The sequence below is a fragment of the Molossus molossus genome, unplaced genomic scaffold (assembly GCF_014108415.1).
Source record: "Molossus molossus isolate mMolMol1 unplaced genomic scaffold, mMolMol1.p scaffold_m16_p_12, whole genome shotgun sequence".
NCBI lineage: Eukaryota > Metazoa > Chordata > Mammalia > Chiroptera > Molossidae > Molossus > Molossus molossus.
The window spans coordinates 44,332,821-44,436,882 of record NW_023425347.1 but is presented as its reverse complement, the minus strand read 5'-3'; the positions used below and the strand labels follow the sequence as shown (position 1 = coordinate 44,436,882).

Sequence of the window (104,062 nt, the reverse complement as noted above, 5' to 3'; positions counted from 1 at the left end):
ATGTTTACTTGATGTAATTTCAGTCACATGCAACTGATAGATATATAATCAAGTTTGAGAAGAAAACCAACTCATTCCTGATAAATATATAAGAAATATTTATACAAATTGGCAGATCTTGGATTTCTAACAGTGTTCACAAACTTGGCGTGTTCAAAGCTGAGCTTCTGACCACACCTGCCTCAACCTCCTCCACCCAATCTTTCTCATCCCAGGAAATGACATCTTTATCCTTCCAGATCCTCAGGCCAAAAACTTATTTTCCACACACTTTATATTCATTGTTACCAAAATCCTACTAGTTCTACTTTTTTAAAAATTTACCAAGAAAAAAAAAATGTGCCTAGCATTTCTCAATGATCTGTACAGCTGTCGTCTTGGTCCAAACTCCCATTACCTGTCATCCTGCTTATTTTGGAAGCCTCCTTAACTGGTCTCCCTGATTCAGTTAGTGTATTTGCATCACATGAGCCAGAGTGAGCATGTTAAAAGTGTCAGATCATGTCACTACTTTGTTCAGAATCCACCAATGGCCAGGAGAAAGGTACCGAAAGTGTCCTCCACAGCCCTCTCCTGCCCCACTCCACTTTATTATTTCATCCTCTGCACACCCGGCTCCACCCACACAAACCTCCTTGCCCCTCCTAGAGCAAGTCAGGCTCCTCTCCCCGGCCTCTGTGCCTCTCCCTGGGCTGCTCTTCCCCACAAGTATCTCCAATATTTACATAGCTCACTGCCTCACTATCCTCAAGACTTTCACTCATATGAGACTTTCTCTAGTCACTGTATCTAAGTACAAGGTCCATCCACTCCATTCCCAGCATTTCTTGCTCTGGTCTTGTCCATATTGTGTATCACTCAGTACTGCATAGTTTGTTTATTTGCTTAATGTCTGCCCTCTTCCACCAGAATAATGTATGTTCCATGATGGCAGGGCTTTTTATTTGCTTTGTCAGTTCTGTAGCCTCAGTTCTAGAATTGAATATTTGTTGAATGCATGATGAATTGGTGGGAGAAGAAATAGAACTTGCATGCTGTGGGTAGCTATCAGATTTATAGTTAGAATGGACAGCTTTGTTTAATCTGGCAAATCTGTTGAGAGGATATCAGTTAGCTAATCCTTTAAATTATAAAAATAAATGTGTAATTATAAATTGATAAGTACAGGAAGGAAAAGCGTGGAGTGAATTTATAACAGCAGACTGATAAATAGATTGGGGTGAAGGGAAGGCCTCTCCAAGAAAGCAACATTTAAGAAGACAGCAAAAGCTTATGTTGAAGTTAGGTAGGTAAAGAGTGGGGGGAAGAGGCTTTCATGCAGAGGGAACAGCCTGTGCAAAGATCCTGAGCCAGAATGACCACATGAAGTGCCATGAACTGAAAGTCAAGGTGATGTATTGAAGGTTGCAGGGAGCAATCAAGATCACCCAGGCCACCTATCACTATCTATATTAGACTAAGCTTAAATAGCTGTTTAATTACCAATCTAGAATTTAATTGAAGAAGGAATGGCTTACACACAAGAATTTTCATTCTGAGCAAATAGTGAATGGGGACAGGGTGGAGAAGAAAAGTTATAGTTAAGAGTAGGAGGTTTTTTTCAACATCCTTGAAAATATAACAGGAACACTATTGTCTGGTCAGGTCTAGAAGATGGAAGTGGTTGTCCCTGGTTTGTCTGTGTGGATGCTAGTTCAATTTTTAAATTACTTTATTGTTTGTTTATATTCACTTTCTGCATGCAGTGAAGAATTGAAAATCTCTCCCACCAGAATAATGCCCTCTGGATGAACATTTCAGGTTTTCATATGGGTTGCTTGATGGGTATAACTGATAGGCTTATTGTAGTCCAGGTTGAAAAAGTCTGTGGGTGCCCTAGCTGGTTTGGCTCAGCGGTTAGAATGTCGGCCTGTGGTCCAGAGAGACCCGGGTTCGGTTCCTGCTAAGGGCACATACCTCAGTTGCAGTTTATCCCTGGCTCTGGTTGGGTGGTGCAGGTGGCAGCCACCCGATGTGTCCTTTTCACATTGATGTTTCTCTCTCTCTCTCCCTCCTACTCTATCTGAACAAAAAATGGAAATAGTGTCCTCGGTGAGGATTTAAAAAAAAAAAAAAAAAAAAAAGTCTGTGGGTGCTAATATTCCCAGATGCCTTTATGTAGGTTTAGAAAGACCAGATATGGTTTGCTTTCAATTAAAGAAAGGTGTCAGATTATGTCATTATTTCCTTTTATTCTTCCTCACCCGGCCCCTCCTCCTCCTCTTCCACTTTTCTCTATGGCCCACTCTCTGGAGTTAAAGACCGGAGCTAAGAAAAGGTGAGCAACGGACAGATCAAGTGGTCCCTGGACTGCTGCCCTATGCTCCCAGCAATAAAAGAAACCTTGGCGCGGTCAACCTTTAGAAACCTGGACTGGTCAAGTAGCTGAGAGAAAGGGGCCCAAGGCAAGCCGGCCGTGGGTAGCGGGGAGCCAGCTCAGCCTATTTATCCATTCATTTCCAGTATCTCCTCCTTCCCTTAGGGGAGGCAGCCTCCCTTCCCCGGCCCAGGCGGTGGAGGCAGACCCAAGGTGAAAGGGTCAGTTTAGAGACCCAGAACCGGGCGACAGACAGGTTCTGGCGGAAAGTTGGCAGCCACCGCCCCCTCGCCTGCCTTCCTCCTCGACTCTCCACCCCTCTCCAGGCGATACGGCGGAGGTGGGGGGGTTGGTGGGGACTGGCCTTGTGTTTTGGAACAGCTGCAGCCGGCGCTGGGCCCGCCTGGAATGCGGGAACAGGCTGCGCACCAGGACTTTTATGGAAACTTGCTGCTGGAGACGGCGGCGGCGACAGCCAGAGGGCTCCCAGCGGCGGGAGCAGCGGCGGAGGCGGAGGCGCCCAGACCCCTGCCCACATCCAGGCGCAGGACGCGCACAGCCTCTCCACGCGCCACGAGGGCATTCACTGGTCGCGCGCTCCAGGAGGGTGAGAGGAGTCGCGGGGGGAGCAGGGGGGCAGGGGTGGCGGAGGTGTCGGGGGTGCAAGGAGACGCTCGCCGCGCCGCGGCTCCTGGCCCGGCTCCGACCCGGCTCCGGAGCGCACGGAGCTCGCTCCAGCTGTGGCTGCGCGCAGGTCCGCGGCCCGGCCGAGTGCAGAGCGGGGTCAGCCTCACTGTCTCCGCGTCAGCCGCCTCCGCTCCGGTGGCGATTCCCTTGCCCCGCTGCCCGGCTTCAGCTCCGCGGGCACCCTGTTGGCTGAGTTTCGAGTGCTTTCTCTACTCCTGCAGGGGAAGAGCCCGCCGTGAGCGCAGTGGGGGCCGGTCCCTGTGCTCCACCCTTGGGGTCCAGGCAGGTAAAGTTCAGTGTCGTCCCCCACCACGTGCCCCAGGCGCCGTCTCCATCCCCGCCAGCTGTGCGTGTAATTTTAAGAGATCATTTCTGATTCCTGGCGGAGGCTGGGGAGTGAAGTGTGATTTAACAGCCTTAATAGCTTCGTCCAAGCTATTCTTTTTCGGATTCTGTCCGAGGTGGGATGTTGGGGGTTGTGCAAGTAGAACTGGAAGTTGGAGTTAAATCGTGTAGTTACATCTTGAAACCTCCCTTCCCTATATTTTTTGAAAACGCTAAGCCATTCCAGTTGTGTGAACTGTGAAACGCTCTACAAATGCTGGAAATGTATTATTATTGGCATTTGTAAAGAAAATAACAATTTGAGAGGTGAGTTGATTATTGCAATGGCTTCGAGATCTTCATTTTATATTTATTAAAGGTTCCTAACGTGAACAAAGAGAGTTGGGGGGTGGGGTGGGGAGAGAATGAGAACAAGGTAAAAATAGCATAAGGCTGTGTCCTAACAAAATGTCTGTCCTTGGAAAGAGGCAGGTAGAGAACAGAAGTAAGCCATCATAAGAAAGAAATTAGTTACATGAGAAAAGCAATGGGAGCATCATCTATCAACTAAATTTTGTTAATGAATTCAAGTAACCGGCCCATTGGCCTGCGAGTCACAACATAACTATGTGTTGGGTAGTGTGTTTAAATAAACTTAAGTATTTATACCATCTTAGTCACACACAACATTGAGTGAACCACACTTATTTTCCCCTCTAATCCTTTTACAGGTTAAATTACTTCCTTAAAAAAAAACAAAAAACAACCCTCAGAATACACATAAGTCTCTGAAATTCTGTTGAGTTTTGAGGTATGGTAAGGTGGAAAAATTAATCACATTTAGGGTCACGGTTTTTTTTGGGAAGTATATTTAGTAGAAATGAACTTCGATTATTTAATGTAGTTAGTTGAGATTCTTCCTCATAGGTATTGGGCCCCTATTTTTTAAGATATTTTATATTTTGACTGGAATAATTTAAAGAAAAATATGTGCAATTCTGTAATTTATCTGCAACAACTCCCTTAAAGAGCCCTAAGTAAAACCCACGGAAAAATTTGTTTAAATCCAGTTTCCCTCAATACAATATTGTCATTCAGTTTTGGTTTGTTTTAAATATCTTTTTTTTTTTATCCTCACTCTAGGACATTTTTGCATCTATCTTCAGATAGAGTGGGAGGGAGAGAGGGGGAAAGAGAGAGAGAGAAACATCAATGTGAGAGAGACACATGTACTGGTTGCCACCCACACAATCCCAACCCCAGGCGGGGATAAACCGCAGCTGAGGTCCGTTCTCTTAGCAGGAACCGATCTCGGGATTCTCTGGTCCGCAGGCCGATGCTCTAACCGCTGAGCCAAACCGGCCAGAGCTAAAATATCTTTTCTTTATTAATTTTAAAGAGAGAGGAAGGGAGAAGGAGAGAGAAAGAGGAACATCTATGAGAGAGAACATCGATTTGCTGCTTCCTGCATGCCCCCCACTGGGGATTTGGCCCACAACCTGGGCATGTGCCCTGACTGGGAATTGAACAGGCAATCCCTTGGTGCATGGGTTGACACTCAACCAGTGAGTCACACCAGCGGGACGTCATTCAATTTTAATAGAAGATTCATGCTTTTAAATTCATTTAAAACTGAAATGTGGTGAATAGCAATTTTCCCTGTTCCCCTTACAATGGAATCTGTGCTATTTCTGAAAATCTGATATGTAAGACTGATCATTATCAAAATGTATGTCATCTTGAGATGACTGTATTTAGTATCACAAAGGAATGTATTGTCTAGGTTTTTGAACAGTGTTTTCCCCTGAAATTACACTTTAAGTATTTAGGTTAGGGTTTTATTCGTGAACAAAATGAAAACTAAACATATGTATGTATGTATGTATATGTATGTGTGTGTGTGTGTGTATATATATACATATATATATATAAAATTAATTGGGGATTTATTTCTTAGAACCCAAGTGGCTGGGAATGACATGCTCCATTTAGAAAAGAAAAGTGTACTGTTATATTTGAAACACCCTAAAGGCAAATAAAAGTATTGTTTAAGTAAAAATACATGCCTAAAAGAAAGAAAACAGCACAGTAAATGTAGAAAAGTACGTAACAGATGGGTGATGTCTAAAAGTTTATACAGAAGAGAGGACTCAGTATATTTTATAGTATGTAGGACACACACACACACACACACACACACACACAACATCATGGTAGGCTTCAATTTAGAGGGAAAGTGACCTACAACATTCTTAACAATTTCACATATTTCTGTTCTTATTTAATCTACATCACCTGTGTAGTTTCTTTCATGTTCTCATTCTTCTATTTTTATAATTGCAAAACTACATATTACATACACTTGGAATTGCTGTATTTTCTTTTTCTATTTAGTCAGGACATACTTTGGCTTAATTTAGAGTAATATACTTTCTACACTCTAGGATGGGTGGGTGTTAACCCAAAAATCCAACTTATTTACGTTTCAGTCAAATTTGTTTTTTTATTATAAAATTAATACAACCATACTGTATTTATGGATAAAAATTATGGAGAATGGAAAGGGGATTATCAAAGCAACACACCTACTGTTAGGATTTGATTATAGTTCCCTTTTTTCTCTATGAGCACAATTTTTTTTCTTGCATAGCCGTATGTGAAAGCATCTGAGGCAGTATCTTTCATCCAGTAAGTGTTCAGTAGCTGGTTCTTGGGTCTCTCTGGACCGCAGGCCGACGCTCTAACCGCTGAGCCAAACTGGCCAGGGCCAGTAGCTGGTTCTTTTCCTCTCCCCTTCACCCCCATGTTTTCCTTGTTATCTCTTCCTTTTTGCTCTCAGATTAAAAGACAGGTAGATTGGGGCTCCCTAGGTCAGGTTTTGAGGTTGATGAGGTTGACTTGCACCTTCTTTTCTGTGCCCTTTTCCTGTCCCTTTCTCCCCTTTGACTCTGCCTCCCTCTTTCTGGCCAAAATAGACCTTTCCTTTGTCTCCATTTCCTGTTTGTTTAGATCAGGGGCCACAAAGGGGCAGCCCAAAAGCCACTTTCAGCCACAGACATGCTTAAAATTTGGTTCATTTCATATTAAAATATGGATTCCTGGTCTCTCTTGAAAAACAAAGAGGTTGTCAGAACAGGGTCCACATTTCTGCATAGCCACAATACCCGGGAACCCGGCTGAGACAGGGCGACACTCTCTTCACACAGACTCCTCCATTCCTTTTGTTTTACCTCTAGTCATCACTCATTTACATTACCTACCAACTGCACTACATAACATCAACTTACATGACCCGACCCTAGACATTTGAGTACAAAAGTTCCTGGTCTAAGTATTAGGGTAAGTCTGAAGTCATGATATGAAGGAAAGTCTGCTGAACTTGGTATTAGGAACCTGGACTTTAAATGTCATAGATACATTTAGGTTACCAATCTTTCTCCTAGACAACATGATTATAGAACTAGGAAGATGTTAACATTCATTGACACTAATTGCTAGTGTCAGTTTCAGTTGGAAGGGACCATGTATTGCTAACTAAAACAAAACATTGTAGCTGGTGAGATTTTAGAAAGCATGGAGGAGATATTTCTGGGAGAGAAATCTTTCCTAGAAACTCTTAAATAATCCTACTCCCGCCCTATCCTAGAAATGTTTAAGAGAGTTCAACCCCCGGAGGTTTTGCGTAAAGAAGATTCAGCTGCTATTCTGACTCCCCACCCCACCCATTCCCAGCCATGTCCTTCACTGAAAGGCTGTCTTTTACTTGCAGAGAGGACAAGGAGGCCCGCTCTCCTCCATGGGTTATCTCATCTGTTTGCTTGGGAAACCAACTTCCTGAAGCCCAGGCTTTATGGTTTTTCATGATGTCTAGTTTAATGTATTCTCACTCCGTTTTATTTTATTTTCTACTATTTCATTCATTCATTCATGTATCCTCATCATAAGCTCTCCTGTTGGAGATATCAACCATAAGTTTTATTTGGGTTCATTTTGGATCGGTTGTCCTGTTATTTGTCATCCATCCACTTGCTCAAATACAAGTTGAGTTTGTACTGTGACCTAGTTGTCTGAGACACTAAGGATAAAGAACAGAGCAGAGCAGTTTTGACCTTTCAGGAGCTCACAGTATGGTAATGCTCTTTGAAAAATATCTCAGCACGGCTGGTGTGGCTCAGTGGTTGAGCATCAGTCCATGCACCAAGAGGTCACTGGTTTGATTCTTGGTCAGGGCGCATGCCCAGGTTGTGAACCCAATCCCCAGTGGGGGGCATGCAGGAGGCAGCCAGTCAATGTTCTCTCTTATCGAGGTTTCTATCTGTCTCTCCTTCTCTCTTCCTCTCTCTCTAAAATCAATAAAGAAAAAAATATTTTTTAAAAATTAAAAAAAAGAAAAATATCACATGCATTCATATGAATGCAAAGTATTATATATTGTTAATATATGATTATTAATACAGAAGACTGTCCAGGCAGGTTGAAAATTGGTTATCAGTAAGAAATTGTGTATTGGTACAGAAAAAAATCTCACTAAGTCAAATAGGTAAAATAAGATCTAATTTCATTTTTTTTTTTTACTGTATTGTGCTAGCTGAAGTTATTTATTTATTTATTTTGTTACAGATGTTTCTCCTGTTTTCCTCATTGACACCCTCCTCCCAATCTCACCCCTCATAGTATTGTTGTCTATGTCCATTGGTTACGCATACATGCATATAAGTTCTTTGGTTTATCTTTTCCTTCCCCCTCCCCCCTCCTCTGAGGTTTGTCAGTCTGTTCCCTACTTCTATATCTCTGGGTCTGTTTTGTTCATCAGCTTATTTTGTTCATTATATTCCACAAATAGGTGAGATCATGTGATATTTGTCTTCTCTGGTTGGCTTATTTCGCTTAGCATAATACTCTCCAGGTTCCTCCATGTCATCTCAAAGGGTAAGAGATCTTTCTTTCTTTTTTTTTTTTTTTTTTATCATCCTCACCCAAGGACATTTTTCCATTTTTTGTTCAGATAGAGCGGGAGGGACAAGAGAGGAAGAGAGAGAGAGAGAGAAACATCGACGTGAAGGGACACATCGAGTGGTTGCCACCCGCACAACCAACCAGGGCCGGGGACAAACTGCAACCGAGGTACGTGCCCTTAGCGGGAACCGAACCCGGGTCCCTCCGGACCGCAGGCCGACACTCTAACCGCTGAGCCAAACCGGCCAGGGCTAAAATTTCTTTTTTTTAAATTTTTTTTATCCTCACCCGAGGACATTTTTCCATTTTTTGTTCAGGTAGAGTGGGAGGGGGAAGAGAGGAACAGAGAGAGAGAGAGAGAAACATCGATGTGAAAGGAACACATCAAGTGGCTGCCACCCGCACAACCAACCAGGGCCGGGGACAAACTGCAACCGAGGTATGCGCCCTTAGCGGGAACCGAACCCGGGTCTCTCAGGACCGCAGGCTGACGCTCTAACCGCTGAGCCAAACCGGCCAGGGCGAGATCTTTCTTTCTTCCAGCTTAATTGTACTCCATTGTGTATATGTACCAGGGCTTTTTTATCCACTCATCTATTGATGGACACTTGAGCTGTTTTCAGATCTTAGCAATTATAAATAGTGCTGCTATGAACATGAGGGTACATATATTCTTTCTGATCAGTGCTTCAGGCTTCTTAGGGTACATTCCTAGAAGTGGGATCACTGGGTCAAATGGCAGTTCAATTTTTAATTTTTTGAGGAAACACCATATTGTTTTCCATAGTGGCTGTACCAGTCTGCATTCTCTAATTTCATATTTTTGAATTGTGATGAGCTTTATGATGGGTTTTATAATATACTTTTTAAGGTATAAGATTGCACCTTGATTAATTAAATAATAAGTTATGTTATATTTAAGTTTATATTTCTTGTACAAGTGAAAAATGATAAAAATTTACGCTCACATTTTATGAAGCTCAAAACAATATTGATGTTTGTTCCAAAGACTATAAATAGACTTTAACAGTTATTTGTTGTGTATAGTTAAACGTTCTGTCTGAAACCTTCTTAAAAGTTGAGACAAAGAATATACTTGATGTAGACGTAAAGCTGTCGCTGCCTTGACTGTTTTGTTCTTCTTGAGAAAGCAGACAATACATCATCTACACAATGGCAGCTATTGTAAATGACAGCTATTATTTGAAATTATTTTCTTGATTCCTGCATTATTTAGTCTTGAAATATTTGAATTGCATATCTAGAAGTCAAAGAAAATTAATTAAATTAGGACAATTTAGTGGTCAAACATAGGTTCAATGAATTTCTCTTTGTCTTTAACCTTTGGCATTTTAATTATGATGTGTCTTGATGGGGGCCTCTTTGGGTTCATTTTGTTTGGAACACGCGGTGCTTCCTGGACTTGTGTGTATTTTACCTTCACCAGGTTAGGGAAGTTTTCTGTCATCATTTCTTCAGATAGGTTCTTAATCCCTTGCTCTCTCTCTTCTCCTTCTGGTATCCCTGTGATGTAGGTATTGTTATGCTTCATGTTGTCCCTAAGGTCCATTAAACTATCCTCATTAAAAAAAAATTTTTTATTGTTGACAGTATTACAGACTTTCCCTATTTCCACCCCTTTATCCCCCTCCACCCAAACCCCGCCCCACCCCAGGCCTTTACTACACTATTGTCTATGTCCCTGGGCTATGCATATATGCATATAAGTTCTTTGGTTCATCTCTTTCAGTCCTCCCTCCCCACTTCCCTCTGAGATCTGTCAGTCTGTTCCATGCTTCCATGTCTCTGGACCTATTTTGTTCATCAGTTTATTTTGTTCATTAGATTCCATATATAAGTGAGATTATGTGATATTTGTCTTTCTCTGACTGGCTTATTTCACTTACCATAATACTCTCCATGTTCATTCATGCTGTCTCAAAGGATATGAGAGCCTTATTTTTTATAGCTGCATAGCTTTCCATTTTGTAAATGTACAACAATTTTTGTATCCACTTATCTACTGATGGACGCTTGGGCTGTTTCCAGATCTTAGCTATTATAAATAATGCTGCTATGAACATAGGGATGCACATATTCTTTCTGATTGGTGTTTCGGGAATCTTAGAATATCTTCCCAGAAAAGAGGGTCACTGGGTCAAACAGCAGTTCCATTTTTGAAATTCCATGCTGTTTTTCAGAGTGGCTGCACCAATCTGCACTCTGTTCCAGCCAACAGTGTACTAGGGTGCCTTTTTCTCCACATCTTTGCCAACATTTGTTGTTTATCCTCTATTTTGCTTTTCTTTATTGATTTTAGAGAGAGCGGAAGGAAGAGGGAGAGATAGAAACATCGATGAGAGAGAGCATCAATTGGATGCCCCCTGCATGCCCCCCACAGGGTATTTGGCTCAGAACCTGGGCATGTGCCCTGACTGGGAACTGAACCAGTGACCTCAACCACTGAGCCACACCGGCTGGGCTATCTTCATTTTTAAAATTATTATTTTTAAAATATATATATATTTAAAGCATTTTATTTATTTATTTTTACTGTTGACACTATTACAGATGTTCCCCTTTATATACCTCCCTGCAGATCCCACCTCTTCCCTGGCTATCATCGCACTGTTGTCTGTGTCTCTGGTTTTTTCTTTTTGCTGCTCTGATTTGGGTGTGTTTTGCTACCTGTCTTCCAAATTGCTGATGTGATCCTCTGCTTTGTCCAACCCACTCTTTATTTTTTCCAGTATATTTTTCATTTCAGATATTGTATTCTTTAATTCTGATTTGTTGTTTTATGGTTTCCATGTCTTTTTTTCATGTTGTTGTAGTTCTGAGTTCCTTGATCATCCTTATAACCATTTTCTGAAAACTCTTATATCTAATAAATTGCTTTTCTTCATTTCACTTAGCTCTTTTTCTGGATATTTCTTCTGGTCTTTCATTTGGGACATGTTTCCTTGCCTTTCCATTTTGACTAATTCTTTGTGTTTAGTTCTATGTATTAGGTAGACCTACTGTGACTCCCAGTTTTGGTTGGGTGGCATTATGTAGTAAGTAGGTATCCTGTGGGACCCAGGGGCACAGTCTCCTTGATCACCTGAGCTGAGTGCTCCAGCAGTGTCCCTTGTGTGGGTTATGTGGGCCCTCCTGTTGTAATTGAATCCTCATTGCTATTGGTCATTTGTGCATGGGATCAACCCTCAGGCTAGCTGACTGTGAGGATCAACCCCGACCATAGTGTACGAGCTGCTATGCAGGTGATGACCACACAAAGTGGAATTTGCCTTATAGCAGGGCCTGTGCCTGTTGAAGTCTCCCTTTGGAGATACTGCTTGTGAAGCTTATTGGATTCCGCTTTGATGTTGTCTGAAGCTGGCCATGTGGTGTGTTGGTTCTGGTGCCTCTTGGGAGGGACTCTGGTGTAGGCCAATGTCAGATGCTGCCTGTGACTGGCCCTTGGCAACCTGTTTGGAGCTACAAAGCAATCCCCAGTTTGTGGCTGCCTCTGCTATGCCTGTCTGCACACAGTAAGGACCAAGCTGTGCACCAAGGCCAGCATTTACCAGCATGGGGTCCCAGGGCAAGTCAGGAAAAGTCCTAAGGCACTCCAAGATTCACCTCTGCCTGTCTCCGCTTGCCAGATGCCTGTTAGGCTCAGTCACTGAAAGTGCCTCTGGCTATACTTGAGTTGCATGAGGTAGGTTCTCAGTGAGTCACCAGGTAGGGGTGAGAGGTGTTTACCAGACTGATACAGGTTCAAACTCGGTTCCAGTGCTGGGCCAGAGGACCCTCTGCATTCCAGGGTATACTAAGTCAAGCTGCCACCACTGGGTGCTCACATGCCTTTGTGGTGGGGCAGGGTCTCAGGGACTCATCAGTGTGAGGCCAGCAGAGTTTATCAAGACCAACAGACCAAGATGTGGCCACGTGGAGGGAGCGCTCTGCATTGGTCAGGCATGCAAAGGAAAAACGGCCCCTGTCCTAGAACCACACAACTCAGTCCGCCACAGATTCTGCCAGGAGCCTGATCCCAGCAGGGTAGCCGCAGAGAGTTGGGATGGTGCGGCCAGTGGATCTCCCATGATGGGGAGGTGCCCGTCAGGCTTGAGGGAAGGTGAAGAGAATGGCCCTTGCCCCAGAACCACATAACTCAGTCTGTCCTGGATTCTGTCCAGACCTCTGCAGTGTGGAGCCACCTAGAGTCAGGAGGGTGGGGCTAGTGGATCTCCCGTGAGGGGGAGGTGCCAGTCAGATTCACAGGAAAGTGGGGGGAATGGTTCCCACTGCAAAGCCACACAACTCAGTCACTGACACCCCCTGAGCCTGCCCAGACCTCTACACCCTGACCCAGGCAGCTGACTGCTCAGCAGGGTGCAAGCTCCATAGGGTGGGGCAAGAGGGAGTCCTGAGGGTGGGGCGATTGCTTTTCCCCAGGCTGATGCCATAAGGAGGGGAGTGATCCACCCAAGAAAGGTGGTGTCTGCAGTGTGGGAGAGAGACTGGGCACAGGCATGCTGGCAGCTGTCCCTTCAGCTCTCTCCCCAGAGCCACAAACCCCTTCTCATGAGACTCTAGTCCACTCTGGCCCCCTCTGCTGGATCACAGGGTGAGTGGCTGTGAACAGATTTTGTGCATCAGCCTTTTAAGAGGGCACTCGTGTCTCTAGCAGACTCCTGTCTCTCCCTGGCAGACAGAATCCCCATCAGTTTTCACAGCCATATTATGTGGGCACCTCTTCTAGGCTCTGGTGCTCTGGACTGGGGAACCCAGCTTGGGGTTGAGACACCAGGCTTCTCAAAGAACCTCCACCGCTGAGGTATCCCTCTGGAATCTCACCTGCTACCGGTGGGAGCAGGGCCAGCCCGTTTCATGTCTCCACCTTTCCCACCAGTCTTGATATGGCTTCTGTAAATCCTTGGTCATGACTTCTCCTAAGCTCATCTTCAGTTGGTTATTCAGGTTGCTTGCTCTATATTTTAGTTGTAATTCCAGTTTGGTCCTGGGAGGAGGTGAGTGTAACTTCCACCTGCTTGCTGCCATCTTGGACCCTCTTTCTGCTCATCCCTGATAACAATTTACCTGGCTTGCCTGAGGTCTCAGACACTCAGAAAAGTGCAATTGGGCTGAATTGCAATCCTGCTGCACCTTTAAGGTGGCCAAGAACATTGCCTCTGCCTGCTCATACAGAAAAGTCACTTAATACTAGATCAAGAGAAGTCTGTGAGATTCCAGATATAAAAATCCTTTTGCTTTCAGGTCAGTGAGTATAGGAACTAAGCTGTTAAATTAATCTTCATTCAGCATTCTAAAACACAGTGAGGGAATGAGTACTCAGTCTAACTATTCCCTTTTTAGACTGAGACTTGACATGATCTGATAGAATGTTCTTTACTGTAATTCAGCAAATCTTAGAATGTAGTTTTAGAAACCCTGTGAGTCCCCAAGACCCTTTAGGGGCCCATGAGGCCCTCTTATTTCCAATTATATATCTGTGAGAGGCCATATTTTCTTTATATAGGTGCTTCAGTTAAAACAACGTACAACCACAATAGTTTTTGTGCAGAAGCAGAAATGAGAAGGTACCTGTGTTTTATTAAGCCAGATATTAAAGAGATGTACAAAAATGTTACCCTTCTCCTTTATTCAGCATAGAGAGTCCAGATCTTTCCTCTAATGTATGGTAGCTTTAAAAAAAAATCTTCACATTTATTTATATATGTAAGTTAATTTTTTGAAAACCAGTTTTCTTTGAGTGGTTACTTTAAAGTCTTCCCTAGAGAAAATAAAAGGCAAGAGATATGGGGCTTGATTCTGGGCACAGTTGTGAGGGAATGGGAGGATGTACTGTGTAGTTTTTGGGGTGTTTTGGGGAAATACATCATTGGTGAAGAAGTAGATTAAGAATTGTCTTAGGGGTGGGAAAAGGCTAAACAATATATTTTCCTACGTGAGAGGTTGAAGGAATGGGAGGAGGTAAGGGAATAGAATTTAAAGCATCATAAAGTACTTGTGTGTTATGCTGAAGTAGATGTAGCACAAAATAAATGAAACAGACTTTGTATTGTTTAAGAAAGTGGAAAACACTGATTGTTGAAGCTTGGTGATGGGTAAGAGGGGATTCATTTTAGTCTTTCGGATTTTGTATATGACTGAAATTTTCATAATAAAATATTAAATAAAATAGATCAGACTGATATGTCTAGGATGTTTAACAATACGAAACATTTTTTTTTTTTTTTTAGTTTATGTCAGATATATCTAGAAGCCTAAGTATATTTAGAGATGTCAGAGACTGCAGGAGAAAAAACATCCATGCTTAGGCTAAAGTGGAGAAAACTACCCTAACTATTATAATTAGTTTGGGGAAATACATCATTGGTGAAGAAGTAGATTAAGAATTGTCTTAGGGATGGGAAAAAGCTAATCAATATATTTTCCTACGTGAGAGGTTGAAGGAATGAGAGGAGGTAAGGGAAACCAGAGAGTTTGAGGGAACATGCAGAAGACCTAACAAGCCCAGAGGAGAATTTTATTTCTGACCCATGAAGCGCTGTGCCGTTAGTATCCTCAGACCTGGAGTGTAGACTAGAGTTAAGGAGCACAGAGATGTAGAGAGAGCAGTGATTGACTAGATAGCCTAGTGGGCCTCAGTAAAGGCAGAATCGGTGAACTGTTTACCCTATAATAAAAAGTTAAAAGCCCTGGCTGGTTTGGCTCAGTGGTAGAGTGTCGGCCTGAGGACCAAAGAGTCTTGGGTTTGATTCCTGCCAAGGGTACGTACCTGATTGTGGTTCGTCCCCAGCCCTGGTCAGGGTCGTGCGGGAGACAGTCAGTCGATGTGTGCTTCTCACATCGATGTTTCTCTCTCTCTCCTCCTCTCTCCCTCCCTCCCACTGTATCTGAAGAGATAAACAGAAAAATATCCTCAGGTGAGGATTAAAAAAAAAAAAAGAATCATGTCTAAAAGTTACTCTGGAACTTTTTAGACCTCATTTTATTAATAATGTATACTTAAAATCATTATTCTGATAATATTTATCAGTTAATAACTTTGAAGAAACTGCATTAAAACAGATTTCCTATAGCAACTGCGGTAACTTTGTCCTCACTACACTTGGGTTCTGGTACCTATTCAAAAGGTTGCAAATTCAAATGTGTTTATCAAGATTCTGGAGAAGAGAAATTGTTATAAAATGAATACTTCAAATTTTATAGCTTCCCATTTTGTAAGTTTATTAATCAAAATGATAATGATACAAGTAAATATATATATGAGTATTTTTGGCGAGCATAATTGTATGAAATTGGAGGAGGGGCTAGGGCTCTGTGCTAAATAAAGTAGCAAATTCTACATACGTTTATAGACTAGTAAGTTAAATGTTTACTAATATATGTAAAAAGTATAAAAGTGGGAGGAGATGATATAAGGAGTCAAAGATTGAATATTTGAAATCTGAGAATGTTTCCAAAAGATTAATTTAAAAATCTTCTGTAAATGTTTAATAGCAGATTTAAAAATAGAGTACAGATAGTTTATTCAGAGAATAAAAGTTGAGTCAAAGGATTGAGATCTTTTATTAGACTTCAGAATTTTGATAATTACTACATGGATATTGAAAATTTTTTCATGATGGCTTTTGAGGTTTATTTTAAAGTATAATTTATTATTCAAAAAGGTATTGGAGCTAGCACTGGATAGGAACCAATCCTCTGTAATCTTGGAAGGGAGCATAAAGTCGACCAGATGTACAGATGAAAGTCTGGGTAACAGTGAGGGAAATGCAAACTGTGGGCTGAGAATGGAAGTCATTGACCCTAGGCATCTGGCTGGAAGGTGAGGTGTGGTGTATGCTGCCTTCCAGTGCTGTATCAGATGTGGTTGATGTTGGAATCCCACCTGAGTTTGCAGACAGCAAAGCAGACTGGACCACTACAAGGCCTGTTCTAAGGCTATTGTTGAAAGTTTTTGCCAAGAAACTGTTAACACAAGAATAGTGATAACATCTATCTGTTCAATGCTGTATTTCTCAATGCCCAGCAGAGTGCCTGGCACATAGCTGATGCTTAATAAATATTTGTGTAATGAATGGTATATTCTATTTATGTCATATTCCTGTATAATGGTAATGATAATAGTCATACACGATATCCAGACACTTCTTAACCATTTATAAAGTGCTTCACCTTGAAGCTGGCGGGATTTACTTATTCAGTAATTATTATATATGTCTTCTATATGCCAGGCACATGCTAAGTGCTATAGATATAATGTTGTACAAAATATGGTCTCGCCCGGCCGGTGTGGTTCAGTGGTTGAGCGTTGACCCATGCACCAAAAGGTTGCCGGTTCAATTCCCGGTCAGGGCACATGCCCAGGTTGTGGGCCTAATCCCCAGTGGGGGGCATGCAGGAGGTGGCCGATCGATGTTCCCTTTCATCTATGTTTCTATCTCTCTTTCCCTCTCTCTTCCTGTCTCTCTAAAAATTAATAAAGAAAAAATATCTGGTCTCTGCTCTCAGAGAGCTCACATTTGGAAAAGGAGGTATTATTACCATACAGTGTGGTCAGTGCCACAATCAGAGTAAGCATGGGGCTGCTATAGAAACATAGAGGAGAGGCACCTAACCCAGGCTTGTAAAGTCAAAGGAGGCTTCCTGGAAAAGCGTGACCGTTTATCTGAACTAAAGGAAGAGTAGGAGTTAGCTAAGGGATTAAGGGGATGGGCAGAACATTAAGCTGAGGGAGCTAGCTGTGCAAAGGCTTCAGGTTGCCAGTATTTCAGTGTGGGTGGCAGAACGGGCGGGACATGTGGAGAGAGATGAGGCTAAAGAGGTCATTTCAACTACAAAGCTGTATTGAATCACAGAAGAAAAAGTGTCGAGTGAGGAATAAAGAACAAAGACTGAAACTCAGGGCAAATACATCTAAGAAGTAGAGAGGGGCAAAGAAGCCCTCAAAGGAGACAGGAAGGAATGGTCAGAGGCAGGAAAGCACAAGGAGAGGCTGGAGCTGAGCAGGGAGGGTGTCAAGAATGGAGGAGTGACCGACTGTCAGGTGTAGCAGTGAAGTGCACAAGGGGGGAACCTGTCCATTTTATTTGGCAGTGTAATGAGAAAATCATTAATATGCTTATTTTACATAAAACTGAGGTTCACAGAAATTACCTGGCTTCTCAAGACAATCCAGCTAACAAATGACCTAAACAGACATTAATCCAAATTTTCTGGCTGTAACTCCACTGCTTCTATCATCACTATCTTCTTTTTTTTTAATCCTCACTCGAGGACATTTTTCCATTTTTTTTTTCCTCAGAGTGGGAGGGATAGAGAGGAAGAGAGAGAGAGAGAGAGAGAGAGAGAGAGAGAGAGAGAGAGAGAGAAACATTGACGTGAAAGGGACACATCGAGTGGCTGCCACCCGCATGACCAGCCAGGGCCAGGGACAAACTGCAACCGAGGTACGTGCCCGTAGCAGGAACCGAACCTGGGTCTCTCGGGACCGCAGGCCGACGCTCTAACCGCTGAGCCAAACTGGCCAGGGCTCATCACTATCTTCTTAATGTGTTTAAAAAGTCAACAATTAATGGAGAAATTATTAATAGACTATATGTATAATTCTGAATGTTTTGCTACAAAGGTCCTTAATCAACAAAAGTTGGACAATTTCAAATTATCTTGAATTAATTTTTTATCAAATTAAAAAATGCAAAGGTTTGTAAATTTTTGCATGAGAGGTTTATGAAAGGTTATGACAAGATTGAACCTGTATGTGTCATTTATTCTGATTTTTTATTTCATAATACACATTCCACCACAAATAATTATGGTCATTTCTACATCGAGCTGCTATTATGTAGTCCAAGGTATGGTCCCTAGTTGGTTGATACAAGAGAGGGAGGCACCTTTGGCACAGTGGGATGTGAGTGTGCCCTTCTGGGGGAAAGAGCATGAGTGTTTAGGAACTGGGGAGGGTGAGAGAGGGAAGCAGAAGACAGAAAAGAGAGGATTTAAGGGAACTGAACATTTTCAGCTGCAGTTCAGAGAGCATACGGCCCCATTCCTTGACTGCAGGTCAGAGTCTGACTCCTTTCCACAAAATCTCCCATGATGAATGTATGACTTAGTGTTGAGATTCACTAACATGTATGACATTCAGCTCATTTTTTAACATTTCAGAGCCCACGTCATGACTGTTGGAGTCAGTTAATACTTTTTAAAAAGCCTTCATAAAACTAGGATTCTCACTGCCATTATATAACTAAAAGAGAATTTAGTTGCTCTAGGAGTACTGAATGTTAAATGATGTTAAATCATGTTCCGTTCTGTTCAGTAATGTTCTGTTAGATAAGGAATTCAGACACCTTCTGTACTTTTGGCAATTTAACAGAATGATGAGATATATCAGTGTTTTTCCTAATCAAGAGAATGACATATGTGTGAATACTGTTACTTGATTCTTCACTGTCATATTTACAGCAATAGGCGTGCTACTGGCATGTCACTGACTTGGGTTCTTTTTTTTTTATCCTCACCCGAGGACATTTTCTCATTTTTTTGTTCAGGTAGAGTGGGAGGGAGAGAGAGGAACAGAGAGAGAGAGAGAGAAACATCGATGTGAAAGGAACACATCGAGTGGCTGCCACCGCACGACCAACCAGGACCGGGGACAAACTGCAACCGAGGCACGCGCCCCCAGCGGGAACCGAACCCGGGTCTCTCAGGACCGCAGGTCGACGCTCTAACCGCTGAGCCAAACCGGCCAGGGCACTGACTTGGGTTCTTTAATAATCAGAGACCAAAAGCAGCCCCTAACTTGATCAAGCATGAATAACTTCACTAAATGACTTCTAAACCACAACCATTGAGATGGCGGCATTGCATTTTGTATTAGAATCATTTGAAAACCTAACTCTGTGTTCTGAGTAACTCCAAGTAATTCTAAGAGAATGACTTCTAGCATGTATCGATTTAAAAGGTAATAAAGTAGTTTGTTTATTTTTAAAAATATTTTTTCTTTATTGATTTTAGATAGAGAGGAAGGGAGAAGGAGAGAGAGATGGAAACACCGATGAGAGAGGACATCGATTGGTGGCCTTCTGCAGGCCCCCCCACTGGGGGTTGGGCCCACATGTGCCCTGACTGGGAATTGAACTGGCAACCTCTTAGTGCACGGGTCGACACTCAACCACGGAGCCACACCAGCTGGGCAGGAAATTAAGTAGTTTAAATAAAAACTGTGCTGCTGACCTGGGGTAAAATATCTGTTTCTTAGTTACCCATCACCATGTTCTGCTGCCAGTTGCCCGCTAAAGAGGACAAATTCACTACATATGGAGAATACTATCAATCATGCCTTTTTGGCTTCCAACATGTTTCTATTGCTTAGAATTGTGGCTCTCAAATGATTGGATCAAAGGTTCTGTTGATTACACTAGTAGGTAAAACCTTACAAACTAGTTGGTATTCCCCACCCACGCCCCCACCGCCACTACTCACACCAGCTGTACCGCCTTCTTGGCATCATCCTAATGCAGTGGTCAGAACACAGACTGCAGACGGACCCTGCCTGTTGTTATCCTGTGCTCACCACTCACTCATTGTGTGGTCTTAGGCAAGTCACTTGATTTTTCTGTCTCAGATCTCCCGGCTGTAATAATTCACAGAAGACTTCAAATCTGTCTTCAAGTCCTATTAGATAAACTCTAAAACATTATTCTTGTACTAATATTTTAATAATTTTTATATTTAAATATATATTTGAGACAGGGTTTAATAATAGAATTTCCTTAGAGAGTTATTGCGAGGAGTAAACCAAATAATGCTTGTTAACTACTTGGCTCATTACCTGGAACACAGTAAAGGCTTAATAAATGTTAGCTTGAATTATTTTCATCATTAATATTTTTCATATTGTGATCGAGGGGTGTGTTAGTGAGATATTAGGTTTAGATTAGACAATACAATCAGTGACTGGAATAGAGTTCTTTCCTGTGAAGTTAACAAACCAAATATAGTCAAATTTATACTTTTAACCTTGGTTTAGCACAGAAAGACAACTGAGTTAACAATTGAAATACATTGTTGTTTCTATCAGGCAGAGACACATGTTTTAAAAATTATTCATAGCCCTGTCCAGTGTGGCTCAATGTTTAGAGTGTCAGCCCGCACAGAAGGGTCTTGGGTTCAATTCCTGATCAAGGGCTTGCATCTGGGTGGCAGGTTCGATTCCCGGCCCTGGTTGGGGCATGTGTGGGAGGCGTCCAATCAGTGTGTGTCTCTCACATCAGTGTTTCTCTGTTTCTCTCTCGCTCTCTCTCCCTGTCCCTCTCTTCCTTCCACTCCCTTTAAAAATCAACGGAAAAAATATGTTCGGATGAGGATTAACCAAAAAAAAATTATTTATAAAGGAATCCAAAAGTGTTTATCTGCTTGATTTTGAAATTATTTTCTCCAACGTAAAACTATTTAAGAGATACGAATCTTTTTGGTTTGTAATGTACTCCTTAAAAAACAATTCCATAATACAAAAAGCTAATAAACTTACTTTGCTAAAACTTTTTTATCCTCAAAATGTAGAGCAGAGCAAACTGTCAGGAAAAGATCAGTTTGCTTATATTTTAGCCAAAAAGTTAAGTTTTAGTACTGTTCAAATTTTCACAGACTTTCAACATGAGAACTTAGAATACTGAAATGACATTTAAAGAACTATTCTAAGTGGTTGTACTCAGTTTTAAAAATCAATCTTATTTCATTCTGATTCTATAAATAAATCAAGATATAATTTGAAGATTAAAAAAAAAAAATAGATGAAGAGAGCTAGCTGATTCACTTACTCTCCTGACTCTTCTTGACAGGCTCGTTCCTCACTGTCACCAAGTCACACCATTTTCTCTCATTTTACCCGGGGAAAAAAATACTCTTGAAGTTCACTCTGGCTAATTAATTCAGCTAAAGTTATCAAATCCCATAATCCCATATGAGATTACTCACATTTTCTGTATACCCTTTGGTATTACTCTTTTAAATTACAAATAATATGGTAATGTATGTTAATATGTTAATGTATGTTCACTTGCAGGGAAATGTAGGTTTTTACTGAAGAGGGTACATTGGAGTGAGGGAGACCATGAGTAATGAAATGAATCAAAATTATTGATACCTTCTAATGTTAGGTATCATTCTAGAGTCTTTACATATCTTATCTCGTCTACTCCTAACTAGGAAGCAATAACATTGGAATTTGGAATTAGGTCTGATTATCAAATTGTAGTAATCAAAATGTGAGGTGAAGGCTTGTAGTCATATGGGGGCAGCATTCACATCAACAATCTACTAAAATGTCGGAGTTATAGAAAAATGAACCAGAAATAACTCTAAGGTTTGAGAAAATAACAAATAGCCATTCTATCATATATGATATAGCCATTCTATCATATATGATATGATAGAATGGCTATTTGTTAGTTTTATCTCAGGCACATAGAAGTAGTTAACTCATAAACCTTGATTAATGACACACTGTCATCTGAGCATGGCCTGCTTTTTTTAGTAATTGTTGTTACTAACGTAAAAACACCCACCGACCTGTTGACCTACAACAGTTAGGATCTTGCTAATAGTTACATGGAATTAAGACCCACTCACCCCCATCGTATTGTCTTCTCCCACAAAGAAAACTTTAGTCTCCAGATGGATTCACTGGGAAATTCTTAAAAACATTTGAGGAAAAAATAATACCAATTCTGCATGCACTCTTACAAAAAATTAAAGAAGAGAAAATACTTCCCAGCTCCTTCAGTGAGAGAAGTATTGCTCTGTTAACAAAAGCAGGTATTACAAGAAAATAAAACTACAGACTAATATCCCTCATAAACATGGATGCACAACTCCTTAACAAAATTTTATCAAGTTCAGTCTGTCAGTATGTCAGAAGGATAATGCATCATGATCAAATGAAGTTTATCCTAGGATTGGAAAGCTGATTTAACATTTGAAAATAAATAATTTCACCATAATAAAAATAAAAGCTTTATGATTATCATAATAGACATAGAAAAAGCATTAAATTCAACATCCATTCCTGAAATTACCACAATACAAATAGAAAGGAACTTTATCTTATATAGAGCATCTAAGGAGAAATCTGTAGCTAAAATCATATTTAATGGTAAGAACATTTTTCTCCTGAGATCAGGACAAGGCAAAGAAGTCTGCTCTGATAACTTCTATTTAACACTGTCCGGGAAATTCTAGCTATTACAATCATGCCAGAAAAAAGAAATAAAAGACATCCAGATTGCAGAGGAAAAAAGATGATATAATAGTCTATGCAGAAAATCTGATGGAATAAAAAAAATAAAATTTATAATTTACTTTAGCATGGTAGCAGGATATAAGGTCAGAATACAAAAATGAATTATGTATTTATATACTAGCAATAGACATTATCAATTGAAATCTAAAACAACATGATTTACAATAGCATCAACAAAAATGAACTTATTTAGGGATAAATCTCACAGAAAATATGGAAGACTGCACACTAAATGGTACAAAACATTTCTGAGAAAAAATTATGGAAGATATAAATAAATGGATCAGAAGTGTTCATGGATCAGAAGATTCAATATTATCAAGATGTTAGTTCTTCCAAAATGTATCTACGGATTCAGTCCTAATAAAAATCTCAGCAGGTATTTTTACAGAAATTGAAAATATAATTCTAAAATTCATACAGAAATGCAAAAAACTTAGAATAACCAAAAGAACTTTGCAGAAGAACAAAGAGTTACACTATCTTTGTCATGCCATTATAAAGCACACTAATCAAGACTATAAGGTACACTAATCAAGGCATAGTGATGATAGTTAAAAAAAAGAAAATGGTGTGGTATTGGCATTCAGAGAGACCAGCAGATTAATGGAACAGAATAGATGTCCAGAAACAGACTCACACATACATGGTTAATTTTATTTTTGACAAAAAAATCAAATGCAAAAGCTTTTCAGTGGAGAAAAGATACTTTTTTTTTTCTTCAATAAATAGTTCTGGAAAAATTGTTATCCATATGAAAAAAAAAGTAAACTTGCACCATATACAACAAGGAACTCAAAATGGATCAAAGACCTATATGCATAAACCTAAAACTATAAAACTTCTAGGAAAAAAATGGATCAGTTGTGATTATAGATTAGGCCAGTGCAACACCCAAGCACAAACAATAAAAGTAAATATTGCTGTAATATAAGGAAGAACTTATGTTCTTAAAAGGACAGTTTAAAAAAATGGAAAGAGACCTGGGAGGCAAGAGCAGGGTGGAGGGGGACAATGGGGGGTGGGGGGGGCGGGGACATCTTTAATATTTTCAATAATAAAGATACAGTTTTTAAAAAAGGAAAATGAAAGGATAAGGTAAAGACTGGGAGAAAAATTTTTGCAAGTCATATATCTAATATAGATCTTGTATCCAGAATATATAAAGTATTTACAAAACTTAAAATGGAAAAATAAATAACCCAGTGAAAAAATGGGCAAAAGATTTGAATTGATACTTCCACCAAAGAATTTTTACAGATAAGTCCTGGCTGGTTTCACTCAGCAGTTAGAGCAGCGGCCCGCAGACCAGAGAGTCCCGGGTTCGGTTCCTGCTAAGGGCACGTACTTGGTTGCAGTTTGTCCCCGGCCCTGGTTGGGGTGGTGTGGGTGGCAACCACTCGATGTGTCTCTCTCACATCGATGTTTCTCTCTCTCTCTCTTCCTTCCTCACTCCCTCCCACTCTATCTGATATGCAAAAAAATCTAAATGCAAAAAAAGAAAAAAAAAACAGAAGAATTTTTACAGATAGAAAAAGAACATATGGAAAGATGTTCAATACCGTTAGTTACAAGGGAAATGTAAATTAAAACCATAATGTGATGTCATTACACACCTTTAGAATGTCTAGTATTAAGAAGACCATGCTGGGTGTTGGTGAAGATGTAGAGAAAGTATAACTCTCATACACTATTGATGGGAAGATGAAATGGTACAAACACTTAAAAAATAGTTTGGCAGTTTCTTAAAAGGTTAAACATACGTCTGTTGCAAGGCCTAGCAATTACACTTTATTTACCCAAGAGAAACAAAAAAGCACATATCTACAGAAAGACTTGTACATGGATATTCATAGCAGCTTTATTTGTAATAGTCAGTAATTGGAAACAACCCTGATATTCATCAGATGAATGGTTAACAAGTTGTGGTACATAACAATAGTCAGTAATAAAAAGTAATAAACTATTGATGTATGCAACAACATGGATGAACCTCAAAATAATTATGCTGGGTGGAAGGAGCCAGACAATAAAGTTCATACCATATGATTCCATTTATATGCGCCTGAGCATGCGGGTGGGAGGCAGGAAGAGGGGGGAGGCAAGGGGTCTCAGAAAACATTTGGGGGTAATGTAATTATTCATTTTCTTGATTGTGGTGATGGTGTCATGGATACATACATATGTCAGAACTTACCAAATTGTTCACTTTAATAAAGTGTAGTTTGTGGGAAGGAGGGGGGGTGGGTCACTGGGGAAAAGTGGACATCTGTAATACTTTCAACAATAAAAAAAATAAAATAAAAGTGTAGTTTATTGTATGTCAATTATAGCTTAGTAAAGCTGTTTTTATTTTATTTTATTTTATTTTTATTTTCTTATTTTTTATTCTCACCTGAGGACATTTTTTCATTTTTTGTTCAGATAGAGTGGGAGGGAGAGAGAGGAAGAGAGAGAGAGAGAAACATCGACGTGAAAGGTAAACATCGAGTGGCTGTCACCCGCACGACCCAACCAGGGCTGGGGACAAACTGCAACCGAGGTACATGCCCTTAGCGGGAACAGAACCCCGGTCCCTCCGGAACTCAGGCCGACGTTCTAATCGCTGAGCCAAACCGGCCAGGGCTGTTTTTATTTTATTTTAAAGTCAATAAATAAATTACAATAGCCCTGGCCAGTTTGGCTCAGCGGTTAGAGCGTCGGCCTGCGGTCCCGAGAGACCCGGGTTCGGTTCCCGCTAAGGGCATGTACCTCGGTTGCAGTTTGTCCCCGGCTCTGGTCAGTCGTGCGGGTGGCAGCCACTCGATGTGTCCCTTCACGTCGATGTTTCTCTCTCTCTCTGTTCCTCTCTCCCCCTCCTACTCTACCTGAACAAAAAATGGAAAAATGTCCTCGGGTGAGGATAAAAAAATAAATAAATAAATACAATAAAACTCTAAAAAGTATTCAATTAACCCAGAAGTAGGCAAGAAAAGAGTAGTAAAGGAATAAAAAAAAGAGGGGGCAAATAGAAATAAGTGGTAATTATTTATATAAATAATTACATTAAATGTTAATAGACTAAACACTGTGATGAAAAGATATTATCGGAATTGATTTTTTTTTAAAAAAAGCAATGTCCATTTATATGCTGTGTCCAAAAGATGTACTTCACATGAAAAGACAGAGATAGGTTGAAAATAAATGGCTAGAAAATTGTATACCATGCAAACTAAACTTAAGAAAGTTGATGTGGCTGTTTTAATATTAGATAAGTTCAAGGCAATGAGATAAGAGAGGGAAATTTCATAGTGATGAAGGGGTCAATTCAAACAGAAGATAATACAATTGTAATGTATATGCACTTAAAAGAGTTTGAAATTACAAGAGACAAATGACAGAATTAAAAGAAGAAAGACAATCCTACATATTTGAAAACTGATAAATCTAGGCAAAAAAAAAAGTGAAGACAGAAATTTAACAAGATCAACCACCTTGACCTGGTTGGTATTTATAGAATAATACAACTAGTAATTGCAAAATACAAATTCTTTGCAAGTGCACTAGATACATTCACGAGCTATTTTAGGTCATCGACTTACAAAGATCTTTTAATATCATGCATCTTGTACCTTCTATGCCCTAAATCTTGAGAAAAGAAGCTGAGGGTTATCACAACTTAGTACTTCTTGGATAATGTCAGTATTTCCTAAGGCACAATTAATACGCTATGAATATTTACAAAAATGCATAGCATGTTTTTAAATTAAATCATTAAAAGTTCTTATTCAATACTATCATATTTTTTCAGGTGCAGAAATATACAAAGCTTCATAATCACTCTAGGACCACATAGAGCAAACATGAATGATATTTCCCAAAAGGCTGAGGTAAGTCTCAAGAGTTAAAAAATAATGGGGGGAACATAAGGCTAACTGGAGAATTACTGAAAGGTCATATTGAGAAGTTATCATAATAATAGTGTCGAGATATAAATCATAAGAAATCCAGAGGCTAGTCTTGGGTGCTGTAGTTCACTTGGGTTCTAAATTAGGAATCATGATTATTAAATATGTGAATGATGGTGAAGTGGATGTGATGGGCAGCATCTTCAGTAGAGTTTTAACATCTTGGTAAGTCTTAGAAATTATTTTTTCAATATTAAAGAAACGGATTTGCCGTGTACTCTTGGGAGACAGCGGTGACTCACTCTCAGGTGAGGATCCTGATAAGCATTTCCTCCAGCAGCTGCAATGAGATGTCCTTTGGCCATTTCTGGTTCTTGGCTGTAGGTACCTCCGGAGAGTTGTAGTAAAAAGAGCTCACCCCAAAGTTTTGTGACACCCCAAAGTTAATCAACTTTTAAAAAAACCTTAAGTGGCTAGTGACACCATATGCGGATAAGAGGCTGGGTATGCCACAGATCAATTAAGCAACTTGCCATTACTAGGAGAAAGGGTTTGGTGTTCTGAGATGCTGAAGCTTTATGCACTGTAACTTCTTTTAGAGATCAGCTTAATTTTCAAAAATGATGAAAATAATGTGCTTTCCAGGTTTTATAGTGGAGGAAAATAATTTCTCTGGTGTTTTACCAGATTTCTCCTTCTTTGGGAAGCTTTTTGGCCATTCAGGAATTTTCCTCTTAGAGCTCATCCTACTTGGAATGATACAGCTTTCTTACACATTTTTGATGTTGGTTTATAGAAGTTCTGGATGGACAGTAATGATACAAGTCACTGCATATGCACCATGACCCTGGCACACCTCAGGCACAAATGAGAATTAGAGGACCGGGCTTCAGCTCTGCTCATGTTAGATATGGAAACAAGCAAGAACGTTAATGTGTGAATTAGGCTTTGCACTTTAAAGCCTAAACTTTCTATTTATTTTCAACTTCATCTAATTTATTGAAATTAGTCTAGGTATCTTTTAAGCAAGTGATGGGAGTAGGATGTTAAAATACAGGTTGTTTTAAATTAGAATCCAGTATTCAATTTTTATATTTTCCTAGCCCTCAGCTTCAGTAGAATGCACTCACAAAATGGAACTTCTACACAATCTATTAATAAAAATTTTACTCTCATATTTTCTGTAATTTTCTTTTTTTATACTTAGACTTCAGAAAGTATATAATCAGATTCTAATGGTTCAAATAAAGGTTTCAAACTCATTTCTATTTCCTGTTTCAACAATTATTTCTTGTGTGGTTTATTCTGATCTATCTTTACCTGATTTCTATCTATCTTTTTTAAAACTTTCTTCTCTTTATTTTCTTCTAATGAAGATTCTGCTTTCTTCATCTAAACCTGTCCCAAAAACCTATGTGCCAAAACTTGGCAAAGGTGATGTAAAGGATAAGTTTGAAGCCATGCAGAAAGCCAGGGAAGAAAGAAATCAAAGGAGATCTAGAGACGAAAAGCAAAGAAGAAAAGAACAATATATTAGAGAGAGAGAATGGAACAGGAGGAAGCAGGAGGTTATTTTATTTTATTTTATTCTTGTGCAAATATTCATTTTTATGCTCTTAATTTACAGTTCATTATTCACATTAACATGTTTCATATTAACTATAATTAAAATAATTTTCTGTATTTAAAAACGAATTTCCAACTCTGCATATAATGTGGTTTAGTCTCAATCTGTGACATGTTCATATTAATTTATTTAACCATCTAGATTAAAGAAATGCTTGCTTCTGATGAGGAGACAGAGTTATCTTCTAAAGTAGAAAAAGCTTATGTTCCAAAGCTAACAGGTAAGAAATTTGAAGGGTAAACTGTAAATAAAATGGTAAAAAAAGAAAAGAGCAAAATATAAAGCCTGTTTTGTATATTCTCAGGAACTGTTAAAGGTCGATTTGCCGAAATGGAGAAACAAAGACAAGAGGAACAACGGAAGAGAACAGAGGAGGAACGGAAGCGCAGAATTGAGCAGGATATGTTAGAAAAGAGGAAGATACAACGTGAATTAGCAAAAAGGGCTGAGCAGGTATACACTAATAATTAAGCTTCAGAAACTACTTTTACAGAGTAAAACTATTCTTTATTTTGCCTAATTAAAATATTTTAATGTAACATGAACCTGTTAAATAGCAGCTAACTTGAAAACAAGATCTTAAGCACAAATATTTAATATCAAATGCCTAAAAGGATACAGGCAGAATGTAGTTTAATGCTGAATACTGAGGTGACTTTTGTTATATACCATCTCATCATTCTATCCACATTCCTTACACTGTCCAAAGTGTTTCTTTTTCTTGACATGTTAGAGGATTGTATAAAGATATTAAACAATTTTGCTCTGGCCGGTGTAGCTCAGTTGGTTGGATCATCATCTGGTACACTGAAAAGTCTCAGGTTCAATTCCTGGTCAGGGCACATACACAGGTTTCTGGTTTGATCCGGTCAGGCGTGTACTGGAGGCAACCAATTCATGTTTCACTCTCACATCAATGTTTCTCTCTCTCTCTCTCTCTCTCTCTCTCTCTCTCTCTCTCTCTCTCTCTTCCTCTCTCTCTCCTTCCCTCTCTCTCTCTAAAATCAATAAAAGCATGTCCTCTGGTGAGGATTTAAAAAGAAAAAGTAAGGCAATTTCACACATATATAAACTACATGCACTTACTAAAATATTGGTCTTTTAATAGCAATCAATAAATACTTGGTTATCATCAAACACTAAGGCATAATTAGCATATCTTTCTACTCAAGAATTTGAAACCAATTAAATCACATTTTATTTAATAATGGTATTATTCACTAGTTTAATTTTATTTTTTTTAAGTTGGGGATGGTAATAGGAGAGAAGAGCAAAATGTGATAGTCATTTCCTTTGTATAACTGATGCCCATAGCCACAAAGGACACATTAGAATTAAAATATTATTACTGTGATTTTATATAGTCTTAACTCAGAGCACGAGAACTAAGAGGCTGGTAAGTATTGTTGAAATACTCAAGAATCTGATATCATTTTCAGAGAAAGTTAATCTCTCAATTATTAATGATTATAATGATATAGAAACTTACAGTTCTAATAGTCATAATTATATTTTAAATAAAAACCACTGATCACAAAAATTTCTTTAATATATTGATATTTGTTTTACATTATGAATAATCTATAGTCATAGAGTTGAAAAGATGACAGAAGAAAGTCGTGTTGTTTATGTGCTTCAACCTTATCTACATTGGAAGATCAAAGGAGATGATCAGTGTTTTGAGCTTTATGAGATAATAATGGTATCTATCTCCTAGAGTAGTAAGAAAGATTACGTGAGTTAATAAATGCAAAGCATTAGACACTTAGAACAGTGTCTCATATAGAATAGTAAGCTACACATACTTAATGTTTAACCTAAATAATAATATAGGTAGATAAAATGTTATGGGACCATTTTAGTTTCTCCTCTCATCAATATTTTAACAAATATTGTAACATAGTCTTTACAGTATATTGTCTCTTTAAAAAACATTTTAATTGTGACATTGTATTTGGCTTTTTTGTGTGTGTGCCTATTCTTTAAGTGCCTTCGATCTATCTGCTATGTTCCTTTCGGCTTCCGCTACCTTTCTAAAAAGAAAAGTGACGAAGAAAGCAAAGCATATGCCATACTTGCATGTCAAAGAAATTTATTTATCCAAACGTTGCAAATAACCACTTCTGTGGCACCAAATAACTTCTTGCATGGTGGCGAACAATGACGTATGCCAGATGAATTATAAACAATAACTGAAAATTCTATTTTCTATGACCATGTACCTCTTCATCTGAGGAAAGGATGGTACACAGTTTACCTCTGCCACCTCCAGTCGTCCAAGTGTAGTATACTTTTTACAATGAAATTTCACAAGGGAATAAAATTATAACAAATATTATAAATTATAAAGATAACATATATAACTATATTTAAATTTATTTATAATATGTTATAAGATAATTAAATATATAATTAAAATACATGGTGTTTGGCAGCAAATAGTGGATATGTACATGGGTGTAGTCTACTTCTTTTAAGTCTGCTGTCCCTTTTCAAAAAAGCACTGATTACTCACTAGATTTTAAGACCCATCACAACGCCAGGTACTGAATAGGTAGGTAGTGGTTTCACAAAGGAAACTATGTATATGTTGAAGAGGTGAGTTTGAACATGATGAATACTTAGGATATTCATAGAGAGATGGAAATAAAATATAATCATGACCACTTTAGTAACCCTTGATACTACATGGCAGGGTGCCGAGAATATTGGTTCATGAAATTTTGTGCCTCTTAAATTATTTGAGAATATTTAGGTAGAACAAAATAAACTATTAATAGCAGTTTTATCTTGAAAATATAGAAAGTCTAATTTTAAGTCCTAATTAAGTACATTTTCTGCTCAAATCTAATAAAATTTAATCTATCTTTGAATATAAGTCAAGTATGACATAGATAGTCAAGAGTCTTAATGTTTGTTTGAAAACTCCACTTATACATGTCCATATTCAAGAATGCTATAGCCCTGGCCAGGTAGCTTAGTTGGTTAGAGTGTCGTCCCGATATGCAAGGTTTCGGGTTCAATTCCTGGTCTGGGCACATACAACCATTGAATGCATAAATGAGTGGAACAACAAATTGATGTTTCTCCCTCTCTCTTTTCCCCCTAAAATCAATCAATCAGTTAAACAAATGCTATAGAAGGGATTCTGAGTCAGGAGGGTGCCTGAGTGAAATTCTTCCCTATACTCTCAATGTCTCCTAGAATCTTTTATTGAGAGATGAATGTGATCTGTAGAGGAATTGTTAGCATCCTTTTTAAGGGAAATAATTTTGTAGTGATTTTATTATAGATCCATTAAATTTTTCCTTATTATAATACATCATTCAATAAAACCTTCACCATTTACATGGCAAATCAGTGTTATAAATAATTCTGTAACAAAGCAAATTATTCTGAACTATTAAAAATAAACTATTAAAATATAAAAATTGACTTATTTTTAATGATTTGTTCAGAATAATTTATTTTTCAAAAAATTTTGTATCTTAATAAAATGTATTCTTTCTTCAACAGAGAATATAGAAAAGTGGGATGATGTCAGAACAGGTACTTAGCTGGCCAGCCCAGTTTCTAGAATGAACCAAGGTACAACAGAATCTCCTTAGGTCGTGTGAGGAACACACTACCTCCAGGCTCGTTCACTAATGTTAAAAATCAAATTAAAACAATAAACAATCTGAATGTTTACTTTCTAACTTCTGATATTTTCCCATTACTTACGTTTCCTTTTCCTGAGATATCAAACATTGCATTCTTTTTTTTTTTTTTTTTTTTATCCTCACCCGAGGATATTTTTCCATTTTTTGTACAGATAGAGTGGGAGGGTGAGAGAGGAAGGGAGAGAGAGAGAGAAACATCGATGTGAAGGGACACATTGAGTGGCTGCCACCCGCACGACCAACCAGGGCCGGGGACAAACTGCAACCGAAGTACGTGCCCTTAGCGGGAACTGAACCCGGGTCTCTCCGGACCGCAGGCTGACACTCTAACCGCTGAGCCAAACTGGCCAGGGCCAAACATTGCATTCTTTAAATCACCTATCTTCTCTCATTTCTCAGTTTGTTGTGTACATTAGTCTGCCCTTCAAGCCAACAATGACGTTTCTTATGAGTAATGGCCAAACAGGGCTCCCTCCTTTGGAATGAGGGCCTTCCCTACCTAGATTTGGTCAAAATATAAACAATTATGACTTCCAGAATTTTTTCCCCTTTCAAAACTAGCCATGTGAAAGCCTAACCTTCCACCACACTCTATTGTCAGTTATATTTCGGCCATATATTTCTATTGTAAAATACAGTCATCATGGTCATTTGATTGCTAATGATAGGTTTTCTTTTGCTGGGGCAGAGACAGAGAGTGGAGAAATCTTTCTGTAACTCAGTTTAAGTGGATAATGTCATTAACAATTGCTGCTTATGTAAGCTCAGTGCCAGGTCATAAGAGTTTGGTCAATTATTCAAATACCAGAATTACAAAGGTAGGCGTTATTTTAAAATTTTCTTAATATATTGTTCTCTAGATATTGATATTTATATCAAAATGCAAAAAAATATATAAGGTTTAATCTCCATTTAAAGGGATGTAATTGTTTAACTTGGAACAACATAAAATATTTCAAAAATATACATTGAAAATGTACCATAAGTCACCACTAAATTATTTTTCCCTTGTATGTTTAAAAGCAAAAAACCCAGAAATCTGATGTAATGTAATGATATGAAATTCTCATTCAATAGATTGAGGACATAAACAATACGGGAACTGAATCAGCATCAGAGGTAAATGGACATTTACTTTAATGAAACATTCACCTAAAACTATCTGATTCACAAATAATCGTTTAATTAAAAATTAAGTCTTTATTCTTTTTATTATAAATACAGCAACAGCAACAAAAAAGGACAAAATATTTTGCAAAGCAAGATCATATCTTTGCACTTTTAAACATTATAGCTTAGTGTTTTTAAAGAAACGTATGTTTTGCTTTCATGATTAGAGACATAAGTATCAGTTTGAGAACTCTGGCAAGACTACATATTTTTTGAACTGACAGTTTAAAAAGGCAGTTTTCTTTTCATCATTTGTCTTCTTTCCTCAGAGTTCCTGATTGTTTGGTTATCACATATTAGTCGAGAGTGCAGTATTTATGTTACCATGAAGAAAAATTTAAGTCACAGAAATTTTAGTTACCCCTTTTTATCTAACAGAAAGTTAAAAAGCAATCAATTTGATGGTGTGCCCCAAACTACAGCCACATAAATTGGAAGCAACAATAAATAATGTAATAGAACTAATTAAAATACATTTAAAAAACTTTAAGAATGTTTTAATAAGATCAAATGCCAAAGAGTTTTGTTTATAAGTCACTTGAAAATACTGTTTTTTCCTCCTCACTAAGTATTGGTTTTACTAAGTATTTAAAAACTTGCATGGGGAGAAAAATCATATGGAGACATTCTGTGTGTGTATAAACTGAATCCATCCACCATCAAATTGATTTAGAGTGCACCCACACACACATTAGCTTTTGTGGGATTAGTGCATGGATAGCTGAATCCAGATAATGTCATGCAGTTTTATTCAAACAGCTGTATTAACACCATCTTCTAGGGAAGAAGATGATCAGCAGTGGATTTGCATGAAATTAACTCATAATATACAATGACTTTGGAGAAAGAGCTATTTAATAAAAATCTGTAAAAATATAAATTTTTGTTCTTTGTAACATTGATGGCAATGTTATGAAATTCACCAGTGATGGAGGTAAAGTCCCATGAAACTTAAATTTTGATTAGGAATAAATATGCTAATTATCTATTTTATAAATTAGGAAGGAGATGATTCACTACTTATAACAGTGGTACCAGTCAAATCACACAAAACATCTGGAAAAATGAGAAAAAATTTCGAGGATCTAGAAAAAGAAAGAGAAGAAAAAGAAAGGGTCAAGTATGAAGAAGATAAAAGGATTAGATACGAAGAACAACGACGATCTCTCAAGGAAGCAAAGTGTCTTTCACTGGTCATGGTAATTTAAAAAATTTTTTTTCTTTATTGATTTTAGAGAGAGAGGAAGGGAGAGAGCGATAGAAACATGATGAGAGAGCATCGATTAGCAGCCTCCATCATGCCCCCCACTGGGGATCAGGACCACAACCTGGGCATGTGCCCTGACCAGGAATAGAACCGGCAACCTCTTGGTACATGGGGTGATGCTCACACTGGCTGGGTGGTAATTTTTTTTAAGGAACAAATCAAAGCAGTTGAGTTGGTTAGCAGCATTTCCCTTTATGGTTAACAGATGAGTTTTTATAATGTTTTCTTAGGATGAAGAACTGGATGGTGAGGCAAAAAAAGAATCAATTTCTCCTGGAAAACTGAAACTAACTTTTGAAGAAATAGAAAGACAAAGACAAGAAAACCGAAGGAAGCAAGCTGAAGAAGAAGCAAGACAACGTTTAGAAGAAGAGAAGCGTGCTTTTGAAGAAGCGAGGCGGCAAATGGTAAAACAAGCATATATACATATAAAACACATTTATATGTAATGATATTCTGTACAATTATATATGTATAGTTATATATTATAAATAACAGACTTTATATTATAATATATAATATACATAATATATAATATAAATTACATAACATAATTATATATAAAACCTTTACTATTAGAGAAGGCAGCTGGCCTTAGATAAGGTTTATTCCTTTGAATTCAAGGAGATTTTTGTCTATAAAAGTGTCTGATTTTGAAACTGTAAACATATTCCATATACAATATGCATCTGTATTATATTCCATTTCAGGACATTTTATCTAATACACTTAAAATTTTGTTTTTATAAATTGTAAATATGCAGAATAATTACTCTATGACTCTGGTTTCTCTTCGTTAGCTCAGCCTGTAATGTATTTAACATCAGGGTGCAGCACACTTTCAAGTCTATTCATAAATGTACCTTAGTTTCAGTCCAGTTTTTCAAATGTTTGAACATGTCAAAAGAATTTTTCTATGGAATATGCACTTTGCTATATAAAGTATGTATGTGTATATATATGTATATACAGAGGTGAGCAAAAGTAGGCTTACAGTTGTTTTTAAACCTGCTTTTGCCTACCCCTGTATATGTGTGTATGTGCATCTATAGATATGTACGTAATGTAATCATTAAGAACATGAGCTTTGAAGCCAGACTGCCTGGATTCAGATATCTACCATTAAAGTGTGTAACCACAGACAAGTTATTTAATCTCTCTGTCTTAGTTTCCTCATTTATAAAATTGTGAAAATAATTGTGCCTGCTTCTTAATTGTTAAAAGAATTAGTACAGAAAGCAGTTATAGTACTGTCTGGCATATAATAAGTGCTTTAAAAACATTAACTCTTATTATTATATTAATAGATTTATAAATGAGAAATAAAATTGAAATAAGAAAACACCAATTTCAAATTTCATAAGAATTTAAAAATGGAACATCTATAATTTTTAAATGCTTTTCGAATTTCTTGACCAACTTTTATTAATGATGTTCTAAAGACTGTAGCTCCCAAATTTTAATTTTATTTGAAAATGTTACTACTTTTGGGTAATCATAGTTGCATAATATCTACACAATTTAGCTATCACTGGTGCTCAGTTTTAGTGAACTGAAATAAAAATATCATAAATTAATCAAATAATAAATTTTAATGAATTTAACATTAAATTAGAATTTAAATTATAAAAATCATGAAATTTGAATTTTCCATAATTCCAGATAATAATCTTTGATCTGATTAGTATAAAGAAAAGTACCATAGTTTATGATAATTATAAAATGAGAACTTTGTGTTACCACCAAAGAGACTATGTAGTTATATTTGAACCTCAATTTAAGTACACACACCCATACACACACACACACAACACACACGTTATGCTTGATCTAGGAAAGTTAATGTTAACTCTTAAATGACCCCTTACATTTTTTAAATGCTCATCTTGTTTATTTAAAAATTTGACTTGCTTGAGAAGTTTTATTTAACTTGAGAATATATTTATTTGGAATTTCTCCAAATCTGAATATTTTAATTATATAAAACATTAGAAAAGAAGGGGATTTTGGTCAAGTATATTAAGGGCTAAGAAACATTTCCGTATGAGGTGGCTGCTTCTGTGCCTTTTGATTGATCATTCCTGTCTTTGATGAATCGCAGTTCTCAGAAGTGAGTTGTTTCTCGGTTAGGTAAATGAAGAGGAGGACGACCAAGACACAAAAAACATTTTTAAAGGGTACCGCCCTGGTAAACTCAAACTCAGTTTTGAAGAGCTAGAAAGACAAAGGAGAGAAGAGGAAAAAAGGAAAGCAGAAGAAGAAGCCAGAAGGAGAATCGAGGAAGAAAAGAAGGCATTTGCTGAAGCACGGAGAAGCATGGTAAGACAGCATGTCACTGAAGATCACCAGTGGGATTCAGGCAGGTTTTTAGAGTATGTTCAGAAACCATTAAACTTTGGGGGGACACCCTATTGTTTCTGAAATTTGTGCCAAGAGTAGGAATAGCAAATAAGTTTTATTTTTTATTTTTTTAAAATCTTTATTGTTGAATGTAGAATATATTACAGATGTTCCACATTTTTCCCCCATTGACCCCCTCTTCCTCACTCCCGCCCCCCCTCGCCTTTTCCCACACTATTGTCTGTGTCCATTGGTTATGTATATAAATTCTTTGGTTTATTTCTTTCCACCCTCCAACCCCTTTCCCTTTGAGGTTTGTCAGTCTAGCAATGAATTTGTACTTCTTAATCCCTTCACCTTTTCCACCCATTCTCCCAACCCCCTCCCAACTGGCAACCAACAAAATGTTCTCTGTATCTATGAGAATGTTTCTGATCTACCTGTTCATTTTGTTTGTAGATTCCATTGTCGATAGATATGTATTCATTGCCATTTTGTTTGTTCATATATTGTATCTTTTTCTTCAAAAAGACCCTTCATCATTTCATATAATAACGGTTTGGTGGTGATGAACTCCTTTAACTTTTTCTTGTCTGGGAAACTCTTTATATGTCCATTGATTCTAAATGACAGCTTTGCAGGACAGAGTAATCTTGGTTGTAGGTTCTTGCTTCTCATCACTATGAATATTTCTTGCCACTCCCTTCTGGCCTGCAAAGTTTCTTTTGAGAAATCAGCTGACAGCCTTATGGGAACTCCCTTGTAGGTAACTAGCTGCCTTTCTCTTGCTGCTTTTAAGATTCTCTCTTTGTCTTGAACCTTTTTGCATTTTGATGATGATGTGTCTTGGTGTGGGCCCCTTGGGGTTCATCTTGTTTGGGGCTCTCTGTGCTTCCTGGACTTGTATGTCTGTTTCCTTCACCAAATTAGGAAAGTTTTCTGTCATTATTGTTTCAAACAGGTTTTCGATTTCTTGTTCTTGCTCTTCTCCTTCTGGCACCCCCGAGATACGAATGTCGGCACGCTTGAAGTTGTCCCAGAGGCCCCTTACACTATCCTCATTTTTTTGAATTCTTTTTTCATTTCGCTGTTCTGATTGGGCATTTTTTTGCTTCCTTATATTCCAAATCGATGGTTTGCTCCTTGGATTTACGTACTCTAGTATTGAAGCTGTGTAAATTATTCTTTATTTCAGTTAATACCTCCTTCAATTCTGACTGGTCCTTTTTTATGCCCTTGAGGCCCTCACTAAGTTCACTGAGGTTCTCAATGAGTTCATTGAGCATCCTTATAAGCAGTGTTTTGAACTCAGCATCTGTTAGGTTGCTTATCTCCATGTCGCTTAGTTCTTTTCTTGGGGTTTTGTTCTGTTGTTTCATTTGGGACCTGTTTCTTTGTATCCTCATTTTGGCTGCCTCCCTGTGTTTGTTTCTGTGTATTACTTAACAAGAGGTATGGGCTAGTTGAGACCAGATGCTGCTCATTTGAAAGAATTTAGGAAAAACCTGAAGCAGGATCCAAGACAGGCCAATCCTATGGTTAAGCAAGTGGCAACAGCTTGGGTGGGCCTGAAAGTTGGGTGGGGTGGGGCGGGGCCTCAGGGAGTCACCAGGGCGGGGCTACCAGTGTGAGCCAGGTTGCTGGAGTCCCAGATATGGCCACTGTCTGCCACCCCAGGGAAGGGCTCACCAAAGGAACAAAGGCCTCTGACAGCACGTTTGTCCCGGAGAAAGTTCCCTCTCCAGCCCTCGCTCCAGTGCCAAACAGCTCAGTTCTTCCCTGTGTGTCTCTGGTGCCCCTCGAGCTGCCTCCCCTCCGAGCTTAGAGGGAGGGAGTCTGATAAGTCCGTGCGCGGGCCCTTTAAGGAGCTGCCTGGGGCTCCAGCCTCCTCAGCTTCCCTGAGCCTCAGTTCCCACTGGTTTTTCCAGCCAGAAGTTATGGGGACTTCTCTTCCTGGCACTGGAACCCTGAATGGGGCATCTGGTGTGGGACAGTCCTCAGGAAGGACCTTCCCAGCCGAAGTATCCTCCTGATTTTTATCCGCCACACGTGGGTGTGGGACCAGCCCTTCCGCCTCCGCCCCTCCTACCAGTCTGGATGTGGCTGCTGCTTTAATTCCGTAGTTGTAGGACTTCCATTCAGCTTGATTTCAGGCGGTTTTGAATGATGGTTGTTCTGTAGTTTAGTCGTAACTTTGATGTGGTTGTGGGAGGACGCGATACCGCTTTTACCTACGCCGCCCTCTTGACCGGAAGTCCAGCAAATAAGTTTTAAAATCTCCTGTAGCATAACACCTGTCAGTTGAAGGCATTGGCTTCAAAGCGGTGTCGAGAAGGTTCTGATTAAATTGCTGTGTTGAATATTGTCTTCCCTCTCTGGGTAAGCATGTTTTCCAGAACAAAGTATCCAAACAGGAAGTTTCCTATCCCCACCTTTCCTTGCCTCCTCTCCCTTCCCACATTTCCTCCTTCCCCCCTTCTCTTTTCAATTGCCATCCCATCCGGTGTATAACAAATGACCAAAGCCATTTAATCACCATTATTTGACTCCAAAATGCTCACCCATCACTTCCGGATACTGCTACCAACCTCAACTCTCACGGAGTCATACTTCTTGTACCATTTTAATGTTTATAAAATGTACAGTTGTCTGACAAACTTTATTTAAAGAAAGTTGGCATGTGAACACTGCGTCTCCTTGAAACACTTTACTTGGCCTCAGTGGCTGGCTTTCTTCCTGTGTCTGGGTGAGCTTCAAGTACGTCTGTCCAGGTGTTATTTGTCTTCATTGCCCACCCAGATACTCAAATCAGAAACTTTGGAGCCTTAAATACTTCCACCTTCTCATTCATGCCTCACATCCAGTCATTCCTACGTTTCATTTATTCTACCTCCTAGATCACTCTAAAAATCTATCATTTTTCCACACTTCCCACATCGACTGCTGTAATCCAGCTCACTGTTACCCCCTGCCTTGGGCCAACTGCTAATTAATTTGCATTCTTGCCTATAATCCATTCTTTTCTTAAAGCCAGGAGTGATCTTTCTCAATGAAAAAAAAAAAAAAATTGAGCATGTTAAAAATGTTCCACTTTCCTGAAGCAAAACAAACAAACAAAAAAACCAACCACAAAAACTCTTAGATTTCTATATCATCTTTCCCTGGTATATTTCTCCAGTTTCAATGTCTTGATTCTTCTTTGATTTGTCAGACACATTAATTTTTTCCCCGTTCTTCAAAATGCTGTGCTCGTCACGTCAAGTGAAGCTCTGCTCTCTCCTGGTCATATAGTCTGTTTTCTCTGGGAAGCCTTTCGTGCTAACACAAGTTCCAGAGAAGCGGTCCTTATATGTATTCTCAGAACGTGTAGGCCTCACCCAGCGTAACACGAATGCCGTATTGTCGTTGCTCATGGTTGTCTTTCTCACTTAGTGAGGCTGAGACCATTCATCACGCATGTGGAACAACACATTCAAGCATAAAAAAATTTCCTATAAATGTTTGTGGAAGAAGTGATAGTAAAGCTATCTTATGTGTATTATGAGGTAATCCTTGCTTCATAAAAAGCGTCTCCACAGAAACCCTGCAGACACTGTGAAAGCACCTACTTTTTGTCGATTAAGCAGGTTCAGAAGTAGAGGAGGAGCGGCTGTGGAGTCAGGAGCTCCGATCCTGGCGGCAGTTTTAGGGCCTGACTGCTGTTTTGCCAGGATTCACTAGTGGAAAAGTGCAGGGAAGGAGAACTATGTTAAAGCCAAAGTCTGGTTTTCTAGAGACATTTTTGTTATCAGAAAAGAAAAGAGAAAGTCTTCCCTTCATTTATATTGTTTTCTGATCTAGGGCCAAGTATCATAATTTCTTACTATAGATCAGTTAATTCATATATCAATAAAAATTTTTTTTTGCAATCTTTGGATTGTAAGACCATATAAACACTGTTTCTGAGTTGAACCGGTTCTTTGGTAAAACCTGTCATATATACATCTTAGAACAAATACCTGTTGCCTCTCTCATTCCCCAATGTCTGTTTCAGGCCAGAAGTTTATGTATACACTTTTGGAAGATAGAAAAGGAGAAGTAGTTAATTGCTCTTCATGGTAAAATGTATTCCAAGTCAATAATTTAAAAGCAAAGTTTCTAATGGCAGTTTAGAGATTGCCTATATACAGGGAATGATAATGTAATAATAAAACTTCCATTTTATTATTACCACGGTGTCAGGCACACTGCTAAGTGTTTCCAAACTTTATTTCGTTCTCATGACAACTCCATGAAAGTTGTCACAGATAAGTAAACTCAGACTTTGGCTAGATAACTTGCCCAAGGTCACATCTAAACGGCAGTTAGAATAGACAGACAACAGGATGGTGATTTCAAGAGGGAAAGGGGGTGGGGGGGAGGCAGGAAAGAGTAAAGGGGAGATAAATGGTGATGGAAGGAAACTTGACCGGGGCTGGTGAACACACAGTACAATACAGATGATGTGTTATAGAACTGTACCCCTGAAACCGATATAATTCTATTAACCAGTCACTCCAATAAATTCAATAAAAAAAGTTTTTCCTCAAGAAAAAAAAAAAGGCAGTTACACATGGAATTCATGAAAGTATTAAAAAAGTCTTAATCATTATTTATAATTTTATTATAGAAACTTTTAAGTTCTGAACCCTACTGTTGCCATTTATTATGTGTTGATTTCAAACAAGTTACTTTTCAGTGCCTTGTTTTCTATAAAATGGGGATATTAGTAATTCCTATTTCGAAGGGTTACAGGATAAAATAAGTCAACACATACAACATGCTTAGAATTGTACCTGGCAGCTGTAAGTATTAACTATGATTGTTTATTTTTCATTAGGCTGACCGCAAATAAATCAGTACAATAAAATCAGAGCATTGAGTAATTTCTGCCTGATTATGAAGGGATCATGATAGGTTATCTAATTCATTCAGACAAAACCATGACTGAACTGAAATGCTCCATGTTAACTATCAGAGGCATGCTTTAATCCAATTAATACAGTTCAATATTAGAAAATCTTAATGTCTAGTTGAAATAACTAATAGTATAAAATCAAAGTATTTCTTTGTATTCATTAATAGATGGTCACTACTTGCTCTATAGTCACAAAATACCTTAGGTCTAAGGTTTTCTAATAATTCCTCCTTTGTTTATTGTTTTATACTTTTGAAAAGAATTTAGGTCTCCTGGTTTTATAGTTCAATGTGAAATCTTTGTACTCCAGCAATCAGTTTCTACAATATTCCCCTTTTAGTATGTATAATTCTGGCAAAAGTGATAAAAGAGTTATTTTAAATAGGTGGTAGATGATGATTCCCCAGAGATGTATAAAACAATCTCTCAAGAATCTCTTACACCGGGAAAACTGGAAATTAATTTTGAAGAATTATTAAAACAAAAAATGGAAGAAGAAAAACGACGAACAGAGGAAGAACGGAAGCATAAACTAGAAATGGAAAAACAGGAATTTGAACAACTGAGACAAGAAATGGGAGAGGTAAGGTTTTAAGAAATATCCACTTATATTCCACAAATATTCATTAATCAAAGTATTTTACATGTGTTTCCTTATAATAACTTTGTTAGTATCATTCACATAAAGAACATGCAACATACTCCAGTGAGGCACTTGATACAAGTTTCAACATAGCTACGTGCATCTCTACCCTGCCATAGCTCTACTTTCTCACTAGTTTAAAAAATATAGAAGATTGCAGGTGACTGAGACATACTACAGCACCTTAAGAAAACATGTATTCCTATATACCTCACAATTTATGTGATTATATCATGACTGAGAGCTGTTGTTCTACAGTACTTAATATACACAATTATATTTGTTACTATCTTTGAAAGAAATAGAATTAAATGGATAAATTTAATCAATATAAGAACTAAAGGAGTGCCATGGATACTAATAGGAACATCAGTTTGGCAGGTCTTTGAGTCATTTTATTTTAGTAAAGATAGAACTTTGATGCTGTCACATATTTTACTATGGCTTCTCTAGTGTTGGAATGAAATGCGCGCGCGCACACACACAGTACATCTGCATGGGCATACCACTTGTGCCCTCACAGAACCCTATGTTCAGAAGTGTCGTGCTTAGTGGTTTAACGGTCTCAGGTTGCCATCTTGAAATGTTTAATAATTTCATTTTTAAATTTGTGTGTTTTAAGTGAAAGCTGATTGGACAATGGGGCATGTGCTTGAATCTTAAGAGTCTTGGCTCACCCACATATCCTGCTGTCTCTCTGCTTCCCCATGGTGGGTTCTCAGCACCTCCTGATGCCTTCAAAGCCCTAACTTTCTCCTTTGTGCCCCTGGATGCTGCAGCCCACCATCTGGATGGCCAACTAGGCAGAGGAAAGAGAGAGGGCGGGGGCCAGGATTCCAACATCTCACTTGGCCACTGGTTTGTGGGGAGGGGCTGACAGCAACATGACCAGGGTTGGGGAACAGCCCACCGCCTTACTTGGGGCAAGGGGTGCAGTGGCTGTCCTAGACTAGCAGTGACACAGCATGTTTGGCAGGTGACTTGATGGGAGATCCTTGCCAACTTCTGATCTAGGAACTGAGTGGGTTCCTATGCAGAGGTTGTAATCTCTTGGAAGTTGCCTCATTGTCATGGGCTAGGTCATCTGGCCTGTGGGGATCTTTACTTCCTTGCTCTCACTGACCAAGAGACTATAAATGCTGTGTAAATACATAGTTAATAAAATAAGAATATGCTGTCCTGGCTGGTTTGGCTCAGTGGCTAGAGCGTTGGCCTGTGGTCCAGAGAGACCGGGGTTCGGTTCCCACTAAGGGCATGTACCTCGGTTGCAGTTTGTCCCCGGCCCTGGTTGGGTCATGTGGGTGGCGACCACTCGATGTGTCCCTTTCACGTAGATGTTTCTCTCTCTCTCCCCCTCCCACTCTATCTGAATGTCCTCCGGTGAGGATTAAAAAATAATAAAAATAAAATAAAATAAAATAATAATATGCTGTAGGAATATATTCCAAGGTTTAGACTTTAAAAAGCAATAACATGCCCTGGCCGGTTTGGCTCAGCGGTTGGAGCGTTGGCCTGTGGTCCAGAGAGACCCGGGTTCGGTTCCCGCTAAGGGCACGTACCTCGGTTGCAGTTTGTCCCCGGCCCTGGTTGGTCGTGCAGGTGGCAGCCACTCGATGTGTCCCTTCACATCGATGTTTCTCTCTCTCTCTTCCTCTCTCTCCCTCCCGCTCTATCTGAACAAAAAATGGAAAAATGTCCTCGGGTGAAGATAAAAATAAATAAATAAATAAATAAATAAATAGCAATAACATTTTATAAAGGAAGCTGAAAATGAATTTAGAAAAGTTTTAAATTAGGACATATTTCAGTATACTATTGAGATATAATCTAATTAATATATAGCAGAATAACTGTCAGACTTTCTGGTGCTACTGACTTACCCCACTACGTGGAGTTCTCAAGCAAGCAGCACACCAATTCCAAGATCATGTAGACTGTGGCTGATTAGTTCAATCATTAATTTTGATCAGAATTTTTTGGGAACCATTGTGATATCATGTGTACCATAAATGTGATAGTTTCTGGTATTTTAAGAGTTGCCTGTTTTCACCCCTAGATGAAAAAGTAGAGGCAGTGTAAAGAAAACGCCTCCCCCCGCCTCCTCAGATGAACCAAGAAATTAAGTCTCATGTCAAATCCACTGTGACTACTCCTCCAACCGCTGCCTCCCCCACCTCCTCAGTTGAGAACTCTAGATCTTCTTCAGGAAAAGTGTACCAGGAATAACTGCAATATTTTACCACTCCATTTAGTGCAGTGGTTCTCAACCTTCCTAATGTCGCGACCCTTTAATACAGTTCCTCATGTTGTGGTGACCCCCAACCAGAAAATTATTTTCATTGCTACTTCATAACTGTAATTTTGCTACTATTATGAATTGCCATTGGAAATATGTGTTTTCCGATGGTCTTAGGCGACCCCCGTGAAAGGGTCGTTTCCACCCCCAAAGGGGTCGCGGCCCACAGGTTGAGAACCACTGATTTAGTGAGATCAGGGATTAGAGTAAGTATACAAAGAACTAGTAATCATAAACTGTGAAAAGTCAAGAGAAAGGAATCTGAATAAAAAGTTTTCAAGATAAAATGGTAAAAAGAAAAAAAAAAAAAAGATTCCACCCTGGCCGGGTTGGCTTAGTTGGTTGGAGCGTTGTCCCATACCCCGTAAGGCTGCGGGTTTGATTTCTGGCCAGGGCACATGACTAGGTTGCAGGTTGGATCCCTGGTTGGGGTATGCAAGGGAGGCAACTGATGGGTTTCTCTCTCTTCCTCTCTAAAAATCAATAAAAGAATATCTTTGGGTGATTATTAAAGAAAAAGTGTAAAATGAAGAGACACATACTTCCTTTAAAAAATGATTAGATCCTAATTTTGGTTGACTCCTTTTCTATTTTTCTTGGCACAATATAAAATTGAGAATACAAGTGATACGTAGTGAAATGTAGGGATTTGACCAGACTGTATCTGTAGAGGTGCTTAATTCAGTTGAGTATTAAGATAGATATTTAACTTTATTAAGCTATCATCAAATCAAAGGCAAAAGGAATTTAAAGATACTGACTCTATATGGATGAACAGATCATATCCAGTGAGTTAAGTAAAAGGCCACACTATGTTGGAACAAGAACGTTATCTGACTCCTACCTAGCTCAGTGTTCTTTGAACTGTTTCTTCACCTTCTCCTAAACAAAACTCTTCCTCCAATTTCTAGTAAAAGCTAATTTTGATATGTGTATTTTAATTTTAGCAGGTTATAATGAAATGTTAAATGAGGTTTGAGCTACACTCCCTAATAAGAAAATATTTTAAATGAAATAAGGTGTTACCTAGTCTTAAATTTATGGTACTTTTAAAAATCTTTATTATTAAAAGTATTACAGACGTTCCTCTTTTTTATGGCACTACTTTTAATTAGCAAGTTTTGGTATTGTATTCAGAAAGGTTGTTTATTCTTTATTTTTGGTTTTAAATAGGAAATGGTGAACACTTTTTTGATGGTTTATTGTACAAACTAATTTTCTGGCATTTAACATATAAAATTATCACTTCTTTAAGGAAGAGGAAGAAAGCGAAACCTTTGAATTGAGCAGGGAATATGAAGAATTAATCAAATTAAAAAGGAGTGGCTCTATTCAAGCTAAAAATCTAAAAAGCAAGTTTGAAAAAATTGGACAACTGTCAGAAAAAGAAATACAGAAAAAGATAGAAGAAGAACGAGCAAGAAGGAGAGCCATTGACCTTGAAATTAAAGAGCGAGAAGCAGAAAACTTCCATGAGGTATACTATTTTACATTTAACATAGTTATGGTACAGTAATGATTCAACAGAAGTAACATTGGCTTTGAAATAAGTTTTGGTACTTACAATTAATCATAGGTGTGTATGGTAATTTGGGAACTAAATAGAAAAAGCACATTTGGCTATTAAGAGACTTTGAAATATTTCCCCACTCTAGCACTGCCTCAGATTTTTATTAGAATTAAAGGCAATAGTGAACAACAAATGTTTCACTTTAGCAAAAAAAAAAAAAAGTTCAAAAGTATTTATTGATGTAAGTTTTAGTTTGAATCAGTACAACCAATGTGTATTTGAGTTAAAATAAACTCGAGATTATTCACTCACTTTATTTAAAGATGAGGCCAACAGCCCTGGTCGGTTTGGCTCAGCGGTTAGAGCATCAGCCTCTGGACCAGAGTCCCGGGTTTGGTTCCCGCTAAAGGCACGTACCTTGGTTGTGGTTTGTCCCCAGCCCCGGCTGGCGTCGTGTGGGTGGCAGTCGGTCGATGTGTCCTCCTCACATCAATGTCTCCCCCCACTCCCCCACCCCGGCTCACTCTATCTGAAAATGAATGCAGAAGTGTCCTCAGGTAAGGATAAAAAAAATAAAGATGAGGCCAATAAACCCCAAATCACTTGCCCAGTCATGCAATAATTGAATGGCAGAGCCTAAATGAAAATTCAGATAACATGAATTTGAAGTACCTCCAAATGTAAAATGAGGCAACCACTAAATGACCTATAATGTCCCTTCCAGTTTGAGGACTAGTTCCATGGGTATGGAAATTGGTTTAAATAGGACCTAGATATTTTCTTCTGCCAGAATTGGTGTTGCAATACTTAGCAGCATTTAACCAATATTCCTCTAAAAGTGCATTTTTATCAGACATTCAACTAGTAAAACAGGCGTGGGAAGGCCTCCAGAGATTGTGAATAAAAAGAAATTCTATGCAAAATCTCAAGACTATAAGCAATTCATTATTACCGAGGCAAGCAGAGTGCAAGTACAGGCGAGGTGATCACAGAAGGCTGTAGATGCCACATCAAAGAACTTCAGTTATTGGGCTGCACTGAGGGATTTTTTAAAAATGGAGTGATATCAGATTAGCATCTTTATAGCTGAATCTAAAGGTGGTTTTTGACTCACATATGAAAAATTACTTGAAAACCTAGTATGTTCCAGGTTCTGTTCTGGACATTGGGACTACACTGTTTGAGCTGTTATTTGGATAAGGTAAAAGCAAACTGAAACAGGTACTGAGCTCAGGGGAGAGGCAAGAACTAGGGATTGTAACTTTTATGGGTTGTAGTATAAAGTACAGAAGATAAAACCATCTTCAGTTGATACTTTATAGGTGAATAACAAAACCCTGGAGAACACCAATATTTAATGGATGTTTGGTCACAAGATCAGTTGGTTCTTTAGAAAGATAAACATATCACTGTAAAGTTCTATAAGCATGCACTTAATTCCTTTTTGTTGCTAAAAGTAATACCTAGCCCGGTACAATATGTGAGGTGGTGATTCTTTTTATTGCTATGATCGGCTCTTTTGTATGAAAGGATATGAGATTAGGACATGGTTGATCTATAACCCATAAGGATGGCCTGGTGTTTTCTATGAAGGATGCTGACATTCCTTTGACCATATCCTGGCAGTTGATTGCACTCGATGCCAAAACTGTGCTAACACAAGTTTTTAAAGATATCTCAATGACCCTTAGACCAGAGTGATAGAACCGCCACACTTTCTGATTATGTATCTAGTTCTCTCCTTTATAAAATGTCAATGTTCAACATGTCTTCTATTCCAGACATCTTTCAAGGACTCACTCATTCATGTAACCTTACCTAATCAAAGAAGTACATTCCAGTTCCTGTAGCCCTTAAACACGGACCACTCATTTGGTACTTACAACTTAATTGCCTTATAGTGTTTGATATAAAATTTCCTAACAAGGTATACGCCAAAACCATCCCTATGCTCCCTTTTATCTCAAATTTATTAATTATACTGTCTTTTAAAAATTCATGTGCTGAGATATCAGTGCCCAAATACACCTGGAGAACAAAAGTTATTCTATTTACTGTGTTTCTCTTAGGAGATACACTTCCTGTAACATTGTTTAATCTGGCTTTTCAGGGACTCAAAAAAAGGCACCATTTGTCCTGGCTGGGTAGCCCAGGAGGTTAGAGTGCCATCCCGATATGCCACAGTTGCGGGTTCCATCTCTGGTCAGAGCACATACAAGAATCAACCAATAAAAGCACACACATAAGTGGAACAGCAAATCAATGTCTCGCTCTTATAACAGAAAGATTGTTCATAACTTTTTCCAAGTTAGCTTAGGAGGAATTCTTATCATTAACATGCATTTTTGAGCCTATTTTAAAACTATAACAACAATAAAAAGTATGATTTTCCAACATAAAATAAAAATCTGATTCAGGAAAACTATCCAACATATTCAAATTCCTTCTTTTACACTCACTGGAACTTAGGTGCAATACCTCAAACTGATGTAAAGCTTCCAAAAAAAACAAAACTATTTTACAGCTTACTTCAAAATTTAGTTGGGTGTGGTATGCTGAAGCAATATTCCTCATTCTGTGATATATAATATAGTGGTATCTCCAGATAGACCCACAAAAAGCCGTTTCAAAACTGTCAAATGACTAAAACACTTTAGAAACCATGAATTAACTATATCTACATGAATCCACTCTTCTAAAACTCTGAGGCCATCAGTGATCTCAGCACCAAATTGATTTTATAGGCTCATAGTTTGACAGCTGAAACACTACTCTTAAATTACTCTCAATCTTAATTATTTCGTTTCCAACTCGATTCCCTAGAGGACTCACAACCACTTTTCACATCAGTGACTTCCCCAAGTTCGTCACTGCCTCTCAAGTTGTTTTCCTTTTTGTTCTACCTGCACTCTTCTCTGCCATTTGACCATCAATAAATTTGTTGGATGGAATTAATCTGAAAAACAGTTATTCACTAGGTAGGGCAACAAAGAAAATCATGAAGTGGGAAATAAGGGAGTATTTTAATTGTTACAATATGTAGTACACCTCCATCCTTTTCTGTTATTCAGTACAGTCAACAAGCACTGATGGTTGGAGAAATAAAGACACTGGGATTCCACTGATATTGCACGATCTTTACATTGGGAGAAAAGGGTTCTAATTGTTAAGAGAAATGTTTCACAAATAAAATTTTCTTTCCCCAAATTAAGGGACAGTAAAAATTTTCATCTGTAATGTAGCACAAACATGCACACAAAATATGTTATTTCACGCCTATTATAAACAACAACTTCACAACTATTAAGGTGGTTTTTGGAAAATGAGAAATTCTTATTCATGGCCCACTTTTTTAAAGGAAGAAGATGTTGATATAAAACCTGCAAAAAAGAGTGAGGCCCCATTTACTCATAAAGTGAATATGAAAGCTAGATTTGAACAAATGGCTAAGGCAAGAGAAGAAGAACAACAAAGAAGAATTGAAGAACAGAAGTTACTACGCATGCAGTTTGAACAAAAGGAAATCGATGCAGCACTACAGAAGGTACCAAACACATCCTTTATTTTCCAAAGATGCCCTTAAAAACCAGTTTTATGAGGGGTAAAAAATCATTTTGAGAAGTCACTGGAATGTTTTGCAAACATTTCATACTGTATCTTTAATGTAGCTTTTTTATGTTTACATATCCAAATACCAGTGTTACAATTCCCCACATTATTCAGTACCGTAACATGCTATACAAGTTTGTGGCTTAGGAGCAACAGGTTACACCATCTAGGTTTGTGTTAAGTGTACTCTGTGATGTTTACATAATGACCAAATCACCTCATGATGCATTTCTCAGAACATACCCTGTCGTGAAGTAGTGCACAAATGTATTTACTTTGGGGGGTAAAAAAAAACATGTTTACCTTCAAGATTGTTAATAACCCACTATCCTGAAAATGCTGCTTTAGTAAACTTGACAACTTGAATGCATTTATTTTAATATAGAAAAGAGAAGAGGAGGAAGAAGAAGAGGGTAGCATCATGAATGGCTCTACTATCGAAGATGAAGAGCAAACCAGATCAGGAGCTCCATGGTTCAAGAAGCCTCTAAAAAACACTTCGGTTGTAGATAGTGAGCCTGTTAGATTTACGGTTCAAGTAACAGGAGAACCCAAACCAGAAATTACATGGTGGTTTGAAGGAGAAATGTTGCAGGATGGAGAAGACTATCAATATATTGAAAGAGGGGATACGTACTGCCTTTATTTACCAGAAACTTTCCCAGAAGATGAAGGAGAGTATATGTGTAAAGCGGTCAACAATAAAGGCTCTGCAGCTAGTACCTGTATTCTTACAATTGAAAGTAAGAATTAATCACTTTTTAAAAATCGCATACTTTTTATTCTACTTAAAAATTTTTCCTTTAAAAAGAATCACTTTTCTTCTTCTTTTTTAGCTGATGACTACTAGCTTCCTTTCCCTCTGCCTGGAACTATTTCTCTCTCTCCGACTTTCTTACATCCATCTTTTCTGTGGCGGGGCCAAAAAAGGAAACCAGAAGTGCTACCATGTTGACTTCTTATTCCTTTTCAAAGTCTTCACAACACAAGCTCATCTGAAGAATATCTTCTCTTCTTCCTTTCCAAATAAGCACCAGATTCATCACCATATTAAGCAGAAGTTAATGTGCATTTAATAGGGAAAGTGGGAAATTTACTCAAATATTATATCAGAATCTATTACAAAGGCTGTGCATTTCCTATAAGTTCACAGCAATGTTTAAAAATATAAACAACATTATTTTGCATGAAAGAATGCCATCTATGAGCTATTTACACCTAAAATTAGTCTGAAATAGCTGAGAGAACGAATTTGGAACCTATCAATTTGGGAGTTTTTCTTTAGTACATCATTTTGGTTGTTGTAGTTTCAGTGTCTTTCTGAAGTAGATGTAGGAGGGGGCTGGGGTATCAGTCTTTTTTATGGAAAAAGGGGAGCATGGAGAAAAACACAAGAATTAAAGATTTTAAAAAAACAAATGCCAGAGGAAACTGGATGCAAACCACTGCCCACACAGAGTTCTGAGTGTTGAGAATAATATTAAATGTACTTTTCAAATGTGTGTAATATATGCTGCTCAAATTATGTTGTGGCCTTGCCGGAACAAATTATATTTCAATGAGAAACTTTGTATTAGTAGTCATACAGGAGAAAACACTTGTAACATAATTTCAAGATCTAAGAGGATTAGATTTAGGGGGGAAATGGCACAATCTTCCATTTTAAATTCTGATCTTTAAAATGAGTTTGTAAATATTAGCTACCATGTTCTATTATCAAGTTGTTTTATATTTTAATTTTCTGGAAGACAATTTTATTTTACAATGTAAACCCATAATAAAGTACCTTCTATTATTAAAAATGTCTCAGCATTTTGGAAAAGAGACAAAACACTCCCTTATATTATTCATCAATGTACATTTATTTCTTTTTATTGAGGAAACCATAATACAAAATTACAGCAATCATGTGTCCTTTCACATACAATGTAATTAAAGCAAACTCTAAACCACAGTTTGTAAAGTATTCAATTTACCTCAAGTCCAAGCTGCATCTCCCTAAGACACTGTTCCCATCACAGTAGCCATTTTAAGCCAATCTTCTTTTTACACACGGGTAGTTTCTGTAGAGAACACTTTTCTCAGGACGAAAATGCATCGAGCATGCATAAGAAAATATATATATATATATATGTGCAAATACATTTAAGAGTTTCTATAGGGGTATAAATGAAGAAAATAAAACCCTGGGATTTATTTGCTTCTTAGAAGCACCAATGTAAAAAAATCCCTCAGAAATTTATACTGTGGCAATAAAACTCAAGTGACTAAACAAAAATAAGGTTATTTTCAGACTCAAAATTATCTTTAGGTTTTGTTAAAATACATTTTTAAATGAGGCAGAATTTTCAAGAAATAAAATAAGACATCCTCATTGATTGCTAATTTCTACATCCCTATTCTAGACAACAGCTAACTTTGCACATTGAACTAATTCTCCTGGCAGAGTCTTCACACAAATGAAATGTTATCCCTTCTTATTTCCCTCCTAAGGTACTGAAACTCCTACCAAACCCACCCTTATGAATTAACTACCAAGGTATTTGTCTAAGGATATATTTTACAGTGTTTATAAACAACTAGTATTAAAACCATTTTCATTAATTAAAAATAAAAGCATATGTCTCATTTCTAAAAGAAACATCAAAACATACGAATTTTAGGTATCACCATACTAAAATATCTTAAAAAAACAACACATTGTCAAAATTTTAAGTGCTAAATAAATCAGTTCAATTTCAATCTAAACTAAACATTGTTACTACCACTCCTAACATCCATTGCATTCAAACCAACTGGCTCACCTTTTCAGCTTTCCATTTATTTCAAGGTTAAGATTAGCGCCATTTAAAAAATGCTTGCAGTATCAGTGAAGGCTTATGGTAATAAAAAATTCTTGTGAGACAGAAACAATGTTCCAATATCTATTAGCATTCATCTATATTTTCTTTCGTAAAAATGCAAACTACAGCTAACCCAAACTTGACAAGCTCTTGAAGTTCAAAGAGCTCCTTTATATTATCAATCTTAACATACCTATCATTGACTCTCAACACACACACACACACACACACACACACACACACACACAACAAAAATGTGGTGTAATAACTACATAACTTATGAAACTTAACAGTTCATGGAACATTTAAGAGCAAGTGAATAGCACTTTAAAATGAAGTGATCAAAAGCAGGTACATTATACCCTATACCATATTATGTATGGGAATACATTTCATATTTCTCAATTATGATTCGCCAATTTTACCTTCTACATTGAGCCCTTCTATGGTCCATGCTCATCGGCTCACCAATGGCATACACTCAAAGGATTCCTCTTTATGGGTAACTATCTCAGGACCTGATTTTATGAGCTATGATTTGGTGCTTGCAGCATCTTCAGCACTGTGTGTGAAAATGAAGGCAGTATTTTTGAATATTTTTCTTTGTTGTAGAGATAAGCAGGAGTTTTAAAAGGATCAGCACATTTTAGAAATAGAATAAACAAAACTGATATGATGCTGCTTTAAAACATTCATCTTAATTCAAAATATGTACCAGTTAAAATCATCTATAAGAACACACAAACATTTTAAACTGGCAAAAAATGAAATAAATTCAGCGTCAGTTATTAAAGTATTATAAATCAGAAAAATACTGATTGCTATACAGATTATGAAAGGTTATTTGCTATACAGTTACCATTTCACTGATGCACATGCCTTTTACCAAAACATACTGCCAGTATTCTTTACAATTTTTTCCTTTTTCAGTGTATATAAAAGTCATAAAACCCGAGCTGTCTAAAAAGAAGTCATAAAACTCTCACCCATAATGCCCTTTACTGAATCGCTATATTAAAGAATAAGAAAAAATAAAGACTCCATAGCTATGGAGGGCAAAGAAAATGTCCTGTCAATCTTTAACAGATTGTGAAGGCTGTTGAAGTTTCTGACCAAGTGACTTCCTAAATCTTAAAATCTATGTCATTGTCTTTTCCTAATTTTAACAATTTTTCTGTATTTGGGAAAAGATTACAAAAAGTGTGATGTAATTCAATTATAGCAGCAATCTACTCATCATTCTTTCTTGTTTTAATAAAAAAATTAAAATAAAAAACATTACCCAGAAATGTAAACAGTTGTTTGAACAACTTACAGACTTTCCACTGAAATAGTAGCATAAATAACAAAATACATTTTGGGAAGCAGTAGCAGATTGCTTTTGAATACACAACCACAAAAACCTCACAGGGACAACATTAATGTACTGAAATATTTATTTATATATGTCCTTAGGTTGTGCTTACCTGTTGCTTTTTGCAGCAGAACCTAAGGTGGAAGGTCTGGGAAGGCACTGTGAAGCATAAATAATTGCACTGTTTGCAATTAATAAAGATTTTAAACTTCAAATGAATCAAAATCAACAGCCTCCAATTTGTGAGTTATGATACTGAATCCAACTGAACTATTTCTTTAATTAATAAATGTACCACTACTTTCCTAGAAGGTCATCTATAAAACAGTATCATGCAAACTACTGAAATTGTTCATGTCAATACCCTACTCTTAAAGATAACAAGTTAACTAACTCCTTAACTATTAAACTTCAAACTAGAACTACATTTCCATATCTACATAAGGGTAAGGGAAGTCACTCTACAATAAAAAACATTTCAAAATATCCACAATGAACTGGACTGCTAATTTTCTACCCTAGGTAATCTCAACATTTGTTTTTGTACATCTTCCTTTACAGTATATTCAAAATAACAAATGGTGCTCCCCACCAATGAAAGAACTAATATATATTTATGAAATGGTGTTAAAACTGCTACATTGCTTAATATATTTGCAAACTAAAAACCACTTCTGTCTGATACATTTCAAGTCTTTCATTATTAATATATAAAATATGCATATTTTACACTGAAAAACAATATATTTTAGGAGCACCAATGAGTAATACTATTCAACTTTTTTAATGATCAGTTTTCTTTAGCTATAGCTAAAGCATATAAAAAATACTTACCCATTAAGCTCACTTAAAAAAAAAATACAGACCTATGTATCATTCTATGTTAAATTAAGAAGCAGTTATGGTTTCCCAAAATATCAGCACTGTATTCCAACATAATATTCACACAAAGTATGGCATTTACATTATGTGGAACATTGACAAAAAGATACTGTTGCAGTTCATCAATTTGTCATTCTGATGTACTTACAGTGCAATGCTCCTTGAAGGAACACAATCAAGGATGATACACAGCACAGTCCTCCTCACCCCTACAGAGCTAGTTCTATACTGGCTGGATCAAACCTGCACTTCAACAGACAATGGCAAGACAGACTGTATTTGCATGTAGTCTAATATATTAATATGCAAAGAGCCAACAAATATGCAGAGTAAAACAATGGATTTCAACAAAATATCAGAACTTCAGCATGAGTGTTATAGAGTAATAAAATGGTTTCAAGTACATAAAAAAATTAAGTTGATTCAATGACTGGACTTGTGCATTTACAAAACAAAGCTTATCTATACTGCAAAAAGAAAAAAGAAAAGAGCTCAAACATTTCCATACCCCGATAATGTTCCAATGGCAGATGCACTGTAGCTATTATACTTTTTGCATACTATTCACTTTTCTACCCTAAATTTAGAAAGAAACACACTAATATTGTATACATTGAAAGAGTTGCTTTACATGAAAAAACTGTTCTTATTAGACTACTCATATTCACTATCTGAAAACTGTTTAAAGTTAGTTATGCTGAAACAGTCTTGGAAATCAAGTAATTATCAAATTAAGAACAGAAAGGTTAACTGTTATAGCAGCAGTACAGGTCTGAAACAGTGGTCATGTATAAAAGGAAATTTCACTGTTAATGCAATGGAAGTATGCCAAAAGATCATTGTACGCACATGCAGTTTTTAATCAAACAGAAGGGAAAAAAAAATGAAGATATCAGGGTTACTTGTGCTGAAATAGCCAAATACAATAAATGGAAAAGATCCTCCAATCTATTACTATACTGCAAGGGGGAAAAAACATGCCAGTGTTTAAAATTTCAATTACTATTTCATGGGGAAAGCTTATATATTTGTGTCTATGTATCTTAATTTATCATTGCTAAGAAATTATGAATTCTTTAAATACCCACATATCCAACTTACCGACACAGGAGGTTTCATATCATTTATTGTAAAGCACAAAACAGGCATTTTAAAAGTGAAAGTATACATTGAAAAAGTACATTTATATCACAAAGCATTGACCACATAATAGTTGCAAATACATTTGCTGGAATGTGTACATCTACACTAAAATACTAAAAACAAACCAATTTTCATTTCTACACAGAAATATTAACCTCCTATCAGTAGTGATAGATATTTTGTACATTTTCAAAAAAAAAAAAAAAACCACTATTTTAAACCAAAAACAAAATTAAGATCTTCATCAAGTCGTCTGCATCCATATATTTAACAAAGGTATTTTTCCCCCACACAATGAAGCAAATACTGTATTGTCCACTTCTTATTATTGGCCCTGTGCAGAAGAGATACATAAGAAATACACAAAAAGTTAAAGAAAATCCTTTAAATGGAGCTAACTCAGGAGTGAATCCTTTAAGAAAGAAAAACTGGTTAATATAAATGGTGATGGCTTCTTGCATGATTTGCAAATCCCTGGGGGAAAAAAATTTATTTTTAAAATCAAAGGCATTGTAGAAATGTTCAGCACTCAGATGCCATAAAGCATTATAAAAAACAAAAACAACCCAAACAGTACACCACAGTCCTTCATTTAGGTTATACTTTGCCATATAAAAATTAAAAAGGCAAACATAATCCCAAACAGACAAAACAGTAAACATGCAGAAAACATGACTGAAGTTTTTAACACATCAACAAATTTATTATACCTGAGGTGCTGGAGGATGCTGTGGCATTCCCTGGGGACTTGTCTGGGCATAGTAGGCTGCTTGTTGTCTATAGTACTCAGCCCAGGCTGCACTATAATCTGGCTGACCACCTGGTGGAGCACCAGTAGGAGCAGGAACTGCTTGACCTTTGAGAAAACAAAACAATTTTGTTGCTGTAACCACAATTATAAGCCCAAAAGAATCTCATTTCTAATAAAGACAATACCTTGCTTCTTGTAATATTCCTCCCAAGCCTTTGAATAATCCTGTGTCTGCCCTTGTTGACCTAAAAAAAACCCCCTCAATTTTAATACAAAATTATATCCACTGTAAGTATAGCTTATAAAGACAAAAGCAGAGGAGCAGAATTGCTCCTGTTTTACGTTATTCATCAGTGTCAGAAAACTACTCTGTAATTAAAAAAAATTAGAGTGGTCTTTTCTTTCTGTCTTTTACTAATTATCACTATTAATAACAAAAACCAAAAAAAAAAACCCACATAATTTTAACTTAGAAAGGTAAAGATGTAGGCATGATGCTGATTCAATTACAGAATTTATGAACTATTAATGTTCCAAATTGAGTTTAAAAAGTGCTTCATGGCTAATTAAAAAAAAAAACAACAACAACAAAAAACAAGGGGCCCTGGCCGGGTTTGCTCAGTGGTTAGAGCATCAGCCTGCGGTCCAGAGAGACCTGGGTCCGGTTCCCGCTATGGGCGCATACCTCAGTTGCAGTCTGTCCCTGGCCCTGGTTGGTTGTGTGGGGATGTGTCCCTTTCACGTCGATGTTTCTCTCTCTCTCTTCCTCCCACTCTATCTGAACAAAAAATGTTCAAGTGTCCTCAAGTGAGGATTAAAAAAAAAAGCCCTGGCTGGTTTTCTCAGTGGTCAGAGTGTTGGCCAGCAGACCAATGAGTCGCAGATTCAATTCTGATCAAGGGCATGTACCTTGGTTGCGGTTTGGTCCCAGCCCTGGTCAGGGTCATGTGGGAGGCAACCAATTGATGTGTCTCTCTCACATCGCTGTTTCTCTCTCTACCTTCCTCCCACTCTATCTGAAGACAAATGAAAAAAATATCCTCGGGAGAAGATTAAAAAGAAAAAAAAGTGCTTTATATAAGCAGTCTGTGGTTCCCTGGTAGTGACTGGTGGGTAGGGCCACTCCTTTTTTAATCTCTTATTCATTTGGATCTGTTACAGTACAGGTTTTAAATAAAATGCAAATCCTCACTGGAAGAAACAAGTTTTTTTTTTTATCCTCACCCGAGGACATTTTTTGTTCAGGTAGAGTGGGAGGGAGAGATAGGAAGAGTAACATCGACGTGAAAGGGACACATCGTGTGGCTGCCACCCGCACGACCGACCAGGGCCGACCGACCAGGGCCGGGGACAAACTGCAACCAAGGTACATGCCCTTAGCGAGAACCGAACCCGGGTCTCTCAGGACCGCAGGCTGATGCTCTAACCGCTGAGCAAAAGTGGCCAGGGCGGAAACAAGTATTTTTGAGAGATCAAAAAATCCATTTAAAAGCTGTTAAAGACTAGTATTTTAAGATCTGGCCAAGAGTTGTTTCCCGATTAGTAACCTATAAACTATATATATGACTAATCTATAAGATACCTTTTAATAAGATGTTTAAAATTTTAATACAATGTGTTCAAATTATAACACAATTTTATTAAAAATAATCTGATGAAGAACATAAAGAACAATTACCAAAGAGGTTTTAAGCAAAAAGATGAATGAAAAACAAAACTCCTGTCTGGCCGGTGTGGCTCACTGGTTGAGCAGCAACCCCATGTACCAAGAGGTTGCTGGTTCGATTCCTTGTCAGGGGACATGCCCAGGTTGTGGGCCTGATTCCCAGTGGGGGGTGTACAGGAGGCAGTCATCAATGTTCTCTCTCATTAATGTTTCTCTCTCTCTCTCCCTTCTTCTCTCTCTAAATTCAACAAAGAGAAAAATATATAAAAACAAAAACCCAAAACTCCTACATATTAACAGCTATAAAAGACATTTTTCTCACAACTAGTGAAATTTAAATATGGCTGTATGTTGCTACTATTGAAATAATTTATTTAGAGCAAACAGTCTGCAGCTTACTTTGAAACAGCTCAGGTACTAAAAACATGCGCACAAAGCACACATGGCAAACTTCAAAAAAAATGGTGAGTCTGGGTAAAAATATAAATCCTTGGCATGAAAATTTTTTAAATAAAAAGTTGGGGAGAAAGAAAATGTGTCTTCTATTTAGCTCCTTTATTGGAACAGAATTTTATTTAGTTTATAGTGGCTTTACAAATTACAGCTCAACAAAAACTACTGGAGCACAGACATACAGAGAGCTGTTTTTGTTTGCTGGATGTTGCCAACGAGGCAACTTGATACAGTTTTGCACCACAGGAACAACAGACAGCATATGTGATGGTGGTATACAACGTAGCCTGGGTAAGTACACTCTCATGATGTTCACACAGCAATGCAATCACCTAAGGACAAATTTCTCAGAAAGTACCCTGTTGTTAAGTGATACTTGACATTGTTTTACAAAGTAGCCTGTCACCATCATAAAACTGGTCAAAAAAAGCAACGCGTGAATACAAATTTAACCCCCTCGCTTCTATGGGCAACAGCACACTGAAATCAAGACAGTATAAACAAAAGTGTCATATTTTTGTTTCCCATAATTTTTTCCAAAACAAATGTGAGCTCGCCCTGGCTAGTGTGGCTCATTGGTTAGAGAATCGGCCCTCATGGTTTGATTCCCAGCCCCAGTAGGGGCGCATGCGATGTTTCTTCTCTGCCTACCCTCTACTCTAAAAATCAATGAAAAAAATTTCCTTGGGTACAGATTAAAAACAAACAAAAACAACAACATGAGTTTAACATTTTGATTTTACTGGGAGACACAATTTAGGCAAATTCAAGACAGGGTTCAATATTTACACATATTCTAGTACCAAAAGTAATAAAACCACATAACATTTTAAAAACTACACACTTAAAAACCTGCTGACTTGAGGTCAAACCTGGTTAAGGAAGCAACAATATGCACTTCAGGTTTATAGAAGGAATTAAATCTCATTTTTAAGAGATACTTATTTTAGAGGCAAAATACCAACGTAAGAGGATAGAAACAGGGAGGTGCATCAAGAAAATACTTCAAATGCAAATGTTTCCTAAAAAATACCTTCCCCCAAACAGACCCAGAGACACAGAAGTAGGGTTCAGACTAACTTCAGAGGAGGAGAGGGGGGGAGGGAAGAGATAAACCAAAGAACTTATGCATATAAGCATAACCAACGAACACAGACAGCAATACTGGGGGAGCGGGAGGATGGGAGGAGGGTGTCAATGGGGTAAAAGGAGAAACATCTGTAATAAAAATAATAATAATAAAAAAAAACAATAAAAGTCTCCCAATACCAAATATACCCCTTAAAAATAAACACATGGTAAGCCATTAACACTTGACATTCCAATCTTGAAGTCATAGAAGAAAAACTCATTACACTGTCTTCCAATCTGAAGGGTAAATGTGATTCATTTTGCCCAGCTGATAGGGAAAGAACTCTTCCTATCTTCATCTATTTAATGACTTAGCCATCTCCTAGCCTCTTGTGCCTCTGCCCATTTTTGGACATGTCCTTAACTTGCTCCCTTTATTCTTTTCCTCAGTTCAAAATTGTTTTGATGCCAGGTAGTTTAGTTTATACTTTAGTAGAATATCACTTAATATTCATTTCACTTGAGAGTTAAGACTCTACAGCTCACATGAAACATTCTATTGCAGTGCAAAATCCAGCCTGCTTAAGTAGATTTTCACTCTAAATTATCTCTAGACACCAGCATCCTTCCCACAACCACTCTTTCCCATTTTAGGCTTAGGTAGCATATGTTAAAGGTTATAAATCCACCACATTATAAGGGCCTTCCCTCAAGTCAAACATTTTTCCCAAAATGCTTTCACTTACTGTCTTCCAAACAGGAATTGCCTGTCTCTACTTAGAAATCCTGTTTGTTTTCCTTAGGGAGTTTACTTCAAAAATATCCACCACCCTCCCAGACATTGCTTCTATGACTTAAAATTCCCTTCTTTAACCCTCTAACATCTCATTTTTAAGAATTTCTCTCTCAATTTCTGTGAATCCTAGAAAATTTAGAATTGTTTTGGAGAACAAAACTAATTTAAAAACTTAACCTGTATGTTTCAACAGAGGTTTATTTACTAAGAAGCAAATGACAAGTTTACAGTGTTAGTGGGGATTTTCTGTTCTTGACAGGAAAAGCTGAAATTAGGCTTCAAAAACTCAACAGCTTGCTTGCTACATTTGGTGAAGAGGGCACTGAATTGGGAATCAGGACGTCCAGGTTCCTAGGAAATCCTAGCTCTGCCACCGGAAGAGTAAACCTTAGCTTCTCCAAATAAAGGAGTTAGATTTGGAGATAAAGATTATTTTATCACTCCTTTTTTTTTGGTTAATCCTCACCCGAGAATATTTTTCCATTTATCTTCAGATAGAGTGGAAGGAAGGGGGGGGGGAGAGGAAGGGGGGGGGGTGAAGGATAGAGAGAGAGAGAGAGAGAGAGAGAGAGAGGAATATTGATGTGAAAGAGACACATCGATTGCTTGCCTGCTGCACAACCCCGACCAGGGCTAGGGACAAACCACAACCTTGGTCCACAGGCCAACACTCTGTTGAGCCAAACTGGCAGGGCTATTACTCCTTTCTTTCCTTCCATTTAAAATCTCAAAGATTCACCGGGGCCGGTTTGGTTCAGCGGTTGGAGCGTCGGTCTGCGGTCCAGAGAGACCCAGGTTCGGTTCCCACTAAGGGCACGTACCTCGGTTGCAGTTTGTCCCCGGCCCTGGTTGGGTCATGCGGGTGGCAACCACTCGATGTGTCCTTTTCACGTCGATGTTTCTCTCTCTCCCTCCCACTCTATCTGAACAAAAATGGAAAAAAGTCCTTGGGTGAGGATTAAAAAAAAAAAAAATCTCAAAGATTGAACTGTATTACTTTAATGCTTTACAATCTCCTGTGGTTATTCTGAAAAGATCTTAAGGACAAGTAATGCACCTTGTAATCAGAGCAGTTAAGCAACCAATCATTTACAAAAAAAAAACTTTGATAGGAAAAAAAATCGACTTTGTATCCATCACTAAAAACTTGATGACCTCACACTGTTTCCTTTAAGATAGTGGTTCTCAACCTTCCTAATGCTACGACCCTTTAATACAGTTCCTCATGTTGTAGTGATCCCCAACCATAAAATTATTTTTGTTGCTACTTCATAACTGTAATTTTGCTATTATGTCTTAGGTGACCCCTGTGAAAGGGTCGTTCTATCCCCAAAAGGGTAGCGACGCACAGGTTGAGAACCGCTGCTTTAAGATAACAGGTAATCACTAAACCAGCCCACTTAACTGATCACTGTTATGCTACAGAAAAACACACAACTGAAAAGAAGGTGGGGTAGGGGTTAAGAAAGATCTTCAGTCAAACATGGTGTTATTTAGTGAAGTTATTTTTATTACCACCTTTCTCCACAAAGGATTTAAGACAGTCCAGCATGCTATTTCTAAAATTAAAATTTAACACAGTAGTCAGCAGGAAAAGACAGAAAATGAAAAACAGAAAGAGAGGTAAAGCCAAGTATCTACTCATAATAAAAATTTGAATGGTATTAAGACTCAGAAGGTTACATTCAACCTACCCACTCATTTTGGGCAACTAAAATGTAAAAAGGCTAAACAGCAAATTTATTAATGGCTATGTTACAAAGAAACAAAATACAGTAAAACAGAAATAATACTCATTCTCCAGTAATTACCTAAGTCTACCAATAGGCCTTTGTTTTTACCCACTTTTAGCAAAATAAGGAACAGTCAGGTAGCTCAGTGGATTGGAGCATTGCCCCTTACACCAAACAGATGAGAGTTCGATCCCCAGCTGGGAAACATACAAAAGGCAATCGATCTATGTTACTGTCACACTGATGCTCCCCCACTCCCTAAAAATCAATAAAAACATATCCTTGGGCGAGGATTCAAATATATATAATATATAAATATATATGTATATATGTACATACATATATGGAACATCTCTAGCATATGAAAACACAAGTTGCACCTAATGATTTTTAACCTTGACATTCTTTAAATCTTTAAAATTGTGAAGCTTTTTCATAAAAGTTAAGGTGACCAGAGATCCTGAACACTATGTTGTCACCAAATGATTAAAAGCATCCTGTCATTCTAAAAAGCACCCCAGTATGAACAATAAATTATGTGATCAACTTAATTGGAGTATATTGTTTTGAGGTTAACATTTTTTTTTTTAATTTCTTTTTGCAGAATTTCAGCTGTTGTAGACCTACCTGCCTGACATAAGCCAGGTCAAAAAACATATTAATGCCTTGACTGCTCTGGCTCAATGCTTAGTGTTGGCCCACGGACCGAAGGATCTCAGGTTTGATTCCCGGCCCTGGTTGAGGTATGTGCAGAAGGCAAGCAATTGATATGTGTCTCTCTCATACTGATGTTTCCTCCCTCCCTTCCACTCCATCAAAAAATCAATGGAAAGTATCCTCTGGTGAGGGTTTACAAAAACCAAATTAATGAATTTGTTATAGTCTCAAGAATAACATGTGGCATGACTTTCTTGGAAAGTAATTCTAACAGGAAAAATCACTTTCCTTTATACAGAAATCAGCTGTGTAAAAAAAAAAAAAAATCCTTATCACCAGGTATATATATATATATATATATAAAGATTATTATACCCTACGGAAATTTTTTCCTGTAAAAAATTATGAACGTTCTTTGACAAAGAAAACATTAAAATTTATACTGAGAACCACAAGTAGACTGTATCTTATGAAAAAATTCTACCATCTATACTTTCTATACCAGTGATGAATGGGCAAATTTATCTGTTTAGCTTTCGTTCATGACAACTGACTATGGTTAAGTTGTGTTGTTTATAGAAGACTAAGAGTATAAGCATCTGAAAAAACAAAACAAAAACCAAAACTATTTGTCCTGAAGTATGTCAGGTTTCAAATGGTCCCCGAAAAAAGCAAATTTTGGAGACAGACTTGGGGACTTAGACCCTTTTAGAGATCAAATTCTGGTTCCATCAGTTAGTAGTTGTGACCCCTGTTTCTCAATCTGTACATGTGAAGTGTCAGTGAAGATACAGTTATTTCCATTCACAGCAGTTTGTATTAATATATTTGCAGAGTATTTGATTAACAACTGCACTTACATTAGAATACAATAATCAGAAGGACAGGGTTTCTAGCTGTTATTCTCACAATCACATTCCAATCATCTATCATTATGCTTGGCATATAGTATGTACTCTAGTTACTAAATGAAAATGGCCTTTCTTTTTCAAAAATGCAAGTGTCATTTAAGTAACTTCCTCTTTCACTGTAGGTTACTTCTTATCTGCTTATTTCACAGTCAACCATGGTCAGGAATATTAAATGGAAAATCCCAAAAATAAATGATTCATGTTTTAAATTGCATGCTGTTCTGAGAACTGCGACAATAAGGAGCATCACATCCTCTCCCTTCGTCCAGCATATCCACACTGTATATGCCACCCGAGCTACCTGCACATTAGTCACTTAGTAGTCGTCTTGGTTATGAGATTAACTGGCACAGTTTTGTAAGTGGTTGTGTTCAAGAAACCCTTATTTCATTTATATTGTCATAATAGTTCTATTTTATAATTATTTATACTCTGTTACTGTGCCTAACTTATACATTAACTGTATCACAGGTATGTTTAGGAGTCAACAGTATATATATGGTTCAGTACTATCTCTGGTTTTAGGCATCCACTAGGGGTCCTGGAGTATATACATACCTCCTGCAGATATGGGAGACACTGCTGTAATACCACACACAACCAATTTTTCTTTGGCACTCTAGAATTTAACCTATGCCATTTTGGCTAGTAACATAGATAACTGTCTTTGATAAAAATGTAGGTAACACTCAATGTTGTATGTGCCAGCAGGAAAATTTTTAGTTTCAATTAGTAAGTGGCTGACAAATGGATTTACAAATAAAAACGGTTCCTTGTTATGTAATCACAAATTTAAGAATTATTACTTATAATGACCTTGAAACATCTGAAAGTTCAGTGATTTAGGAATGCATTCTTGTTCAATTATTCTCTTAAGAGTTTAAAAGTTCATCAATGAAAGTCCAAAGTGATGAAAACATGATACAAACATGCTTTTATCAAAACCTTCAACTCTCTAGTAATATTTAGGAAATGTTTCCATTTAATTAAATGTATAAGAAAAGAAATGTAGAACATACCCATTTTCTTGTAGTACTCTTCCCAAGCCTTGGTATAATCAACCTGTCCAGCTGGAGCTGGATTCTGTTGATCTCCTTGTTCAAGAAAAACAAACAAACAAACAAACAAGCAAACAGTTAACGTTTTTAAGAGACAATATAGGTCTTTTCCTTCAGTTCCTTGAGTGGAAGAGTTGGAAATGGCCTGCCATAGGGAGGGAGGGAGGTGCTGTGACAGTGGTATCTCTGCTGGTGTACACTGGGGCACAAAGCTGGTGGACAGAGAAGATGGTCTATGTATTTGGAAGAGTAGTTACACTGAACATGTAAGTAAATTAACTTGTCAAACAAGAAAACACACCAAGGATCCTAGGTCCCTCACCATTTACAGGCATGAAAAGGGAAAAAGCTAGAAAGAACCTGGAAGTGCAAGAATGTAATTGCAGGTAATTTGAATGTAGTTTAAAAAAATATATACATTTAAAACACATACATATAGGTTTATGTAAGTGTGCATGTATGGAAATTACACAGCTCTGTATACTGAAAGGAGATAGAAACAATGATACCTCAGTAGCAATGAACAGAGCTGCGTTTCTAAATATCATCTAATAAAAGGAATCAGGGCTCCTTGGAAAAATGGCTGATTCTAGGGCTGCAGGCCCAGAGAGCACAAAATGAGCATCTCATGGTGCAATAAAGTAAGAAAGTGCTTAGATAGTGGCAGGCATGTCAAAAGGATACAAGAGCCATCTTGAAGGTATTCCTGACCTAAGACAATTTTGATAATCAAAATAGTACAGATAGTCTAAAATATGACCTACTGAATAAAACAGGAATCCATACTGATATAAAGAAGTAGGAAGGTGAAAAAAAGCTCCTTCTTATAGTAAAATACCAACTTATACAAAATGAATGATGGAGATATAAGTTACCATTATAATTGCAGCTGAACGAGGCAGGTGTTAACCAATGAAGGGAAAGGCCAATTGGTAGAACTCCAATGAGGTAAAGAATAGTGGTATATTCTCACTATAACTCTCCAGAAAATATAAATTTCAAAGAGACAAATGATAATTTTATATCTAGAAACCTGGCAAACACCAATATAACCAAGTCACCATGGTTACCATCTCCAGGGATGAAACAGGCCAAGACTGTATGACCCCTTGATGTAACGCACCAAGAGCACATCATCATTTCTGAGGTATTCTTGCCATACCATAAGCAGGACCTCATGAGCATGACATCATCATCTTCATGACAAAAGATTGAAGGGACCTAGACTGATTATCATCCCACAAAACAAAAGGTCTGTACTCTATAACATGAAAAAGACAAGGTTATTCCTGATTGATAAGACTGAATAGACCTGACAACTCATAAAAACATGCTACCAGATAGGATCCTGGATCAGAATAAAAATTGTTGGGGCAAATGGTGAAATCTGAATTAAGGATCGTGCACTGGGACAGTAATAACGTATCAATGTTGATTAACTGATGTGGAGGGCTGTATGATGTTATGAATTTTTTGGAGTAATACAGAAAGGAGTATTTAGAAATAATGGGGCATCATTTCTACAGCTTGGTTGTAAATGGTTCTAACAAAGACTAAGGATAATGGACATGGTCACATGATAGAGAGGGTAATAAAGAAAATGGGGATGTTGGTAAGCAGATAAAACACTAACCACTAGGTCATCTGGGTATTCCTGTATCTTACAACTTTTAGCAAGTTTGCGATTATTTCAAAATAACTTATTTTTTAAAAGTCTGCTCACCAAAGCTATAACTGAATATTAGGAATTTTCTTATATTACATGCATTTTATATTTAATTCCAAATAAAAGTTTTCACATTTATAAGTAAAAAATAAATTGTTTTATTACCATAGTTACCTTGTCCATTGGTTTGGGTTGTAGTGGGTGCACCAGCGGGAGCTGCAGGTGGTGGCTGTGCTTGCTGTTGATAATAGTGAGCATAATATGCAGCCCAAGCGGCTGAATTTGGATCAGTTCCTGCCTTAGCTAGAACAAACACAAGTTCAATGTTTGCACCTAAAGCCCATAACCTCTCTCTCACACACAACCCTCTGGCAAATATACAGACCCCAAAATGAACTAGACATAAAAAACAGTAATGGAAACTTTCAAATTCTTCTACTAATTTCATTGTTACCCTTCGTTTTTATAGAAAACAGAGGTTCAGAGATTGGCATTCCTAGGTCCTAGAAAACTGGTTTTGGTAGGCAGAATTGGAATAGTGATATAGATCTTTTGGCTCCAAATCCAATTCTTTATCCTGTGTGGGTTTTCTAAATTAGTTTTGCCTCAAGCACAACAATTCTATACGGCATATGACTAAAGAACGAGATTTCTAGAGACTAACATGTACAAGAAACACGTATTACCTGTCCTGTTTTTAATAAAAAGACAACTTAAAAATCTTAGGGGAAAAACAGACATTAACCATATTTCATCTCATCATATTTCAGTGATTATCCTAAAACATAAACTTGAGGTCACAGCCCTACCTGAAGTTCTACATTTATTCCCTAGAATCTTCATGCCTGTCAAAGCTCTTACATACAGCATATCATTCAGTATTTTTGGTGATCTGAATACCCTGAATTATCCTTTCCATTGCAGCCTTCTCTTCCCTCTTTGTCAATATTTTTCTAACACTCATGTTGTGGCTTTTGCTTTTCAGAAGTTACCATGCTTTTATCTAGGCCTTTGAGCATGTCATGCTTCCTCTGCACTTAGCTCACCTTCACTCATCCTTCATAAAAATCAACTGATGTGCCCAGCCGGTGTGGCTCAGTGGACTGAGCATTGTTCCATGGACTGAAAAGTCCCAGTTTTATTCCTGGTCAGGGTACATGCCCAGGTTTCAGGCTCGAACCCCAGTAGGGGGTGTACAGGAGGCAGCCAATCAATATATCTCTCTCACATGGATGTTTCTATCCCTATCTCCCTTTCTCTCTGAAAAATCAATAAAAACATATTTTAAAAAAAGCAACTGATGCATCAACAGATTGAGACTCCTCAGTCAGCAACAAAAAAATTCTTTTACTGATTCCTAAAGGACTATCATATGGTATTATAGGCATATCTTTACTAGTTTATACCCTCAAGAAGAATGTAATTTCCTTAGCCAGAGTTAGCATCTATAATGTAATTGCTTATAGCCTTCAGCTCAAATGGACAACAATTCTCAGCTCCTTAATAAAAGTGAATGAAGTTTGAGGGAAAAAAAGGAGCAAGGATTTTTACAGGGATATAAGTCTAAGGGGATACAATTCTAAGACATTACACCACCCTCCTAACATTTCTCAAGTAAGAAAAGTATTGCTTTTCTATGTTGGATATTTATGTTCAATAGTATAATTATCTGTATACTAATCAATACAAATATTTTCACTTGACACCATGTATGGACAGAGAAAGTGAGATAAAAGACTTGAGAAAGTGATACTGGTACTCCTGAATGAACATCATATAATAAAACCAGTCTTAATCAAAGTGCATTAAAACAGTAGTAAGGAAAATAAAAATATGCTGTATCAAAAAAAGAAAACCAGCCTCTTACTTACATATAACCAATATAAAGTGAGAACTTACTAATATTCATTCAACGTGGTATTCATTCATTTATGTATGGCCATTTTATTATATAAGAAAACAGATTTAGAGGGGTTAGAAAATATGCTTGTTATAACAAAATTAGTAAATTGTAAGATTAGGATTTATATAAATCTGTTTCATTTTGAAGTCTAAATTCTTGATTACTACATAAATCCTTAACAGCCCATTAATTTTTTTATAGAAATGTATTTTAGGTCCAATATTGACTTTACTGAATATAATTTCACTTAAATCAATTATTTGGTTTTTACATAATGTTAAGTGTAATATAAGTAAGATCTAACTGTAGCTGTTATCTTTTAGCTAAATGGATTCTTTCTTTCCCAAAAGCAATGCTGGAAACTATATTCATTAACCATTCTTACAGTAGTGATGTTACTACTACTCCAAGTGGAAAAACAAGATTGTGACAAAGACCACTTCTCTATTCCCATCACTTTTCTCAATCATGCTGCCTACCCAAACAGTGCTCACAGGTGCAATCCTGTAGATCCAAGTTACCCAATATAAATCTGCCCCTTAACTTGCTATACTCATTGAATCTCTTAAAGGTGATTCCTCTGTCTATCACACCATCCCAATTAGCTTATAAGAAGGAAAGTCTTTCATTCTAAGAAGACTAACTTTAGACTACTACACAGTAAATCACATTCAACTCTTCTCCTATAAGTCCTTCTATCACAGTATTGCTAACACTTGGAGCGCACATTTCTGCTACAGAATGTAAACTATCTTCACACACTCAGATCCTAGCACACTCAAGTTGTTTCTTAAATGAGTGGATGTTGTGGTCACTGGGTGACTGGCATGTGGTGTCATCATATTCCAAAGAACACAATGCCTACGAAATTAAAATGTTATATAATATAGGGCCACATTAAATACCAGAAAATTTCATCTAAATCAATTATTTTAGTTTTAAAAAATACAAATATTAACTAGTGTGGAAAGGAATCCATAATTCAGTACCTTCCTTGAAACTACTCCAGTGAAAGAGGCCTAAAGGTAGGTAAGTAGGTGAGAAAAAAGGATCATAAACAAATGTTAATTGGTTTCGATTAATGCCCTTTGACCATGGTGGAAAAATACTACACAGAATTGAATAGAATGTAATATATATAAAACCTAAATCTGAGCAGAGAAAACATTTAACAAAATGTATTTTATTTGAGTTCTAACATGCAGATATTAAGTATAGGCCTGATTTTTACTAACAGGTAAAGTTACCATATCAAGAATACTAAGATAAACAACTTATATATCTTATTTGCCCAAGTATTAAACACTCAGTTTAAACTTTTAACATAGTATATACATATCCTATAGCTTTTGGCTTTTAGTACTCTTCTGTGTAACCTCAAAAGTAGAGAAAGTCAAATAGAATTTGGAAAAGTACCATGAGAGCAGACCATATTCACACCAGAACCTAACACTCCTACTGAAAGAATGAAATAAGTGCAGAAAATGGCACATAATGCAGAAACACTAGAAAATGTAAGAATGTAACAGGAGTGATGAACAATAAGATGATAAGCATCTTTTACCTGGATCAGGAGGGGCCTGTTGCTGCCAGTGTGGATATGCATTTCCCCACCCCTGGGGAGCATAGGGGGCTGGAGGACCACTGGAAAAATAGAAAACAATATAAAAATATGATTCAGCAAAAGCTAAAATCTTTGGGGGGAAGCACAGAATCATACCAATACTTACTGAGGAGCAGGGCCAGGTGGTCCTGGATTATAAGGTGCAGGGTTGTATGGTCCCATTGGAGTTCCAGGCCCAGGAGGCCCAGGAGGCCCATGGGGGCCTGGGACACCATGGGGCCCATGGGGTACAGGTGGCCCTAAAGGATTTACTGGGCCCTGCAAAAAAGCAAAAAGACACACAAAAATCAGAAAAACAGCAATGGTTGAACAACTCAAAGGCCAAATAATCTTCTATTTCTATCCTTTTAATTTTTTTTTTTTTTTTTATCCTCACCCGAGGATATTTTTCCATTTTTTGTACAGATGGAGTGGGAGGGAGAGTGAGGAAGGGAGAGAGAGAGAGAGAAACATCGACGTGAAGGGACACATCGAGTGGCTGCCACCCACACGACCAACCAGGGCCGGGGACAAACTGCAACCGAAGTACGTGCCCTTAGCGGGAACCGAACCCGGGTCTCTCCGGACCGCAGGCCGACGCTCTAACCGCTGAGCCAAACTGGCCAGGGCTCTATCCTTTTATATAGCCACAAGAAATACATTTTAGATTTCCTTCATTTCTTAAATGTACATTATTGAGAGGTATAAAATTCATTAAAATCAACAGCACTAGCAAAGAATTGAAACATTTCCTTTACTTCTATTTTTTCAGACTATTCCTCTTTCCTTTCCTAATTCTTACTTTTACCAGTACTTATCATCTTAATCTTGGAAGCTTATGAAATATACTATTTCTAGCTCTTCTCTCTCTGCACCTACCTCTACTCTATCAATAATAACAGCCACCTTGACAATATACTCCCCAAATTGCTTAGGTCTTATATTGTGAACTATTTACTGAATACTTTACCAAACATGTAACAATTAGTTCTTACTCAACAAACTAAAGTGCCCCTCACCTTTCTGTCACTGAACCCAATTAGAACAATGATTTAAATCCATTTTGTCCTTTGCCCTCTATCCTAATTTTCTAAATACCATGGAAATTCCCTTTATAATTGATTTAATAAATTGGGATAGTTCATATCCATATCATGCTATATCACAATTAATAACGCTGTCCTAAGACACTCCTTTCATTTAATACTGACCATGGGACATTTTGGACAAGAATGTTTAAACTACATTTGGTTGTCAATTTTCTCACTACAAAATAATGAAGCTAACTTTCATGATTTTTAGTCCCTTTTATTAACTTGTCTTTTTAAGTCTCTAATCACTGTCATTATACCCCACTTCTATTATCCATACCTATCCTTATCAAATAGCTAAAAAAGGATTACTGAAAAAGTAGTAACATTTAAAAACAAATGTTTTTACTGATTTGAGATAGAGAGAGAGAGAGAGAGAGAGAAACATCAATGTGAGAGAGAAACACCAATCAGCTGCCTCCTGCATGTCCTCTGCTGAGGATTGAGCCTACAACGTGGGCATCTATGTACCTTGACTGGGAATCAAACTGGTAACTTTTCAGTGCATGGGATATCGCTAAACCAACTGACACACACCAGGGCAAAGTAGCACATTTTTATAGGACTATGTGCCAGGTACTCTTTTAACACTCACACACTCTTAAATCATTTAATCCCTATGAAAGTAGGTACTATTATACTCATTTTCAGAGGAAGAAACTGAGGCAAAGACAACTATAATGTTCCTCATGGTCAGTCAGTAAATGATTCAGAGTATTTTGAACCCAAACGGCCTAACTCAAGTCCATCTCTTAACTACTACATTAAACTACTTCTCTAGGACAATCTATCTTTGTCCACCAATCGAGAAGAAATCCTGATCCATGCATGCTACGAAATGCAAAATTCAAAACCGAGACGTGCTAATCATCTTTCTGGCATCAATCTGTCATTACTGAGTCCACAATTATTTTCTTCATATCTCCGTACCATCACACTTACTAAACATACAATATTTGTGTATATTTTTATAAGATATTCCTTGAGTATTTCCTAGACATCTATTTTTGACTTCCCAGACAGAAACAGTGTCAAAATTCTTTTGCACCCCCACCCATAGCATGGCAACATTGAGGAGAATTGTCTTAAGAAATTCTATTATTAATAATTTAAGATGTTCTTTCATACCTTTGTTAATTCTTTATGTTAAAAGAAAATGATAAAGCACTATTTAACCTCATTTATAAGAAAAAGGTCAAGACTATTCATCCATTTTTATACTACCACCAGCAAACTTTTCTAGTGGAAATTTTTGAGCTTGGCTATGCACCAGAATCACCTGAAACATCTTTCTAAGATTAGATGCTGGGCTCTATTCCAGACGTTATGAATGAGAACTGTGTGTTATGTGTAGAGGAGGAAAGCACCCAAGTAGTCTACGTTTAAAACTCCCCAGATGACTAAGAACTAGGACTTACAAATTTCTACTTTAAAGTTGGATGCATCTGATTCACCTGTGCCTCATGAGAGTTGCATACAGTAAGCCCTTAATAAACACGGAATTCCCGTTAACTATATCCTTCACATGTGTTCCAGAACTCTCCACCAACCCTAACGTATCTGCAAGCAATGACATCCTCACACCCAAACATATGGTTCTGAACACCTGTTATTGTATTTAATTAGGTTACTTTTGTTACTGGAAAATGTCTTCTATGTTTGTTATCTATCATGTGATGAGACCTAAAATTTTAGGTTGAAAATGGACTTTTAGGAGCATCTGAATTAATGTCTTATTTAACTAATAAGATCTATGCTATAAATTGACGTTTAAAGCCTACTCACACCAATCTTTTCTTCTATGAGCTGCCGAGCATAGTCTATTTGCTGTGGAGTGCCACGAATTGTAAATAATTTCATATTAGGATCTGCATTAGGTGGAGGATTTCTCTGAAGTTCTATTCTTGCACCAGACTGTTGGCTTATGCTTTTTATGGTTTCACCTCCTAAAATCAAAACACAAGGAGTTCTCTAAAGATTCAAAGGATACAAAGAGAGGTATTTAAAGTAAAATGGAAGTAACTAATAATAAAAACAAACTCATAGATATAAACAGAAGATGACTACCAGAGGGTAAGGGGGGAAGGGCAAAGGGGGTCAAATATACAGTAACAAAAACAAACTAGACTATGGGTATACAGTGTACAGCATGCAATAGGGTACAGACATTGAATTACAATGAAATTTACATAATGTCATTAACCAATGTTACCTCAACAACAACAACAAAAAGGTTGCAATGGGCCATTAAGTTTTGACCAGTAGTCCCACCTGTAAATATTCTATGAAGATTTCCCCTTTATTCTACACTCCAAATAAAATTATATAAAGCATTTCATGCTTCTCTTAAAATACATTTAAATTTTAACACATAACTTAGTGTATCTATACCTAACCTTAAAAAGGATTATAACTTATCAATTTAAAAATGTCTGTATCGGGAAATAGCAAAGTAAATAAAAACTCCCAAACCACTTTTGGGGTCAAAAGAAAAGTTTCTTACACTAATAATTACACTGTTGGTCTCCTCTAGAAGTTAATGTGAATCAAATTCCACTCTTTTTGTGTTTTAGTTGTTACTATCAACGTAACACTTTTCTACTAAAATACAGCTCAGGAAAAAAATCACTGGTACTTATTTAGAACAGCCACAGAAATATCACCAGAAAAATCAAATAACAGGTTGAAATTTTAACCACACATTAAAACATTAAGAGTTTAAAATACATTGCCTTTTCCTATTATTAATCCAGTTTTCCCAGTTGGTACAATGAAATTAAATTCTTGGAGTCCACCAGGTGGTCCCATATTCCAGTTGCCTTGACCTCTACCTCTTCCTCGACCACCAGGTCCAGGTCCACCAGGATTACCAGCCTTAAGAGGAGAAAGACAAGCAAGTCAGCATAAAAATAATACTCTTCTTGCCCTGGCCGGTTTGGCTCAGCGGTTAGAGCGTTGGCCTGCAGTCTGGAGAGACCCAGGTTCCGTTCCCACTATGGGCACGTACCTCGGTTGCAGTCTGTCCCCGTCCCCCCCCCCCCCGCCCTGATTGGATCGTGTGAGTGGTGACCACTCGATGTGTCCTTTTCACGTCGATGTTTCTCTCTCTCCCCCTCCCTCCCACTCTATCTGAACAAAATATCAAAATAAATAAACTCATTACATGTCTATTTTCCACAACTCTCATTTTCCTAAATCAGAAATTTAGAGAAGCTGGAAAGTAAGTTGGCCAAAATAATCAGCCAGTAATAACCACCATTTATTCTTTATATACTGGAATAAGGTAGCCGCCTTCCTGCTCCAAGATGTTTACTTCAAAGCAATTTAAACTTTGTAGTTATTAACTAATTACCATCAGATTCTGATATAAAATAAATGAAGGGAGGCACTTTCAGATTTGATGAAGGAATTATTTTTTTTAAATCCTCACCCAAGGACAGGTTTTTATTGATTAGGGAGAGAGAAACATTGACGTGAGAAAGAAACATCTATCAGTTGTTTCCTCTATACTCCTCGACCAGGTATCCAACCTGCAACCTAGATACGTGTCCTGACTGGGAAGTGAACCCACAATCTTTTTGGTGTATGGGATGATGTTCCAACTGAGCCACCAGGCCAAGGAAAAAAAATTTTGAGTGAAAATTAAAAAAAAAAAATATCAGTGTCCTATCAAACCTGTACACTTCGAAGAAGGTCTGTAATAATTTCTGCAGCATGTTGACATCGGTCTGGAGGTCCTGTTATTTGTGCTATTCTGTCAGGTGTTGTTCCATCATCTTCAAAATAACAGAAAAAAAAAAAAGAAACAAAATGGATTACTTTAGCATTAAATGTATCAGTGTCACAAATAATTGCAACCAACACTTAGAAAATTAAGTATATGTACTTACCTGGCTTAAACTGAATTCGAACACCAGCATCATTTTGTATTTTTTTAATCATCTCTCCATTTCTTCCTATTACAATGCCAACAGCAAATCTTGGAATGGGGACCTTATGCAAAGGAGACTAAGTATTAATATTAATAAAGTCATTTCCTGAAAATCAAGCTGCCTCAAATCATCAAAGTATATATAACACTTTATTTATATCAAATGGGGTAACAAGGCACAAAATATACTACTGTATTCTAAGGTGGAAAGTGGGAGAAAAGAAGACACAATGTTAGAGAAGGATATGTAAATATAAAATAGAAAAGTCACTATTATACTTATGGATTAGCATACAACCATTCCTGATGAGTATTTTTACTTACATCTATCCCTTCATTTCCTCCTATTCTTGACCCATACTCATTTCGAACTTCTCTGAAACCACCTTGATCACGAATTAACTCTAACACCATTTCCTTGGCTTGCTGAAGTAGAAAAAATTACCCAATTTAGAAAGCATGTCTCAAAACGTTGCAGTTTATTCATATGTTTTGCTCATTCTGCACCCACCCCAAACCTTTCCCTATAAAATATAAACTTAAGTTTACTTGAACTTTGTATGGATCTCCTGTAATTCTAAGAGGTTTGTCAGCACCAGTGTTCTGAGGTCCATCTTGAATCATAACCATTTTAACTCCAGCCCGCTCCTGTTAATCATAAAAACCATATGTGTTAATAAAAGAGGAGTGGAAGAAAACTGGCTTCAAAACAGGTGAATAGTAATCATTTTACAAATAATAATACCTGAAGTTGTTTAATAGTCTCTCCCCCCTTTCCAATAACTAATCCTGCCTTGCTAGCTGGAATCATTATTTCTTGAACTGCATTTCCTGGTCCATCACCATGATGGAAGCCAGGGGCTGGTCTTCCTTTTTCAACAATCTGGTCCAGTAACCGTTTTGCTGACCTGTTAACAAATTAACAGTTAATAGGTTGTAGCATATCCAAAGAGAGAAATACAAAATATAATCAGTAACTACTTTTAATTCCAGTTAGGGGGCTTAAAGCTACAAAAAAAATAAATAAAATTATTATTATTTTTTTGGACAGAGTGGGAAGGAGAAAGGGAGGGAGGGGAGAGGGAGAGAGAGAAGAGAGAATCATTGATATGAAAGAAACACACCAATTGGTTGCCTCCTGCATGACCCTGACTGGCGCTAGGGACAGAACCTGCAACCCAGGTATGTGCCCTTGACCGAGAATCAAACCTGCAACGCTTGGTTCCAAGGGCCAACGCTCTAATTGCTGAGCCAAACCAGCCAGAGCTTAAAGCTGAATTCTAACAATTTAAAAATAATTTTTTTTCTTTATTAAATTTTAGAGAGAGAGGAAGGGAGAGGGAGAGAGAGATAAAAACACTAATGAGAGAGAACATCAATTGGCAAACTCCTGCATGCCCGAGAGAACATCAATTGGCAAACTCCTGCATGACCCCCACTGGGGTTCAGGCCCACAACCTAGGCATGTGCCCTGACTAGGATCAAACAAGCGACCTCTTGGTGCATGGGTCAATGCTCAACTACTGAGCCCCACTGGCCAGGTTGAATTTTAACAACTTTAATGAAAAGAAAATGCCATCAGGGTCAAAGATCAAAACTATTCAATCAATATTCTAGGTACAGAATTTTCTTTATTTTTGAGAATCCAGAATTTCTAGGAAGTAGCACTCAAATTCTAAAGTTATTCCAATATTAAGCTGATTCTAAATGAAATATTTATGTTTCTAAACCATCATTTTGGTCAAATGTCAAAATTTATTCATTCAACAAATACATAAGGAATATCAGTTATATTCCAGGCATTATTCTAGGTAATGGGGTTACAGAACTGAACAAAATAGACAAGAGTTTCTGCTGGCATGGCTTAATTTAATTAAATAAGTAAAAATAACATGTTATAAAAATTACATGTCATCTAGAAAGTACTATAAAGCAAATCAAAGCAGAATCAGGACAACAAAATGTGTGTATATGTGTGTGAAGGGTTGCTATTTTATGGAATATAGATATGGGAGACCTTACTGATAAAAACACATCTGAGCCAAGATCTGAAGGAAGAGGGGGAGGGAACATGAAAATATCGGGGGGGTGGGGGTGGGGGGGGATGTTCCAGAGAGAAGAAATAGGAAATGCAAAGGACTCAAATGAGAGGCCTGCTTGATGTGCTGAAAGAACAGAAGAGGCTACATTTTGGAAAATGGTAAAAAAAAACAAACCCAACAAAGTGAGAAAAACAGCAGGTAAGTAGGCCATGAAAAACATCAACTTTCACTCTAACTGAGGAAGCACTAGAGGATTTTGAGCAAAGTGGTGTTATGAACTGACTCACATTCTACAAGAATCACTGTGGCTATACTGTTATAAGAACAGTATAAGACTATTGTTGAACAAGGCTAAAACAATGGAGACACATTGCAATAATACAGGCAAATGGTATCACAGATAAGGTGATAGTATAGAAGGTGGCAAAAAGAGGCTAGATTTCAAATAAATTATGAATAAAAAATGACCAAGACTTGCTTTTGGATAAGAAATAAGAGAAAGATAAAGCATTAAAACAGACTTCCATACAAATGAGAGATAAATGAGTAAAAAAATAAAAATTAAATAAAATAAAAGCAGGCTGGGAATGGGGTGTAAAACAATAATTCTGTTTTTTAACAATCTAAAGTTTGAGATGCCTAATAGACATTCAAGTGAAGGCAATGAGCAGTTGGATATGAGTCTGGAATTTAAGAAAAGAGATCAAGGCTGAAGATAAAAATTTAGGAGAAAGACAGACTAAGAAAGAGGAGCACAGAAGTGAGTATGCAGGCAAGTGGTCCACTGTGTCAAACAGTGCTGACAGGCTGAATGAAAAAGTAGCCAGCTGTGATCTCTAAATAAACCAATTTTAATGGAACAGTGGGAATAAAAGCCTAACTGGTGTAAGATCAAGACAAAATGAAAACAGGCAGATGATATACCAAGTAGAGAAGAGCTACCTCTTTTTTTAAGAAGCTTTGTTGTAAAAGGGAGCAGAGAAATAGAAATGTGGGGTTCAGGGATGGTTTTGGTTAAGGAGAGATTTTCAAGCATGTCTGTATACTATTAGACATTATCTAGAAAAGAGGGGGAAATTAATAGTGCAGGAGAAAGTCAGTTCAATTGCAAAGGCAATGTTCTTCAGTAGGAAGAAGAGGCTGGCCTCAGACACATGATTTTCATACTTACTGGACAGACTCAGGTGTTCCAGTTAACATACAAGACCTTTCTGGAAGGCCACCACTGTCTAAAATTTAAAACAAAACAAAAAACTTTAAGGCTAAGGAAAGATCAACAAATACTATAATTTTCACTAGCAGCTTAAAAATACACTCATTTTCTACTGGGTATGAAAATAGTAAAAGAACATTACCAGGAGCAATCTGTATTTTGCATCCAGATTCCTGCTGTATGCGTGAGATCTGTTCACCTCCTCTGCCAATTACTAATAAGACAAAAGAGAATTGTTTGCTGAAAGATTGTAAAGTATGTTTTGATTATGCTTTCAAAGCTTTAAAAATTAGGTTACTTACTAAATCCAACCATTCCATCTGGAACTTTGTATTCTTCAGTCATTACAGACCTGCTAAAAAAAAACCAGAAACTAACATTTTCCTTCAAAGCAAGACAATTTATTTACATATAAAAGGCACTCTACTGATAAAAATGGAAGTCTAATGGCTCCTAATGGCTCAAGCCAGGGTTCCAGGAACATGTTTAAATCTAAAATATGGCTTGAGTAGTTAAAGCCAAAATCTTAATTAAGGTAACACACATCAAGTGAGGAGGGTATGGTGGATGGAACAGTCTGAAGGCATGCACAGATGGAACAGAGTTCAGGGAGTATCATCATAACTGTTTTTTTTTTAAATGGTATTTTAATTCACCTTAGTTCTTCTAAAATGTGGCTAATTACACCCATTCTTCCAAACTACAAATGTACCTCACTCAAAGAGAAAAAAGATCAATTGTATCACCTTCTTAAGTTGAAGGAAATGAATTATATGTACACACACACACACAAAATAAGGGCAGACACATATTCACCATACACTAACTTGGTTGTGTTTTACTTCCACTTCAACTAAAACTTGCAAAGTACTCTTTGAAAAGCATTTGACTATACCTTTGCTGCTGATGCATCGGTGGTAACTGTGTTCCAAAAGCTACCAAAAAATTAAATAAAAAATGAAAGTTTAAATTCAAGTTTACATATTTTTAATGCAGCCTTATCAAGCAACTCTAAAATCTTTCCCTGATGCTCAAACAACATCTTGAAGGGAGTAAAACTATATGCAGAATACTTAAATCAACACCGACAGTAGGCAAAAATAGTCAGTAAAAGGACAGACATTACTAGCAATGATATCGATAAAAGAAACCGTCCTTTTTCAAGTGGTGCGAGCATAGATTAAGAAATGGAGGAATAACATAAACTGATAATGTAAAACAATTTAGCAGTCAAATATCACTATTATATGCCCGGTCATAATTGAAGTGAGAGATCATAAAGATCGGAGGTACATTTTTACAAAGAACTTCATTAAAAAATAATATTCATGGCCTTCAACTAACTTCAAATATAACCAACAAAAGATAGGAACAAAATTCTGATTAAAATCCAGTTACTTTATTTTTTAACCTAATTTCAAATAAATACTTACAGTCATTTTGAGGAGCAACTTTCTTAGCATCTGGTTGATCTGCAAAATTAAGAGTCTTTTAATTTTTGCCAATAAGTACATATATAAGAATCAGTTCCCCCTGCCCAAGCAAGAATATCAATATAAACATTGATTGAGGTAGCTGAGGGTATGGTGTCATTTGAACTCAAAGTGCCAAAACTTAGACCAAACTATTCATGTTTAAAAATGCACAGACATTTTTTTTTTTTTTTACAAATTCTTTTGATTGTATCAAATCACTGACCTTAATGTATGTAAAGCACTTTAGAATGTTTTAAGACAAAGTATTTAGGTCCATTACTAGCAAAATATCACATGCTAAAGGCTAATGATGCTTCCCACTGTAGAAACTGAAGACTGGAAGAAAAAAAAGACCTATCAAAATGTGAAAATTTGACATATCAGAAGTTGAGTGTATCTGACAGTGACCACAAAGCTATGCAAAATAAATTTTAAAATGACATTACAAGGCAATCTCAATCTAAACTGTTCTATTGTTCTTCACCAAACATTTCAAGGCATAAACTTCAGCAGAAACTCAAAGCAACTACGTGACTACCTTCATCTACGCCCTTTACAGATGAATGCAATGCATACCTTAAGAATAGACAACCAATAGCTTAAAGTACTATTCTCCTCCCCCCTTCAAACGTAAATGATTAAACATCAGAATGTTGTACAGCAAAAATTCAGACACATAATCCAAGAAATATTGTGTCCATATAAGAAATCCACTGGTTTATTTCACGTTTACATACTAAACACAGGTAATAAATAAAAATTCCTGCCTTTAAAAGGAGAGGGCATTCCCTCCCAGTGTGTTGTACTGCTCGGACTTGTCCAAGAGCCATCTACACATAAAATAAAAAGAATACATTACATACAACATCTGAAGCATCATTAGCTCATTTTTTTTGTATATTAAAACCTCACTATATATGTGAAAGTCACTTAATAAAACCAAGTACTCCTGGTCAAAAGCTACAAATACATTCTATAGGCTCATTCAGAATCCTCCTTTAAAAAAATATATATAAAAAAAGAAATTGTATCAAAATTCATACATCAAATCTAAAACAAAAATATGTGCCAACTTCTAAGTTCAGAAACTTCAACAATTATATATTTTTTAAAAATATAAGGCACTGTAAATCTACTGCTTTAAGCCACATTGAGTTAAACCTGAAACACAAAACAAGGTACTAAAATAAAAAGAAATATAACAAAAAAATGGTATAGCCTGCAACACACTATAATAGCAAACTATAGCAACTTCAACCTTTAAAGTGAAATCTGAAATAGCAAAACAATGAAAATATAGCATATAAAGATTAATTTATGTATGATGAGAAAAACCTGTGAAATGTCCCCTAAACAATTAACTTGTATTTTCATAACCCACCCCCCGCCACCATATTAGCAAGTCGTCTGTGCAAACTGTCAATCTGGCACAATCTTAAAAGAAGAAAAACGATGTTTTCTAATAAGATAAAAACTGGCTGGTTGACTCAAATTTTACCTACCTTGTCTAGGTCTCTCCCCACCCCGCCCCCCGCCCCTTTCCTTTTGAGGCCAAAATAAGCCTTACAATTTTAGGAACCTTATGATAAAAGTAATGTCCATACAACATTAGAAAAATATTAAAAATTACTTCAACTAAACTGTGTAAAACAATTAAATACGTATGGCTTTAACTTACCTCCATCTTCCAAAGGTCTTTTTTGTCCTCCATAACCATAGTCATTTGAATTCAGTGATGTACCAGCATCACCTCCAATTTTTGCTGCAATCTTAAAAAACAAAAATATACTATCATTTAGAATGGCGTCATAACTACTATAAACTATTCAGTACTCAATTTCCTCACATAGTTCCTAATACATATATGTGCCAAATAACTATTACATAAAATTAATTTTAATAGACAAATTAAAATTATAGTTCATTACTACCATTAATAACTTCAGAGATTTAACAAATAATCACCTGGAATTAAGCTGATACATCTCCATAAGAATAAATAAAAAAGTAATCAATTAGGAATCTTTAGAAGACTGACCAAATAGCTCGAAGAAAATCTGAATCCTAATTCTATCTCTGCCACAGCTCTCTCCCATGACGGCAGAAGACATGGACATAGAAAATGTGAACACCTTGTGGAACTCTATGGCTGTGCCATCTAACAGTGCAGACACTAGCTACATGTGGTTGAATACTTAAAATAGTCCAAATTAGAGATGCACTTTGAAGTGTAAAGTATATAGATATTGAAAACTCGAAATTAAAGAATGTGAAGCATCTAAAGATTTTTCATATTGAATACATTAAAATAGTAATATTTTAGACATGTTGGATTAAATAAAACATAACTTGCATTATATTTCTACTGGACAATTTTGCTCTAAGAAAACATGGGGGCAAGAGAGCCTCAGAAATAGAGCCATAAGTCATTATACCCATAAAGACCTAACACAGCAAATAATTGCCTGCATTTTCCTAAACAAAAATCACATGCGAAATGCCAGCCTCAAGTCACAAGTGAGGTACAAGTGGACATTTACTGCATTTTTCTATGAAAGAAGAAATGAAACTAATATTGCTGAGTGCCAGTAACAGGCTAAGTTCCACACTACAATAACTATTTCATGTTCCTTTTGTCCTTGAATAATCATAACAACTCTATGAGGCAGAGAGTACTTAGTGAGGTAGAGAGCCATCTCACAGTTTAAAAAAATAAAATCAAGAGATTAATTTAACTAAGGTTACATAGTTAAGTCAATGGTGATGTCCCAATTTCTACACAGTTCCATGCTAATTACTATGAGGGGGTAATCACTAAAGCTGGGTGAATGGCTGATCAGAGTTCATATTACATTATTCTTTTAATTTTGAATATGCGTGAAATTTTCCATGATAAAAAAAATTAAATGGAAAATCAAACTTTTGGTAACTGGAATTCCACTCAAGATACCATAATGCATAACTAAACCAACTATACCTCAAGCTCCATTATAACTAGAAAACTAGAGAGTGTATTTAGCGACTTGAGTCATAAATACACTATGTATCACTAAAGCCCCCCCCTCCATTTATGTATGTATACGTGTGTATGTATACACGTTTGTGTGTGTGTCAGTTCCCATATACCAACTATATTTCCTAGGGTTCCTAGATTTCCTTATCTGTACATGCCAACACCTATAGCAAAACATATTAGGATTAAGTATAACAATACCTGACTGTACTATGGCTTTGGTCAATTTAACCTTCCTTCATCATCTTTCACTTTCCCAAAAGCCTGTTTGCATTTTTGAGCATCCAATTAAAATCTTATTTCTTTTCTAAAAAGTTTCCTCATCATACCTGAAAACAGCTGCTTTTCCACCCTTATGTTTTTGTTTTCTTTTTTTACACTATCTGAGTCTATATAACGGCTTGTCTCAGAGGAGAGAGCACCAAAACAGGTAAAACTTTGCTGCTATAGCAAGCTCAAATTGTGTCAGACCGTTTTGTCTACCATTAAGTTTTAAATACACTGCCAGGTACTGATGAGCACTTACGTTAAGTATTTCAGGCCAGAGAAAATAGTAATGCTGATGACTGGAAAATAGTTTAGGCTGTGACTATCTTCTGCAGTTACCTTTTATAAATGCTCTATAAATTTGCAGAGCGGCACTCCCTGAACTACAGTGAACTTCTGCACAGAGAAAGCATACTTATTTATACCTCCCTATTCATCGAAGAGTTATGTTTTTATTGATTTTAGAGAGAGCAAGGGAGAGGGGGAGAGAAACATCGATGTGCAACTAGATGCCTCCCATTCGCACCCGACCAGGCACTGAACCCGTGTGACCTTTTGGTGCATGAGAGGACGCTCAACCAACTGAGCCACATGGGCTGAATGGTTACAAAACCATCCAAATGAAACTGAAAGTTTACACTTGGTTCAGTCAAAAGAACCAGTAACATCACCTCAAAAATTCAGAACTAGTAAGAAGCCATCAGAGAAGAGCTTTTAGTAAAAATACTAACAACACAGATTTGATCAATTCTCTAAGATCAATAGAAAACACACATTTCCTAAGTCAGCAGTTTCCAGTATTTTTCATCTCATAGCCCACATAAACTAATTACTAAAAATTCTGTGACACATCAAAAAATATTTTTCCAATCTGACAAAAAAAAAAGAAAAGAAAAGAGATTCATTCATACCAGATGGCTATTGTTGTGTTGCTCTTGTTATTTTTTTAATTTGACAATCTAAGGGAAAAAAGGTCAGTGTCCCTGACTAGTGAAGTATTGCATGTTTTAAAAATTCTTGTTGGCACACAGGTTGAAAATCACTGTCTTAAGTCATTAAGAGGAGGATTCATTTGAGAGAAATAGTAGTTCCTAAAATCCAACCTCCAACTAACTATATAAAATTCTTATGAGCCCTGGCCAGTTTGGCTCAGCGGTTAGAGCGTCGGCCTGCGGTCCAGAGAGACGCGGGTTCGGTTCCCCCTAAGGGCGCGTACCTCGGTTGCGGTTTGTCCCCGGCCCTGGTCGGTTGTGCGGGTGGCAGCCACTCGATGTGTTCCTTTCACGTCGATGTTTCTCTCTCTCTCTGTTCCTCTCTCTCCCTCCCACTCTACCTGAACAAAAAATGGAAAAATGTCCTCGGGTGAGGATAAAAAAAAATTCTTATGAGACTAGTGAAATTAAGTGTAGTCAATTCCTTTGATTTAATTTACAGTAATAATTCAAGCTTTACATTTGGACGTGCTCTACTTCTAAAATGAGCAAATTTTTTTTCATGGTTTATTGTTTTAGCATTTCCCACCTTTCTTCATGGACTATTCCTATAATTTAAGAATTCTTGAGTTGAAAGGAAATTTAAAATATTATTTAGTCATAACACCCGATTTTAGAGATTTTTAAAAAGTCAAAAGCTGATTCTTAGAAGTAAACTACCTAAATGCCTAATATGACTAGCTCCTATTTTTCAGTCCACTACATGCTTCTTTAGGCTTTGCAGTACTACTGTGATTTTGGGGTGGGTTGTGATTCTGGTTCAACTGCTTTGGGTTCCTGCCAAATTTTCCTATGGATTCTGTGCCTCGTTCACCATATCTATACAAAGGAGAAAATAGTTTTTCTACACTTACCTTGTAGGATGGTTGTGAGAGTGAAATGAATACAGGTTTAGCACGGAGCCTAACATGTATAAATTGCTAATTATTATGAAGGGATCAGAATACTATAATTCAACTATAAGACAGGGTCTGTATGACTTCAAATATTTGATTTTAACAGACTTTTATTTGTCCTGCTGAAGATATATGCAGTTACATTTTATTTGTGAAAAATGCCTGTGGGAGAATAAGATATGTGATTATTCTTTGTATCCCTAAGATCTGACATAGCCATATTGCAGGCATTCAAGAAATGAATTTCTGTAAGAACATAATTATTTTGAAAATAAGATTTCATTAAAGATACTTCTTGATTCAGTCCAGCTGGTGTGGCTCAGTGGTTGAGTGTGGACCCATGCACCAAGAGGTTGCCGGTTCGATTTCCGGTCAGGACACATGCCCAGGTTGTGGGTCTGATCCCCAGTGGGGGGCATTCAGGAGACAGCCAGTTGATATTCTCTCATCGATGTTTCTATCTCTCTTTCCCTCTCCCTTCCTCTCTCTCTAAAATCAATAAAGAAAACAAAATTAAGGGGAAAAAAAAGATATTTCTTGATTCAAGTCAATAATATTGAGTACCTATTAAGGGCCAGGTCTTGATGGTTCCCATGCGCCAGAAATGTGAAGATGCATTAAAGACACTAGAAATACTACTAGGCCACCATTTTATTAACATTGTCATCTCTCTGCAACACTGGAATTTTTGCTTATTATCATAATCAAACTTTGCTATTCTGTCACAAATGTTAAAAAAAAGTCATACTCAGATGCTAGTTTTCATTGAAGAGATTAATGGTAATTAAAGTCAACAATTCTATTTTATAAAATTATCACTGCATTAAAAAAACATAATGCAGTCTGAATCATTTTTACAATTATCAAGGAGATTTCAAGAATAACCGAATACTGGCCCTGGCTGGATAGCTCAGTTGGTTGAAGGATCGTCCAAATATGCCAAGGTTGCAAGTTCAATTTCCCATCAGGGCGCATACAAGAATTAACCAATGAATGCATAAATAAGTGGAACAACAAATGGATGTCTTGCTTTCTCTTCTTATTCCCACTCCCCCCACTCTAAAACAAACAAACAAACAAGAATAACTGAGTACTTAATAACTAATTTACTAGTTGAGCAGGATGGATGAAGTTTGATTATTCTTGCTAACTTGTGATCCACCAACCACTCTACTCATCTAGTTTCAGCCTCTGACTGATTCATTACTATCTTCATATAATCTCAAGGAAAAAAAGTGCATAGATGCATTTTAATTTTCCAATTTCAGAGACAGAACCAAAGATCAAATCAAAGAATCCCAACCTCATCCTCTGGAGTCACAACCTGAAATATAAAAATATAAATTTCTAAAGTGTACAGGTTGGAAACTCTAAACTAGAGAAGCAAGCTGGTGCCGTGTTGGATTTAGCTCACAGAGTATTATAAAAATCTGTATATTTCACATTGAAAATAAACAATTAGGATTCTCTGGGGAAAAAAAGATTTGTCAACTTGGCTTAAATTACCATATGACAACAATCAGCCACTAGCATTTACTAGGTGGGGACCAGGAATCCTAATCACTTATCCTGCTTTCCTGTATAAAAAATAACCGTTCAACTAAAAATGCCCATAGTATTCCCATTGGCACTCAGCTCTCTGATAGCAAGAAGCTGTTCTTATACCTCTTCCTTCCAAAAGAACACAGCAGAATACTTTGGACAAAGAAATGAAACTTAAAGTTAGATGGGAATTTTGGAAATATAACTCAGTATCCTTTAGGAAAAAGTGGTTCAATTAACCTAATTTGTTCCTTCAATCCAAGTACTTTCCCTACATCCCACTTATATAATAACACAAACAGGCATCCTCAAATGTAATCAGAAGTGCTAATTCAACACAAAAGCTAAATTTGGAAATCTCATATTTAAGATCAATTCTGTAAAGAAACAATCAAATTATTACAGCAATCTATAAAGAATCATTACAGCTAGGGCACTGGGGCAGCTGACCTATTGGCATATAAAGAGTATAAAAAATTCAGTTTGAGAACAATTTCTATATCCAAAAAGGTCTAACTTAACCAAGAAATTATAGCTTAGCCAAGTAATGAAACCCAATTTTTTATTAAGAGTACGGCAACCCAAAGTCTTTCAGAAGTTGTATCCACCTGTACCTTTTATCACTTCATTTTCCACCCTCTTTCCCCCCACCCAACACTATCCTCCAGTGACTTCATTCTTGGGTTCTTGTCATTGCAAAAACCCCCATACCTTTGCACATGCTACTTCTTTTCTCCACTGATAAAACTCTCACTCATTCTTTAATGCCTTGTTTAAAATATCAGTCCTTTACTTCAGCAGTTCGGCACCTCATCTCCCAGTGATGTGCGCAGTGCTTAACTCATAGTAGGAACTATATGTTTACATATGAAGTAAGTTAACAGTGCTCATATTTTGTCCACCCCTTTCTGAAAGCATCAATCAGATATAATTCATTTATATTTGGTTCCTTTAACTATATCATAACTTCCTAGAAGGCAGAAATCCAATCCACACACTAAAAAATTCTCCAGTGTGTGGCACATTAATTCAATATGCTGGTTGAAAAAAAATAATTCAGGGGAGTCCTCCAACCCAATCTAATAAAACACCGCTAACAGAGGTCCCGTCATGATACATGTTTCAGTCGCTATTCTAAACACGTTCAAAATAAATAAAAATTAGGTGGAAAAAACCGCAGAATCAGTATTAATGACTTTTCGCTGACTCCCCTAAATATTCTGATCATAAACAAGTACAGGCACATTTTTATTTATAATGTGTTCCTATCATAAAAATAAGAGTGATCTGTTACCTCACTAGCGATTTTACGGATTTTGACTCAAATAATCCAACTGGAGCGGGGGAAAGTTAACTATAAGTGAATTCCTAACACAATCAAAGCACAGCACATCAGTTTCTGATTACCATTCGCTTAACACTGATGTCGGAAAATGACTGGCACCTATTATGCCAATTTTGCTTACATACAAGCCCAGACCAACATCATACGTTTTAAAGTTGTAATTATATTAAGGTACTACCCAATAAAGATGAAGTTCAAATTTAAAAAACCTTTAAATTTCCTTAAGTACATGAGTTGTTTTTTATAACAGCTTTCGTTTGTGAAAGAAGTACCTTCAGGGCAAATGTATGCACCTACGTAACACAAAGAGGTGGTCAGTTTACGACTCTGAACGGAGAGGCAGATTCAAATTGAAACTTGGGGTAAAATGGGCCTGAAGCCATTTTGAGAAATAAGGGGGAAGGACTGGTAGAACACAGACACTAAATCCCGCCCCGAGGAAGTATTCCAACACGAGACTGCGTGCTCTCTTAAGTCTCTTCCTTGTAGATGTAGAAGTGAATGCTATCGAACGACTGATTGCGAAGAAAACTCGAATGAGCTGTAAGCTGTAGACTTCGGGGCAGAACCCGGTCCTTCCCCAAACTCACTGCCAGAACCTTCTATCCCATTGTGTAAAACTACGCGCGCTTTATCCCACGGGGGAGCATATTCAATTTGAGAAAAAGGCCATGCTAACTCCTTGGAGAAAAAACACGAGTGCCGCAGGAGAAAGACCTAAAGCCATCCAGGCGCAGCACGCGTTGGGATTCCAACGGGCTCAGACAGCAAGAACACAAACCCGAGTTCCAGCCTCTGGCCGGTACTACCAACGTGGAAAAACGTGAGTCTCCGCACATTTCAGAGCCCGGAAGAGCATGTCTTTCCTCTTCCTCTGCGCGAAGAAGTAGCGGCCTACTCAGCCAGTGGCCAATTACCGTGAGCTGTCGGGATCCCGCCGCGCGGTCCTGGCTTACCTGCCGGGCTCTCTGCAGCGCATCTTTGAAAGCATCATTAACTCCTCCGCCACCACCGCCGCCGCCTCCACCACCAGCTGAGCCAGAGGAGGGCGGAGGGACTGTTGAATAGTCTGCCATGTCTCCCCTACTGTGGCCACTACCGCTCTTCGCAGAGACCTTCTCCCAGCCAACTGCTAAGAAAGAAAGAAAATGGCGGCCGTGGAGCCTGTATCACATTCTTGTGCGACCATCGTGCCGTAAAGGGGCGGAGATTGAAAGCATGAAATCTCGCGATGTCTTAAGCAAGGCGCTCTATAGGGGCGGGGCTGGGAGGGGACCAAAAAAAAAAAAAAAGGACAGGAAAAAAGATGTCGCGAGAATTATGTTCAAGCTTTCGCGAGAATGTGGTTTATGTTGGCGCCTCCTCTCCGCGGGGTCTTGTGTTGAGGCTGAGAACTGTTCCTCTGCGGAATGTAGGTTTGGCGCGGCGACCACGGCAGGCTCGAGTTTCTGAAAGCCTGGAGAAAAGTCGTAGTGTTTCTGGAAGTTCGCTGCCTAAGGGAGTTACTGTCGGTGAATTTTTACGCCGGGGGGGTGGGGGTGGGGTTATGTGTATCCATGGGGAAGAGGGTGACGTCACGAGCGTAACGACGACGCTTCAGTGTCTTGAGAGCACCGCAGCCCGGAGTGCACCTGGGAAAAGCGCTACCTTGCCGCCGCGAGGTGATGCTCCGGAGAATGTCCACCCGGTGTAGCGGGAACTCCGCATGATTTTCAGGGTAGTAAAGTGCCCCTGTATTTTATTTCTAGATTGAAAGAGTGTTTTGAGTTTTATCACAGGTGGGGATGAATTCAGGCTGGAGCCCTCTTAGTTGTCGAGATGATTTCGAACTGTTTGGGTAAAGAATGTGGATGAGGCTGTGACAGTATGACTGCCCTCCCCCATATGTTTTTAAAACATAATTGTTCCTAAAATTCAGTTTTAACCACTCTTAGTAACCTAGTGTTGTATGTGTCCGTCCGTGATCAGTTTTATTGAGGGCCTTATAATTAAGAACAACATTCTCTTCTTAACCGAAATTGAGTTTGTAGCTTCTTAGAAATAATTTTTTACCCCAGCCCTACCTTGTGAGAACTCAAATGGAAGGTAATGTTGTGAACTGTCATCTTAGGACTAGAAAATTATTTTTGTATTCTCTCTTATCTACTTCAGTTATCAAGTAATTTCAGATCTTCAGACCTTCCCGAGTATACGGTGGCACGTCATTTACTGCATTAATAGTAGTTCCAAACTTTGAGGACGCTGTGGAAGACAATCACAGTGACTTTTTCCAAACTCTCTCCTTTTAGATAACAAAGAAAGAGGTAAAATGAATTTTACCAACTTTGGCATTCTGTTTTTTTATAATTAGGTCTAAAAGAGTACCTTTCCCCCATTGCTGGTCTTATAATTGAGAGAAATGCATGCTGCAGTCTTCTGATACCTGAAATTAATGTGTCCACTTGATCCAAGGACCAAAATAAGACAGATAAGGAAACAGTTATATGCACATACATACAACTGGGTTATCATTTTCCTCCCATCTTATCCCTTTATAGTTCTCATTATTTTTTTAGAGTTCATAAACATCCCTTTTAATTATAGAGGAATTTTTATTTGGAAAAGTAGTGAATGTATTGGACTACAGGTTAAATAAGCTGGTAAAAAGAAAAATTAAAAGCATTGTTGGGTGGTATTGCCAAATAGAACTTTTCTAGTTGCATTTTGAGAAAGTGTTCAACAAATGGCATTTATTAATCAGTAATTGATTTTTAAAAATAATTTGTAAGACTTATGTACCAATCAGACCTTCTGATCAATGTAGTTAAACCACAGTGATATAGTTTATCTCTATTTTGTTAGACTTATGTACCAGTCAGACCTTGTGATTAACGTAGAATTAACCACAGTGATATAATTTATCTCTAAACAAATAAGCTTTATTTCACGTATACAGCCATTTTAATTGTCTCTAAATATTGAAAATAAGGACTACCATTTCTAGTTTTTGGGGTGTTTGTTTTTTGTAGCTTCGCCTGGAAGTATGGAAATTCTGGGATAGGAACCAATTGGAAACAGTCTAGATCAGGATTTCTCAATCTCAGCACTATTAACACTTTTCTGTCCAAGTCTTTGTTTTGCAGTACTACTGTGCATTGTAGTATGTTTAGCATTCTTGGCTTCTATCCATAAAAGCCAGTAGCCTACCACCCCACCTCACTCCACCCCACCTCACCCCACCCCCAATTGTGACAACCAAAATGTCTCCAGACATTACAAATGTCTCCTGGGAGGCAAAATCATCCCACATTGAGAACCACTGGTTAGCCTTCCTTCCTACCCCTGCCTTCATCCATCAGGAAGAACTATTTACTATACTTCTGAACTATGCATAATACAAATTCCATTACTTTTCACCTCCTGTACTCCCAAGTTACCATCACCTCACTCCTGGACTGTTACAGAAGCATTTTAGTGGTTTTTATGCTTCCACCCTTACATCTATACAATTTACTTTGAAAAATTATGAAATGTTGTACAGAAAAGTGTATAATATACATGTAAAAGCTCAAAGGTAACAAATACCCATATATCTACTCTCCAGGAATGTTCTCCATGGAATAGACTGTTACTAGTACTTTTGAAGCTCTAGGGTGCTGCTAGCTGATTGTATTATAGTTGTTTCTTCTTATGGCTGCTTGAACGATTTCTTTAAAACGCAGATCAGATCAGATCATTCCACCTGTATCTTCAGTTTCACTTAAAAATTTTTTTTTTCTTTATTGATTTTACAGAGAGAGGAAGGGAGAGGAAGAGATAGATAGAAACATCAATGAGAGAAAACATCGATCGGCCACTTCCTGCATGCCCCACACTGGGGATTGGGCCCACAATCTGGGCATGTGCCTGACCCGGAATAGAACCGGTGATCTCTTGGTGCATGGGTTGATCCTCAGTCAGTGAGCCACACTGGGCCTGGCCAGTTTCACTTTAAATCCTACCTCCTGGAGTGAGTGCTCTAAGGGCTCCATATAACCAGCCCACTGTCTCTGTACCTTCTTTTCTCTTTACCCTTTTCCTCTTACTCCACTTCAGTTGTCTGGTTACCTTGTCTGTGATCTTTCCTGCCTCAGACTTTATACTTGCTTTTTCTTCTGCCTGGGATGCCTTTATAGACCTTCACATGGGTTATCTGTCATCCTCATTCAGGCCTGAGTTCAGATGTTGCTTCCTTAGACCATTTCTGACCTCTGGTTGTGCCATTCCGCAACCATTCTATGCATTACCATGCTCTCTTTATAGCATTTATCTAAAATTAAATCATTTATCTAAAATCTTATATTCTGTGTGTTTACTTGTTTATTGTCTTTCTTCCACTAGAATGCAAACTGGAAGGCAAGGACCCTATGTATCTCTACCATTGACCAGGCCCTAAAACAAAGTCTTAGCATTCTAGATATTTGTTGAATGAATGAATACTGAAAAAAATCCATCTCTACCTTTTAGTTGGTTCTGTGACATTGGGCAAATGACATAGTCTTTGTGCTCAGGTATCTCTTCTACATAATAATCATGACCTGCCTTGGTATCCTGGAATGAGATGTCTCTGTGAGCATTTCAGAAACTGTGAAGTGTTATACAATGGAAATTGGTATTATCAAACATATAATTTGGCTTCTGGTATATCATAATCAGGAAAGGGTAATCCATGTTACTCTCTTTCTGTAAATTTTGTGGATTAAACAGCTATGTTCAAATCTTAGTTTTGGGAAGACTGTAACCAGTGACTTTTGATTAGGTTACTTGTGAGTTCATTCTGAGTCCATTCAATCTCAAACCCATTTGTACTTTACTGGTTTATTCTATATACCTTCATGATAACTGATGAAATCAAACTTTTCTTGAAAAAGATTATTCCCCTTTGCAATGTAAATTCTCTTAATAGTGGATGTATTATAGCTGACCTAAAATTAAGTTATTGTGCTCTCACAGTTGGCTAAATATTCAGCTGAATTATATTGTAGTCACATTCTTATCACAAAAATTGGTATTTCATGTTTCATCCTCTGGATGAAGCAAAAGTCACTGTTTTTCAGTTTATAGAAGTCTAGCAGGGAGCATTGAGATTTGCCAAATAACAGAATGAAAAGATTAGCAAAGATAATAAAAGTTGGGCAATTAAATATGTTGGCAAGGTTTTTCATTTTGTCTTTGGATTTATTGGTTACCAAATGATTGAGTGATTCTTGGCACAACTTTTCACTATCAGATTTGTTAAATCTGTGTACAGTATTAACAGATTCTTATTTATAGCTATTGGAGAAAAATCATTCAACATGGCTTTTTCTACAAACATTTTAAGAATGGCAAAATTGTACGGGCTTACTGCCTCGCCTTTATATCCATCGTTTACCTTCTAACAACTCTTAGTGAGAAGGATCTGATAACCTCATGTTATATTCTATGTGTCATTTAAACCAGGCCTGTATTTTCTCAGTGAGCAGTCACAACAGATTCAAGTTAGATAGGAGGAAAGTCACCACTTCAAATTAAAGTAAACGGTCCAGGATATTGTCAGGATATTTGATCATTAGGTTGGTCGTTGGTCTCAATGGCTTTTATATTCCTTCTAATCGAATTTCTAGGATTCTATTTCAAACTAACATATGAGTGGAAGCAGGAAATATTTGCATTTTAAAAGACAAAGTTGCTAACACAAATGTAATTTTGGAACATTGTGGAGAATAACAATTTGACTAGTGTCTGAAACTGGAGGCAGCTCCATATAGTGTGAAGGACTCTGGACTTGGTCCCAGGGGATCTATATTCAAGTCCAATCCATGTGCCCTTTGGTAAGTCACACAGCTTCTTCCTTTTACCAGCATACCAAAAAGAGGAGGTAATTTGTTCTGTTTTTGAAAAGTAGCTGATAGTAAAGGGTTATACAAAGTTATGTAGTGATTTCTGTTTTCCTTTTCAGAATTTACCAGAGCATCATCTCACTCTCAGTTACTAGAAATTTCTTATCTGATTTGAATGCCAAATTTGATGATGTATTCTGATTGAAAGGCTATTAGAGGATTGGTGAATGTTAGAATATTGCTCACAACCATTGATTTACCCTGAATCCAGCCTTTTATCCTCCCTGTCACTCCCACCTGTTCATAACTGTAGAGCCTCTGAGCCTTTGCATGTATTTTTCTCTTTGTCAGAAACATTTCTCACCTCTTCCATTTTACTTTGCCAAATACCTTTCATTTTCTCAGAGAGTCTGTCCAAAACTCTCAAATTTAGAGATTCCTATTTGTTCTCATGTATAATATTATGGTAATAACACCATAATATTATTTATTGTTTATTTAGACTTCCCACTGGATTGTAAGGTCCATGACAGTAAGGGCTGTCTTTTCTGTGTGTTTACGGCATAGCACACTCTAAAACATAGCAATAACTAATAAAAGCTAGTTTGTATATTGGACACTGTTCTAAGTGCTTTACATGTATTTAATTCATTCTCACAATGGTTTTATTAAGGTGCTTATTAAAAATCTCCATTTTACTCAGGCACAAATAAGTTAACTAATTCCAAAGACCTGTTAGTAAATGTTAGAGCTGTTATTTGAACCCAGATAGTCTGACTTGAAAGAATGGGAGAATCTATAAAAAGTCAAGTAATAATTGTTTCTCTCTACAATTTCAAAAGTATGATGCACAACTTAGTATTACTTTCTTGGGTTTTTAAAACATTTGTATTACTTTTTATCAAGACTTAGGCCAAAATTCTTCATGGAAAAAAACCTCTTAATATAAGGTAATAAATATAGATTACTTAACAAAATTTAAAGAACCCATGTGTTGTACAACATGATTGAAGCTGTTTTTCTGTATTGTTATTGCATTGGGTGGATTAGTAATCTAGAGTATATAGTACTTTATGGTGTGTGTAAATACTTGTATCTATATGTGCACATATTTGTATACACATATACATATGTATTGATGATGATTAATTTTATTTTTTAAATACATTACTCAGGGGTTTGTGTGTTTGTAGTGCACCTCACTAACTAAGCCTCTTCAAGGCAAAGATAGGATTAACTGTTTTCCATTTTTCCCCTGTATTACCACACAGCACCTATGATAGTGTTTGTAATGTTTTTCTGAGTATTGGATTTCTCTACAAAATAGCCCATCTGCAAAAAGAAGCATAGTAAGAGTTTTTAGCTTAGACTCTTCAAAGAATTCTGAGTAAAATTCTTATAATTTAATGTTTTAGAACAATTAATGCTTCAGACAAATCTTTGTGAAAATGAGATAAATTTTCTTTGCCCTTTAGGATCTCATCAGTGAAGGTGGAAAGGAGGAATTTGCTAAAGTACCATTCCTCACTTTACAGGGTTCTTCAAATCTAATGAAAGAATGAACATTCTCTCATTTACTGTGAACATTCTCTCATAAAGAATGAACATACAAAGGACCTCTTTGAATGTATACAGAGTGCTTGTTTAGCTAGTTGCACATATGTTGGCATTTTTCTGTAAGCAGAATTTGTTCTTTTACTAGGATCATAGGAGATGTAATGCAGCATCATAGACTATATAAGAAATTGAAAATCAGTGTTTAGCCCTGGCCGGTTTGGCTCAGCAGTTAGAGCGTTGGCCTGTGATCCGGTGGGACCCGGGTTCGGTTCCCGCTAAGGGCATATACCTCGGTTGCAGTTTGTCCCCGGCCCTAGTTGGGTTGTGTGGGTGGCAACCACTCGATGTGTTCCTTTCACACTGATGTTTCTCTCTCCCTCCCTCCCACTCTATCTGAACAAAATATCGAAAAATGTCCTCAGGTGAGGATTAAAAAAAAAAAAAGAAAGAAAATTACTGTTTAGTGAGAAAAGTTTACAGCTGCCTGCCCTTGTTGGTAAGCTGTAATACTGCCAGCTTCCCATTACTTTAGGGATAATGCTTTGTTGAAAATTTGGGATTCCTGAAAATATTTGTCTTAAAAAACTGTTCTCTGCCACTCAATTTTTGAGTGACTTTAGCTAATTGTACAGCATGCATTCCAAAACCTTATAATAAAGCTGATACAGAATGCTTTAGAATATAATATGAAACTATAGAGTATATGTATTATATATACATATGGTTTTATAATTTACTTTAAATTGGTTCTGTGTTTATTCCCCAAATGTGTTTCCAAACCTGTGTCTGCAGCTACCTCCAAAACACTCTGCATTTTGCCTCAAAACGAAAATGTCTAAGATAAATTAATATATTTACTGTTCTTATTCTCCCTTATTTTGTGGTTAATATGTTTATTTTTTTCTTTACTACTTGGGTCATATATTTATACATCAGTTTTCACTTCAGTTATGTTTATCTTTTTCATGAAATTTTTAGCCCACCAAAGATCCAGATTAAAAATTATATTTTTTTATGAACCGTAACCACTAACCAATTCCAGTGATCTCTTACTCAATTCAGTGGTTGTCTGCACTGGTTACAGGGAGCTTTTCTAAATTTTAAGCTTGAGCCCCAATCCCCACTCTCAGAGATGAATTTAATTGATCAATATCTGAATCTGTAAAACTTCCTTAGTTGATCCACATTTGAGAACCACTGAAATATAACTGAAGTCTACATGCTTTGTCAGATATTTGCTTATTTTTAATAAAGCCTTGTAGTTTGTTCTCTAGTTGTTATGGATATATAGTCTTGAGACCTCAAGGTCTAGAAAACATTTTCTGTTTTTGAACCCAATCAGCTTTTTGTCTAGGCTAGGGCAGTATTTCTTTGTTGTTGTTGTTAGTTCTCACCTGAGGATATTTTTTCCATTGATTTATTTTTTGAAAATTTATTTATTCGCTATTTATTGTACATCTACTATGTATACAGACATGGAGCAGGTAAGGAGAAATTTGCAGTCAGGGTCAGGGTTTTTGCCTGACAAGTAAGCAAATCCAGCATGGGCAGGGAACTTGAAGGTATATGCAAAGGAGTGATGATAATGATGGAGCATGTGATGTACACTGGGTAGGAGGGAGGTGGAGACCAGAGGAGTGAGGAACAGGGAAAAGGTAGGATTAAAATAGTCTGCAGTTCTTGTGTAGGTGAAACATAAATGCAGTCTAAGACTTTTTTCTGAAGGTCTCCCTCTCTTATCCCCATTTGGTTTTGTTTAAAATGTCAACATCAAAAGAAACATTCCATCCATTCTCCCTTCCACTTGAAGACACAGTTTCCATATCAGAAGGCAATACAGCTGTCCATGGGCATTTTTTTAAACTAAAGGATTTAGCATTAGATGCTAACTGTCAAATGCTATCTTAATTAGGGTACAGAAGAAAACACAAACTGGTCAAAATGTACTTTACACTCATCTTTCTACCTGTTACTTTTAAAATTTACTTATTTCGTTTTTTAAAAATAGATGATACATCATGTATGGGACATTTTAAACATAACGGCAGCATATCAGAACTGCTATTTTGCACCTTGTTTTTTTCACTTAATAGTATACCCTGGAAATTGTTCCTTTTTAGTACCTATAGAGGTGCTTCATTCTTTGTAACTATATAAAGTACTTTTGTTGCTGTTAATCCTCACCCAAGGATATTTTTTCCATTGATTTTTAGAGATAGTGGAATGGAGGGAGGGAGAGGAGAGGAGAGGGGAGAGAGAAAGAGAGAGAGAGAGAAACATCAATGTAAGAGAGACACATCCATTGGTTGCCTTCCACACACACCCCAACCCGGGCTGGGAATCAAACCTACACCCCAGGTATGTGCCCTTGACCAGGAATTAAACCCAAGACTTGTCAGTGCACAGGCCAATGCTCTATCCACTGCTCAGCCCAATGCTCTATCCACTGCTCAGCCCGGGCTAGGGCAGTATTTCTTAAACAAGGGCCACTAGAATCATCTAGGGTGCTTTTTAAAAATGTTGATACCGTCCAGCTGGTGTGGCTTAGTGGTTGAACATCGACCCATGCACCAAGAGGTCGCTGGTTTGATTCCCAGCCAGGACATATGCCCAGGTTGTGGGATAGATCCCCAGTGTGTGTGTGTGTGTGTATGTGGGGGGGGGGGGCATGCAGGAGGTGGCCTGTTGATGTTCTCTCTCATCAATTTTTCTGTCTCTCCCTCTCACTTCCTCTCTCTCTAAAATCAATAAAGGAAATAAAATTTTTTTTAAAATGTGGATACCTGCCCTGGCTGGTGTTGCTCAGTGGTCAGAGCATCGGCCTGCACACCAAGGGTCACAGGTTTGATTACCAGTCAAGGGCATGTACCTTGGTTGCAGGTTCAGTCCCTGGTCCCGGTTGGGGTGCATGCTGGAGGCAACTAATCGATATGTCTCTCTCATATTGATGTTTTCTCTCTCTCCTTCCCCCGCCCCCCCCCCCACTCTTGCTAAAAATAATGAATAAATAAAAATGTGGATACCTGGTTTCATCTGGTGAAGCATGTTTTAGGACATCTATATATTTTTTTTTATCCTTACCTGAGAATATGCTAATTGTTTTAGAGAAGAGGGGTTGGGGGAGGGAGAATGAAACACCTATGTGAGAGAGAACATCAATTGGTTGCCTTCCGTATGTGCCCTGACCAGGACCAAACCTGCAACCTAGGTATGTACCCTGACTGGTAATCAAACCTATGATCTTTTGGTATGTGGGGCAACCCTCCAACCAACTGAGGCCTACTGGTCAGGGTGAGGACATCTGCATTATTTTTTCCCTGCCAACACCTTCATTGGAGGCTTTTTTTTTTTTTTTTTAAACATCATAGTTGATTCTTATGCTTATCAAAGTTTAAAAACTGCCCTTTTATGCAAAATAATTTAATAAATGTTTGCAGAATTAAGCTGAATTAAATCTTGTTTCCCCAGCTAGACTATATTAAATGTTCTGAATGCAGAGAGATCTTCCCCTCTCCACTTGTCCTTCTGTATAAGAGAGGGCTGGTCAAGGACTGGATCTTCTTTGGTTTGCTTAGTATGGCTTAGTAGTTTTATGTTAGTAAAAGCTTAATAAACATCAAATTGAATTCTTTGTTATATTTAAACTTTCCTGCAAAGCTAGAGCTCAACAAATTGTTGAGTATATCCAACATATATATGAACACTGAGGGCCTTTGAGGCTACGTAGCACTGAAGAGTAGCTTTACTTAAACTTTTCTGAGAATATCAGGCTTGGATGGCAGAGTAGGTAAATGTGATACTCACATCCTCCCACAACCACATCAAAATTACATTAAAACTGCATAACAACCATCTTTCAGAACCACCTGAAATCTAACTGAACAGAACTCATGTGAGTATAAAGACAAAGCCACATCGAGACTGGCGGGAGGGACAGACACTGAATGTGCTTGCCCCACACTTGGGTGGCAGTTAAAAATTGGAAGCAAATATCAACTTCAGATGTCCCACCTAAGGAACTAGGGGTGTCAGGCCCCCCAGCCCAGGGTCCCAGTGCCAGAGAAGTCCTCATAACTTCTGGCTATGAAAACTAGTGGGGATTGTGGCTGATTGAGCAGGCATTTTTCTTAAAGAACTCAGTCATGGACCTACTTGGATTCACTTAGCTCCAATTGGAATATAAGGGGAGACACTGAATTGTCCAGTGAGGGCTGAAAGGACGGCTTTCTCTAAGACAGAAGTGCTGACAGAAGCCGTTGTTCATTTGCTGTGCCTTCCCTGCACAGAGTCCAAAGGTGGGTGGCATATCTTAGGTCTCCATCAACCTGGCTAACAATGTTTGCCCCACCCTGGTGATTTCCTGAGACCCTGTCACATCCAACTTGAGGGAATATCCTACCCTTCCAGTGGCTTTAATTAATTAATTAATTATTTAAAATCCTCACCAGAGGACATTTTCCCATATTTTTCTTCAGATAGAGTGCGAAGAAGAGAGAGAGAGAGAGAGAGAGAGAGAGAAACCTAGATGTGAAAGGGACACATTGAGTGGCTGCCACCTGCACAACCCAACCAGGGCCGGGGACAAACTGCAACCGAGGCACGTGCCCTTAGCGGGAACTGAACCCGGGTCTCTCTGGACCATAGGCCGATGCTCTAACCGCTGAGCCAAACTGGCCAGGGCTCCAGTGGCTTTTAAATACATATGGCCTGTCTTAGCTCATGCTGCAGACTTTCCTGAAATCTCTCAAAGGTCCTCAAACCCCATACAAGCAGCATGGCCTTGGCATGCCTCGTGTATCTTGCTAAGTGACTCAAGGCCCAGCACTAGTGGCAGCTGGCCTTGGTTTGCAGCTTGGCCTCTACCCAACACTTCCAAGCCCAGCACATGTAGCAGCCATCTGAGATTGCTTTGTAGCTCATGCCTGGTGGCACTGGGTAGGGCATAGGTGGCGACTGACCTTGGCCTGCACTTCCTGGGAGACTGCAGAGCCAGTGTACCTGGTGGACAGCTTCAGACCAAGCCAGAGTACCACCCAACCACCTCCATGAAGCTAGTCACTAGATGCAGACTCATGGGGCACCGGAACCCAGCTGAAGCAATTCCCACTCTCTTGGGTCTTCACCTGCATGCCAGATGCCCTGCTGTGATCTCGGTTAGTCAACTGGCCTGGGGGTAAATCACTCATTGATGTGGCAACTACATGACATGACATGTAGTTGCCATGTCAACAGGAGGATCCGTACAGCCCACATGGGAAGGGGTGTTGAACCTGGAGTGCCCAGCTTAGGTGACCGACAGGATGTTCCAGTAGGCCCTAGAGGACATCTACCACATAAGGCCCCACTACCAAGACTGTGAGACAAATACATAGAAACAAACTCAGGCAGCCAAAATGAAGAGAAATGTCCCAAGTGAAACAGGAGAAGAAAACTCCAAAAAAAGAACTAAACGAAATAGAGACAAGCAGTCTACTAGATGCAGAGTTGAAAACACTGATTATAAGGAAATGGAAATAGAAAAAAAAAAACTAGTCAGGCCCTGGCCAGTTTGGCTCAGCGGTTAGATTGTCAGACGCCTGTGGTCCAGAAAGACCTGGGTTCGGTTCTCGCTAAGGACACATACCTCGGTTGCAGTTTGTCCCCGGCCCTGGTTGGTTGTGCGGGTGGCAGCCACTCAATGTGTCCCTTTCATGTTGATGTTTCTCTCTCTCTCTCTCCCTCTCCCTCACTCTCACTCTGTCTGAACAAAAAATGGAAAAATGTCCTCGGGTGAGGGGAAAAAAAAACTAGTCAGAAATGAATATATTAATTGAAATGGAGAATACATGGAATCAACAGTAGAGTGTATGAAGCAAAGGCTCAAATCAGTGATTTAGACGATAAAGCAGAAAACACCCAATTGGAACAGCAAAAAGAAACAAATGAGGATACTTTAAGGGGGCTCTGGGACAACAAGTTTACCAGCACTCACTTCATGGGGGTGCTGGAAAGAGAAGCAAGAGATCATGAAATTCAAAACCTATTTGAAAAAAATAACAGAAAACTTTTTTAACCTGATGAAGGAAAGAGACATACAAGTCCAGGAAATGCCGAGTCCCAAACAAGATTAACCCAAAGAGGTCCACATTAAGACATCATAAATAAAGACATTGTGCTTGAAAAAAGGACATCATAATTAAATGCCAAAGGTTAAAGACAAAGATCATTGTAAAAGCAGCAAGAGAAAAGCAATTAGCTACCTACAAGGGAGCTCCCATAAGACTAACAGGTGATTTCTCAACAGAGACTTTGCAGGCCAGAAGAAATTGGGTAGAAATATTCAGAGTGATGAAAAGCGAGGACCTATAACTAAGATTACTTTACCCAGCATTTAGAATGGAAGATAAAGAGCTTTTCAGACAAGAAAAAGCTAAAGGAATTCATCACCACCAAACCAGTGTATTAAAGGGTCTTCTTTAAGAAGAAGAAAAAGAGCACTGGCCAGTGTGGCAGTTGGTGGGCATTGTCCTATGCACCTGAAGTTTGCTGGTTCTGGTTAGGGCACATACCTCGGTTGTAGGCTCAATCTCTGGTAGGGGGCGTGCAGGAGGTAGCTAATTGGTGCTTCACTCTCATCAATATTTCCCTCTCTCTTTAGGAATCAATCAAAAAATCTTTTTTTCTTTTTTTTAAAGAAAAAGATAAAAAAGTGAGTAATAAAATGTCAGTAAATATATACCTATCAAAATTACTTTAGCCTGGCCAGGTGTGGCTCAGTGGTTGAGCATCAACCCATGCACCAAGAGGTCACCAGTTTGATCCCTGGTCAGGGCACATGCCCAGGTTGTGGGCCCAGTGGGGAGCATCCAGGAGGCGGCCAATTGATGTTCTCTCTCATCGATGTTGTTTCTCTCTCTCTTTCTCCCTTCCTCTCTCTCTAAAACCAATAAAGAAAGAAAGTTTTTTTAAAATTACTTTAAATGCAAATGGATTAAATACTCCAATCAGAAGACATATGGTGGCTGAAGGAATAACAAAATCAGACCCTTACATATGCTGTCTATAAGAAACTCACTTCAGATCAAAAGACACATACAGACTGAAAGTAAAGGGATGGGAAAAGATATTTCAAGCAAATGGAAATGGATAAAAAAAGAAAAAGCTGGGTTAGCAATACTTATATCAGACAAAACAAACTTTTTTTTTTATCCTCACCCGAGGACATTTTTCCATTTTTGTTCAGATAGAGTGTGTGTGTGTGTGTGTGTGTGTGGGGGGGGGGGATCGGTGTGAGAGAGACACATGGATTGGCTGCCTCCCCCAGAACCCCAGCCAGGGCTGGGAATGAATTGCAACTGAGGTGCATGCCCTTGACCAGAATTGAACCTGTGACTCATTTGTCTGTGGTTGATGCTCTAAGCACTGAGCAAAACCAACCAGACAAAGCAAACTTCTAAACAAAGACTCACAAAAGTCAAAGAAGGACCCAGCAATTCCACTTCTGGGTATTTATCTTAAGAAATCAGAAACATTAACTTGAAAAGACACATGCATCCATATGTTCATTGCAACAGTATTTACAATAGCCAAGATAAGGAAGCAACCTAAGTGTCCATCAATAGAAGAACGGATCAAGAAGTGGTGTGCCCTGGCAGGTTTGACTCAGCGGTTAGAGCGTTGGCCAGTGGACCAAAGAGTCACAGGTTCAATTTTAGTCAAGGGCACATACCTTGGTTGCAGTTGGGTTTCTGGCTCTGGTTGGGGTAATGCAGGAGGCAACCAACTGATGTGTCTCTCTTACATTGATGTTTCTCTCTCTCTCTCCCTTCCACTCTATCTGAAGATAAATGGAAAAATATCCTTGAGGGAGGATTTTTAAAAAAGAAGTGGTGCATATATACAATGGAATATGACTCAATCATAAAAAAAGAATAAAATCTTACCATCTGCAACATGAATAGACCTAGGGACAGCACAGCATAGAAAATATAGTCAACAATGTAATAACTATGTATGGTGTCAGATGGATTCTCTGTTTATTGGGGTGGTCTCTTTGTAAGTTACATAAATGTCTAATCACTAGGTTCTACACCTGAAACAAATATAATGTACAATTGTAATTTAAAAAATACAAAATTATTTAGAAATTTAAAAAGAATATCAGATTTGGAAAGGTCTTGAAGATCATCTAGTTCATTTCTTTCATTTTGTGGTGGAGGAAATGTGACCCAGATGGCTTGAATGCCATGTAAAAGTGACAAGATTAATTGAAGAGCCAAGACTAGATTCCCGAATCCAGTGCTCTTTATTTCATGAGATAACTTCTCTGTGAAGCAGAAGTGATTGCACTACATTTCAGAAGGAAGATTTCTGCTCCTTAGGTATGAAAGGAAGAAGAATCAGTGCAGAACCAACAGCATCTTGGTTTTTATAACCAGGACATCTACCTTTACTCATATGTACTTTTTAATTTTTCAAATATATTTTTCCCATTGATTGATTTTAGAGAGAGAGAGAAACATTGATTTGTTCTTCCACTTATTTATGCATTCATTGGTTGTTTATTATATGTGCCCTGACCTGGGATTGAATCCACAAGCTTGGCGTATTGGGACAACACTCCAACCAACTGAGCTACCCAGCCAGGGCTCATTTACTTTTTGAAAAAGATTATTAGATTATTTTTAAATGAAATCTTTAATGATGGATGGGTATGAGATGTAAAATTCACTTGGCATACAGTTTCGTTGTTGTTTTTTAATGGAACTTTTCTTCTCTGTCCTGACATTTTCATGTCTC

General features: G+C 37.6%; 2 protein-coding genes and 1 non-coding gene across 38 annotated transcripts; 1 reads left to right on the top strand and 2 right to left on the bottom strand.

Moving 5' to 3' along the window:
- Positions 1-2,840: 2,840 nt before the first annotated feature.
- On the top strand, positions 2,841-50,746 carry NEXN (nexilin F-actin binding protein). 3 transcript variants are annotated; one of them, XM_036257374.1, is made up of 13 exons: positions 2,841-2,963; positions 26,434-26,512; positions 27,907-28,098; positions 28,299-28,377; positions 28,462-28,610; positions 33,991-34,188; positions 34,487-34,663; positions 36,387-36,575; positions 41,918-42,115; positions 45,727-45,948; positions 49,340-49,525; positions 49,976-50,333; positions 50,427-50,746. In XM_036257374.1, exons 2-13 carry the CDS (start codon positions 26,486-26,488, stop codon positions 50,438-50,440), a joined length of 1,989 nt encoding a protein of 662 aa, XP_036113267.1. In that variant the 5' UTR covers positions 2,841-2,963; positions 26,434-26,485; the 3' UTR covers positions 50,441-50,746. The 3 variants fall into 3 exon arrangements, with proteins under 3 accessions (XP_036113267.1, XP_036113268.1, XP_036113269.1); XM_036257375.1 differs by lacking the exon at positions 2,841-2,963 and adding an exon at positions 3,273-3,329; XM_036257376.1 differs by lacking the exons at positions 2,841-2,963; positions 50,427-50,746 and adding an exon at positions 32,897-32,938 and having other exon boundaries at positions 49,976-50,344.
- Positions 50,747-51,431: 685 nt separating this feature from the next.
- Positions 51,432-89,048, bottom strand: FUBP1 (far upstream element binding protein 1). Of its 34 annotated transcripts, none has more exons than XR_004958847.1 (25): positions 88,844-89,048; positions 81,511-81,601; positions 80,600-80,662; positions 79,791-79,829; positions 79,253-79,292; positions 78,660-78,712; positions 78,500-78,571; positions 78,316-78,373; positions 75,848-76,010; positions 75,652-75,750; positions 75,427-75,528; positions 75,062-75,164; positions 74,847-74,947; positions 73,904-74,045; positions 72,957-73,117; positions 70,208-70,359; positions 70,042-70,121; positions 66,740-66,877; positions 64,870-64,944; positions 56,749-56,808; positions 56,523-56,668; positions 54,818-54,917; positions 53,900-53,946; positions 52,859-52,995; positions 51,491-51,653 (listed from the first exon to the last, which is right to left on the bottom strand). XR_004958847.1 is itself a non-coding variant. In XM_036255240.1 (23 exons), the coding sequence occupies exons 1-23, from the start codon at positions 88,961-88,963 to the stop codon at positions 52,965-52,967; spliced, it is 2,136 nt and encodes a 711-aa protein (XP_036111133.1). In that variant the 5' UTR covers positions 88,964-89,048; the 3' UTR covers positions 51,435-52,964. The 34 variants fall into 34 exon arrangements, 26 of the variants coding, with proteins under 26 accessions (XP_036111154.1, XP_036111155.1, XP_036111157.1 ...); XR_004958849.1 differs by having other exon boundaries at positions 54,818-54,912; positions 88,844-89,047; XR_004958846.1 differs by lacking the exon at positions 54,818-54,917 and having other exon boundaries at positions 51,435-51,653; positions 53,900-53,968.
- LOC118627402 lies at positions 83,224-83,343 on the bottom strand. The gene has a single exon (XR_004959147.1). It is a non-coding gene; the product is annotated as a small nucleolar RNA SNORA28 (small nucleolar RNA).
- Positions 89,049-104,062: the final 15,014 nt, after the last annotated feature.

Excerpts from the sequence above, each read along its gene's own strand:
- NEXN (XM_036257376.1), top strand. The coding sequence starts at position 26,486 with ATGAATGATATTTCCCAAAAGGCTGAG. Across the intron at positions 28,611-32,896 it reads TAGCAAAAAGGGCTGAGCAG|ATTGAGGACATAAACAATAC; the intron begins GTATACACTAAT and ends CTCATTCAATAG. Across the intron at positions 32,939-33,990 it reads GAACTGAATCAGCATCAGAG|GAAGGAGATGATTCACTACT; the intron begins GTAAATGGACAT and ends TTTATAAATTAG.
- FUBP1 (XM_036255238.1), bottom strand. The coding sequence starts at position 88,963 with ATGGCAGACTATTCAACAGTCCCTCCGCCCTCCTCTGGCTCAGCTGGT. Across the intron at positions 80,663-81,510 it reads AAGACCTTTGGAAGATGGAG|ATGGCTCTTGGACAAGTCCG; the intron begins GTAAGTTAAAGC and ends TTTTATGTGTAG. Across the intron at positions 70,360-72,956 it reads TCATAGAAGAAAAGATTGGT|GGCCCAGTAAATCCTTTAGG; the intron begins GTGAGTAGGCTT and ends GCTTTTTTGCAG.